At 37.2% G+C, this 140,098-nt stretch overlaps 1 protein-coding gene and 1 pseudogene across 1 annotated transcript; both read right to left on the bottom strand.

The window, feature by feature from the left end:
• Positions 1 to 37,645: 37,645 nt before the first annotated feature.
• LOC149251360 (UDP-glucuronate 4-epimerase 1-like) lies at positions 37,646 to 40,783 on the bottom strand. The gene is made up of 2 exons (XM_089459372.1): positions 40,485 to 40,783; positions 37,646 to 39,406 (listed from the first exon to the last, which is right to left on the bottom strand). Exon 2 carries the CDS (start codon positions 39,233 to 39,235, stop codon positions 37,937 to 37,939), a length of 1,299 nt encoding a protein of 432 aa, XP_089315498.1. The 5' UTR covers positions 39,236 to 39,406; positions 40,485 to 40,783; the 3' UTR covers positions 37,646 to 37,936.
• Positions 40,784 to 63,048: 22,265 nt separating this feature from the next.
• LOC149251359 (3-hydroxy-3-methylglutaryl coenzyme A reductase 1-like) lies at positions 63,049 to 103,979 on the bottom strand (annotated as a pseudogene).
• Positions 103,980 to 140,098: the final 36,119 nt, after the last annotated feature.

Here is a 140,098-nt window from a genome sequence, read left to right as displayed (position 1 = left end):
AGTTGTTAAAGAGACTATGGAAATGTTGAACGATGTCAGTAGTCTCTACTAGGGAATTTCAATTGTATGGTGATGCTATCTCTGAAGATAAATGTTTTTGTCAAAGGGAAAAGTATTACAACATTAATGAAGAGTTATCAAGAAAGATGAAAAAGGAGTATATGTGGTGCACATAATAGAATCTAATGATTACCCTAGGGTTTGTAAATCCTAGGTAAGTATTGAAGGATATGATTAATAAATCTCTAAGGTTTGTCAGCAAACATAGATCTAGACCTTAAGTATTGAAGGTTCATGTTTCCGATGAAAGAAGAAACCATTTTTCATTGAAGGAATGACATCATGCTAATGATGAGGACAAGGTTGATAAATTTGCAAGATGGGTGCAAGAAGGATAAGATCAAGAGGAAGTTGACATTTCCCTATAGTCTTGAAAAGATAAGTAACCTATATCTATCTTCCTTAACTATTGTCGTTATTATTTTACTATTAGCCTCTTGTCTTTATATCCATGCTTGGTTACAATTGTTCTTCCATGGCTTCCTAGTGAGGAGTGCAGGTACATAGCGAAGGTCGCCAAGGCTTTATTAGAATATGGAAGTAGTGGAAGAATAATGCAAAGCTTGTTATAAGAGGACTCCCAAAATTGATGATTTGTATTGAGAGATATTGTACTAAATGAGATCTGAGCTTAAAGGGAGCAGGTAGATCAACAAGTTTGGAGTATACCTTGATTGTGTCGAAGAGAAGTCAGTGGTGATTTCCAAATGGATTTACAAAATTAATCATGTAGCAGATAGCAGCATAGAGATACTAGGGGGTTCTCCCAGAAAGAGGGAGAGGATCATGAAAAAACATTTTCTCATTTTTCAGAAGGACTCATGTGTCAGAAGGAGCAACATTAGTAGTCTAAATATTTTCTTCCATAATGGAGGGAGTAGTCAGGATTCCTCAGGAAACCTTATTCTATCTTTAAATGGAGTTGATCTGTGAGTTTGAGATGAAGGTCCTAGAGTTGATACATTACCTCCTTGAAGCATAATATTGAAAACCCTCATAGATTTTTGGGATGAGGGACTATCGGGTTAGACAACTGATATATAACAATAACTATAAAGTTGTACTTACATAGCGAGCAGCTGGGATTGCCACAATGTAATCACCCCTCCCCTCTTTTACAAGCCCTCTGGGTAAATGTAAAGCAGAGTGCTACTATGACATGACCCAACCTCCAAGTTCCAGTTATGGAAGTGGGGCTGAAAAACTGACAACTTTATTGATACCCCTCAGAGACCACAAAGGACTCAAAAAGTTGTAAACCACCCTAGGTGGTCAATCCCTAAGTTGGACCCCTTTTTTACTAACCAAGACCCATAACCACACCCTTGACACTACCTCCATGCAGTTATGAGGCTATAACCACACTCACAAGCTTGCCTCCATGCGATTATGGACCAAAAGCTCCATTTCTGTGCTTGTGGTTCTGAGATATGAGCCACCTTTTTAGGATAGTCTCCAGACCATTGTCCAAAACTACCCGTAACTTTCTAGAAGCATAAATACAATGCTAATCATTCAAAACTTGACCTAACCATGCCTAACCATGATAGGAATTTCGTCAAACATATAAACTATAGGTCATGAATGCATTACTAATCTTAAGAGTTAGAAATTCATCTTAGAACCACCAAGAAGGTCTAATGCCCTCTCATAATAGTTTCAATAACACTTGTTAGCCCATGCATTCATCAACCATCCATTAACATATCAATTCATGAACAAGAGCCATGGCCATAACATATTATAGTACCATGCTTATAACCAGAATATTAACCATGAGAGAACAACTATCAAATCAACATAATAACAAGTACAAGTGCTCATAAATTACAATAGGAAAATATCTCTTATTAACATATACAAGAGCCAACAAATTCAAGGACTTCCACGTACCACTCGACTATAGATTGGGCTGAACCAAATATTTCTTTTATCCAATCACTCCAGTTCCATATTCCAAGCATGAATGTGGGATCTCATGGGAAAAACCAAGACATAAACAACCAAGGGGATCCAGAGGTTAAACCACCTCCACCCTCAACCTATCGTGATCTCACCTAAACCGGTCTCGATAACACAAAACCAAACCAAGCTTGGATGTCTTAGAATTTCTTCACCATAACTTGAGGAAATTTCCTGTCTCCACCCACCTATCAAGGGCTTCCCAGAGAAAACCATGCCCACCCTCAACCCTTAGGAATTTCCTTGAGACCACCTCACCTGGTTCCAAAACCTTTCAGAAATCCAAATCTCAACCAAAAATGAATCCCATCACACCATAGTTATCGAAGATATGGAAAGGCAAGTATGGAACCACTATTAAACCCAGCGAAACCCATGCCAATGACAACAAACAAATAAATGCATGTACCATGCATTCACACCTCAGCTAGAAAATCACACATGCAACCTGTTACCTTCAAAATCCTCCTGTGAAGTTGTTGATCCAACCTTCTCCTTGCTTTCCTTCGCTTTCCTTGCATGTCCTCTTCCATCCTTTGCTTTCCTTCGCTTTCCTTGCATGTCCTCTTCCATCATTGGCTTTCCTTTACTTGCTTGATTGCTTTATTTCTCCTCTTGGAGCTCTCTCTCCCTCTCACTATTCTTGTTATATATCTAGGGGGGATAATATGGGGTACCAAGGGAGGTATCCAAGGTAATAATGTAATAATGGGATGGGTCATAGTAATAAATAAGGTGGTTAACCCATATCATGTAAGGGACCACAAGTAGTTAGTAATAATGTAATGGGCCCATGGTATTAGTTGATGGTATGAGGGAACCATGGTAATGACCCATGGTATTGTATGTATGAGGCCTATATAGAGGCTAGAGACTCCATGTTAAGGGATGGTGAAGGATTATTGTATGAACAGGCATATGGCTTGTGGAGTGTTCTCCTTCCTTAAGGAATGAATGTATGGTGTTGCCCTACCATAAGGGTTTGATATCAATAAAGAATCATTTCATATTATTTCTGGGTTTATTTGCATTATCTTATATTTTTATATCAGGTTTATAGTATTTTCGAGTTAGAGCTATAACAATTGGTATCAAAGCTCTGATACCACTTGTTATAGATTTGATACCACTTGTTATAACTCTGATACCACTTGCTATAGATCTAACCCAGAAATTATAGGAGAATAGAAATAACCCAATAAATAACAAGATCTGAATATAGATAGAAATGCTTCTTTATTGATCAAACCCTTAAGGTAGGGCAACACCATACATTCACTCGTTAGGGAAGGAGAGCACTCCATAGGCCATATGCATGTTCATACAACAATTCCTTGACAATATTCCTTGACATGGAGTCTTTAGCTTCTATATAGGCCTCATACATACAATACCATGGGTCATTACCATGGTTCCCTTATACCATCGACTAATACCATGGGCCCATTACATTATTACTAACTACTTGTGGTCCCTTACATGATATGGGTTAACCACCTTATTTATTACTATGGCCCATCCCATTATTACATTATTACCTTGGGTACCTTCCTTTGTACCCCATATTATCCCCCCTAGGTATATAACATTCCACCCCCCTTAGCATGTTTCATCCCCGAAACATGGGAAGAACACAAATAATAAGATCTACTCAAAAGAGTATTCCACTGGTACCATGCACGTGCATCTAGCCATCCAAGAGAAAGGTGAACCCTCGATCTTGCTGGTGCCTCGCTCGCTTGAGATGGAAGTTGACCGTAGCAACTCTTCCGTGTTGATGTGTAGTAGGTGGATCTTCTCTCCTCTCTATCTATCATGCGGGGGTTGTTGTCCTTGTGGCTAGTCGGTTGCCATCTTCTTGGTTGTTTTCTTGTGGGGTGATGTGGGTGATAATATGTTGAAGTTTTAACCCACGGTGTCTTTTTCTTTAATTCACCCCTTACTGGAGCCTGACTGGTATTTGGTACATGTTGTGGTGCCTGTTGTTGTTTCTTATCTTCCAATATTACCTCAACCACTGAATCCTCATCCGATGTAACATTTTCTGCTTCAACCTCTTTAGACTCTACCTATTTTTCCGGTACCTGATTTGATGTTTGTGTTTGGTTGTCGACCATCAATGGCTCATCATCTAATATGTCAGTCCCTGGAACATCTTCTGCTTCAACGTTCATGGACTCTACCTGTTTATTGATGGAAATATCCTATAATGTAATTTTCTTCTTTTTATACCAGAGCTTCAGGAATTTCTTCTGCACATTAATATTGATAGTACCCACCTCTTCCATCCAAGGGTATCCCAAAACAACATCCTCATTAGCCATAGCTGAAGCATAAAAATCAGAATGCAATACATACTTGTCCATAGAAAGCTTCAAATCCTTATAAACTAGAACATCCTCATCATCAACCTGTGTGTTTTCAATGTGTTTTGCTGGAACTTGCAATTTTTTTGTCAAATTAACATTAATAAAATTATGCTTGCAACTAGGATTTATAGAAACAATGATCTTCTCCTTCTGAATCAATCCATGAACCTGCAATAAGGATATACCAGTAGGAAATAACCCCACATGTTTCTCCTTATCTTGTTTTCTAGCATGAGACCATCTGTTTAAAAGTAATTTTTCAAATTCTTCATCGGGCAAGTTGGAACACTTTTTTTGGTTAAGTAATCCCCACCATGTGGCTGTCTCATCTTCAAAATTAAACACTACAAAAGTTCTCCAATGATGTGCCCATAATGACTTGTGTTCTTTTATGTATTATTCAATAGTAGGACCATTATCTTTTCCTGTAAAACATAGAATTGCCATGAAGAGGGTTCTGAAAAAATTCACTTACTTGGAGAAAATTTGAAATTGTCACAGTTTAGTCAATATTGCTCAGAATCCCTATTATGACCTGTTTTCATAAATGGAACAATAATTATGCATCTGCCCATGTGATAGAAATCCTGATCCAAGCACTATAATTTCAGATCTGCGCTGCAACTCTCCCGCCATCACCAAAATTTCTGTAAAAAGAGCTTATTTTAAATCAGTGATATCTCCCTCATCCGAACTCCGATTTGACCGATTTGTTTTTTGAAATCGGGTATTTTTTCACATAGAATCCAGATCTACAATTAGATTTTTCATATCTTGCACTAGGACATCCAGATCTGTGCCGCAAACTCGCTGCCCTGAAAAATTGTCTGCAACCCCACTGATTTTTAGATCAGCGATATCTCCTTCATCCGGACTCCGATTCAACCGATTTTTTTTTGAAATCGGCTATTTTTTCACCAAGAATCCAAATCTACAATTAGATTTTGTAGATATTGTACCAAAACATACGGATCTGATCTGCAAACTCGCTGCCCCCAAAATCCTGCAAAAAAAAAAAATTAAAAAATAAAAAATAAAAAAATTTATCCACTTTTGCCCAAGAAAGTACTCTGATACCACTTGTTATAAATCTAACCCAGAAATATGTGATAATAGAAATAAACCCAAGAATAATAACCCTTAAGGTAGGGCAACATCATATATTCACTCATTAAAGAATGAGAACACTCCACAAGCCATATGCATATTCATACAATATTCCTTCACTATTTTTGACATGGAGTCTCTAGCCTCTATATAGGCCTCATACATACAATACCATGGGTCATTACCATGGTTCCCTCATACCATCAACTAATACCATTGGCCCATTACATTATTACTAACTACTTGTGGTCCCTTACATGATATGGGTTAACCACCTTATTTATTACTATGGCCCATCCCATTATTACATTATTACCTTGGGTACCTCCCTTGGTACCCCATATTATCCCCCCTAGGTATATAACAATTCTCAAGCCAAAAAAAGTTGTGAATTGGTTCTCTAATGCCCTTTTGTTATTGATGCCTCTATTTTCTTCATTTCCCTTCATTTTTCCTCTAATTTCCTTAGCATGAAAATCTATGTCTCTTCACCTCCCTTTTCTCCTATTTTCTTTATTTTTCATAAATAAATGCCAATTATTGCCTCTTTTCCTTTGCCAATTTCCATAGCCATAAATAACCAAAAGTGATGCCCACTATAGTATTTTTCCCAACATTCATCTTGGAATACGTGTCCCATGACCTTTGTCTTATTTTTCTTTTATTAACCTTTATTACTGGAAGCTTTAACTCATGGTTGTTACAGACCCATACACCATCCTCGGTATTCTATGACACCTATGACCAGCAAACCGCTAAAAACAAAACATACTACCTATGGAGATTTATAACATAGCTCGATTTATTTACAATGACATCCTACTGAAAAACAAAACATACGTACTGCTTATTGCAGCTTTATAACACATCTCATCATGGTACTTACAACCATATACATATATACATATACCAAAAACTCATTTGCTTGAACCAACAAACAATGAAGGATATAAAGCCCATATCTGATCAGCCATCTCCCATGTAGCTTCATCAGGCCCAAAGTGCTTCCACTGCAATTTAACTTTCTCGATTGCTCAGTTATAGGGCATGCGTTTTTTCAGCTGCAATATGCATTGTGGTTCTGGATGGAATTCTCTCTCTGGTTCCACTTGCAATACAGACCAGTCAATCACATGATCAGCATCCTGAACATATTTCTTAAGCAATGAAACATGGAAAACATCATGGACTTTCAATGTTGGCAGAAATGCAATCATTAGATAAATTTTGAGGTATAAAATGGGCCTCCTAAGGAATATTATAAAATAATAGTTGAAATAATAAAATAAAATTAGGTTATATCATCAAATTTTAGAGGGAAAAAAGAAAAATTACTTTTTCAACTCATATTTTCAACTTATCTCCCTATGGTTTTACTCAAATTTTGAGTGGGAGCACTTTTTGGATGAAAAATTCAATTCCTCATCCAAGGGTTACTCATGTTGCATAATTTTTATGGTTGTGCTACACGAAAAATGGGAAAAAAAAAATAAATAATTAATAAATAATAAAAAAATAAAAATAAAAAATAAAAAAAAATGTAATGGCAATCACATTTTTCTTGTATTTTTCATTTTTCGTATGGCAGGGTCCATTGAAATTATGCAAAATGGGTACTCATTGGATGAAGAAATAAAATATTCATCCAAAGAGTGCTCCTGCTTGAAATTTGAGTAAATTTGTAGGAAGATAAGTTGAAAATACGAGTTGAAAAAGTAGTTTTTTTATTTTTATTTTTTTAATTTTATATTTTTAGTTTTTTCCTATAAAAATGGTGAATCACCCCCCACGGTGGACAACATCATCTTGAATTCTATTGGTTCTTATAAATTTATTTTGGTTGTACATTTTTGTTTTGATGCCAATTTTAGACCTCAAAATCTCTCTAATGTCGTTAGGCCACTGGTCCAATCCTCTCGAGGATCTCAAAAGGCCCACAATACCGAGGTGTCAGCTTGGCACATGATACAATCCTCAAATAAATTATCTTGGGCTTGATGAACAAGTTCACATGTTCCCCAACCTAAAACTCCTTGAATGCTCTATGTTGAAACTCTTTTGCCTATCTTGTGTTGTCTTTAAATTCCTCTTAATAACCTGCATTTCCTATTCCCTATGTGTCGGCATATACGATCCAATTAGCACTTTGTTCACTAGATCACTCCAATTGATAGAATTATTACAACTCCACCCATAAATAACCTAAAATGGATTCATCTTCAAGGACTCTTGATACCCATTATTATATACAAACGCTACCAGTGGAAAATACTCTTCCGACTTCTGTTGTTGATGCATGACATACATCCTCAACATGTTCTCAAGAATCTTGTTGATCCTCTTTGTTTGTCCATCTGTCTGCGGATGATAAGTTGTATTGAAATCTAACTCTATCTGCAAGCCTGCAAACAACTCCTTCCAATACCTGGAATTGAACTTGGTATCTTTGTATGATATGATCTTCTTGGTAACACCATGCAATCTCACTATCTCCCTGATAAAGATATGAACTACCTCGCTAGCTGAATTTGTAGACTTAACTGCAATAAAGTGAGCTACCTTATTCAACCCGTCAACCACAATGCTGATGGAATCATGTTGTATGGATGTCCTTGGAAAACTTATAATGAAGTCCAAGGAAATGACCTCCAATTCCCACTCTGGAATCAGAATCAGTTATCGTAAACCAGCTGGATGCTTACACTTTGCTTTTACCTACTGACAATCTAAACATTTCACAACAAACTCAACCACCTCTTTCTTCAAGTTTGACCAATGACAGAATTTCTTAACTATTGTCAATGTCTTATGATATCTTAGGTGACATGAATATGGCTTAACATGAAACTCCTTCAAGATAAGCTTCTTGAGATCGTTGTCATCTGGGACATAAATCTTGTTCCTAAATCGGACCAAGTTATCTGCCATAGGTGATACTCCTCATCCCTATCACCTTCACCCTGGTACTATAACTTGTGCTTCACCTGCACTCTCCCATAAGAACTCACCACTACAATATGATTCACCTGCACTCTCCTACTGAGAGCATCTATGACCCTATTCTCCTTACCCTTAATGAGCCTGATCTCAAATTAAAACTCACTGAGAGTAGCTAAACATCTAGCTTTCCTAGCATTCAAATTGGGTTGGTCAAACAAGTACCTCAGTCCACTATGATCACTCATCAGGATAAAGCACCTGCCAAGAAGATAATGTCTCCACATCTTCAATGCATGAATGATAGATGCCAACTCAAGATCATGAGTCACATAGTTATGCTCATGCTCATTCAACTTCATTGACTCATAGCATACCACCTGTCCTTCTTGCATCAAGACTCCACCAATTCCTCTCTTGCAAGAATTTGTACATGCCACAAACTCTTTTCCGGGATTTTCAATCTTCAATACTGGAGCATTTGTAAGAAAATGCTTCAATTTCTCGAAACTTGTTTCACACTCCTTGGTCCATTCAAACTTCATTCCTTTTCTCTGCAATGATGTAATAGGATAGGAAATCCATGAGAAGTTCCTAATGAACCTCCTGTAATAACATTATAGTCCCATAAATGATCTGACCTCATCCACATTCCTAGGATTTGGCCACTCCATGATAGTTTCAATATTTTTTGGGTCCACTGTTATACCTTCCTTGGAAACAACATGCCCCAAGTAATGAACTTTAGTCTGAAAGAAACTACACTTGATAAGCTTGGCATACAATTGATGCTCTCTCAACAATCTTAACACTGCTACCAAATGATCTACATGCTCCTCATCATTCTGAGAATATATCATCAATGAACATTATCACAAACTTGTCCAGATAATGACACAACACATTATTCATCAAACACATGAAAGTAGTTGGAGCATTAGTAAGACCAAAAGAAACCACCACAAACTCATAATTCCCATACCTGGTACAAAATGCGGTCTTGTAGATGTCTTCTTTTTGAAACGTACTTGATTATATTCTAATCTCAAGTCAATCTTTGAGAACACTGCTACTCCGTTGAACTAATCAAACGATTCATCAATCTATGAAAAAGGGTACATATTCTCGATCGTCACCTTGTTCAATTGCATGTAATCAATCCACAACCTGAGAGTACCATCCTTCTTCTTCGCATCCTTCTTCTTCACAAACAATATCATTTCACCCCAAGGCAATACACTTGGGCTAATGTATCCCTTATCAAGCATTTCATTAAGCTTCAACTTCAATTCCACTAACTGTAGGGTGCTCATCCTATAATGTGCCTTTGATGATGGTGCTACTCCTAGTTCCAACTCAATAGAAAATTCCACTTCCCTATGAGGAGGAAACTTTAAAATATTTGCAGGAAATACATCCTGAAACTATTGAAACCTCTTCAAGACCTCAATGTCCTCAACATCCTTCCCTTTTCTGGAAACATGCACTACAATAATACACATCCTTTCGTGCAATTGTTCTTATCTTTCATGGTTGTAACCATTCTCACTGATGTAGGATTCTTCTTTCCCTACAAAATACTCTTCTCTCCATCATCATCCAAGCACTTAATAACCTTCTCATAAAAATCGACCTTAGTCTTGTGAAGGTACAACCAATCCATGCCCAAAAGCATGTTGTCTGAACCCAATGGAAGCACATTTAGATGTGTTGATGTAGGCATACCATTCATCTCAAATGTACAAGTGCTCACCCAATGATGAACTCTTTTCTTGGTCCATGTAGCCAATTGCACCAACTGAGACTTTGCATGCACTTCTTTACTCAAGCCACACTTATCCACCATGTCAGGATTAACATAACTAGAATTAGATACAATATCAATCAAAATGGAAACAACTCAATCACAGAGCTTACATTCCACCTCAATAATGGATGTTTAGTGATAAACTTGCTTGTTATCAAATGTTGCATAAATCTGAGGAATGCTTTGACCAACATCCCTAATTGTCTGCGCCTACTAAGCACTGTAGATCTAAGGTCTACCCCCTTGATAAAACATAAAATCCTTATTATTATTATCTTTGCCACAAATCCAACACTGCAATGGTTCCCTGCCACTACCTTTATTATGCTTCTCTCCAAGTTGAGGTCCATGTCCCTTCTCAACTGCATTAAACTTCTTGTAAGGAGTCACATTTTCTTTTTCACCTGCACCTTGAGGTCTTTCGCACTTTGGAGGCCATTTTCCTTTATCCTTCTCATTCCCTTTCCAATCCTGCTTAGGCTCAGACTTACACTTCGACTTCTCATAACAATGATTCAATTTCCCGATGACTTCCTCCAATTACTGAGGTTCATCATACTCAATATGGTCCTTGAATACTAAATGCAGTCCACTGATGAACCTTTGAACCTTCAGCTTCCCATCCTTGAGGTAAGACACATACCTCAACAGCTCCAGAAATTTGGTCATTTACTCTTCATTTGTCATAGAACCCATCTCTAACACATAGAAATCCTTAGCCTTTCCATCATAGTATCTCTCAGACAAGTAATTCTTTTTGAAGAGTCTCTTAAACTTTTGCCAACTCAACTCCTCTATCATAATTCCTATGATACGCTTCACCTCTTCCCATCAGATATTTTTTTTCCCTTTGAGACTGAAAATAGATACCCTAGCCTTCATATTCTTTGTATGATCATGCATCTTGAAGAACTTTTTCATTCCAAGTAGCCATGTTTCAGCATTTGGTTTCTTCAGCTCTCCATCGAATGTAGGAGGCTTGGATTTTTTGAACTCATCTGGAAATTACCCCCTCTCACTCCTCCTATAAGAATTATAGTGATGATGACCATGATGTCTATCTGAACCAGAACTAGCACAGAACCCATAAACGCTACCTCTCCTGTCAGGTGTATCCAACCATCTGCCACCTTTGACCGTGTCATCCCTATCCAACCTGTATCTTGATCGAGACCTGCCACCATCTGCCTCATTATTCCTTTCCTCCTATCCATAACTTATCCTTGGCTATCTCTATCTTTGTAAATCTGATAAAATTTGAAGGATGACCGCATTGACCTCGGCTTTCTTTTCTTGAGCTCTAGAAAATCATTCCTATCACTGAATTATCCTGTCATTATCTGCCTTGCAACTTCTAATTTTTGCCTTTAAACTTCCCAATGTATATGTTATGTCAAGAGAGTCGCATGACTGTAATCCACCATTATACTCGTCATGTTTGATCCTCTTCTTCTTGCAAATATCCCATTTTAGATAAACCAAATATAAACATAATGAAAATCATACTTTAGTGAAGGTTAGGAGAGGTTATCTTGTCTGCACAATTCAGTCAAGATTAGCACAATATACATGTATATACACATCATGACACCAACATATCAACCTATCGACCACAAACTATAACATTGATTATAAACATGAAAACCATATCCATTTCAATGTTGCATACGACTGACATGCATGCATAACAATCACATCCTGCCCATCCACTCCAAGTGTTTGAGCCTGGAAGCTTTGAAACCAATCTGTAACTGCCCCTCCCCACATTTACCCTCTTCTACAAGCCCTTTGGGTAAATGTGAAGCAGATTACTACTATGACATGACCCGGCCTCCAAGTTCCATTTATGGAAGTGGGGCGACAAACCAACAAATTTACTAACACCCCTTAGAGACCACAAACCACTCAAAAAGCTGCAAATTACCCCAGGTGCTTAATCCTTGAATTGGACCCATTTTTTATCGACCTAGACCCATAACCACACCCTTGACATTGCATCCATGTGGTTATGAGGCTATAACCACACTCACAATCTTGCCTCCATGTAGTTATGGTGCAAAAGCTCTAGTTTTGTGCATGTGGTTCCGGGATTTGAGCCACCTTTTTAGGCTAGTCTTCAGACCACTGCCCAGAACTTCCTGTAACTTTCCATAAGCATAAAAAAGATGCTAACAATGCTAATAATTCAGTACTTAACCTAACCATGCTTAACCATGACAAGCATTTCCTCAAGCATATGACAAACCTAGAAACTACAGGTCATGAATGCATATTTGATCTTAAGAGTCGAAAATTCATTTGAGAATCACCAAGGTGATCTAATTCCCTCTCGTAATAGCTTCAATAACACTTGTTATCCCATGCGTTCATCAACTATTTATTAACATATCAATTCATGAACAAGTTCCATAGCTAGAATATATTATAGAACCATGCTTATAACGACCATATAACCAAAATATTAGCCATGACATAACAACCATCAAATCAACATAATAACAAGTACAAGTGCTCATAGATTACAAGGAAAATAGATCTTATTAACATATACAAAATCCAACGAATTCAATGAATTCCACATACCACTCAACCATAGATTGGGTTGAACAAAATCTTTCTTTCAGCCAATCTCCCTTGTAATATATTCCAAGCGTGAATGTGGGATATGATGGGATAAACCATGACATAAAAAACCAAGGGAATCTGGAGGTTAAACCACCTCCACTCTCAACCTACCATGATCTCACTTAAACCAGTCTCGAGATCACAAAACCAAACCGAGCTTGGATGCCTTAGAATTTCTTCACCATACCTTGAGGAATTTTCCTATCTCCACCCACTTGTTGAGGGCTTCTTGGAGAAAACCATGTCCACCCCCAACTCTTGGGAATTTTCTTGAGAACACCTCACTCGGTTCCAAAACCTTTCGTAAATCCAAAGCTCAACCAAGAATGAATCCCATCACACCATGGTTATCCAGGAAATGGTAAGGAAAGGTTGAAACCACTATTAAACCTTACAAAACCCATGCCAATGAAAGCAAATGAACCAAATAAACAAATGCATGTACCACGCATTCACACCTCAGCTAGAAAATCACACATGCAACCTGTTACCTACAAAATACTCTTGTTGAGGTTGTTGATCTAACCTTCTCCTTGCTTTCCTTCACTTTCCTCACTTGTCATCTTCCTTCCTTTTCTTTCCTTTAGTTGATTTCTTTCTCCTCATGGATCTCTCTCTCCCGCTCACTATTCTCCTTCATTTTTCCTCTAATTTCCTTAGCATGCAAATTTGTGTCTCTTCACCTCCCTTTTCTCCTATTTTCCTTATTTTTCATAAATAAATGTCAATTATTGCCTCTTTGCCTTTGCCAATGCTTTTGCCAATTTCCATAACCATAAATAACCAAAAGTGATGCCCACTATAATGCTTTTCCCAACATTCATCTTGGAATATGTGTCCCATGACCTTGGTCTTAGTTTTCCTTTAATAACCTTTATTACGTGAAGCTTTAACCCGGGGTTGTTACACATAATAGGATATGTTTAAGAAGGAGCACCAAGTTAGGGTAACCAGAAAGTAGCCATGGTGATGGCCCTAGTAAAAGAAGTTGATCATTTTATTGTTGAACCAAGGCATGTGGCTCAGCAAGTGTTGAAGCAGAAACATGGTACAGTTGGCCATGGAACATTTAGTTATGATTTGAGATATGTCTCAAATAGTGAAGTACAGTTGCAGGGATTCACAGATTCATATTGGGCAGAGAGTGTGGAAGATAGGAAGGGTTCATCAGGATATCACTTCATTTTGGGCTTCATTACGATTTCTTGGATAAGCAGGAAGCAGCCATCTATTCACTAAGTACTGCAAAAGTTGAGTGTTTTGAAACTTGGTTGGTGAGTTTTGAAACAATATGGCTTCATAAACTACTTGCAAGCTTCTTTGATCAAGTGTAGGTGGTGACCGTGATTATTTGTCAAAGAACAATGAGATCTAGTACCAAGCCATGGTACAGAAGGGAGAATTATGGTTCTAGTACTATTATATAGTCAATAAGATTGTTGACAAATCCTCTATCCCAGAATGAAATATGTATACTCAGAGGAAAAGATTGGAATGATTAAGACTGTACCTCTCAATAAGGGAGTTATGAAATTGCAGCATCAAGGACAGTCAGTCTCTCTGGGTGAGATTGACTAGGAGAATGATCTGGAGCGTTGATGTGATAGCATCAAGGATAGAAATTCTCCCTGTGTCAAGTGCGTTGACCAATTTAGGGAGAATGGTCCAACAGAGGACATTCATTCTTCATGCGTCAAGTATGTTTACTAGAATTAGGAAGAATGGTCCTAGAGACCCAAAATCACTCAGATGAGTGGGTGCCTTTCAAAATCAAGCTTAGACTCTCTAGATAGGTTGAGTGAGCACCTTTAGCATCAGTACCAGAATTACTCATGGAGAATGAGGCCTTTGAAGATTTACTATGAGTCAAAGATATTGACCAAGATGATGGTGAACCAATACTAGTCTATATACCATGTGTCAAAGGGACTAGAATTATGTTGACTAGTTGATGTTAATGATGTACCATGTGTCAAGAGTACCAACCAGGATTATGGTGCACCATAAGTTAGAGGTACCGACCAAAATTATGGTAACTAGTTGAAGTTTTTGATTTATCTTTCATCAAAGTTTCTAACCAGGTAATTAAATGATGTTGATGTTAATGATGAATTATTATAACTTTCTTAGAGAAATTTGTCAACAAGAGGACATCTAAATAGTCATTATGAATACCTCCCTATCTAATACGGAGTGTTGAATTTTGTAGTTATGGTCGGTCTTCATAATCAATATTTTAGCCCTTCAAAGTATAAGTAATGAACAATGTAAGACATGGTCTTCATTTTAGCTTCAAAAGAAAGAAAAAATTGAATTTCTAGTATTGAAATTTGGGTCCAAAACATAAATTCATCTCTCCAAGAAGTCAGGTCAGCTTGCCCCCATGGTCACACCAATTCAGTTCACTAGAAGACTATATATAAAGGTTTCATCCTCCTCCTCAAGCAAGCAATTCAGATCACCTAACGAAAAAAGGAAATGGCAGATTTGAGGCAAAGCATAGGGCGGATCTAAGGCAGAACATAGGATGAGGCTAAGGTAGAGTAAAAGATGAACCTAACACAACAATCCAAGGCAAATTTTTTGGACATACATAGCAAAAAGATTGATTTTTATTAGGTTCAATAGGAAGCCAAAACTCAGCCCTGGTAGATCTAACCAAGCCAAGTTCATTAGGCATTAGTTTGACCTAACAAGAGGGAAGTTTGACCAGGTGTGACCAGGGCTATGTTACTAGTCAGTTTGACTTTATATTTTAGATGTATCTCTTGTTGAATTGAATAATCTTTCTAAGGAAAATTTTGTTTGGTTTTTCCCCATGTGAGTTTTCCCAAGGTAAAATTCTTGTGTCTCTTGATTGGTTGTATTTTTATGATCCTACTATTAATTTTTTGTTTGTTTGTTTAAGATCTTATATACAATTTCTTAAAAATGAATGTGAAATACAAGTGGATTTAAAGTAAAAATCATCAGAAGTAATTTTCAGCTAGAAGACCTTAAAAAATCAACATCCCTCTCATTTCAAACATTAAGAAAATTAGGAAAAAATGGGGGAGCACATGAAAGGGTGCATTGGCTGTTATGAAACCAGTTCAAGAAAAGATAGATCAACGCCTTAGAATTTAGCCTCTTCGAGGGGGCAACCTCCTTTACATTACATAAATGAACAATTCTTGGATGATACAAATGACAAAACCTCCTTTCTATATATAGGAGTCTAAGGAGTCACAATATAATCCAGTCGACCTAACAATAATAATATAAAGCCACAAAAATAGCAATAGAGGGATTCTATGGGGCACAGAAATAACAACATGGGGGTAATAGGGGCACAACAATATAAATAAGGGGTATAACTACAATAGTAATGGGGTAATCACTAGTATTATAGGGACCCAACATGCCCCTCTCCTTCAAAAAAGTGTTGTCCTCAACGCTTGAGTAGTTCTGGATACTTCTGCATAAAATTCTCATCCTCCCATGTGGAATCTTCAGCGGATAAGTTCTTCCACTTGATAAGATACTCTGAAATTGATCGATTTCGTAGCTGTCGAGTTCTTGTTTCTGTGAATGCTTCCGGTTCCAATATAATTTTTCCTTCCTCATCAAGTTCTAGCAATATTGTTTGCACTGGGAGCTTGTCGCCTATAACCTTCTTTAAACATGAAACATGAAAAACTGGATGCAATCGAGAAGCTGCAGGAAGCTCCAATTTGTATGCCATAGTACCAATCTTTTGCAACACCTTGTACGGACCATAATACTTTGGTGATAATTTATTATCCTTCTTAGCTTGCTTTAGGGACATTTGCTTATATGGTTGTAGCCGTAGGAATACCCAATCACCTACATCAAAACTTCTTTCACTGCGATGTTGATCTGCCTTTTGTTTCATTCTATTTTGTGCCAACACGAGGTTATCCTTTAAGAGTTGGAGGACTTGTTGTTGATGTTCGATGTGATGTTCCACTGCCTGAACCTTAGAATTTTCTCTTAAATATGATGTGATGGATGGTGGTTGATACCCATAAAGTGCCATAAATGGGGTCATTTTTGTTGTTGTATGGAAGGAAGTGTTATACCACCATTCAGCCAGAGGCAACCATTTGACCCATTGTGTCTGTTTATCAGATACAAAGCAACGAAGATATCCTTCCAAACATTTGTTTACTATCTCAGTTTGCCCATCAAATTGAGGATGATAAGATGAGCTATGAGCTAACTGAGTACCAAGACAAGAAAATAATTCTGTCCAAAAATTTCCAGTGAAAATGGGATCTCTGTCACTTACAATAATCTTTGGGTTTCCATGTAGCTTTTGAATTGTTTCCATAAATGCAGTAGAAACTGTACTGGCTTTAAATGGATGTGATAATGCACAAAAGTGTGCATACTTGGTAAGTTTGTCAACTACCACCATGATGACACTCTTTCCCTCAGACTTGGGTAAACCTGTGATAAAATCCATTGAAACCTCCTCCCAACGTTGGCTTGGAATGGATAAAGGTTGTAATAGACCCGGTGTCTTAATTGTTTCAACTTTATTTTGTTGGCAAACCAAACATTCCGCCACAAACTTTTGAATATCTGATTTAAGGCCATCCCAAAAAAATTCCTTCTTAACCCTGTGGTAAGTTTTTAAAAATCCTGAGTGCCCTCCTAAGGGAGAAGTGTGCAATTCCATAAGAATCTTTTGTTTTAGCTGGGAATTCTTACAGAGGTATAAGCGATCTTTGTACCATAATGAATCATTTTTCCAGCTAAATGTATCAGACGTACTGGAATCTTGTTGTAGCTTTCGAATAAGTGCCCACACTTCTTCGTCATTCTTCCATTCCTCCCTTGCTTCGTTTATCCAATCTGGTTGGATAATAGAAATGGCGCACAACAATGCTTCCACATCCTCATCCTTTCTTGAGAGTGCATCTGCCACCACATTTTGCTTCCCTTTTTTGTAGATGATTTCAAAGTCATAACCCAACATCTTTGTGACCCACTTTTGTTGCTCTTCAGAGGATAATCTTTGTTCTAAAAAGTATTTAAGGCTATCATGATCTGTTTTTACCTTGAAGTGTCTTCCCATTAGGTAGGGTCGCCATTTCTTAAGTGCATGGAGTATTGCCAACATTTCCTTCTCATAAATAGCTTTGCTTAAAAACTTTCCCTTGATTGGACGACTTTCAAAAGCAATGGGTCTTTCATCTTGCATTAGAACAGCACCAATTCCATTTCCTGAAGCATCACATTCCACAATAAAGGTTTTTGTGAAGTCCGGTGTAGCTAAGACCGGTGCTTGGCACATTGCCTCTTTAAGATGTTCAAAGGCCTTTGTTGCTTCCGGAGTCCATGAAAATGCATCTTTCTTCAATAATGTTGTTAGAGGTGCTGCTATTCTCCCATAATTCTTAACAAACTTGCGATAATACCCTGTCAACCCAAGAAATCCTCGCAGATGCTTTATGGATGTGGGGATTTTCCATTCCTTAATGGCTTTAATTTTGCTAGGGTCTACCTTAACTCCTTCATGAGATACAATATGACCCAAATATTCCACCTCCTGGACTCCAAAGAAACATTTGGATCTTTTTGCATATAATTGTTTCTCCTCCAATAGTTGTAGCACCCTGTCAACATGTTCAACATGATCCTTCCAAGACTTGTTGTAGATTAGTATATCATCAAAAAATACTAACACAAATTTTCTAAGGAATGGTTTGAAAATTGAATTCATCAAACCTTGAAATGTTGAAGGTGCATTGGTAAGGCCAAAAGGCATGACCAAAAATTCATAATGACCCTCATGAGTTCTAAATGTTGTTTTTGGAATGTCTTCAATCTTCATTCTGATTTGATGATATCCCGAACGAAGATCCAACTTGGTGAAGTAAATTGATCCATGCAATTCATCCAGTAATTCATCAATGACAGGAATGGGGAACTTATCTTTAATAGTGAGCTTGTTGAGCTCCCTATAATCCGGACACATGCGCCATGATCCATCCTTCTTGTGCACCAATACTACTGGAGTAGAGAAAGAACTTTGACTTGGTTGAATTATACCAGCCTCTAGCATTTCTGCAACCATACGTTCAATTTCACTTTTTTGGACATAGGGATATCTGTACGGCCTGATGTTTGGAGGAACACTTCCTGGAATCAGATGAATAGCATGATCATGATCACGCATAGGTGGGAGACCTTTGGGAGTCTCAAATACCTTGGAATGATTGTCCAGGACTTTTTGGAGATCTGGAGAAATAGATGATTCCGATGTGGAAACATCTAGCGAACATAATTGTGCAATTACACCTCTTTGCTCCTTTTTTAGAAGCTTTGTCATACCATTAGAGCTGATTATCTTTCCTGGTTTCCCTGCAATACCCCTTAATTCAACTTCCTTTCCTTCCGTAGAAAATTTGATGAAAAGTTCTTGAAAATTAAAAGCTATTGTACCCAAGGATTGTAGCCATTGGACTCCTAGTACAACATCAGCACCTCCCATTGGAATGGAAAGCATTGGGCTAGTCAATACATATTCTCCCATGGATAGCTTGATATTATGGCACTTTCCAGAGAAATTTATTGTTCCTCCATTTGCAATCATCACTTGACACTCTGGTGCTGGATATAGGAAGCAATTCAATTCTTTTGCTACCCTACAATGAATAAAATTGTGGGTGCTTCCTGAATCAATCAACACTATTACCTTTTTCTTCTTGATTTGTCCTTCTATCTTGATGGTTTGAGGAGTGGTAATTCCCGCCAATGCATTACAAGATATGGTCGGATTTATTTGTTCTTCATCTAGGCTTTGTTCCTGGAGAATATCTTCTTCTTTTGACCTTTCTTGCTCCTTTTCTTCTTCCTCTTCACAATCTATGTAGAATAATTTCTTCTCAGCACACTTATGACCTTTAGTGTATTTGCTATCACAACTGTAACAAAGCCCTTTTGCTCTTTTTTCTTCCAATTGTTGTGGTGTCAACCTTATAGGTTGTGGAAGACTAGGGGCAACAACACTTCCGTCTTTATAGTTGTGAGTGGTATGCTTCCTGGTTGCCATAATTTTGCTTTCCATTTTTCTTGCTAACCTGAATGCCTTCTCTAATGAATCAGGTTCCCAAAGGCGAACATCATGTTGGATATTATCCTTTAAAGACCCTATGAACACATCAATCCTATGCTCCTCTGGAATATCTTTTACCCTTATGTTCAATTTTTGGAACTCCTCAATGTGCTCCATTACTGAACCCTTTTGTTTGAGACTTATCAATTGGCTAAAAAAAGTGTTGCTTTTTGTATCTTCATAATGTGCTATCAATTCTTCCGTAAAAATTGCCCAAGTGATAAATTTTTTACGAGAGCAAAGCCATTGATACCATACAAACTGATTTGGTTCCAAATATACAGTTGCCATACGTACCTTTTGTGTGTTTTGCACATTATTGAGATCGAAGAATTGCTCCATCTGTAATATCCATGTGGCGGGATCCTTGCCATCAAACTTCCTCATATCGATTTTTGGAATATGGTGGGTCTTCGATCCAACATTAGCGTCTATGGAATCATGATTAACATTACTTTTGTTCACATCATGAGTTTCCTTTACAACCTTTTCACCATTAGTAAGTATTTCTTGTAGAAAATTTGTCAAATCTGTCTTCAAATCTACCATGTCTGTCTTCAAATCTGTCCTCAAATCTGTCTTCAAATCATCCATCTTAGCTTCCATGCCCTTTATCTTAGATTCCACGCCATTTATCTTAGATTCCACGCCACTTATCTTAGCTTTTATTAGCTTTTGTGAGCGTGACATTTGTTGCACTTGTTCTTGTAATTTTGATATATCATGTAGCATTTCTTCCTCTTCTTCATGAGTCATGCTAGAGCTTTCAGGTTCCTTACTAGGTGTTTGCATTTTTTTTCCTCGGGGCATCAGTTACCGATAATAATGCTTTACTATGCCCTTTGAATTCCGTTAAACCAAGCTTACACAAAAATTTAAAAAAAAAAAACTACACACCTTTTTTCACTTTATAGAAGCCTGATATTGAATCTGATGTATCTCTGTAATTTCGGATCATCTAGTTCTGAAATTGTGACCTGTAGTAGTCTTCTGTGTCCTCTTTCCAATGCCACAAGTCTGACCCAAATTGGATTCTCCAAGGAAGAGTTATGTGAAATCTCCCACAGTGACTTGCTTTTAGACTAGTTTAGTAGAGCGAACTTGTACGACGTGCCACGAGTCACTGTTTCAACCTTTGAATCTAAAACACACATACAAGAAACTACAGTTCGTCCTTTTTCTGTACCTTCTTACGAAATTTCAATCCGATCCCTAGAGAGAAAGTTATGACGATTTTCCCCAGGTCACCTGTTTTGAATGTAATTCAGGAGTCTGCAAAAAGACCAACTTCCTCAGATCATATCTCCGCAAATATCACGCGAAAAGCTCTGAAATTCGGACCCAAGGTTCAGCGCGATTTCTTCTAAAATGGGTTTTTTTGCGACTTCTGAAACGTCACAGAAAAAAAAGTTATAGCGAAAATTCCACGATGACCTGTTTGGAGCAACGAAACCCTAGAATCCAAAGCTCTGATACCAAATGTTATGAAACCAGCTCAAGAAAAGATAGATCAACACCTTAGAATTCAGCCTCTTCGAGGGGGCAACCTCCTTTACATTACATAAATGAACAATTCTTTGATGATACAAATGACAAAACCTCCTTTCTATATATAGGAGTCTAAGGAGTCACAATATAATCCAGCCGACCTAACAATAATAATATAAAGCCACAAAAATAACAATAGAGGGATTCTATGGGGCACAGAAATAACAACATGGGGGTAATACGGGCACAACAATATAAATAAGGGGTATAACTACAATAGTAATGGGGTAATCACTAGTATTATAGGGACCCAACATTGACCCCCCTCTAACGTTGTGTCCCATGCAATTAATTTACTCCCTATCTCTTCACATGCCATGAGTACATGGAAGCGATGCCATTCTCTTCTCTGACCTCATGCTTTGGCTATTGATTACTCCAATGGATTTTGGAATTATGAAGGTTCATGGAGTCTAGTGTAGGATCACATGTGAGACTAATTCTAGGCTCGCTAAATTTCCGGCCTGGGACTGACATCCTACTCTCATCCTGACAACTCCTTGCCACTTTGGGCTTTGTTTTCTTTGGAGGTGCTCTATACAGCTTTACCTGTGCATTGTTTCCAAGTTTCTCCATGAAAATGGGCATACCTTCTAGGGAAGAGGCTTTATCAATATCAGTGAGAATTCCAGCAGAAGTGGTTCCCTCTGGTCTTGCTTGGGTACCGAGTTTGTTCTAGAGTACCTTTGTCAATTAGTCTTTGTTGGTTTCATTATCATCTCTAAGTTTTGCCTCTTCTGCTGGAACTAACTAGTACTCTCCTATTCTAGGTTGTTCCTTGTGTTCTTGAATTTAGGGGAGACTCTTCCATTTCTAGGGTTAGCTCTGTGCTTTTGTGCCGCTGTTTTTTACTCCCTTTCGTCAGTGAAGTTATTTTGTTCCACTGTCTCTTGATCTCGGGTGTCACTATCATAGGTTTTATTATGGTGGGCTTTGTCTCCCTTTGTGAATTGTGGTTTTTCATCTCTACATGGACTGTGTTATCTATTACAAGGTTGTCTTTGTCCTCCTTTTGGAAACCTTTTCCTTGGCATCACTCCTTAGTTTCCCTCTTTCTATACTACAATGCCTCTTATGCATCATGAAAGAAGAAACGAAGGTATTTCCCACCATTAATCTAAGCATATGGACAAAAAAGGACAATTCTCCTTGAACTGTCGGTAACCCAGATTGCAACAATTGCTCCCAACAAATTGAATCTCTTCACCTTGAAACAATGGAAATTAAATGGAAGTGGCACTATCAAATGACAACAACCATCACCCTTCTTAAAGAAATTCAAAACTTGAAAGGGAAATTAGCTCAACAGGAGGATGAAATTGGCACTCTTAGGCAACAAATAGAAGGTTTAAAGGTGCATCACCTAGGAAGCGATCTTCAAACTTCTAGCAATAGTTTCCAGTCGAGGTGATGGCAAATTACTGCCAAATCTCAACCCACAACCCGAAGATGATCCCCCCTCAATTCTTTGATGTATTCACTCTATAAATGCATTTTTCTTTTTGGTCATTTTTCTAAAGTTTATGTATGCAGCATGTTAGTTATAGTTGGCTTACAATATAGTTTTTTTGTAATTCATGAAAGCTCATCTCTAGATGACCCACCACTAGCTGAATTATTGTAACTATTCCTGAGTAATTGTTGAGTTCGGACGCAGATTTTATAGAAATTTTCTCATTTTTTATTATATATATATATATATATATATATATATATATATATATATATATATATCGCTTGAAATTAGACATATATTTAAGGGGAAATTGTTGTGTGTTAAAGAAATATAGAATAAGATAAAATTAATATACGATAAAGTGGTTGTTAACATCATTCAAAAAGATTAAAAAAATCCCTCTATTATAAGTAGCTTAAAGAAGAAAAACGAACATTGCTAGAACAAACTCTCATAAACTCTATAGTAAAATAGAACATCTAACTATTCTTAAAATGTTATTGGATGAAAGACTTTGTCAATTCTTAAAAATGTTATGGGATGAAAAAATATCATTTTTATAATACTAAAAAGATAGAGAATTAAAAGCATTTTTTTAAAATGTTCTACATATCGCCACATTAATCGTCAATCTCAAAATATCTATAACAATATTAATTTATCATAATTACAAAAATTTAGACAAAACCGTTATAACAATATTAAGCATAAAAATTTAAAACAACTTAAACCGTTATTTTGCATTTTCTTCAAATTTAATAATTTTAATAAATAATTATTTAATTTTTTTAATTAATTAAAATTACTACCATTATAATATATATGATTTATCAAAATGTTTTAATTAAATACCAATAATGTAACTTCTATTCAAATTCATTCTTTTTATATTTGATTCTTAATATAATTCAAGTATTATTACTTGCAAAATTAATTAATTATATAATTTTTTTATCAAATATCAGAATTTCTAAATTTAACAATTTAATGTGAATTTTTATATAGTTGAAGTATTATTATTTAGATAATGAAATTTTAATATAAAACTAATTCATATTAATTATATAACTACACAACGTGTCCGGCGTACATGTTTGTCATCATGTAATGTAGGTGGGCCACCCAAAGGCACGGAGCCCTAGCCCTGCTCCAAGAAATAAGGAGATGTAGTTCCCCTTGGCCTTGTGTAGCAAATATTGTTACGTTATAACAAACCTCGCGTGTAGCAAATATTGTTACGTTATAACAAACCCAAGAGCATGGGACCACCCCATACTGTTGTCACATCTCCAAGCATCCTTAATTTTAGCTTTTAACAGTGTTCAATAGTATTGAATAAAAGCAATTATTACTGATAACTAAAAATTTGGTATAATAACATAGATAAGAGAGAAAAAATGAAATGTATTATATATTTGGAAAGAAGAGAAGTAAATAACAAAAAAAAATTAGAATTTCAAAACAAAATCACTTATAAAATTTGACAGTTTTTATATTTTTCTAATTGTTTTCGCAATTTCAATAAATGATATTGATAATTTTACAAAATTTTACAAATTTTTTACTATCTGTGACTCACCATAAACTTACCCACCTCCAAAATCACTTTTACCTCACTTATTTTCGCAATTTCAATAACTAAGGTTAATAATTTTACAAAAATTATAACAGTATTTAACAAGTAAATCACCCCATCAAATTTGCAAGCACACCGATGCCAAAAAACAAATCCCGCAAGTAAATCACCCCATCAAATTTGCAAGCACACCGATGCCAAAAAACAAATCCCGCATGGACAGCTACACTAACAAAATTTCAGATCATTTGACTTCCAAATATCATAAAAAGCCATAATCAACTATGGCCATAATCGTTGGTAGAGGCTTGCGTAACATGTGGCACGCGCCATTTTGCCTCATCAATATCTTGTGTCATCATAACATCCAATGTCACTCCACTCTAATGGGGATCTTTTTAAAACCAGATTCTGTCACTTCTTAGTGATGGTTTTTTGCATTTTCTTGAGGCAATTGGTAATCATAGATGGAATAATTATAACCACTGAGATGAGAAGAGGATTAATGTTGGGAGACAAATTAGGGTCAGTAAATTTGTTTGTTTCGGTTAATTTGTGTTATATTTAAGTTTTATTGTTATCTTGGAATAAGCAATAATTTATTTTGGTAATTATAGATAGAGTAACTATAAAAAGATGAAAAGAGAATTAAGTTCAAGGAAAATTTGGTCTAGGCAAGTTGTTTTTTTTTTTTTTTTAATGGTTTATTTTAAAATAAGTAATAATTTATTTTAAGAAGGGGATATTCACTTTTAAGAGGTATTTTTTACAATTTAATATGAAATATGTGAATTTTAATTGTAAATAAAATATTTGTGTTTTTTTTCCAAAGAAAAATTCATAATTTTTATTATGATATTAAGGAATTAAAAATTACATTATATAGACACAGCATGTGTGTATGCAAATTCAGAGCGAGAATGAGTTTGTTACAATTAACAACGGAGTTGTCTATAATGCGACTTTTTGAGATTCCGGTGACGGAATCCGGCGGAAGAAATTGAGATGAAATCATGATTTGTTGCAGTTAAAATGGTTTTTTAACTGCATATTCGGATTCAGCACCCTGAAAAACCCCTGGGACGGTTTCATTGTGCAGAAATTAGCTATCAAACTTGGATTCCAATAAATTACTGCCGGATTTTCACCGGAAAAAATCGCCGAAAAGGCTTTCAAAAAGTCGCGTTAAAGACTACTCCATTAACAACTATCTGTCAAATAGGGTTTAGAGAGAGAAACCCTAGGATCAAGAAACCCCAAACCACAAAGTAAAGAGAAAATGAAAAAAATGGGCACGCAGGCCCGACCAAGAAAAATTTCTAGGCATGTAGGCTCGTAGAGAACCCAATAGAAAGCAAATGAAATGGCACAGAAATGCCAAAAAAAGAGCAAGAAAATACTCCAACAAAAACCATGGAGTCAAAAAACCCTTGAAGGTAGTAATAGCCAGTTGATGACCCCACAGCAAGGCTAATTGCCAATCAAATCCAAAATCTTGGGCACAGGCCGCCCAGGTAGCCTGAAAATGAGCCCAAAGAGGGCAGCAAAAAGAATAGGACCAAAAGTTCCAAAAGAGTTTGTGGCGACCGCAAGCAGACCCAACAAAAACGCTACAACAAAATGAACAACAATGTTGAAGGAAGAAGTCAACTTTAGCAAGACGCCTCCCCAATGAGCACCAAGGGCAACAACGGTCGTCATACGGAGGGCCACGACCACCAAAAACCCTAAGCACTGACTGATCCAAACTTAAACAGGAACACAATAAATTACAAATATAACCATAAATATAGAGATGCAGCGGAAATAAAACTTCATTTCATTAATAGAAAAATATTGAACTATGCTTACCAATAAAATGGAAATAAACTAGCTCGGGCGATGGTAACTTATCTCTGAGAAGAGATGTGGTGGCTACATACCTCTGAACTGTGTTACAATGAGGCTCAAGGGCCCATTTATTATTGAACAAGAGAAAACCCTAAACAGCCAAAACCCTAACCCCAGGAGATGTAACGCCAAGAGTTTGTGGACCCTGTTGGGGTTAATTGGGCAGCCAACTTCCCAAGGTCGTAACTTGGTCATATAATCTATGTTTGGCACGTATGATACCTTGTTGGAAAGGTTTCTCCGAGTACTACAGGATTTATGACATGTCCCTCCTTACAAGTGTAGGCCTGCAGCAGACCTCAAAAAAACATCGTTTAGGGGGTCAAAACTGCTCCAAAAGTTTAGGACCCAAAAAACTGCTAAAAATAGTAAATGTTGAAATAAACAAGAAAACATATGAAACCGATTGGAGGTCTACGTGGAATAGGCAGGTGGCCACCAATATCCACCTGGATCATTCCCCCCCACCCCCTTAGAAAGCAATGGTCCCCATTGCGTACAGAGCCTCCATGAGGTGAGGAAATTTTTGTTGAACATGGTCCCTGGTGAACCACTTGCACTGCTGAAGAAGTTGGCCTGCTTTGATAACTCAATATAGCTAGATCCTCTGTTGGTGATTGTTCTCGATCTATGTATCCATGATCTGATCAGTTCTGGCTTGTTCCATGCAATCTAGGTTCAACTTTGTTGGTGTGAGTTGTTCTTCCATGTTGGATGTGTCCAGCAAGGGTGGAAAGTATGGTCGAACGCGGTCTACATTGAACACTAGGTGCAAACCAAGGAACGGTGGAATGTTGAGCTCGAAGGCATTGTCCCCCACAACCGTGGTGATGGTGTATGGCCCATATCAAAGCAGGTGAAGCTTGTAGTGGGGTCCTGCGAGGCGCCCCTTTTGCAAATGTAGGCAAAGTTTATTGCCCACCTAGAACTTGTGCAGAACCCGATGTTGATCATGGTGCTGCTTGTACTTAGCATTGGCTCTATCAAATATATCATGGACCTGTTGGCAGATGTGTTGAATGTGCTCAATGAAGTTGTTAGCCCTATTAGCTTCGAACTTGAAATGAGTTGAATCTGACTGAGTAGATGCAAATGGTATGGCCACATTGATGGGACATAATGGTTGAAAGCTTATCCCTACCTAAAAGGGGTTGTGGCTCATTGAGCTATGGAGAGCTCTGTTGTAGTTGTGTTGGACATAGGGGAGGCTTTCATCCCATGTGCGTGGATGCTTCGAGTTGTACATGCGTAGAATGTGTATGATCATCCTGTTGATGACCTCTATTTAGCCATCAGTTTGGGGATGGAGAGTCGTGGACTTAGTATGTTTGGTATCCAACATCAACCAGAGGCTAACCAAAATGCACTCATGAATCTGTTGTCTCGATCTGAGATAATGGACTGTGGGATCCCGAAGTGTACCCACACTCGCTCAAAGAAGGGTTTAGCAGTGGCCTATGTTGTGATACTCTTCTTGCAGGCCACCATAATGGCTATCTTAGAGCATCTATCAACGACCACGAAAATGCAGTCGTTTTTCGTGCTTAGAAAAAGAAGGCCCGACATGTAATCCATGGAGATGGATTCCCAAGGTTGATTAGGAGTAGGAAGAGGAGTATATAGGCCTTGCTTCTTGATGGTTGGTTTGGAAATGGGTGGCAGGCAGTGCAGGATTTAATGTACCTCCCAACATCCCGACGAAGGTTCAGCCAATAAAAATACTTCTGCAACACTATCAATGTTTTCTCTATCCCGAAATGTCCAATGACTCGACTGTAGTGCACTTCCAAAACCATCTTGGCACGCTCGCTTGAAGGAACACATATGTGTCCCAGGTGGCATAACAACGCATCTTGAAGGTGAAAATTTGGAACTCTCTTACCTTCTAGGAGTGTTTGGTATGTGATGCCGCATTCTGGATTGCTCTTGTAAAGATGTGGCCACCCCAAAGTATCGTGCCCATAGGAGTCAAGCACAGTGATCAACGCCATGACTGGTGATCGGTTGAGGCAATCTGCAACATTATTGGTGCTGACATTTTTGTACTTAATGTTCACATGGATTTGTTGCAGGTATGTGGACCATTTCTGATGGCGAATTGTTCTGCAACTTCCCTTGTGTTTGTATGAACTGCAGGGGTTGGTGGTATGTGTGGATGATTGTTTCCTTCCCCATAATGTAATGCTTCCATTGACGGCAGACCTGCACAATGAAATACACTTCTTTGTCATAACTGGGATACTTTCAAACTGTGTCTGAAAGTGTCTCACTGTGGTAATCCAATGTATGACCCTGCTAAGTAAGAACTACACCAATAGCATAGTCGAAGGCGTTTGTCTCAATCTCAAATGGTTTTTGCAGGTCTAGTAATGTGAGCACTGGTGCAGAGCATAAGCGATGCTTCAACTCGGCAAACACTTTCTGTTGGGTTTCGGGCCAAAAAAACTTTGCTTTCGCTCCGCCCTTGGTGACTTGACATAAAGGCCAAGTGATATGAGAGAACCCCAACACGAACCTGCGGTAGAAATTGGCAAGACCCAAAAAGTTGTGGAGATCTATTAGTGTGGTTAGCGCTGGCCAATCCCAAATGACTTGTATCTTGGCTAGGTCCACATGCACACCCCGCTCATCAATAATGTACCCCAGATATTGAACCTGGGTCATGCCAAAAGTGTTTTTCTCCAAATTGGGACACAACTTGTGTTGTCGCAGGATTTGAAGGACCTGTCGAATATGGTGGAGGTGCTCTTCCCAACTCTGATTGAAGATCAAGATGTCATCTAAATACACCACCACGAATGCATTAGTGAAGGGTTGTCATCCATCAATCTCATGAAGGTTGCAGGGGAATTCGTCAACCCAAAAGGCATGACCAACCATTCGAAAAGGCCCTCATTAGATTTGAAGGCAATCTTCCATATGTCGAAGTGTTCGATAGGCATCTAGTGATAACCAGACTTCAAGTCAATCTTGTTGAAATATTTGGCCCCCTTGCGCTGGTCCAGAAGGTTTTCAATCTATGGGATTGGGTACCTATTCTATACAGTGATCTTCTTCAGTGCCCGATAATCAATACAGAGTCTGCAGGTCCCGTCCTTCTTTTGTACCAATACAATCAGGGTCCCACAAGGTGATGAGCTTGGCCTGATGTGCCATTTCTGCAACAGCGCCTGAATCAGCCTCTTGATCTCATCATTCTCCATAACAAAAGCATCGATATATCGTTCCATTGGGTAGCGGCGCGCCCGGGGTCAGATCAATGGAGTATTTGACCTGACAATGCAGAGATACCCATGTTGGTGAGGCGAAAATGTCCCTATACTCCTCCATGACCTTGTCCATCTATCATTGTTGTGCAGAGGAGCCTTGTCTGTAAGTCATTGCCACAACCTTCTTCTTGCCCTGAGGATGAATCATAAGGTAAACAAATTTCCTGGTCTGGTAAATGATCTTACTACATTGCTTTACAGTGATAAAAGAAATAGCGGTAGGCGAGGCTACCTCCGGTATTTTGTACAACTTATTGCCCAAAGTAATAATCACAGAGTGAGGTCTAGACTCATATACAGCATGTCGCTTCCACAAGTATGGTTGTCCTAATAATACATCACAAACTTCAAGAGGATCAACATCACACAGTATCTCATCTGTGAAGGGCTTGATGTTGTAGGGAAGGAGGCACTGTTGGTTGACACGGAGATCTTCCCCTTGATGAAGCCACCCGATAGTGTACGGTTGTGGATATGTTGTCATCAGTAGGCCCAGCGGCTTCACGACCTCTGCTGAAATGAGGTTCTTTTGGCTCCCATTGTCGACAATCATTAGGGGAATTTTGAGGTCTAAAATGGGCCTCCTAAGGAAATTGTAAAATAATAGTGGAAATAATAAAATAAGATTACATTACATCATCAAATTTTAGAGGGAATAAAGAAAAACCTATTTTTTCAACTCGTATTTTCAACTTATCTCCCTATGGACTTACTCAAATTTCGAGTGGCAACACTTATTGGATGCAAAATTTGATTCATCATCCAAGGAGTACCCATGTTGCATACTTTCAATGGACCCCTATACATGAAAAATGAGAAATACATTAAAAACGTGAATGCAATCACGTTTTTTCATGTATTTCTCATTTTTCGTGTAGCTGAGTCCATTGAAAGTATGCAACGTGGATACTCATTGGTTGAGGAATTAAAGTTTGCATCCAATGAGTAAACCCACTCAAAATTTGAGTAAAACCTTAGGGATATAAGTTGAAAATACAAGTTCAAAAAGTAGTTTTATTATTTTTTTATTTTTTTAAATTTTTACTTTTTTACTCCAAAAATGGTGAATCATCCCCCATAGTTGACATCATCATCTTGAATCCTATTGGTTCTTATAAAGTTTATTTTGGTTGTACATTTTTTATAGGAAACCCATTTTAGACCTCAAAATTCCCCTAATGGAACTGCAGCAGAGAACCCTTCACCCACATTTTTGAGCGGAAAAGGCGTTCCCCCTCCTCTGGATCTTCAGGCTCATTCTTCTAGATCTTGGTGGTGGTCACAGTGGCACTAGACTCTACGTCAATGATCTACTTCCCTTTGTCATTCCCCTTGTCAGGTTCTGACTAAGTCAGAACATGCATTTGATTCGGAAGCCTTCAGCTTGGCCACTAGTGACTACTTGGTCTAGCACTCACTTGTGTTGTGAGAGGAACTCTTATGGAACTCACACCATTTCCCTGTGTCCTTCTTTGTCTTTGGGGTATTGTTCTTTACTTGTAGCTTTGGTGGGTTGTCCTGGGTCGCCCCGCCTTGGCTTTGGCCTTTGTTATGTGGTTTGGGGGCGCCTTTTCCTTGCTTCAGATTTGCAGATCCAAAATCTCGCTTCTTTTGTTTAAACTTTTTCTCAATCTTGACAGTGTATTGGTATGTCGTGTCGAGCGAGAAAATGTCCAGGAACTCCATCCTATCCTGAATGAACTTGTGTAGACAGTCGCGCGATACTTGAATACCAAATGTCACTCAGAATCTTTGATACCCAGCTTCCTGTGAAGGTATGGAAAACATTTGTGAACTCTGGCACATCTTGGTCCCTTCTATGTCATAGCGTGGTCCACTTTACGTATTTATCCTCATAGCTCCCGACAAGGTAATATTGTTCTTTGATGGCATCTCGAAAAGAATCCCAAGTGGGTGCCGCTGAAAACAACGAGGGTTCACTCTCGTCATTTTGTTCATAGTAATTTTCCCACCAGTCCTTGACGTGTGGAGCGGCTTTGAGAAGTGTGAAAGTAATCTTTTCTCAATTAGAAAAGTCATGAACTGAAAAATATCTTTCCAACAGATTTAACCATTTATCTATGACGCCTACATCTATCTGGCCCTCAAATATGGAAATATCGAAGCTAACTTCTACCTTAAAAGGAGTGGCGCTTCCAGAGTAGTTGTTGGATGAAAATGCATCACCTGTGGGTAGCCATCGAAGGATCTGGGAAAAGTTATCCAGCATCGCGTTCCTCTATCGCTCGAGGGCTTCCTCGAGCAACGTTTTGAAAGTATCTCCTACCCCCTTGTCTTTCTTTTTTTCCGCCATGGGAGGTCGTCGGGGTTTGCGAGGCTGGTCTTGCAACGGTTCAACTAGATCAAGCCCTAACTCCTTATACCCTGACCTCATTGGGGACATGCAAAGAAAAAACAGAGAAAGAACAAACTGCTCCGATACCACTAATCCGAACTTAGACAAGAATACAACAAATTACAAATGTAACCATAAATACAGAAATGCAGCAGAAATAACACTACATTTCATTAATAGAAAAATATTGAATTATGCTTACAAACATAATGGAAATAAACTAGCTCGGACGATGGTAGTTTATCTCTGAGAAGAGATGTGATGGCTACATGCCTTTGAATTGTGTTACAATGAGACTCAAGGGTCTATTTATTATTGAACAACAAGATAAAACCATAAATAGTGAAAACCCTAACCCCGTGAGATGTAATGCCAAGAGTTTGTGGGCCTCGTTGGGGTTAGTTGGGCAGCCAACTTCCCGGGGTTGTAACTTGGTCATATTATCTCTGTTTGGCGCATACAATACCTTGTCGGAAAGGTCTCTCCTACTACTACAGGATTTGCGGCAGGCCCCTTTCTACAACTATGGGCCTACATCGGACCTCAAAAAAACATCGTTTAGGGGGTCAAAATTGCTCCGAAAGTTTAGGACTCAAAAAAACTGCTAAAAATAGTAAATGCTGAAATAAACAAGGAAACCGATGAAAGCGACTAGAGGTCTAGGTGGAATAGGCAAGTGACCACCAATATCCACCTAGATCACCAATAACCCAAGAAGCCCAAAAAAATACCCGCATCAAACTCCAGACAGACCACGTCGACAATGACAACCTCTGTAGAAAGACACAAAACAGTGTAAAAGCCGCAGGGGTGCCACTTCGACCCCGCTCCCTCAATTCCCCACTACTTCAACTACATAAAAAGTAGGCACAAACCACATATCGAAGTGGCAAAGGAGCCACCTCGTCCCCGCTCCCTCAACTCCTTACTATTTCAACTACATAAAAAGAAGGCACAAACCACATATCGAAGTGGCAAAGGAGCCACCTCATCCCCGCTGCCTCAACTCCCTCCAAAAAAACCGATAGCGCATTGCTACAAGAGAAAACACAAGTCGACGGAGGAGAAACGAGTGTGGGTTGTAGGATGACCCGCAGTAGGGCAAAAGAGCACTAGCAACAATTCAGAAACTTGTGCCACAAGCCACAACGAGAAGCATCACCATTCGTGATGGGCAAGGAAGCAGCGAGTAGGGCGACAGTGAATCAGAGGGAGAGGAAAATAGTCAAAATGTGGGCTTCGACAGCGAGGGTTCTTGTCGTCGAGCCCTCCACCTTTGAAATTTTTTGTATGTTAACTTTCACTTTTAATAAAGTATTTTAATATCAATTTTAAATACATAAATATATTAAGTAATTGAAGTAAAATAGTTTTTAACAGTTAAAACGTTTGTGTCATATTACTTAGGATGAGGGAGATATGTAAATTCTTTCCATATTCAAAATAAAATTGATAAATAATAATTTAAAGATAAATAAATATATATATGAGGAAATTATGAAATATTAAAAAAAAAATGAAAATTTAAATTAATTAATTTATTAATTTTATTTTTGTTGTTTTATTCCATTTATAAGATTGATTGTGTGTTCACTGGGTCTTGGGTCTTAGATAAATGGTGATTGGGTGCTCTGTTAAGGCACTCCTTGATGTGAAGTCACTCGTTAAATTCCCTACTTCGATTGGGGTGATATATTGGACATGATGAAGATATAGTCCCACCAAGCTTACAAAAATAAAAGGATTAAAGCACGTATTATATCTTTAATGAAAATTATTGTAAAATATTAATTAAAGATAAACTATATATTTTTGTTCTTAATGTTTTTATTCTCCGCTTCAATTGGGTTGGTATATTGGACGTGATGAAGATATAGTCCCACCAAACTTTCAAAAAGAGTTATAGGATTGAAGAATGAATATATTAGTTTATACCCACCATACAAATAAGGATTAAAAAACATATTATATCTTTAATGAAAATTATTGTAAGAGTATTAATTAAGGATAAACTATATATTTTTGTTTTTAATGTTTTTAATCTATAATTGTAATCCAAATATAAAGAGATAAAAATTGGAAAATTAAATTTGGTAAAATTTTCCCTATTTAAAATTAGTATATAAAGTTTATATTTATAAAAAACTTAAAATCCAAAAATGCAAATATCAACTTAGATCTATATTAACTTTAAATCTATCACTATTTAAAATTAGTATATAAAGTTTATATTTATAAAAAACTTAAAATCCAAAAATGCAAATATCAACTTAGATCTATATTAATTTTAAAACTATCACGCATGGAAAGTCTATTGAGGTGCAAACTTCTTTTAAAGTGAAAAGAAATTTGATCTGTCCTAGCACTTGATAGATCTAGAGTTCAAATAGATTGATGCTAGTATTTCAATATTAACATAAATATAGTATTTCAACATTAAAATAAATATATATTAACTTAATATAGAATGCAAAATTCACGAGGTCAATTCTCATCAACGCCCTGTGAATCTCCTCAAATATTTCCTCAAAATATATATATATTGATTGTAAAATAAAATAATAAAATTTAAATGCATTTCAAATTTTGAAAATATTTTAATGTTATATATATATCTATATATATATATATATATATATAATTGTATTTAAATTTTGAGAATCTTTTAATGTTTAATGAATTTAATTTCCAACAAAATTATCAATTAATTGAAATAAATGTAAATGGATTAAGTTATCAAGTAATTAAAGTAAATTAGGATTAAGTTATCTACCTATATGTGAACAAAGTGAAAACACTTTATAAATCCCGTGATTATCATAAGCTTTTATTTTATGCATCAAACTATAGAACACTTACAAAATCAAATCTAGATTACATCTTAAGTGTTTTTGTATTATTTTAATCAAATCTAAATTTCATCTAAGTGTTTTTTATTATTTTAATTAAATATTGTATTATTTTAATTAAATATAAATTTCATCTCATTTTTTTAATGGTTTAACAAATTTTATTTGTTTGATAAATTTCACTTTGAAGTCGATTATGTCAAAGTAATCAAAATAAATCAACTGATATTAATTCATCTTAAATGATTATAAATTTCACTGCATTTCAAACTTTAAAAATGACCATGTTTTAATGTTTAATAAATTTTAATATGAATTAACTAAAATGAGCACATCAATAAATTTTAATATGAATTAACTAAAATGAGCACATCATCTACCAATAATAATAGGTATGAGATTTAAAACATCTTACCAACGAAAACTCCTCGAGTCACCTAGGTTCATAAGTATATTTTATTAAGCGACTTAATCCCTATGCAACCAAAAGAAAGAAATATGGAGATTGTGGACAACCTTGTCTTGGGCATCTTCCTATTGCCAATCCATTTATTAGCACATCAAAATTGACACTGGTGACAGAAGCCAGGATCCACTTCATTACTTTCCTATTGCCAATCCATTTATTAGCACATCAAAATTGACACTGGTGACAGAAGCCAGGATCCACTTCATTACTTGATATGAGAAACCCACAGGATCCACTTCATTACTTGATATGAGAAACCCACATGTAATAGTACCACTCGTAGGAATGTCCACAAGGCTCTAACATATGCCTTGTAAAGACCCATCAAACAGGTTGGTTCTATGTCTTGATGCTATGGATAGCCTCATCTGCCAAGCCGATTGCTTTTTCATTGGTATCAGTCAAGATCCTCAACAAAGTTCAGGATTAAGGCATATGTTATTGCCCTCGGCTAAGCGATTAGATCCAGGAAAAATAAGAAATGGTCTATACCTGTTTTGTCACAGATCTGAGATCTGGGGGAGATTTGTGGAGCAATCCACTTGTCCATGGAATGGGGAATTTTTTTACAAGGTACTCTTACTGTGAATGCCTATCGACATTCATCGGCCACCTAATTTATTGTTGTACTAGTGCATGTGATTTACACAAGGCCTGGGGAGATAAAGTCACGTGTTTGGTTATCCATTTGACAATTGTCTCATCAATCCTTTCGATAACCACATCCCAAAGCTCTTTGGGAGGGGCTTGGAATGCAAATGGGTTCCCCAAAAAATTGAACACTAACTAGGGTTAGAACCAAGTCTATACTTGAGCAGCCACCCAAGCTATACCACTTCATGCTGATTCTGCATCTAACATTAGATTTTTGCTCAGGAGATTTCGTAACTTAAATCACCGCAAAGATTTTGAAGGTAGCTCATTGTGTGTTCCCTTCAGGCATATTCCTAAAAATCGGTGACAAAAGAGTCATTAATGAAATGGCCATGAGATGAAATCGTTTGATTAAGGCTCTCTATTTTGAAGTGAAATCACCAATGCCTAAGAAACCATGACATACAAGGCAAGGGATTGGGAACAACCTAAATAAATTGGCCTAAATAAGCCAAATCCCTCAGACTCGGATTGGTTAATCACAAGGTAGGCTGTCACTACTTTAAACAAGGTTTCCACGGTTGTTAAAAAGCACTGACCAAAGCGAAGGGCTTTCAGCATGAGCAGGATGAAAGGCCACTTTACTCTGCCATGGGTGTTTTTGCACAGGGTTTGCCCCATGCCCTAATCAGAGGCCTGTGTGCAACTGCAAACCATGACATACAAGGCAGGGGATTGAGGACAAATTAGATGAATTGGCCTAAATAAGCCGAATCCCTGAGTCTAGATTGGTTAATCAGAAGGCAGGCTAAAGCACTGACCAAAGCGAAGGGCTTTCAGCATGAGCAGGATGAAAGGCCACTTTACTCTGCCCTGGGTGTTTTTGCACAGGGTTTGCCCCATGGCCTAATCAGAGGCCTGTGTGCAACTGCAAACCATGACATACAAGGCAGGGGATTGAGGACAAATTAGATGAATTGGCCTAAATAAGCCGAATCCCTCAGACTCTAGATTGGTTGATCAGAAGGCAGGCTGCCACTACTTTAAACAAGGTTTCTTCCATAGTTGTTAAAAGCACTGACCAAAGCGAAGGACTTTCAGCATAAGCGGGATGAAAGGCCACTTTGCTCTGTCATAGGTGTTTTTGCACAGGGTTTGCCCCATTCCCTAATCAGAGGCCTATGTGCATGGTACGAGACTTTAATCAATTAAGGGCAAGCGAATAGACAATTTTTCATCTATAAATGACTGCTTCAAATGAATCTACTACAATTCATTTAAATTGCAATATTATACTGAGCAAGTATCATATAAGGAGATGTAACCTTATTTAAACTAAATATATGAATTATGATTATGTAAGTGATTACAATTCATTTAAATTGCAATATTATACTGAGCAAGTTTCAGATAAGGAGATATAACCTTATTTAAACTACATATATGAATTATGATTATGTAAGTGACTAACACAATAAAAGGTAAATTATAGAATGTTGACAAATCAGACCGAAAAATTTGAATCACTTTTAATCAAGGATAAAGGATGCAGACCACCAGCCTCGGCATCTCTTCAGGTCATCCATAAGCAAAGAGTGTTGAAAAAATAAACTGTGGTAATAAAAGGTCTAGAAACTCTTGAGTCTTAACATATAATAAACAGAGAGCAATCCATTCAAATTATAGATCACTACTAAAGTACAGATATTGACATTTACAACTAAATCAATCTAATTTCCACGTGCCAAATAATATAGCAAACTATAAGCAGGGTGAACTTAGGTCCATGAAAATAACAGAAAAATTCAAAGAATAATACATGAGTTGATAAGAAATATAGCTAAAAAAGCTACTGGGATAACAATTTTTGGAGCCTGAGTCGTTTTCAGATCCATATAATTTGATGAAAGAATAATTTTCCCAGTAAAAAAAGGCTTCATCTTTTACTATAAGAATACCCATAATAATTCTGATACCATTTTACAAACTTCTTTAAACCCGTTTGTAGATCTGTAGATGGTTTGTAGCCCAGTTCCAATCTTGCACGAGTGACATTGGCATGAGTGAATGGCACATCGCCATTCCCTGGCATATCAACAATGTTTTTTCTAGCCTTGACCTTCAAGTGTGTCTCAAGTATATTCACTAATGTTGGGACAGTGACAGGGGAAGTATTTCCCAAATTGTAGATCCTGTATTGTGCTGGGCCTTTCTTTTTGCCTCCACTTCCTGTACTCTTGCCTGCAGTGTCAAGAGAAGCAACACACCCCTTGACAATGTCATCTATATATGTGAAGTCCCTGGCAAGATCCACCTGGTTATGTCCTTTGTATATAGTTATTGGTTTGCCTTGCAAAATATTCCTTGTGAAGGAGAAATAAGCCATGTCAGGCCGTCCCCATGGTCCATATACAGTGAAAAATCTCAAACCTGTGATAGAGAGTCCATATATATGATTGTATGTGTGAGTGATTTCCTCCCCTGCTTTCTTTGTAGCGGCATAGAGACTGGCAGGTTGATCAGTTCTATCTATCTCAGAAAAGGGCACCTTATCATTTAGGCCGTAGACTGAACTAGAAGAAGCCCAAACAATAGCTGGTTGAGGATTGGCTGCTTTACAGGCTTCTAGCAAGGTGACAAGACCTGCAATATTGCTATGAACATAGGAAGATGGATTTTCCATAGCATATCTAACACCAGCCTGGGCTGCTAAATGCATAACATGGGTGAACGGAATAACATCAAATAGTTTATTTAACAACGTACTATCATTTATGTCTCCTTCTATAACAAACACCCCATGCTTCTTCAGCAAGGTTTCCCGAGCTCTTTTAAGAGATGTATCATAATAATCATTAAAGTTATCCAGTCCAAGGACTCCATCTCCTCTTTTCTTCAAAGCCAGAGAGACATGTGTTCCCACAAACCCAGCAGCACCAGTGACCAACACCACCAAACCATCCCGACTCTTTGCTTGGCAAGAATGTCTTACTTTTTTTTCCCATTGAGCGCCACCCCAGGTCGACGACATATGCTTGGGGCCTCTGTCCAAAGAGGCCTTAAAACACACGTAGGATGCAGTCAATGCAATCAGAAAGAGAGCCCAAAAGAACAATGTTGCCGATGAAGTAAGCCATCGGTTCAACTGGCGATTAAAATGGTACCCCCTCTCTATCTTCACTTTGCCGGGAGTTGAGGGAAAATTGTCTTGTAATGATGATAATGGCGGAGGCATTGCAACAGATGTGCTCACTGAAAGGCCTTACTGGATTGGGTTGATCCTGTCTTGACTGAAATGAAGAGTCGGTCCAAAATGGTTTTGCCAGGATGTAATAATGGTGATTGAAAAATATATATTTGCAATTACTTATTTGGGCTGTACTGGAGATACTTGGGGTACTATTCACTGAAAACAAAATCAAGCAGAGCCAGCCTATCAGATGAGAGATGATTCTTCTGCTTCTAATAAATCCTTGAAAAAATTCTCAAGTGAAGCAATTCCAACAGCAAAAGAGATAAATTTTGTTGTCCCTTAGTTATGACCAGTGCACACAAAAAGATAGTCAGAAACCGGGTCACAACCTGGTTTTATCATTTTATCATACATTCCAAAACCATTGCCTCGTTTCATGTTCTTTTACCAGAATATTGGAACAAGCAACTATGGAATAAGAAATATAGATTCCCGTTTCGTTTGGAAAAGAACAACTTAAAGCAAGATAGAAGAGATACAAAAGGGTTTTAAAGGGAACATTTTCAATCTTTTGGAATTGGGAACATACAGCAGCAGAGAACCCCAATTTTCCATTAGAGATGGCCAGTAACTCGGTGTTTACTAGGCACGTATCTTCTCCTTCGGAAATGAGGTACACACCAAATGCTGAAGAAAAAAACTACAACGCTAAATGGTAAAATGGCAAGGACGAGGAATGGAAAAGCTCTCAGAGCCATCAGAGCGGATCGGACCAGACTAGAACATCTAAACACCAAACCGTTTGCATTGCATTCACTCTTTAACACAGCCCAAACATAATATCCGGAGAGGGCCAAAGTTGATCTTGGCCCTTTGGCAGAAAACAAATTAAGAGAACCAAGAGGGAAACAAAATAGCAAATAATGGAAGAGATCTAATGACTAATTGAATCTACGAGTGATAGCTAAATCCTATAAATATATTAAGGGCTTGCGTTTAGATCTGAATCTGGAGGATCTCTGTGAACAAATAAATGCCCCGTACATATCAGATAAGAAAAGACAGGACCCTCCACCTTAAGAAGCCCATGCATCAACATCACCCATGCCCAAAAGGGAAAAGCCCTAACCCCACCTGGATTGGATGGGCGCTTTGGATCTCACACATTGCAACAAAACAAACAGCTGAGATGAGGTGGAACGCAATCGCTCGTTGGACCTTATGAAGACACAGATAAAGATAGACATTTCCATATATTCTACAGATAAACAGGCAGGAAAAGCCGACTTACCAGATGGGGAAATGAGAAGGGAAAGCCTCAGCAGATACAAAAAAGTTTGGAATGGAGATTGCTTGCTGTTGCCGCGTTTGCCTTCGCCTTCGCCTTCCAACAACACCTGGTCAGCGCTACACCTCCATAATGCCTATCATTCTCCTCCTCTTCCTCGGCCCTCGCCGCGACTAGGTAGGTATCAATCACTGTTTCTAGGTACCTTGTGTTTGGGCCCGTCCTTCCTGAAAGGCAATACCTGCCAGTTTCTCTTTATTTATTGGTGGATGAGAAGTGTCAAACATAAACCCGCTGCAATTTTTTATTATTGTTTTACAAATTTAGTAGTACACGATTTTCAAGGCTTATTCGTGCCTGACACAACGAACATATCTTATGTTATCTGCGTGTTTGGATTAGTTCCCTCCAATTAGACGCATAATATGGATCACATTCATTTAGACCGCATCATATGTACTGAAATATAATAGAGTTTGGCCCATGCCATGACTCTTTCTCAATTATGGTGAATTTATAGCACGTTCAATCTCCAATCATGATGAATCTACGTGGGATTTTTCTATTAAAAATAGTTACAGTTATAATACTAAAAATATATTAAGCAGTTATATTTATAATTTAATGAGAGTAACATGATGACTATGTTCAATAGTTATCAAGTTAATATACTAATTTGTGATTTAGCATTTAGTAATCATAACAACTAAAGTATATTAAATAATTTACTAATCATATATAATAGTAATTTAATAAGAATAACGTTAAAATAATTGGCTAATCATATATACTAGTAATTTAATAATTTAATAAGAATAACATTAAAAGTATATCTAAAGTTAAATATATTAATAATAATTTATGTTTTAAGAGTATATTTAACAAGTGACATTTATTAATAACTTGTGATTTAGTAAGAATAACATTAAAAATATCACGTAGTTTAATGAGGTCGAGAAGTTGCCTGGAAAGTTATGGAAATTCAGGGCATTTTTAGAGAAAATCCGGCAAGGATTTTTTAAATCTAATTTATAGTTGTTAAACTTCAAAATTTTAGGTGTCTTGGACGTTTTTTATGGTGCTGAATCCATTTCCACTATCAAAAACACGATTCAAACACTACCTCTACAAGATTTTTTGAAATTTTTTTGCCCGGATTTTGGCCATTTTTGACCGTTCGAGCAATTCCTCTACCTCGTTAGATGACTCCTTAAAAATATATCAAACAATTCACAAGTCATATTGGCTAATAATTAGTAATTTAACAAAAGTAATACCAACAATAAATCTAACAAGTCACAAGTCAAATATATTAATAATTTGTCATTTAATAGACATTATCTAAATAGACATGTCCCTTCGATCCCAAGTATATCAAAAGTATGGTAGCATCAAAAGTATATCTAAAGTTAAGTATACTAATAATAACTTGTGTTTTAACAAGAGTATATCCAACAAGTCACATCTATTAATAACTTGTGATTTAGCAAGAATAACATTAAAAGTATATCAAACAATTCACAAGTCACATGTACTAACAACCAGTGATTTAACAAGAGCAATAGCAATAGTAAATCCAACAAATCACAAGTCAAATATGCTAATAATTTGTCATTATTAGACATTATCTAAATAGATATGTCCCTTAGATTCCAACCACTAACACTATCAAGAGCAATACCAATAGTAAATCCAACAAATCACAAGTCTAAATATGCTAATAATTTGTCATTTAATAGACATTATCTAAGTAGACATGTCCCTTAGATTCCAACCACTAACATTATCAACTTAATAGATATAATTATCACCAAGCCTATTGCACTTAATGAAAATATGAATAAATAGCAAAGCTAAGATAATATCGTATAAAAATGATTTCATTGACTTATCCATGCTTAGCCAATAATATGATTTAAACAACTTAATTATACACATTTTAATAAAAATAAAAAAATAAAAATTGAAATTATGTGTCAAAAACTATGTGAATTTATTTTAATTTTAAATTTATTATATAGAATCTCATATATATATATAAATTTGATTTCACTTTATATATAATAAATTGGAAATACTAATTTAAAATGATGATTTTACATTAATATATTATTTAAATTAAAACACCAATGATGGTTTTGACTCTTTCTTTAAACAATTTATTTTATTTATTATTTTAAAGAATTTATTTTTTTCTCTTCATTTTTTATTTATATGAATGTTATATATAAATAAAAAATAATTTACAATCTCTGCGGTAATAATTTATGATCTTTGCGGTCATAATTTACGATCTCCCTGCGATCTAGAATCCTAGCAGGGGTATTACGATTGAGCTCTGGAGTAGCCATGGAACCCTAGCTGCGTTTCGGCGCCTTCACGCCCTTGCTGCTCTGCGGCCCATGGCTTTGGGCCCTCTGCCCTCCTCCTCTGCGTTCCCTTTTGACTTTCTGTGGATTCAGAGCGCACAACTTCTGCTGGGATGGACGTTTAAGCTGGCCTCGCCCTCATGGAGGCCCCAAGCTCGCCCTAGGCAGGCCCGCCTTCATCTGCCGAAGCTTTCTCTCGGTTCTTGGCTGGCTTGCCGCAGAAGAAGAAGAGCGAAGCAGCCAAGTTTGTCAAGAGGTTGGAAGACATTCCTGAAATCTCCATGCCGCTAGAGACCCTGATTCAAGTTGCCCTTTCCTTAGCTAAGCGGGCTCTCGTGGGCCAGTTCACAGGTCTTTGGCCTTCTCCTAAGACCATGGAGTCATGGGTAAACAGGAACTGGGCTCCTCTGATCAAGTGCAGCGTCACTTCTTACTTCTTAGGACGAGGGTTTTTCCTCTTCGAATTCACCTCAAAGGAAGACAAGGATCTGATATTTCAGAATGGCCCCTATTTCATGGGCCCCCAGGGTTTGTACCTCAATAGATGGACACCAGATTTCGACCCTGTAGTCAATGTCCCCTCGGCTGTTCCTGTTTGGGTGAGACTCCCTAATCTCCCACTCCATTGTTGGAAATGGGACTCGCTGAAACACATCGGAAACGCCCTTGGGAAATTCATAGATAGGGCAAACAGCAAAGATCAATATGACTGTGCTCGTATCTGCGTGAAGTAGACCCAAAGGTGGGTCTCCCAGAAGCCATCAAAATCATGTAGGAAACTGGACCCATTTGCAGAAGCTAGATTACGAGCAGCTGCCTTTCAAATGTTGAAAAGGTCATGTCTGCGGCCACTTCGCTAGAGGATGCCCAACCAATGTGGAACTGGATAAGGGAAAAGAAGAAGGTTGGAATCAGGTCAAGCGCACCAGGAAAATTCAAAAGCAAGTTGGTCCAAACGGAAGAGGTACTCAGCCCCCCCCTCAGCAACCCCCTCCCAGAAAGGATCAAGAAAACAAATTTGCCCCTCTAAGCTCGCAAGTAGAGGAAACTCAGGAACCAGAAAATCCAAAATCAACCCCACCCTCTAAAAGCACCCCCAAAGGTTCTAGAAATGGTGTTCCAGCAATAGAGGCAATGGCTGAAAGTGGTGTTCCAGCAATAGATATGGCAATGGCTGGGAGCTCCAAAGGAAACATTGTCGAAGAAGAGGAAGACGAGCATGAATCGGAGTGCTTGGAGGAAGAGGGGGAAATAGGAGAATCCCAAGCAACGATAAGGAGATCCACAAGAGGCCGCAAATCAGATCGGGAAAAAAGAGAGCAGGAAACTTTCAAAGATAAGCTTCAAGGCAGCCAACCAGCCCTTGATAAGTTACTAGCATCAAAAGCAAAGATGGCGAGAAACCAACCCTTGGGCTCCAAAGGAGCCAATTACAAATACAAATGATGAAGATAGTCTCCTGGAACTGTAGAGGTATGGGGAGCAGAATCAAAGAAGAAGCCATCAGAAGTTTAATAAGAACAGAAACTCCTGACATACTTCTCATCCAAGAGACCAAACTGGAAGACTTTGTCTTCCTTCAGGAAAGTAAGAAACTCTGGAACAAATGTGAGGCAAAAGCAATCTCAGCCCGAGGGGCTTCCGGAGGGTTGGGCTCTCTTTGGAATGCTAGCAAATTCACTTTCGTTTCTGAAACCCTCAATACTCACTGGCTGCTCTTAAATTGCAGCACATAGATTCAAAAGAGATAATCAGCCTCTTCAACGTGTACACCCCCGTGAACGTTGTGGAAAAAAAGGACTGCTGGGACTCCATAAGAACCCAAGCAGATCTAGTTAATCTCGAGAATATCATCATAGCAGGAGATCTCAATCTCACTCTCTTATCAGCAAACAAGAGAGGAGGCAGCATTGTTCGAGATCTGGCTAGGGAATGGGTAGAGGATCTTATGCAGGACTGGGATCTACTGGACATCAAGACAATTTCTGGTAAGTACACTTGGACTAATAAAAGAATTGGTCCTGGCCACATTGCTGCTAGATTGGATAGATTCTTAATTCAAAGCTCTTTTCTTCTGCTTGGATTAGAGGCTAGAGTGCATATTCTCCCATGCAGCACTTCGGATCATAAACCCATCAAGTTGGAACTCGTGTCTCAGCTTGACCTTGGACCTATACCTTTCAAATTTAGTCCACTCTGGGCTAAGGAATCGGACTTCATGCAATTAGTTAAGGACACTTGGGTGCAGCCGATCAAAGGCTCCCCCTTTTTCGTCTGGGAAGAAAAGCTCAGAAGAGTGAAAAGGGCTTTGAAAATATGGGCCAAATCCAGCCAACGAAAAGAAAAAATCCAACATATGCTAGAATTCCATCAGCTCCAAGCCGAAACAGCTGACATAACAAAAGAAATTCTAGATAAAGAAGCTTTATTTCAGCAAAACTATCATAAGGCATGTCTAGCTGAGGAAGAATACTGGAAACTTAAGTCTTGCAGTCTTTGGCTCAAAGCAGGGGACATGAACTCTTCCTTCTTTCACAAACAAGCTCAGGCAAGGAAATGTACCAATTCCATTTCCAAAATCAAAGATGGTACCATCATTCACAAGGATAATGAAAACATAAAAAAAGTAGTTTCTCTTCATTTTAAAAGTCTGTATAGCGAAGATATAATTCTGAATCAAAACTCAGAGATGATGGGCGGGATCCCTTCCCTGATTTCTGCTGAAATGGACCACTCCTTGAAGCTAAAGTCACCAAGAATGAAGTCAAGGCTGCCTTATTTGCCATGAACTCAGACAAAGCCCTTAGGCCGGATGGATTCTTAGCCAGATTCCTCCAAATTTGTTGGTCCATTGTGGAAAAGGATCCTTACAAAATGGTTCTAAAATCCCAAGTTTGCAAGAAAATTGGAGGAAACACGAACTCTGCTTTTCTTGCTCTCATCCCCAAACAGAAGGGAGCCAACTCCTTCAACAGGTTTCATCCGATTTCGCTTTGTAATATATGTTAAAAATTGATAACTAAAGTCATCGCTAACAGACTGAAGCCCATCCTCCCCAAAATCATTCCGGAAAGCCAAGGAGGATTCATTCAAGGTAGACAGATTGCGGACAATTTCATTTTGGTCGAGGAGGCAATCCATTCAAGATCGAGTTGCAATGAAAAAGGTATGGTTGTCAAATTTGATTTAGCATATGCTTTTGACAAAGTTAGGCATAGTTTTCTGTTGAAAGTCTTACATAAACTTGGATTTGGTGAGAATTTTATAAATTGGATTCGAGCTTGCATCTCAGAACCTTGGATTGCCCCATTAATTAATGGCAGAGCTGCTGATTTTTTCAAAGCCACGAGAGGGCTCAGGCAAGGGTGCCCTCTCTCACCTCTTTTATTTGTTCTTCAAGCCTCTATTCTTAGTTTTTACCTAGACAAAAAAAGAGTAGATCAGGATATTTCTGGACTCTGTATTGTGAGAGGTGTGAAAACCATTAATCATGCCCTATTTGCGGATGACACACTGCTATTGGGAGCAACTTCTAGGATTATTGCCTCCAGATTTAAAAAAGCTTTGGATGAGTTTTGTTTGGTATCAGGAAGCAGTCTAAACAAAGGAAAATGCCATATCTATTGCTGGAACACCACTTCCAGCTTGCTCAACTCCATTTCCAGAACCTTTGGTTTTGCAGCATCCTCAAATTGGACTTCCTTCAAGTATATGGGCCTCTCGGTTTTTCTCAAAAAAGCTTACAGTAGAGACTGGCTCCCCCAACTGGAGAAATTCAAGAACAAGTTGCTTGCCTGGGGTTATTCCTAGCTTAACATTGCTGGTAAGTTTGTCCTTATTAAATCCGTTCTTTCTAGTCTTCCCTTGTTTTTTCTGTCCTTTTCGCTCCAACTGGCATTCTCAGAAAAATGGAGGAGACCATCTGAAAATTCTTTTGGAAGGGGGGCAAGCAGAATGAGAAAAAGATTCTGCTAGTTAACTGGGAATGTATCTCCAAACTGCTTTTGGAAGGAGGCTTGAATTTCAAGAATCTTGGCTACCATAATGTAGCAATGGGAGCTAAATTAATCTGGAGAATTATTGCCCCTAAACCTGGTTGGGCGCAATTAGCTCTCTAGAAAAAATACTTCAAAGGCCAGTGTTCTCGTTGCCTAGATCACCCCAAGAAGCATTCAAATACGCCCTTCCTGAAGTTTTGCAGCAAAGCTTGCTCTCTCATCAAAGATCATGCCTTCTGGGTTCCTGGCAATGGAAAAAAGATTAACCTCTAGACAGATAAAATTTTGAATAACGAGCCTCTGGGAGACTGTCATTCGCTCCAAATGCTGCGCAGATGGATGAATGAGGCTGGATGCGAAATTTGTGGGACATTTCATCTTGGCAGAACTCACGATGGGTTGGCTGGAACCTTCAAACACCCTCAGAACTTTCTATGAAGTGCAAGATTCTAATTTCCAAGCTCCACAGCCTGTCTCCTTCGCTGGCTCGAAAAAGGGACACAAGAGGATGGGGTACGCAGACTAGTGGATACTCTGTTGCTCAAGGTTACGCCAAGCTATGTGAGCGTCCCCATGTGGCCACAAACCCTGAGCCTTGGAAAGGGATATGGCATTATCCCACCTTGCCTAAAATCGACTTCTTCAGCTGGCTGCTATGTCATTCCAAAATTTTGACAGATGATAATCTCTAGAAACGTGGTTTTCACGGTCCTTCAAGGTGTGCCCGTTGTAAGGTAAACCAAGAAAGCGTAGTTCATCTGATGCTGGAATACACCTTTACTTTGCAGATTTGGACAGAATTGTTGGGAACTCTGAGTTTCAGCATCGTGTTGCCTTCCTCCATCCCCGATATTTTCACTAAATGGCTGCAAAGGTACCTCGGGACTCCCCCAAAAAACAAAATTATTAGAGCTGCTTGGACTGCTCTCCCTAAAATAATCTGTTGGCAGGTTTGGCTTGAGAGAAATAAAAGGATTTTTAGAAGCCATGAACAGGAGGCCAAGCTTGTGGCAGTGAAGATTAAAAGCCAGTTTAAAGAGAGCCTGAGAGATATTAAAGATGACTTAAATCTCAGCCAACAAGATATAAATTGGGGCTCCTTTCTTGAACTCCAGTTCCAAAATAGTGCAAACAGTATCTCCCTCCTCAAAGATTGGCAAATAAGACTTTCAGCAAATGATTTCAAGGACTGGGCCTCAAATCAGTAGAGATTCTCCCTCTTTTTTGATGGGGTTGCAAAGGCCAATCCTGGAAGAGCTGGAGCTGGAGGCGTCATTTTGAATCCCGATGGCATAAGGATACACAGTTTCGCCTGGGGCCTGGGCATAGCTTCTAGCATTCAAGCTGAGGCTTTGGCTCTTTTCCAAGGACTCAAGATTATGAAAATGCTGAACATCAGGGAGGCAAATGTAATTGGGGACTCCCAGGTAATAATTAACATTATGGTGACTCATTCTAAGCCAACGGATCTAAGGCTTGCAAGGCTGATTTTCAGAGTAACAGATCTTAGAGACTCTTTCCAGAAGTTGAATTTTTATCATGTGTTGAGAGCTAATAATAAGGAGGCGGACATTGAAGCCAACAAAGCAGCCCTCCTTACAGTTGGAGCCTTACTCAGAGGAGGACAAGAATCATGGGAATCAATTCCTTGATTTAGATAGATGTCATGTTTTACTGCCTTTTGTTAAATCAGTTTGTATGTACCCGTAAAGTTGGGAAAAACTCAGAAATAGATTACATAGTAGCAGGCAAAAAGAGATGTGAGCTAAGCATAAACGCCATGGCCTTGCATGGTTGTGCGACACTTGTGGAATCAGACTCACCTTTTGTAATTCGTTTTTTGGCATTAAGGCCAAGTATCTAATATATCCTCTATCTGTTTCTGTTTAAAAAAAAATTACGATCTCTCTGCGGTAATAATTCACGATCTCTCTGCAGTAATAGAAAAACAATCTGGGGCACGTGCGTCTGCGGTCTGGCTTGCTGATATCAGGTACACACATTCCTTATATTTTTCTAATACATATCTGCTCATATATTTTCAAGTATGAATAATTCACCACAATTACCAAAGATTACCAAAGGTAGACCTAGCACAGTTACTCTACAGAGCCTCTATGAGTATATAGTCTTTAGAGAAACATAGAGAAGAAAGAGAAGTCAAGCTACAAACATAGTTAACAGCAATGTTGGAAAATAAATTCACATCTCTTGAAGACAAGATCCAAAAACAAATAGAAAATAAAATAGAACTATTGGAGAATAAGATGGAGGCAATGGAGACTAGGTTGCAGGTTATAGAAAAGCAAAACCAATATATGAACCAAACATCCCAGCAAGTAGATGTTGATACTTTAGAGAGCCTTAAAATGAAGGACATGATTAAAGAACTAGAAGAAAAAGTTAATAGCCGCCTCACCCTAAATAGTGTGGTAGGTAAATTAGATATCAAACCAATTAAAGATGAAATGAAAAAATTGATAGAATTATACCATGAGCATAACAAAAGGGCCTTGAACCTTATAATCTTCAGTTTGAAAGAGGAGGTAGATGAGGATACTTTATCCATAGCCCAAATAGAATTACATAACAGATTACAAATTGAAACAACGTGTCTCACAGAGGCAACAAGGTTGGGGAAACTAAGTGAGAATAAAGGAAGGCTGATCCGAATAAAGGTGAGCTCTACTGACCATAATTATGACATACTTAGTAAAACCTCAAGTCTAAAAGGCGGGAATATTTATAAATGAAGATCTCATTCCAGAAGATCAAGCAGAATTGTGAAAGGAGGTTCAAAAAGTAAAGGAAGCTAGGAAGGAAGGAAAATGGGCAATAATCAGAAATAGAAAAGTCGTTACTCGAGATTAAAACCAAAAAGATAATAATAAATAGCAATTCAACATGCTCCGGATTCTTTCTTGGAACTGTCGAGGCTTTCCATGGAACAAAGGCCCCAAGCTAAGTTGGATCTCGAATGATGTTGATATTATTTTGCTTGTTGAAACTTGGGAGCACGAAGAATCTAAGGTCCCTAACATAGATGGCTTTACATTATGGTCTACCTGGAATAAGCGATCCTCCCATAGAGGCATTGGGGGTATAGCTTGTTACATTAAGAAGAACATCTCTCCCCATGCTATCATTTATAAAAACGACCCTTACAACCAATATAGTTGGATAGAAATTACTGACATTTATGATAGAAAGACCTACATATCAATTTGTTATTCCCCCCCCCGGGCAATTCTAACTTCTATAAGAAAAAGAATCTAGATAAAAATAGTCCTTACATTGGTTTAGAGAATGATATTTCTAGCCTAAGGAATGAAGGAAATATCCTTTTAATGGGTGACTTTAATTCTCGAACTTCAAGCAACCCCGAAGACCTTCCTTTGGCTAACCGATACAAAAGGAGCTATGAAGACCTCAGGGAGAATTTGTTTGGGTCGGAGCTAGTCAAGCTCTGTAGTGCTCAGGATCTCATAATTTGCAATGGTCTAAAGAAGTGGCCTAATTCTAGCCAGATGACTTGCATCCATGGGCTTGGTAGAACGTGGTAGACTATGTTTTCTCTAATCTCCCTCTATACAATGAAATAACAAATTTTGACATCTTAAATGACCACGAGCTTGACTCTGATCATAGGCCTTTACTTATAACTCTCAATTTTTTCATGCATAGGGATCCCATAGAAGATAATCCTTATAGCCAAAAAAAGTTAATCTTTGATAGAAATAAAAAAAGATCTCTTTCTAAATGAATTAAAAACTAATTTACTTCCTTTATCTAGTATAGACAACATAGAAGATCTCTATCATAAATTTACTACAACCCTCTCATATTCTATTAACAAGTTCTCAATTGAAGTTTCAAGTAATAAAAGAAATAGCAAAGCCAACCCATGGTATGAAAAAGATTGTAAAAGTGTGAGGAGAGAAATTAAGGAAGTTGTTGATGAATCTCTTAAAATTGGCAAGATAAAAATATACAAAGCCCTAACTAAAAGGAAAAAAAGGCAGTATATTCGTAAAAGACAAGAAAATCTCTTACACCTCTCTAAGGTAGCTCCTAATAAATTCTGGAGGCAGAGTCTAACTAGGAAAACTAAAGATAATAATAAAATTGCTTTACATGACTGGAATTCCTATCTTAAAAAGCTTTATGAATTTCCAAATGTCATGGATAACTTTGAAACCCTACTCACAATGAAAGAAGCTTTCTCATTAGAAGACATTGATTTTAGGGTTAATCGCTTGGCTAATGGGAAAGCTCAGGACATTGAAGGTTACCAGGCGGAAATCTTAAACATTGGAGGTCATGTCCTCATCCCCCACATTCATATGCTTTTCAATCAAGCGGTCAAGCAAGGGTTCCCTAAACCATGGACTCAAAACCTCATTATCCTTATTTTTAAAAGTGGGGATACAAATAACCCCTCTAATTATCGGACAATTATGATCAGCCCTCTCCTAGCCAAGTTATATGGTATTATTTTGGAAAGGAAGTTGAGCATATGGGTTGAAAGTGAAGGTAAGTGGGCTAAAGGCCAAGCGAGTTTTAGAAAGCAGCACTCAACAATAGAACACCTCATTACGCGTAGGATCACTGTGGAGGAATGCCGCAATGATAAATCCAATCCCTTTTGTTGCTTTGTGGACTTTAGAAAGGCTTTCGATATGGTTCCTAGAAACAACCTTTGGAACAGATTAGAAGAGCTAAAGGTTCCTTTTGAGTTGAGAGCTGCCACTATAAGGTTATACGAGAATGTAATTGCCAAGTTAAAGAGTAATGAGGGGTGGTCTAAAGATATTAAGTGTAATATCGAAGTTAAACAAGGTTTCCCCCTCTCCCCTACCCTATTTGGCAGTTACATTGACAAGCTAGAAGGTTGTTTAGAGGAAGCAGGATGTGTCAGCACGATCTTAGCTAGGGTAGTCATCATCCTTCTTCTCTACGCTGACGATATTTTTCTTCTCGCAAGGTGCCCATTTGATCTTAATAAGCAACTTATACGTCTTAAGTATTTTTGCTCTACCAGGGGTATGATTGTTAACATTAACAAAACAAAAGTTATGATGATCAAATCCAAGAAGGACACTTACGCTAATTTTATGTATGACAATAATAACTTGGAGGAAGTGTCTTCCTACAAGTACCTAGGAATTGATATTCATCACAAGCTCAACTGGAACTATAGCATTGAGAAAGGGGGATGGAAAGCTTATTTTGGTCTTGAAAATAATTGTAAAACAACAAACCTCGTAATGTGGGATAGAAAGAAGTTCCTCTTTGAAAATTTAGTCACTTCGGTTATCTTATATGGATGTGAGGTTTGGGGTTGTAGCATCTCTAGAGAATCTCGGAGAAAGATTGAGCAAATCCAGAAGTGTTTTATAACATATAACCTTAAAATTAAAAGAAACACACCCTATCCTATTCTCCTTATAGAAGTGGGTCTTTCCCCTATTGAGAGCCTAGCGATGACTAGGTTTCTGTTGTACAAGCACCAACTCAATAACATAGGAGACCGTAGAATTCCTAAGCTAGCTTTAAATTCCAGCCAAAACCACCTAAGACTCAAACGAGGTTGGTATAAAGACACCAGGGCCTGGTTAAACCATTGGGAGATCGACGAGAATGTTGCATTGCAAAACATTAATAACATTAAAAATATTGTTACTTCTAAGTTCAAAGAAAAAATGTGGTGTGAGAAAGATTTAGCAGCTAAAAGAAAATTAAGATATTATAAGGAGGTCATCAACCCCGCCCTAGAAGATCAAAAGTATCTCTTTGTTTTAACTAGCTCAAAGAAGAAAATTAGTATAGCCAAGATTAGAACGAACTCTCATGAGCTCCATAGTGAAACGGGTCGTTGGGCAGTTCCTAAAACTCCATGGATGGAAAGGTTCTGCCATCTCTGTGAGAATACGAACATCGAAGATGAAAATCACTTCCTCTTAGAGTGCCCCGCATACAACCACGTTAGATCTCAGTTTCAAAATCTTTGTTGCAATACTGACCTTCCTAGCCTTTTACGTTGTCAAAATTACAGTGAGCTCGGGAGGCTTCTCTCCAAGCTTTTTGAGCATAGGAATAAAATCTTAAATCAAACTAAATAATTCGTTTCTTTAGGTCCGATAAGCCAAAGTTTGGTCTCAGTGGACATTAACCATCATCATCATCATCATCATAAATATTTATTGAGGGAATTGAATTTAAATTAATTTCTAATATTATTTTCTTTAATTTCAACAGTGATTAAAACTCTAAATTATTTATAATTTAATAACAAATATTTAATATTTATATTTTAATCACTAAAATATTTATATATTTTTAAAATTTTCATGAATATAAAATTAATATACCAATATTAAACACAAAGAATTCAACTGAACTTAATTTTCCACTTTTTATTTCTTTACATTTAGATCACAAATGTGGATTAAAAAATATTAATGACAAATTGCTAAGGCTACAAAGGTATACATACTCTACCTCGTTTGGTTTTGAACTTGTAACCTCTTAGGAGTCAACACATACTCTTAACTATTACGCCCACTCAAGCTATATAAAATCTTAACTATTAACAATATTGTAAATTGAATAAAATAAAATAAAATAAACAAATTATAATTAAATGTAAGTAATTTTTTTGGGCCCTGCCAAATTTTGATTAAAATTAACCAAAAAAATGTGGTGAAAAAAAATATTTCCTCTAACTAAACCATTATCATCGACCTTTCATAATTTCTTCATTAAAAAATATAAAGTTTGAATTTTTTATTTTTATTTTTTATTTTATTTTATTTTATTTATTTATTTTATTTTTAATTTAAATAATAATTTATTTTTTAAAATATTATTTGCCAATTCTATTATGAATATCAAAGGAATTATGTATCTTCATCCAATCCAATTAAGTAATATAACACATAAATGTTTACTATTAAAAAATATACTTAATATTAAAATATGTTGTTAAAGGTGAAAATAAATATATAAATATTTTATTTATGATTGACATTCAAATATTCTATATTAATTTGTAAAAAAATCTTAATATAATAAAAACAAAAGTCATCGAATTAAAACAAAAACAAATTATGGAGTATGGAAAAGATGTATTGTAATGTCTTTCTTGTCTTATATTAAAATAAAGATTACTCCTAACTAATTATTTTGACTTGGTAAGTTACCAATGGTCTTTGAACTCAATGTTTGTGAGAAGCTATGGTGTTGACCTACAGTATTCATGTTGAATATAGTCTATTTAAAAACATAAATTAAACCAACAAATTAATAATTATAACCCATGGTATTCATGTGGAATATAGTCTATTTAAATGGGTAAATTAAACTAGCAAAATAATAATTATAATTATAATAATATATTTCTTAACTATAATTAATAATTAAACTAGCCTAGATCCATCTTAACTCTGGATCTATCAAGCATCAAGAGGGATCAAATATTTTGAGGTGCAAACCTCTTTTAGAGTGAAAATATATTTGATGGATCTATCAAGTATCAAGAGGGATCAAATCTCTTGAGGTGCAAACCTCTTTTAGAGTGAAAATATATTTGATCCCTCTCGGCACGTAGTAGATCCAAAGTTAAAATGGATCTAAGTTGGTTACTTATAGCATTGAGGCTCTTCAACCTAGTATGGAAGAGATGTTGTAATGTCATGTCATGTTATTTAAATAAAAATAATAAAATAATAAAAATAAAATAAACCTTATGTTATAATAAAAATAACTTCAAACTAAAATAATAAAAATAAAAAATTCTACATAATTATTATTATTTATATTAATTTGTATTAGGTAGTTAATGTCAACTTTACTAGTACCAACGGTTTTTGAGTTCCGAGTTTATAAAATCTAGTGGTATTAACTCATAGTATTCAAGTGAAATATAGTGTCTTTAAAGGGGGGGAATTAAACCAACTTAGATCAATGTTAATTCTAGATGTATCAAGCCTCAAGAAGAATAAAATCTCTTTTGCACTCAAAATAGATGTTTGCACCTTAAGAGATTTGATCCCTCTTGGAACTTGATAGATCAAAGTTAAGATGGATCCAAGCTAGTTTTAAATAAACAATAAAACTTATGAATAATGCAAACAAATAAACTTGTTAACCCAAATCTGTCTCCAAACATTAATTCTTTTATCGTCTTTGTATTCATAATTGCTCCATCTATAATTACCAATTGCCTCATAAATGCCAAAAAATATGACTTAGAAGCAACATAATCTTGTTTAAAATATCCCCATTAGAGTGGAGTGACATTGCATGTTATGATGACAAAAGATATCAATGAAGCAAAATGGTGTGTGCCACATGTGAGGGGTTTTTATTTCAACTATAACATTGTTTGCTTTTTGTGCAAGCCTCTATCGACAAGTATGGTCATAGGGCCCAATAGTTTTTCATTATTTATGATATTTGGAAGTCAAATTATTTGAAATTTGATTAATGTAGTTGTCCATGTGGCAATTTATTTGAGCATATCTAACTAATAGCAAAATGGCCCTTTTCAAGGCATATTTTCTGATTAATTTTGCCCGAAATCCAGTCGAGATTTTTCATAATATTAAGTTTAAATTGTTTAATTTGCAAAGTTCAAGTGCCTTAGGGGTTTTTTAGGGTTTTAGAGTTTAGATGTCTATTATGTAGGGTAGCACAAGATTTGAACCCAAGATCTCGTGAGACTTCATTGGAGGACTATTCATGTATGTATTCTAAAGTGCATTTTAAACAACAAGAAATCACAATCTTGCTACAAATTGTATTGCATAATTCCAACTAAAAAGTCATTTCGTGTATTAGTTAAACAATGTCATTTTTTGACATTGGTGTGCTTTCCATGATATGCTCCTCTTCCTTCCAAATACATAATACACTTCCTTCTCCATCTCTATTGTTGTTTTTGGTATACCATATTTCTAGTTGCCAGTCACTATTGCTCCCACACATCATTTACCATTTGTATGGAATTGGTAAATACTAATTATGTTTTAGATGTTAAAAGCTAAAACTAAGGATCGTTGGAGATATGACAACAACATCGGCATTTTTCCCATACTCTTGGTTTGTTATATCACCAATCTATATCCATCTTAACTCCATATCTATTAAGCGTCTAGAGGGATCAAATCTCTCAAGGTGCAGACCTCTTTTTTGAGTGTAAAACTTGAGGAAAGGTTTGCACCTTAAGAGATTTGATCCCTCTCGATGATTGATAAATCCAGAGTTAAGATGGATCTAGGTTCTTTTAATTGTTAATAAGTATTAATACTTAATAATTATAATTAATAATTTTATTTCTATTTCTATTTTTATTCTTATGGAATTTGGCTAATTCAAAATGTTTACATCATATAGCATAACCTTACAACATCTCTTGCATATTGGACTGGAGAGTGCATCTCGACACAATAACAATATTTACTACATAAGACCAAAAGGAAATTACATTTCCATTTTTGTTGCACAGGGCTAGAGCATCATGCCTTTAAATGGCCCACCTACAAAAGTAAAATATATTATGACAAACATATAAGCCACACACATTTAGTAGTTTTTTTTTTTTGGAAGAAAAAATCATAATTTTCATTATCATAATGGAAATTGCATTCAATATATGCACCCTTGTGCATTCGAAAAGCCGATTGAAATCCCACCCCAAAAAATTAAAAGATAGGCCTGATTAATAGTCCCTGTCATGTCCATAAACATGTCTCAAAAAATAAATAAGCATCATTATATACGATAGTCTCCTACTTATTTGGGTAAAAACAGAATAAAGGTAGTCAATATAATTAGTCCATTTGTTGCTCCTACTGCAGACCCTCTATAAAGGGCCTATGATAGAATTCTGAGACGATATTGTCTATCTTCCTAGTGATTTTCCAAGTGCCCATAGCCTGTAAAGTGCATGATTTAGATAAGGAATTTGTTGCAGTGTTTCCTTCCCTGTAGATATGGTGGCATGAAATCCAATCAATTTTTTTTTTAAGTTGTAAAATATCTTCAAGAATAGGATTTAATGTGTGCATGTGACATCTCTATATATAATTGAACCAATCTATGACAATCATAGAATCACCGAAGATTTGTATATGTAGACATTATTTCTGTATATGTTTGCAGGCTCTCTTTCTACATCCATGGTTGGTTAGAACTAAGTTGCTCAAGTACCAATTCTAATTTATCTACTTTCAACATATTTATAGAGAGTGGAACTAGATGGTGGACTCTCTTTCAAAAAGAGCTTTACATGAGGTGGAAGGCTATCTATCTTTTGAAGAAAGACAAGGCACTCACCTCACTAGAGTAGGAAGGTTCCAAATCCACGCTGGTCACATGGGGGCTTCACTCAATGAATCTCTGACATAACACGTGCGTTTGTGGCATACTAAACAATACCCTTAATTACACTACATAATAGAAAATACCTCTAAAATCACATTATTTAACCCCCTACAAATAGAAACTCAATACATCTTCGCAATTTTAAAAACCCCTACTTTCATTAGATATTGTAGTATCCATTTTTCATTAACATTTTTTATACCCCTTTATATTTTTTCATTAACTTTGAGCTCCATTTTTTATGCCTGCCAATATAAAAACTATTTACCCCCTATTATATGCTCAATATATTATGTCATTTTTTCCTCAATATATATCCCCCAATATGAATGCATGTGGTATGGTATTGCCCCCCCAGTGAAGCCCCTATCATTGGTCACCAATATCTGCAGTTCCAACCTCCATAATTGGAGTTTTTTGGGACCTTCACTGACATTTTTTGATATTTTGTTTTAAATTTTGGCAACCCCTCAGAAACTCTATGTGATGTAGGGAGTTTTGACATTGATCTGTCATCTTTGTTTCACATCTGCACTTGAAAGGCTCTTCTTTATTTTATGTAATCCACACAATGTTTAAGCAAATAAGGCCTACTAGAGTTTATATGCTCGTGTTATCAGTCTTTCTGTCAAACTATGCACTGTTGGAAGTCTTGCTACTCTTGTCTTGTAAAACTTCATTGACTTCTTTGTAATCTTTTTTATTTAATAAAAAAGATTATTTGTTTCCTCTTTTGGAAAAAAAGAAGAAGAAACTTTAGACTAAGTATTTATGCATAATTGTTAGAACCTAGTCCACTTTGAAGGTTGTAAAAATGATTTTCTTGTAGATAAAGAACAATCCCTCCCCCTAAATTCAATGCTTGATAAAGAGGCCCCGTCAAAATAGGCCTAGGGGAAAGATCAATCAATCTCTTCGACAATTATATTTCATGGAATATGCACAGACACATAATCAAGGAGGAGAGAGAAAATAGCCATAACCTAGGCTGCCACTCTATCAAGAGAAGAAGACTTGTCCTAAAATATTTCATTGTTTGGGAGAGATATATGCCCCAATTTATGAGGGGTGGAAGCCTTCTACACTTTTTTGGGGAGGTTGAATCCCACCACAGTTTCTAGGCATCATTTATAGGCTCCCCCTGCCAGTTTGTAATAAAACCCAAGTTGTTTTTTTAATTGATTTTCGTACTCCAACCAAAAAGGGGCAAAAAATAAATAGATGATCCACCATTTCCTCGACATTTTTACATAGAACACACCACTTGGGGCCTATCAAGCACATTTTTCTTAAATTTTCCCCAGTGGGAACCTTATTTTGCAATAAGCACCATTGAAATAAGTGTGCTTTTGCAGGGAAGCAAAGCTTCCAAAGTTTGTTCCACCACCAAGCCATCACCTTAGGTCTCTTATTATCAACTATGAACATGTAACCTTATTTGGGAGAATACTCTCTAGTGAAAGAGTGAACCCATTCTAGAGAGCCTTTTGTATCTCTGAGATGAACATGGGATGTGTTCAAAGGAATGGTGTAATTTTTCCATAGGTCCACAAAATTATTTTGTAAATTGAGTTGATGGGCATTCATCCAACCTTGGGCCCAAATTGATGTACGGGTCGTATCTGCTACCTAATTCAGAGTAATTTTACCATTGGAATTTTGTAAGTTTACCAACTCATGACGCAATAAAAAAATTTCCCCACATCCCACCCAAGGATCAATGTCAATCCTCACCTTTCCCCATTCCTGACTATCCACACCGAACCATCTTCAATCACAGAGAAGGAGGATAAAACAACTTTCTAAATTATCGAGATTTTTTGCCTCTTCTTGTCTGGCATACGAATCCATTCTTCTAAGGAACATGGGTGGATATATTTTCTGGGTATCACAATCATCCTCAGACTATCAATTGAAATTAGCCTCCATCCTAATTTCATTACCAAAGCCTTAGCAAAGGAGGGGAGGTTTTTTAAACCCCATCCACCACAAATTTTCGGTAGAGAGATTTTAGCTCATCTTTCTCATGGGAAAACTTGCCTTTCTCTAGAACCTCACCATAAGAAATGACAACATATTTTGCAAACAAAATCAAAATACATTTGGGGATCCAAGATAAAGGCATCCAAAATGCAAGTATTGCCTCCAAAACTAATTTTATGACAACTAGCCTGGCAACTCTAGACAACCACTTAAAACTCCATACCTTCAATCTCCTTTCAATCTTTGCAATAAGGCAACAATCTCCTTTCAATCTTTGCAATAAGGCAACAACTGACCTTTTTTTATTAATGGAGGAGAATTATGTTCTGGTTCAAGGATCTTTCCTATTTAAAGGAGGTCGAGGGCAGCCGGAACAATTTTGTAGTTTGGCTCAAATTCATCAAGGATGGGAAATCCCTTGGAGAATGTAGCCACTGGTGGGGTGATCAATGTCGACGCCTGACTAGGCTAGGTTTGACTCCAAACTCTCTCTGCCACTCAAGCTCTGCCCCCAAGGTCCTGGTAAACAAAGGAAGAAACACGCGACTGTGCAAAAGACTTGCCAAATTGAGGAGGCATTTGTTCGAGGACGTAACTGTCCAGAGTTGTGTGCAGAACAGTAGCTCTTGGCTCAGCTTGGGATTAAGACTGCGTCACCCTCCTTGGTCTGTCAGCGTCAGACTCCTATGGAAATGCAAGTACAGATTTGGCGGAAGCTATGTCAGTTGACTCCACATTTGGTTAATGACAACTTTGCAAAATTATTTTGCGATGTGGTCAATTTTGCAGATTCGGTAGTTTCCATTCAGTGAGCAAGGTGTATGCAGTGAATAGTCAGTGTGTTAGTGATGCAGAAAATCTCAGTTTGATTTTTTCTGTTGAAGAATATGATCTTAGAATTTGATGTAGATCTCCTGATTTTTGCAGATTTTTTTATAAAATATCTATTTATCAATGTTAAAAAATACCATTAATATATTAATGGATATGATGGGTGTATATACCAAGTTTCATGCTCACATATTTTACATAAATAATAAAATATATATTTTTCTTTAATATAAAAAATATTTAAATTTCACTATATATATTTTAATTTAATAATATATTTTAATTTAATATAGTTTCTAGGTGCAACTCGACCAGGGATTGGAGTAATATAAATTATGTGTAAATTGAGAGATCCAAGGTTCAAATATCCATGTTTGTGACTTGAGAAGACGACAAGTCATATATCTCCAAAAGTTCAAGTTCATTAATAGTTATGTGTCAAACAAGTTGTTGAGTTACTCTAGGATACACATTTTTTTAATTTAATATAATATTTATTATTACTCTAAACTTAATATATATTATTACTCTTAATTTAATATAATATTTATTATTTTGTTTTGGGATGTATAGTATACAATTTAATATAATATGCAGCATTATTATTATTATTTTGCTTTGGGATATATAATATTTATTTTTGGCTTCTCTGGAATAAAAAAAAAAAAATTTAATATAATATTTAAAAATAATAATAATTTAATATAATATTTATTATTCCTCTGTAAGATATATAATACTCTCAACTTAATTTATATCTTCTTAATTTGATATAAGATTTATTATTTTGTTTTGAGATGTATAGTATATCAATTTAATATAATAGGTATTATTATTATTTTGTTTTGGGATGTATACTATATCAAGTTAATATAATATGTATTATTTCATTGTGAGATGTATAGTATACTCTATATTTCATATATATTTTGAATTTCATATAAGATTTATTATTTTGTTTTTGGATGTATAGTATTTGTTTTTGGCCTTGTTTATCAAGGTGACAATGTTGTTTGGATGGTGATTTCTCGTTGTAATTTATTCCTTTTTTTACAAAAAATCTGACCTTAAGAGTGTTTGATGGTGAAAATGGAACACTATCAAAAACCCCTAGTGTACCCAAAATCTTGATGCTTGACAATTGTAATCAGATTTCCGAAAAATTATCAGATTTCATCAAAATAATATCAGAATTTCCATTATTTTCTAGACAAAAAAGTCGCCTCCTTACACTATGCGTTTTTTTCAACTATAAAGTTTTCGATGATTATTATTATTATTATCCAATTTTAAGGTCACAGCATGGAACACTATCTTGATGCTTGACAATTGTAATCGGATTTCCGAAAAATTGTCATATTTCATCAAAATAATATAATAATTTTCATTATTTTCCAGACAAAAAAATTGCCTACTCCTTACACTAGGCCAGACACCAACTGCTAAATCTACGAAGGCATACATACTCTACCCCCTCTAGTTTTGAACCCGTGACCTCTTAAAAGGAAACACATGCTCTTAACCATTAGGCCCACTCAACTCTTCTTTTACACACTATTATTTTTATTATATATAATTAATTAATAAAATGAATTGGTTTTATATTAACTGAGTTACTTTTTCAAAGATAATGTTGTCATTAAAAAAAATGTCATTCACCAAATAATAATACTTAAATTATATCAAAGATTCAAATATTGAAAGAATTTTTTTTAACAGAAGTCACATCGTTGGTGTTAAGTTATTAGCATTATATATATATATATATATATATATATATATATATATATATATATATATATATATATATATAGATATAAGTTAGTTTATGTATAATTTTAATTAACTAAAAAAATATATTTGATAGTGGTGCATAAGATCTAAGAGGGGGTTTGAAGATGAGACTATCATCTTACCTATTTGATGAACATTAAATGGTAAAGGCGCAACTTGTCCTAGGCATGCAAACATATGTAGCCATCTAGTTGGCATTAAATAGAGGTGTGGCGACAATGAACTATGTATTAATTTTATTAGTGAGGGTTGAAGGTAGTTGCAAGCATTAGGTCGAGAAGCTGACCTCCCTACCGTCTTCCCCTTCAACCAACTCTTGTGCTGTTTTATTTTGGCTCATTCATTCGCCTGGCTTTTGTTATGAGAGAAGTGTTTTTGGCTTGGAGCTAGAGAAGTGGAGGGGGTGGGTAGTTCAAGCTGGGAGAATAGGAATTTGTTGTCAAAAATAAGATCTAGGAGACTGTGTCCTGGTGCAGTGGGAGAATTGTGAGTTTAGTTTCCTAGTAATAAGATTGAGGGATATAATCCATAGTGGATGCCAAAAAAGTGGAGGTGAGTAAAGAAGCTTAGTTGGAGAAAGAGTAATTGGTTGTTGGCTTTGGCGAATGGTCGTGGAGGTCAGCGAAAGCATCAAATTGTGGTTGTAGAATCCATAACACTGGTATTGAATCCTCTGGCTTACCTTGTTTCAAAAACTACTCCTAATGCTAAAAACCCCATTCCACTTTTGGAGAAGGATAACAACCCCATAAAAGTCTTTTTTGTAGTGGTGTAGCAACAATATTTGTAATGGTGTTGATAGAACATGAGAATCTTTGAGGAGAATATGGAAACACAATATGTTTAGCATGATGACGATGGGACCTTATTGGAATATTGTTTAATTTGATTCCTATTCACTTCCACGCACCATGGATCATTATAATGACACTATATTGCAGCTTTGTAAGCCTCCTGAAATATATATAAATATTCTTCATATCCAGGTAAGAAATGTGTTTTCAAAATTGGTGCCAATTCCTGCATCTTTCTAAGTCTAATGTTGAAAGAAAACATTTATGTAAACACCAAGAAGACCAATTTCTAAACTTTGGGCCTATAGACCCTGTACTGCATTTTTTGTGACTTTCTCAAAAATGGGATCTCCTAACAAGCAACTCAACAATCCAAACTCCAAGGTAAGAATACCACAATTTTGGCCAAGCGCTAAGAATTGGCACCAAGGGATTGTGCATTTGCTCCTTTCACTCTCAACAAATTTAATCAAGGAACTTGTGAAGATGAGAATGTTTTTCTTCCCACAGTTCCCACCTCGATACAAGGCATTGTTTGATACATGCAAATCCTTGCCACCATTGGAAACCTCCATCATTATAATGCAATGAGAACTCTCAATGTTTTAGGCAGGATCTTTGCTAGTTGCAATAAATATAACAAATACAATATTGGATGTGTGAGCATTGAAGTCTCCCATGGCATTAGCTAGTGCATATCCAATTAAGTTCTCGATAATGTTCAACTTCAAAAAAACTAGAACAATTGTCTTCAAAACATTGTTAACAATTTCCTTGGTGATGAGAGCATCACGCACCATTGATTTTCCATGCCTGTCAATCCAATTCAGAACTGTGGGTTTCTTGTCTGAACGGATATTGCCAAAAAAATCGATAACATCCTTGTCATGAAACTCATTTTGAAGGAAATCCAAAACATTTTGCATGCCATTGGACACAATATTCATCACCATAGCATCCCCAAGAAAGCAAGAAAACATCATGTACAAGTTTCTCCCTGCAATTGCACGCAATATGCCTTACAACTTGGAAAATATGCTTATGCTATTGAATATTGCAAACAAATTCTCATACTTATTGATATCTTCAATATAAAACCTGAGATATGTATCTCTCTTTAGGATTCAGTGTCATATAAATACCCTTATCAATGACATCTTTATTTTTATTTAGTTTGATAATTCAACAAGCAAGAGCTTTGCTTCACAGTTCCTCTATAGCATCAATAGAACAAACTAAAAGAACATGACTGGTACATTTGTTACAACCTTGGCAATTCCATTGAAATGATATAAATCATATAGATTTCTACCCTTGAGACTGTTGGAATCCTTCAACCTTCCCAAATTCGTATCACGCTGCAACAAAACTTACCAAAACTCATTTTATACAACCAAGTCAGTGCTACAAGATTTTCTAGTCTATCATGAGGCCTGCCAATATTCATGTCCCTAAGAAATTTAATCTCCCAAGGAATAAAAAACCCCATTTATTGCCATATTTTCCTAAATTGGATCGGTTTTCAAGGCTTTTCATAAGCAAACCAATTTTGCATGGGTGCATATCTGATCATCTCATATAGGATCCATGTATGCCAATAATCCTGGTCTATGGTGAGGCTCTCGTTGACAACAAAATATCCAACAACATATATGATAGTGGCATAGCCCTGTCAATATGTTTCATCGCCTTGCCAAACCTCACAAACTCATAACCTTTTGAACACCATGTGTTTGCATCTATGACAATCTTAGCAACTTTCATTGGTGGATATCGAGTTTGGAAATTCTCATGCAAGGCCAAATCTGAGACATCTGAATTTAAATCTTTCAATGTGAATGAAAGTATCAACTAGGCTCAAAGCCTATTCACCATAACCAGACAATGTAAGTAGTGAATTCTTCATCTTTACAGTGATAGTTCCTGCAAGTGATGGATCTAGGGTATGTTTTGTATCAATGAAGATACGATAACCTGCATTCCTTTGGGTTTTGAGTTATGGTATGAAGACCAAGGATTGTTTTCCCTTATGCTTCAGAACTTGCTCTCTCTTTATTAGAACTAGGTTTTAAGAGATTCCCATACCCAATCTATAGTGCACACTTTTCCATATCATTATCACTGTAATCACCTTTAAAAACTACAAATGCTAGAAGTTCCACTCCTACACAATTAATCCCAAAGCCACAATCCTCGATGCAGAGTTATTTTCTCTTCTGGAGCATGATATCTTAATAGACAATGGAGAGAAAATTCTAAAATTCTCCTTCATGTGACAAAGCTTGAAATCCACTCTAATTGAGGGAATTGAAGGCCCACAAGATACATGTTTAGCTTTATGTTACAAGTGTACAAACCCGTATGCATGCAACTGTAGTATATTCACACTCGTACTAACACTGTACCAATGGTATTGTTGAAACTGTGAACGAAATTGTTAACATGTTCTCACAACGTAACCTAAAGGTATTTTTGAAAAAAACAACAAATCACGGAACCCCCCATGTTAAATTTTGGACAACTGTGGGGGCTCTACGCTTTAATCTAAGCCAACGATTAAATCCAGTGTGGCCACCATTCAATATAACTGGCATGTGTTATTCTTTGTTTCTATTGTTGCTTGTCACAAAACCTCAATACTTCATTGTGCAATATATTTTGACATTCGCTAATTGCAATATTTTTATTGGATATTTCATAGAGATACCATGGCTAGAAAGTGCATAAGGAGCATGGGTAGGATTGTCAGGAGCACCATGTGAAAGACTGGCCTCAGACTGTGGAATGGGCATAAGAACGATAATGATCATTGTGAACAATGCAAAAAGAAAAGTTTTGTTGCATGCCATTTGAATTGTTGAAATATATATATTCCTTCAATTCCAACTCAAGTCTTAAAGTATTTCAATGTAACCATAACCAACTATAGGAAAATAAGTGTTAAGACTTTGATGTATGCAAACTGAAGTTGTTGTGGAACGACAAGAAAGTCCAAGAACTGAAAGGGCTAGTTTGCCAATACTAATGCAAACCAATCCTATTGGAATTTAGGGGGTATTTCAGTTGAAGAATTCACTGAACCTTAGTTTTATCAATGCAAAAATCATTTGAATAATCAAGATGTATACTCAAATATTCCATTGGAAACTTATTATCGGCAAAATAATCAAGAAACATAGCCACATCTTCCATTCACACCTTAGTTTTATCAATGTGAGTGTCTTTTAAAGCATAAATGTTAGACCCAATGAGTTATTGGGTATATCTCTATTAGTTATGTCTTTTGTTTAACCCCAAAAGAACATATCAATAAACCCAACATTTTGGAAATTAAAGAAACCTGAACTGGGTGATTAACTTCTAGAGATTCCATGGTATGCTGGGCATTCTGGAAGGAACGTAATGCTAGAATCTTCTGAGGCATTTCATCTCAGGAGGAAATCACCTTATCTAAGCTCAAGAGCTCCATTCGGGAGTCAGTGGCCTCCTCCACTCTTCATAACACCAACGACCCTCCCAGCAGCTCAAATGTGAGAATTCTCTCCATGCTGGACCTCCACCAGGTTAGGGCCTCTGAGGTCACCTCTTTTACTAGAAAAGGAGTTCAAAACGACAAATGGATGCCTTCGGAGTTGGGTATTATTAAGCTTAATTATGATGGGGTGGCTAAAGGTAACCCTAGCCTGGCTGGTTTCGGAGGTGTCTTCAAGAATGCACATGGCGAAATTCTATAGATTTATAAGGGTAATATGGTTCATCAGCTAATAACACAACATAACTTCATGCTTTGGAACACTGCATAACCATCGCGAAAATCCACAAGCTAAGCCCTTTGATCGTGGAAGGGGATTCAACTCTCGCCACCCATGTCTGTAAAAGGATCCAGCTGGGTATTGAAGTGACCAAGGTCTCAGATAATTGGTGTTTAAATAAAATTATGCAGAGAATTAAAAATAACATAGAAAAAATGGAAGGATTACATTTCTAGGCCATTAGAAGGAATGATAACAAGCTTGCAGATAGATTAGCCAATGAGGGGACAACAAGGACCCTACGGCTGAGATCCAGGTCACGACATGATCTGGAAGAAAGCGAGTTGTGTAAGCATTGTGAAGCTATCAAGGTCAAGGACAACCAGATTAACGAACAATAACTGTTCAAGAATCCCAAGTCACATCAAGGTTGGCTCAAAGTATTGGGATGAGGATGGTACTGACGCATACACACCTAGCGTCATCCTCGACATGACAGTTGTGCTGGATAATCCACCCATGACCCCTCTCTCCTGCAGGGACGCCGCCCTTCTGTCCCTTCAGCCTGGTGAGGTGCACTCTCTACCTCCTAACCCTTGTACCTCCCTCACCTCTCCCTCTCTCCCCTTCCCTCAGCTTTGCACCCCTCGAAGCCCTCCTACCCTTATTTATTTCCCCCTTACCCCTCTCCTTCTTGTCATTCCCTCTGTTCTCTAGCCCTTCCATCTACCCCTCATTCTTTGTCTGTTCCATATCTCTGGTCCCTCTTCCTACCTCATGGCCCCAAAGCACTGCTCCAAACCGGCTCCCAGTCAGGGGCACGGGTGCGGTAGAGCAGTCCCTCGTTGGGATTCCCTGGGTTCTCCCCCCATTACCCGTGCCAATTCCTCTGCGAGGTGCGCAACTGTTAACCAAGAGACCCAAGAGTGCATAGCTAGTCTCGAAGATCAAGTGAGAATTCTTCACAGAGTTGTTCCCTCGGAGGAAATCGATGTGGACTTCACATGGATACCCAACCCATCTCTCACTAGAGCGTGAGACAACCTCTATGCACGCACAATTGAGTTATGGTGGTAGATGAATACCATTATGGGTCTGGCTCTACAAGAACAGGAGGAATGCTTAAAGACGGTCGAAAGCAAAATTGATAGCCTTACATAAAAAATTGTGATCTTTGTAGAGGCAGTTCACCACTGTCGTTTCATAACTCGTGATTCTTCGTAGTATACTATTATCAAGAAGAAATCTATGGCTAAGGTCCACTGACTCGCTAACGGTTCGCCAAGCATAAAGAAAGAGATGGTTGGTGCCTCCTCAAGCCGCATGTTCACCACTGTGCCGCAGGCGGGGAGTACACAGGATCAGCCCATCAGTCTGGACGAAGACCCGATCACTACCAATCTCGAATGAACACAGAAAGATCTCTCTTGTCCTATATCCCCCGCGGATGCTAGAACATAGCTGAGTATGCAGTCATGGAAATAAAGCTCCCCAACAATGACTGTCTAGTCATGACTCGGTCCTTTGATCTCCTTCTTGAGTCTTTGGCACATCGTGTTTCTGATTATTTCCTGGATACCGATCTCTATAACTCCCATAGTACTCAAAACCCAAAATTTTCTAACTCACATTGTATCTTGATCAATTCAAAAGCTAGTACAGACAATGTTGTTGGCTCTTGTGTCAGTGAATCTATCCCACACAACCCAACCTTTGTAATTATCCTCTTTTTACTGTAATTTATTTTATCTTATTTACAAAAAAAAAACTTCTAGAGATTCCTTATCTTCAAACTATAAGTTTCCTTATTTTAAGGCAGAGCATTTGGCCCTTTCCATTTGTCATAACAAACATTTCCTCTTATTCCTTCCTTGCTTGTATTAATTAAATGTAGAATGAGTTTTTCCCTCATTCACCATCAACTTCTATGCATCTCTAAATCTCTTACATTATTGGAAACAAGAGCTTAGTTAATCGAATTCATATACATTGCTAAAAATATCTCCTTCCATTGTTGATCACCTTATTGAAGAAGTCCAATAGTCTCTTGGCTCCTATAATTTCTTAGAGTAGCATAGGATCCCTTAAACCCAAAAATCAAGATGAGATAAGGGCACAAACTATTGTCCATGTTACATAATTGAAGATTCCCCCCTTTTGTGGAGACTCCACAAGTAGTCTCAAAAAATATTTTGTAGCTCTCCTTTGATGGATTAAGGAGATGAAGGTTTGAAAACTATCACCTTCTCATCAGTGGAGGTTTAAAAAGTGGTTCTATCCTCAAATTTTTGATGGTTTCAAGCTTCACCAGACCTTGAAACATCCAACTTTCAGATACTTTGTTTTACCTTTTTTCCTAACACTCACAAATAACTCATATCCACTATAAAAAAAGTCGTTCCTACTATACAATGCCTTAAAAAATGGGCCAAACAAGAGTCTACTCTTTTTTCTACCTCATCAATAAAATTAACAACGCTTTAACAAGGCCACAAAGAAAACAGTTAGTTCATATAGAATCAATAATCATATAAGGAAGATAGAATGGAGAGATATTAGAGAGAGTATATAGGCTCCTAAGGCTAGGCCCTATCCTCCCTATGTTCCATTGGCACCAAGATTTCTTCAACAAATTCTAAACTTTATTTTGAGAGACTGTCTCCCTTTCTGTTGTGTTCCCTATAAATAAGACTTAAAGAAATGTTATTGAATCTTCCAAGGATGTTTTTCTAGTCAAGAACTAATTGAAGATAAATATTTCCCATCTCTAACTACCCTTTGACCAAGTAAATGTGGAATCTCCATATAGCTTAAGGTTATCCTTTTACACAACAATTCTGAACAGAGGAGTCAATGCCTTCAATTCTTCTTAGGTATTAGAATCCCTACAAAGTCAAAATTTTGAAAGATAAATTAGTGGAATCTAAAAGAAATAATACACTTATAACTTCACACCTCCCGGGTCCTTCCTTGACTTGCACCATCAAAGAAACCCCATGGACTAGATTTGTCGCTCTGTAGTGTCCCTATTTCCTTGGAGGATTATTTTTAGCAGTATTCATAATATTATCATAGATATATTTCATTTTAAAAAATATTCTAATGGTAAGAATATTTATCCCCGAAAAGAGTGGAAATCAAGAAACCACACAGTGAAGAGCCTTATGTTATGCTACAACCATGTCTTCCATTTGGTGCTTCAAAACTTCAATTAGATTTGCATGGCAGGGGGTCTGATAAAGAGGCTCTCACCCCAACAACTACTCCCCTTTCTCTAATAAACATATTTTGACTTCTAATATCAACCAAATTTGAATCTAGTGTTGCTTCAAATTTGATGGGATGATGTTTTGGACACTTTTAGCCAACAAATCTTCTTTATGAAATTATGCATTTCTTCTACTTAAGCAACAATATCAACAAATGTGTCTGCTATCTGGAACAATGAGTAGATTGAGGTATCAAATCCTTTTATTGTAAGTACCTAAAGGGGCATCATGTTCTTCATGTATGTGATTAGGTTTTGGTTGGTTATTTGTTGTCAAACATGTAAAGTCCCTTAGTGTTAACATAGCCAACAATGAATCTATCTTATGCAACACCATCTTTTTTTAACTGAGGTATAAGTAATAACAAGCCTAATTATGCATTAATATATATATATATATATATATATATATATATATATATATATATATATATAACACATAAAACATGAAAGAAATGCCCTGAAAATGAATTTTTTTGGTGTTGGAACGACACCTTTTGCCTAGAGTAAATTAACGTTTTTTAGCAATGACGTTAAAGATAAAATATCACGACTCCTAAAAACCTTAAGATTCCAACAATTCTCAAGCATGGCATTAAAGATAAAATATCATGTCTCTGAAAAGCGTTAAAATCCCAACAATTTTCACCCATGGCATTACTGATAAAGCACTTATAATTGTTTTCAAGCATAGCATTAAATACAAAATATCATGACTCGGAAATAACGTAAAATATTGACCATTTTTCAACCATGGAATTAAAACCAAATATCATGACTACAAAAAACATTTTCAACATATTTCAACCATAGCATGATGAAAACATTATATGACTAAAAAAAACTTTAAAAATGAACACTTGATGAAAGAGTCAGTTTACCAAGAGTAATTTTTTTTAGATGCTAAAATTATAGCTAATTTAAAATCTTAGTCTAAGACAACTTGACACATTGCAACAAAAATTTAAAAATCAACCATGACACGCAGTGGAAGCAAACTCGACTCATTGCAATGAAAACTTAAAAATCAACCATGAAATTTGTTAGGATATTCTGACACATAGGAAATAATTAAGTACAACTTGGTCTAGTGTATAGTTAGGTAAAATGTGTTTCTTTAGTATGTACTTTTTGTAAATTACAATCTGACGATCACGATATGTTCTAGACATGAAGTGATCTGAAAGTTCATTCTCTCCTCGGTATTACCAACACTTGATCCATGGCTTAACACTTGATTGGTCCATGATCTTTATTTAAAGAGCATGGAGGGTCATTTGTTAGGTGACTGTTCATGAGATAATACATTAATAAATTGCCTCAAGTGGCCATGTTGGCTCAGGCCGTGGATTGTTTCCCTCTTTGAGGGTTTTAACCATGTCAAGAATACTTATGTACTGATTTGTGATCTATTTGTGAGCGGTGTCCTTTGGTGTTCTATCTAAGGAACTTACCATGTAAATTCCTACATGATATCAGAGCTATTCAAGGGCCGCATCTGTTGGTGATCCATATCTGAAGCCGATACAACTGCATTCGACTGCCATTTCTTAGATCTACTATTTTTGATCGCTTTCGGAATGAGATGACTGCTCTATTGTGTTAGGAGCATATGTTCCAATGAGGAATCCCTTTCGTTTCTTGCGAAAAGGTTTTCGGTAGCCTTAGCTACGTCATTTTTATGATCTGGGGGTATATAATCTTTGTTTGTAGTTTTATTTATTTATCTCTCTGTTTATTTCGGTTTAAAATTTATTATCGGATCTAAACCTTTTATTTTTGTGTATTCTCTTTGCCCTGCGACTTTGGCGATATGGGCAAATCAAAAACAAAAAGAAATGATTTTTCTCATGCGTATGCTATTTTCCGTCGTGCCTTAGTGTGATCTGGGAAATGTTGAGGAAAATATATAGTTTCAGGCCAATTCTAACTTTAAGCCATCAAGCTTGGATTACTTTTGCATGTTCGTTTTGGTTTGTGTGGTTTTTTTTTTGTAGGCAAAAATGGGTTTTTCAAGTAAACACGCACTCCAAAGCTTCAGTGAGTACACAAAAAAAAAACCTCATCTTTTCCAAAAATTACTAACCTTTTAAACTAGTTCACTTGGTCCAAAGTTACTTTATGAGAATAGAGGTCTTGGGTTCAAGTTTTTTTTTTGTTGAGTTACTTTTTCAAAAAGCATGTGTAACTTATGTTTTAAAGTTACTTTATGTAAAAATCTTCTCACAAATTAGAAAAATTGAATCACTTATAATTCTAAAGTCACTTTATTTTTTATTTAAGTTACAATTTAGTGGATAGTTCATAAAGTACCATTGTAAAAGTGACATTGGCTTATTTATAAAAGCGGGCCACATAAAATAATATTTTTTAAAAGTGAGATAATTAGATTAAGTTTGGAAAGGGGGAGATTTTTTTAAACATAACATTATCATTCACTTTCCAAAATTCATGTGGTTCGTCGGCATCTTCAACAACTTTTCTTCAAAAAACCATAACTTCTTCATCTAGACGCTGTTTTCATAGCCTTTTTTTAATCAACCTAATTTTTCAAGATATTTTCATTGGAACACTTAGTTTGAACATCTACAACTTCAGTTTCTTTTTAAATGGAAATTCTTTGCCTAGTTATTCTTGACAGCACCAACTACTTATAATGACTATCCTACATTGTGGATTTACTTAGAAGTAAAGGTCTTTATAGAATAGCCTCAGGTCAAGAGTCTCAACCTAAATATGAATATAGGAAATTCAAATGGGAAAATAAGCAAGATCAAGCACGTGGGTTGATAAGGATGTCTATTTCTCCAGACCCTAGATTCCATATCGCAGAAATTGATACCCCCAATGAAGTAATGAAACAACTCAATAAAGTTTTTGGAATTAAAAATGAAATTAGAGTTCATCAACTTGAAAATGAGTTGCTTATGTTGGATCCCAATAATTTTTCTTCCACTGAAGATTTTTTGTCCAAGTTGAAGACCCTTAGACTTCTCTTGGAAGGTGTTAAGGTTAAGAAAGAAGATGGTAGCCTTATCTATTCCATTCTTACCAAGTTAAGACCAACCTACTCTGTGTTTGTTTGCACCTTCCATTCTTCTAGAGAAGCCTTTATTTCTCAAGGACAAGCATACAAGTCCCCCTCTTTTAATGCCTTTTGTGATTCTTTAATAAGAGAACAAGAAAAACTCTTACATCTTGGTCTTCTTAATACGAGAAACTCTTCTAAGAAAGCCTTAGCAGCCCAACAACAACCAAATTCAAAGAATCCTTAGAAGCAACATCCTAAAAATAATTGTCTTAAACCAAACAAGGGTCCTAAGAAATTTAAGTCTCAAAATGAAAAATCAATTCAACAAAATGATAAGGCAACTAAAAACAAAGGGAAGAATACCGATACATTACAACTTTTGTAATCGTAATGGCCACTTAGAATCCAAATGCTTTAAGAAGATGGAAGCCTTGGAAGCAGCAATGAAGAAGCATAACATCCATTTGGAGCACTCTTCAACTTCAAATTCGTCTTCAGGAATAACACTTTCTGCATGTGGTTGTCAAGCATCTCAGTCTAGTTATGCACTAAATGTATCTTCTTCTTCTCATTCTCATGGTGGCTCATTGATTCTGGAGCTTCTTATCACATGGCCAAACACAGAGCTATGTTTTCTTCTTTAAATGATTGTAACACCAAAAATATATATGTTGGTGATGATAGATCTCTTAGTGTTGTAGGGACTGGAACTATTCATATAGAAAATGGTCAATTTAATGTTGTATTATGTGTTCCTACCTTATCCTGCAACCTTCGATATGCATATCAGATAACTCATTTAAGTGAAGGTACAACCATTGAATGTTCACTTCATGAAGTTGCAATTAAGGACCTAAGAGATCCTAGACAGATTTTAGCTACTGGCATTGCTGATGATTCTACAAGGTTGTATAAGTTTAACAAGTTTGGGTCATAAACTCTTCCCTCGGTGTTTGTTGCTCATAATGATGAAGTGAGCAAACTTTGGCATGAGCGATTTGTTCACTTAAAATATCTCTACCTTCAAAATCTATGTAAAGAAATATGGTGACAGGTCTTCCTATGGTATCTTGCAAAGATGGTGTTTGTTCCAGATGTGTACTCGGAAAACATCATCAGGATAGTTTTGAAAAACGTGCCTCTTGGGATGCCTCAACCCCTTTACAACTTGTGCATAGTGATTTAGGTGGTGCACTTCCAGTTGTTTCATTCTCTGGCTACAAGTATTTATTAACTTTCATTGATGATTTCTTCGGACGCACTTGGGTATACTTCTTAAAACACAAGAGTGAATTCTTTAACATGTTCTTGGCCTTTAAGGTCTTTGTTGAGAAACAACCTAGACATCAAATTCTTAAGCTAAGATATGATCAAAGTGAGCTAATTAGATTAAGTTTGGAGGGGGGGGGTGGCGAATTTTTTAAATATGACATTATCATTCACTTCCCAACATTCACGTGGTTTGTCGGCATCTTCAACAATGTTTATTCAAAAGCCATAACTTCTTCATCCAGAAGCCATTTTCAGGGCCTTTTTTTTAAGCGACCTAATTTTTCGAGATCTTTCCATTCAAACACTTAGTTTCAACATCTACAACTTCAGTTTCTTTTAAAATGGAAAGTTCATGCCTAGTTATTCTTAACAACACCAACTACTTCCAATGACTATCCTACATTGTGGATTTACTTATAAGTAAAGGTCTTTATAGAATAGCCTCAGGCTAAGAGTCTAAACCTAAACATGAAGATAGACAAGCCAAATGGGAAAATAAACAAGATCAAGCACGTGGGTTGATAGGGATGTCTATTTTTCCAGATCTTAGATTCGATATCGCAAAAATTGATACCCTTGATGAAGCAATGAAACAACTCAATAAAGCTTTTGGAATTGAAAATTAAATTAGATCTCATCAACTCGAAAATGAGTTGCTTACGTTGGACCCCAATAATTTTTCTTCCATTGAAGATTTTTTTCCAAGTTCAAGACCCTTAGATTTCTCTTGGAAGGTGTTAAGGTTAAAAAGAAGATGATGACCTTATCTATTCCATTCTTACTAAGTTAGGACCAAATTACTCTGTGTTTGTTTCCACCTTCCATTCTACTAGAGAAGCCTTTATTTCCCAAAGAAAAGCCTACAAGTCCCCCTCTTTTGATGCGTTTTGTGATTCTTTAATAAGAGAACAAGAAAAACTCCTACATCTTGGTCTTCTTAATATTGGAAACTCTTCTAAGAAAGCCTTAGTAGCCCAACAACAACCAAATTCAAAGAATCCTAAGAAACAACATCCTAAAAAGAATGGTCCTAAACCAAACAACGGTCCTATGCAATTTCAATCTTAAAATGAAAAATCAACTCAACATAATGATAAGGCAACTAAAAAAAAAGGGATAAACATTGCAACTTTTGTGATCATGATGACCACTTAGAATCCAAATGATTTAAGAAGATGGAAGCCTTGGAAGCAACAATGAAAACGCATAACATCCATTTGGAGCACTCTTCAACTTCAACTTCATCTTCAAGAATAACACTTTTTGCATGTGGTTGTCAAACATCTTGGTCTGATTATTCACTAAATGTATCTTCTTCTTCTCATTCTCATGAGTGGCTGATTCATTCTGGAGCTTCTTTAAATGATTGTAACACCAAAAATATATATGTTGGTGATGATAGATCTCTTAGTTTTGTAGGGACCAGAACTATTCATCTAGACAATGGTCAATTTAATGTTGTATTATGTGTTCCTACCTTATCCTGCAACCTTCTACATGTATATTAGATAACTCATTCAGGTGAAGGTAAAACTGTTGAATTTTCACCTCATGATGTTGTAATTAAGGACCTAAGAGATCCTAGACAGATTTTAGCTACTGGCATTGCTGATGATTCTACAAGGTTGTATAAGTTTAACAAGTTTGGGTCATCAACTCTTCCCTCGGTGTTTTTTGCTCATAATGATGAAGTGAGAAAACTTTGGCATGAGCGATTTGGTCACTTAAACTATCGCTCCCTTCAAAATCTATGTAAAAAAATATGGTGACAGGTCTTCTTATGATATCTTGGAGAGATGGTGCTTGTTTTGGATGTGTACTTGAAAAACATCATCAGGGTAGTTTTGAAAAACGTGCCTCTTGGGACACTTCAACCCCGAAACAGCTTGTGCATAGTGATTTATGTGGTCCACTTCTAGTTGTTTCATTCTCTGGCTACAATTATTTATTAAATTTCATTGATGATTTCTCTAGACGCACTTGGGTATACTTATTAAAACTCAAGAGTGAAGTCTTTAACATGTTCTTGGCCTTTAAGGCCTTTGTTGAGAAACAATGTGGACATCAAATTCTTAAGCTAAGATATGATAATGATGGAGAATATGTTAACAACAAATTCAACAACTTTTGCACCGAGCATGGAATTTAATTGCACATATTGTTCCATATACTCCACAACAAAATGCTGTAGCTGAAAGGAAGAATCACACCTTAAAGGAAATGGTTAATTGTATGCTTCAATCTAAAGGATTTAGTCTTAATTTTTTGGTAAAATCTATTAACTGTGCAAATTACATAGTAAATCACATTCCTACTAAGTTTTTAAAGAATATCACTCCAGAAGAAGCATGGAGCTCAATTAAACCAGATGTAATTCACTTTCGTGTTTTTGGAAGTGAACCAGGGGCCCATATTCTAGATGAGAAACATAAAGCCTTAGAACCTAAGAGTGAAAAATGTATTTTTGTTGGATATTCTGAAGATGTCAAAGGATATAGACTTCTTCAACCTAAATCCAAAAATGTTATCATTAGAAGAGATGTAAAGTTTGCTGAAAATATATCGGCCTACGAGCCTAGTTCGGCAGATGTGCCACCTCTCTCTATCCCTTCTACTTCTGAAAATATTCCTTCTTTAGATGATGACAACGACGATGACAATCCTCTCCCACCTTCTCGCGGTCCTCCTTCAGCTCCTCAACTTCCAAAATGGGTCTGCGCTACTCGGGATGTAGCATGTGCTCTTGTAGGTGATCCTACAGATCAACATCGTACACGTTCTCAGTTCGATAAAGCCTCTTCTTTACTGGCTCAAGCTTCAGCGAATTATGATCCTGACACCTTTGAAAAATCTTCAAGCCATCGAGATTGGGACGCATCTATGAATGAAAAATATTGTTCACTATTGACAAATGATACATGGGACCTTGTTCCTCTTCCAAAGGGATGAAAATGTGTTAGATGCAAATGGGTTTATAGAACCAAGTTTGGACCAGATGGAAAAATTGACAAACATAAAGCTCATCTTGTTGCTAAGGGTTTTTCACAAGTTGAAGACATTGAATATACTAAAACCTTCTTCCCTATTGCCAAAATGAACTCTATCCACCTTGTTCTTTCCCTTGCTGCCTCTTTCAAATGGGAAGTCCATTAGATGGATGTTAAATCCGCTTTCTTGCATGGGTACTTGCATGAAGAAATCTATATGGAACAACCTCCTGAATTTATACAAACAGAATCCAGCTTTGTATGTAGGCTTAAGAAATCCCTTTATGGTCTCAAGCAAGCCCCTCGGGCTTGGTATGCCAAATTGATAGATTTCTCTTAGATACTGGCTTTTCTAGGTGTAATTCTGACAATATTGTCTACACCAAGAAAGTGGGTAGGTCTCTTATCATTTTTGTTCTTCACATTGATGATATTATACTTACTGGTAGTGATCCCAACCTTATAAACCATGTGAAGTCCAGCCTTAAAAAGAAGTTTGAAATGATAGACTTAGGACACTTGCATTATTTTCTTGGTCCTCAAGTCTTGCAATCCAAAGAAGGTATTTCCCTTTCCTAGTCCAAGTATGCCTATGATCTTCTATGAAACTTTCATATGGAAGGCTGTAAGTCAACCCCTTCTCCCTTTCAGTCTGGAGCCAAACTTTTAGTCACTTGTACTTTCCCTGAAGTTGATGCTACTTTATACCGCTAGCTTGTTGGAAAAATTTTGTATCTGACCCATAATCGTCCTGGCATTTCCTTGATGTTGGCCTTGTTGCTTGGTTTATGCAAAACCCACATGAAATTAACTTGAAAGCAACTAAAAGAATACTTTGTTATGTTCGAGGTACAATTCAGTTTGGGATTCAATACAGTGCAGAAGCATCTCCTCTATTGGTTGGTTTCAGTGATTTTGATTGGGTTGGTGACCCGAATGATCGGAAGTCTACTGCGAGTTATGTCTTCACTCTTGCTTTTGGACCTATTACATGGGCTTGCAAGAAACAAAGTGCCATTTCTCTTTCTTCAGTAGAAGTAGAGTATCATGGCATCGTTGAAGCTAGTAAGGAAGCCCCGTGGCTTCGTTAGATCCGGTCAGAGTTTCGTTTTCAACAGCAGCATCCGAATACACTTTGGTGTGATAATTAAAGTGTCATTAAACTATGCAAACATCCAGTCCAACATCAGCACAACAAACACATTGAACTACACATGCACTTCATCAGAAAGCTCATTCACGACCATGTTCTTGAAGTGCAATATTGTTCAATTGATGATCAGGTTGCAAACATCTTTATAAAGGCTCTCACAGAGGCGAAGTCTACTAAACTTCGATTTATGGTTGGAGTTCAGGAAGTTGTCACTAAGGGGGGATAGGTTCTAATGCCACCTTCCTTCTCCTATTGTGTCATCTTTGTACATCCTTCAATCCTATCCCAAGTTGTTCTTAAGGGGGGATGTTAGGATATTCCCACACATAGGAAATAATAAAGTACAACTTCGTCTAGTGTATAATTAGGTAAAATGTGTTTATTTAATATGTACTTTTTGTAACTTACAATCTGACGGTCACGATATATTTTAGACATGAAGTGATCTGACAGTTTATTCTCTCCTCAATATTACCGACGCTTGATCTGTAGCTTAACACCTGATTAGTCTATGATCTCTATTTAAAGAGCATGGAGGGTCATTTGTTAGGTCACTGTTCATGAGAGAAGCTTATGTAAATTTTCTTTCTTTTACATTAATAAATTGTCTGAAGTGGCTGTGTTGGCTCAGGTTGTGGACTATTTCCATCTTTGAGGGTTTTAACCACGTCAAGAATACTGGTGTATTGATTTGTGATCTGTTTGTGAGTGGTGTCCTTTGATGTTATATATAAGGAACTTACCCTGTAAATTCCTACAAAATTGACACATGGTGAGGGTGGACTTGATCCATTATAACAGAAGGTTTAAAATCAATTATCAAATTGACACATAATGAGGTTGGATTGTTAGTTGAGGATTGACACAGACACTACAGAAAAAAAAAAAGAAAAAAAAGAAAAAAAAAAAAGATAGATAAATCAATAAAAATGAAAAATATAAAACCAAACAAAAATTAAAAGATTGGAAAAATTAAAACTAAAACAAAAAAAATAAAAAGTAAAAAAAAAACAATAATAAATAAATAAATAAATATATATATATATATATATATATATATATATATATATATATATATAACGAAAAAACAAAAAAATATTGACCCAAAAAAATCAAACATTAAAAATATATAAAACAAACACACACAAAAAAATCATGCATAAAAATGTAAAAAAAACCAAAATTAATTCATACAGAAAAAATATCCAAATATATATATATATATATATATATATATATATAAAACATAAAAATAAAAATAAAAATAAAACATAATATAAAAATAGTTAAAAAATGGAAAACAAAAAACAAATAAAGCAAGCAAATTGGATAAAAAAAAAACAAATTAAAAATAGTTAAAAAAATATTTAAATCATAATAAATATGAAGTTAAAAACAAGTTATATATATATATATATATATATAATTATAATATTTAAAAATATTAAAAAATTAAAAAAATATACTAATTATTTTTATTTTTTTTAAAACTTAGTGGGACTACATCTTCATCATGTCTAATATATCACTGTGATTAGGGCAAGAAATTCAACCGGTGACTTCATATCAAGGAATGTGTTAATAGAGCACTTGATCACCATCTATCCAAGGCCCCATGGACAAAATTTAAAAAATTTAAAAACAAATTATATATATATATATATATATCCCACTAGTTGTATTTTTCATAAAAGAATGAGATTCATTTTTTTAATTCAAACTTTTATTTATTTTTTCAAATGCGATTCAATTTTTTTTTTTTTTTTTTTCTTTTTTTTTTTATATGAAAAACAATTGATTTTTTTTTTTTTTTTTTCTTAATTTTTCATAAAAAACTTTTATTTAACATGTCAGATTTAGCCCCCCGATGGGGGTGATCAGTTGGGCGGCCAACTGGCCTCGAAATTTTTCCCATAGGACGTGAGACAAGCTTAACATTCATATGGTGGTTTGAGATGGGTTTCTCACCCATCGATCCTTCTAGACGCGACAATCTTGGTTATCTTGGCTTTGCGCTCTTGGGGAATATTGAGTTTGTTTGGGAGATGAAAAGAGAGAGTGGGGTGGTAAGTATGCTCGTGGGTGGTCATGTGAACCCACCCCAGGAGCGAAACATGAAACAACGAGTAGAGGAGGTCCTGCATGAAACTGGAATCACCCTGGTTAGCTCAAAACTATACATTTGGAACCCTAGTGAGTATTTTTCCTGTTTTATAGTCTCGTGTGTCAGATGTGAACATATTGGTGGAATCTATGGCTATGGTTTGCGAAGGAGTCTCCCGACTAACATGTTGTGTGGAAGGCTTTAGGTCCTTTTAGTCTTTTGGTTATGGTCTTATTACAGGTCTTTCCTTCTGAATGTGACATCCTCCTGGTGGTATTTGGTTGCTCTCTCGAGTTCGTGGTAATGGTTTATCATCAGGTATTCTTTTGGGTGGGTTGCACTTATTTTTGCAAGTTTCCATGGTATTTTTAATTTGGGGGAACAAGGGTGCATGAAGTGTTTCCAGTGCAATTCTCAATTGATACGTGTCCTCGGTGAGCTGTGTTTGACTTAGTTAACCTTTGCACTATCTCTTCAGTTTGAAAATTCCTTTAAGCTTGGCTGAGTCTGTGAGGTTTTGTCTGGGATACTTCGTTCCATGTGTCATTGTTGTGCCTGGGAGAGTAGCGTTGGAGGAATTAATTTTGTCATTGTTAAGGGATTATGTCGGGTCTGCTTTTGGGCTTTGTTTCCACCCTGTCTGTGTTGGTCGGTTCGGGTGTTTTCTATTTATGGTGGAGGGGGTGGAAAAAATGTGAAGTTGGGGAAATTCATTGTGTTGCAGATTCAATATTGTTGATTGCCTGCTGTAATGTTGCGCCAAAAGGGTCATCCTCGTAGAGGTGGAGGGAAACAATGACAAGTGAGACTTCATGCAAATAAGTATAGTTTGTCATCTACAGATTCAGGGAGTGTGGAACGAGCGAGGGAGGTTGCCTAGGATCTGGGTCGCTTCCCTAGTGGTGTGGTCCTACCAACTGCTATGGAATCAATGGTAGAGCAGTTGCGAGGTATCCAGGCCAACCTGGACATTCTCCGGGAGCACCAATACGAGGACCAGAATGAGTTCGTCGCCTACATGGAAGATATCCAATTCAGTCAGAATGAAATCCTACACTAGATGACCAATATCCATCAGAGCCAATGATAAATGAACAAACGCCTGCATGCGCTGGAAGCGAGAGTTGAACATATTGACTTTCATGTGCACGAGAGAGAGGACCTGTTAGCAGTGCCTCCTCCACCTCCTCCACAACCACCTCCATGAAAATTTACTCTGAACCAACTTGGTCCTTTTTGTCTATATTTTGGTATGTAAGGCTCAACCTAGCAGAAATAAAGGATCAATGGATGTATCTTTTGCATACACTAACTCTCATATCCATTGAGAATCATTTTGTAAAATATATTTTCCTGTTAAAATAAATGAAGTTTTTAGACTGTAAAAAAAAAAAAAAACATGTCATTTTTAGCGAAAATGTCTTGAAATATGTATTTTTTTAATTATATTTATTTTCTGGTGACAATTATTTTTATGTGTATTGAAGTATTAATTAAAAATATAAATATATAAAAAATCCTAACTTCAAAATACTAATTTTATTATTTTTTTAAAACTTTACAATTTTTTTTTTTTCAAACAAACATTGCAAAGAAAAACAAAAAACACAAGTTTGGAAAAGCCTTAAAAACCAAACATCTTATGATGGAAAACAAGAAGAGGAATAAAAAAACTTGAAAAATGGTTAAATAATCAACATTTAAAAAAATTGCGCATACTAAAGACATAATAAAATTTGAAGTGTCAAAAATATGCCTTAAAAAAGGTTTATGCTTAAAAATCCGCATGAAAATCACCAACATTTAAAAAAAATTATCCATACTTAATATAACAAAAAATTTTAAGTGTAAAAAATAAGCCCAAAAAAAAAGGGTTGATGTTGCATCAATGATTTTCAAAATTTGCATAAAAATTGCTAAAATTAAAAAAAATAAATTTGCATACTTAATACATAAGAAAATTAGAAGTCTCAAAAATATGCTCCAAAAAAAATAGTCTTTAAGTTTGATATTTTGGAAAGTTTTCCGGTTTATTTTCTGATCTAATTTATCTAGAATCCGATGAAGATTCATTGAAATCACAAATTTGATAAGTGAACTCTTCACAATCGAAGTGCCCCAGGGGTTTGTAAGGGTGCTAGATCCATATATGCAGTCAAAAAACTAGTTTAATAATAAAAATCAAGATTTGACCACATATTTATTAGCCAGATTTAGGCCATAAATCTATCGGAAACTCCAAAAAATCACATTAAGACTACTTAGAAAATGCTTATTCTGAATCAACACTTTTCAAAATCAGATGATTTTTTGCAATCTCTAAAAAAAATGAGAACTTGGTATAGTTCTTGTTTGATTAGTAATTATGTTATACGAATTCGTTTAACCTTTTGATCTTATGAGTGGTTGTTTTAAGTCATGGAATCCAAATGTGTTTGGTAGTGACTAGTAGAATTGTGCATGTCTACACCACATGTTTTAATATTGTTTGAAAAATCTATTTAAAAAATGCAACACGTATTAGGGTGGATGAATGCATAGTGTTATAAAACTAGTGTGCCTAATCTATGTTTTCATGTGTTTTGCAAACTTTAATATAAATTTGGGGCTTTTTGCTTATTACTCTAATTATGGAAAAGATAGTTGGTATAATGTTTCTTTTAAGCCTTACCACTATAGGAAACAAATATTAGAGATGTTAGTTGTTAACATGGACAAATTGCATATATATGCACTTTGTAGGGTTGAGATGACTAGTTGTCACTGGGAATGAAAGGAGAACATGCATTTAGGGCATGTGTTGTTTATGATAGGCTAGAAAATGCTAGAAAAGCTAATCTTTTTCTTTTGATAGAGTGAAGATGTCTCTTTTGTTGATATATTGTAAGTCAACCCATTGGCCAACATATGCACATTTTTCTTTATCAAAATTAAAATCTTAATACATGTAACATGCGCACATTTAAATTTCGTATTCAATAGTTTTTGTTGTCCTGACCTCCTCACTGTTTCTCATCCTATGATTATGTACAATTCTATATAGCTAACCAATTTCTAAATAATAATAATAATAATTATAATAATATAATTTGAGTTCATGGCTAAGCAAAACACCAAATTGGTGTATGAGACCCCTTATTTGTGGGACAAAGAACCCCTCTATAATAAAACACATGTTCTTAACCATTAGACCCACTTGTAATTAAAGAAAAAGAAATATAAGAGGGAAATCAAGAATATTGGATATGTAGAATACAATCTCAATATGCACATAATTTTGAGCAATGCCATATTCTTTCAGGCATTCATGTTTTGGATTTTGGATTAACAGAATGGCATAATTTTTTGATTCAACATTTCTTTGCTTATTGTTCTACCTATGTACTTTAGTCTAAAGTAGACTCAGTACAATATCAAATTACAACATATTCAGATGTCTAATAATACAACTACAATATGATAGGGTTGAGTATATACTTGCACCATGTCCCTGATTTAACATAGGTTTTGAATGACCATGGCAAGACGTGCTTATTTTCTTACTATTCTGCCTGCAAATCTGAAGGATAGATTATCAATATAAAAAACTGATCCGGATTTAAACAGGAATGCAACAAATTATAGAGATAACCATATACACAAAAATGTAGCGGAAATAATACTTCATTTCATTAATGGAAAATACTGAAATATGCTTACAACCAGAAATGGAAATAAACCAGCTAGGGCGATGGTAGCTTATCTCTGAGAAGAGATGTGATGGCTACATGCCTCTGAACTGTGTTACAATGAGGCTCGAAGGCCTATTTATTGTTGAGAAATAATGGAAAACCCTTAACATTCCAAAACCTAACCCTAGGAGATGAAACGCCAAACTGTGGGCCCCGTTTGGGGGTAAATTGGTACATCAACTTCCCGGGGTCGTAACTTTGGCATATGATCTCCGTTTGACGCGTACAATAGCTCATTAGAAAGATCTATCCGAGCACTATCATTGTTGGAACGGGCAACATCGGTCCATTCCATGGACCCATGTTGCCCCTGGATTCCCCAAAAAACGTCGTTTAGGGCCTCAAAACGGCTCCGGAAGTTCAGGACCCAAAAAACTGCTAAAAATAGTAAGTTGTGCTGCAATTACGGAAACTGAAAATGCTGAGAAAGAAAATGGTGGGGGTCCAGGTGGACTTGGCAGGTGGCCACCAATATCCACCTGGATCATTCCTCCCCCCTTAGGAAGTAATGGTCCCCATTGCGTTGAGCTCCTCCATGAGATGAGGAAACTTCTGCTGAACTTGTTCCCTGGTGAGCCACTTGCCCTGCTGAAGGAGTTGGCCTGCTTTGACAACTCGATACAGTTGGATATTCTGTTGGCGAGTGTTCTTGATCTGTGTGTCCATGATCCGATCAGTTGCAGCTTGTTCCATGCAATCTGGATTTAATTATGTGGGTTTGAGTTGTTCTGCAATGTCGGATGTGTCTAGCAATGGTGGAAAGTATGGCCGAAGGCGGTCCACATTGAACACTGGGTGTAGGCCAAGGAACGGGGGAATGTTGAGCTCAAATGCATTGTCTCCCATAGCCTTAGTAATGGTGTAAGGACCATATCGGAGTGGTCTCAATTTCCGATAGGCACCAGTAAGGCGTTCCGTTTGCAAATGCAACCAGACTTTGTCGCCCACCTGAAACTTGTGTGGCACCCGGTGTTGATCATGTCGCTGCTTGTACTTGGCATTTGATTTCTCAAGAATGTCATGGACCTGCTGGCGAATATGTTGGATGCGCTCAATGAAGCTGGTGGCCTTATCTGTTTCGGACTGGACATGAGCTGAATTCATGTGAGTAGCTGCAAGGGGCATGGCCACATCAATGGGGCATAGTGGCTGGAATCCCAAACCCATTCGAAAAGGGCTATGGCCAGTGGAGCTGTGAAGAGCTCGGTTGTAGCTGTGCTGAACATAGGGGAGGCTCTCGTCCCATGTGCGTGGATGCTTTGAGTTATACATGCGCAGAATGTGCACAATCATCCTGTTGACAACCTCTGTCTGACCATCAGTTTGAGGATGGAAGGCTGTGGACTTCGTGAGTTTGGTGTCCAGCATTGACCAGAGACTGGACCAAAATGTGCTGAGAAACCGACTGTACCGATCTGAGATGATAGACTGTGGGATCCCAAAGTGCACCCACACTCGTTCAAAGAAGAGTTTAGCAGTGGCTTCTGCTGTGATATTCTTCTTGCAGGCCATCATAATGGCCATCTTCGAGAACCTGTCGACGACCACAAAAACACAGTCATTTCCATGCTTAGTGGAAGGAAGGCCTGACATGTAATCCATGGAGATGGATTCCCAAGGTCGACTAGGGGTAGGCAACGGGGTATAGAGGCCGTGCTTCTTAATGGTCAGTTTGGCAATGGCACAGGCAGTACATGATCGGATGTACTTTCCAACATCCTGTCGAAGATTCGGCCAATAGAAATAATTTTGCAGTACTGCCACTGTTTTCTCGACCCCGAAATGCCAACAGCCCGACTGTAGTGTGCTTCCCAAATCATCTTGGCACGCTCGCTTTAAGGAACACAAAGGTGACCGAGGTGGCATAATAGGGCGTCCTGGAGGTGAAAATCTGCAACATGCCGACCCTCCAAGAGTGTCTGGTATGTGTGGCCGAATTATGGGTCACTTTTGTAGAGAGGTGGCCAATCAGCAGTCTCGTGCCCACAAGAGTTGAGCACGATGGTTAGCGCCATGATCGGTGGTCGACTGAGGCAATCTGCAACATTATTGGTGCTGCCCTTTTTATACTTGATATTCAAGTGAAACTGTTGCAGGTATGTAGACCACTTCTAATGGCGATCATTCTGCAATTTCCCTTGGGTCTGTATGAACTGCAGAGGTCGGTGGTCTGTGTGGATGACCGTTTCCTTCCCCAAAATGTAATGCTTCCATTGTCGGCAGGCCTGTACAATGGAATACATCTCTTTATCATAAGTGGGGTACTTCCGGACTGTGTCTGAAAGTGTTTCACTGTGATATGCCACTGGATGTCCATGTTGAGTAAGGACTGCCCCAATAGCATAGTCAGAGGCATCTGTCTCGACCTCAAATGGTTGTTGTAAATCTGGTAACGCGAGCACTGGTGCCGTGCAGAGGCGATCCTTCAATTCCCTGAATGCCTTCTGTTGAGATTCAGACAAAAAGAATTTTTCTTTCGCCCCGCCCTTGGTGACTTGACTCAAGGGCCAAGAAATATGAGAAAACCCCAACACAAACCTGCGGTAGAAGTTGGCAAGACCTAGAAAGCTGCGGAGCTCTGTTAGAGTGGTTGGAGAGGGCCAATCCCGAATGACTTGGATCTTGGCTGGATCGACATGCACCCCCTGTTCATCAATGATGTATCCCAGATACTGAACCTGGGTCATGCCAAAAGTGCATTTCTCCAAATTGGCACATAGCTTGTGTTGCCGCAGTGTTTGGAGAACCTGTCGGATGTGGTGGAGGTGCTCTTCCCAACTCTGGCTGAAGATCAGAATGTCATCCAAGTATACTACTACAAAGGAGTTGGTGAATGGCCGCAAGATGTCATCCATTAGCCTCATAAAGGTTGTAGGAGCATTCGTCAATCCGAAAGGCATGACCAACCATTCGAAGAGGCCCTCCTTGGATTTGAAGGCAGTCTTCCACACATCGGAGGGTTCGATTGGTACCTGGTGATATCCTGACTTCAGATCGATCTTACTGAAATATTTTGCCCCCTTTAGTTGGTCTAGGAGGTCATCAATCCGCAGGATCGGGTACCTATTACGGACAGTGATCTTGTTCAACGCCCGATAGTCAATACAGAGTCTCCACGTCCCATCCTTCTTCTGTACCAACACGATCGGGCTCCCATAGGGCGATGAACTCGGATGGATGTGACCTTTCTGCAGGAGCTCCTGAATCTGCCTCTTGATTTCATTGTTCTCCAGAATGGAGCGCCAATAGATTGGTCCATTGGGTAGCGGCACACCTGGGGTCAGATCGATGGAGTGCTTGACTTGACAGTGCAGAGGAACCCCTGTCGGGGAGGTGAAGATGTCCTCGTACTCCTCCACAACCTTGTCCATCTGTAGTTGTCGTGCAGAGGGACCCCGTTTGGAGGCCGCGGCCACTGTCTTCTTCTTTGCTTGAGGGCGTATCATCAGGAAAACAAATTTCCTGGTTTTGGAAATGATCTTACTGCATTGTTTTACAGTAATCAAAGAGATGGCGGCAGGTGGTGCTACCTCTGGTATTCTGAACAACTTATTTCCCAATGTAATAATAACAACACGGGGCCTTGATTCATACACAGCATGTCGCTTCCACAAGTATGGTTGTCCTAGTAATACATCACAAACTTCAAGGGGAGCAATGTCACACAATACCTCATCCATGAAAGGCTTGATGTTGTATGGAAGGCGACACTGCTGGCTCACGCGAAGATCTAGTCCTTGGTGAAGCCACCCAATGGTGTATGGTTGTGGATGTGCTGTGGTCGGTAAGCCCAACCGCTTCACGACCTCTGCCGAAATGAGGTTCTTTTGACTCCCGCTATCAACAATGAACTGTATCGGGGAGCCCTTTACCCACATCTGGGAGTGGAAGAGACGCTCCTCTTCCTCTGGATCTTCGGGTTCATTTTTCTGGATCTTTGCGGTAGCAACAGTGGCGCTGGGATCCGCATCAATGATCTACTTCCCTTTTTCATACCCCTTATCAGGTTCTAACTCAGAGTCAAAACATGCATCTGATTCTGAAACCTTTAGCTCAGCCATCAGTGACTGCTTGGCCCGACACTCACTTGTGTTGTGAGTGGAGCTCTTATGGAACTCGCACCATTTTCTAGTGTCCTTTCTCGGCTTCGCGGCGCTGTTCTTTGCTTGCGGCTTCGGCTGGTTGTCTTGGGCTGTCCCACCTTGGCTTTGTCCTTTGTTCTGTGGTTTAGGGGCACCTTTCCCCTGCTTTGGATTCGCAGATCCAAAGTCTCGCTTCTTTTGTTTAAACTTCTGCTCGACCTTGACGGCATATCGGTATGTTGCGCCGAGCGAGGGGATGTTTAGGAATTGTATTTCTTCCTGGATGTACTTGTGCAGGCAGCCACGGTATTTGAGTATCAAATGTTGCTCCGAATCCTTGATACCAAACTTTGTGCGAAGGGTATGGAAAAGATTGGTGAACTCCGGCACGTCTTGGTCCCTTCCCTGCCGCAGCGTGGTCCACTTTATGTATTCATCCTCATTGCTTCCGATAGGGTAGTACTGCTCCTTGATGGCATCCCGGAACGAATCCCAGGTGGGTGCGGCTGAAAATAGTGAGCCAGTACTTTCATCCTTCTGCTCGCAGTAGGTTTCCCACCAGTCCTTGATGTGGGGGGCTGCTTTGAGAAGAGCAAAAACAATCTTTTCCCGACTCGAAAATTCATGAACAGAAAAATAACCCTCTAGCAGATTTAACCATTTATCTACGGCATCTGCGTCTATCTGACCCTCGAATATGGGGATTTCAAAATTAACTTGTACCTTAAAGGGTGTGGCGTTTCCAGAGTAGCTGCTGGAAGTCGATGCGTTGCTTCTGGGTAGCCGCTGAAGGATCTGGGCAAAGCTGTCCATCATCGCGTTCCGTTGTCGCTCGAGGGCTTCTTCGAGCAAGATTTTGATGGGATCTCCTGCCCCCTCGTCTTTCTTCTCGTCCGCCATGGGAGGCCGTCGGGATTTGCGAGGCTGGTCTTGCAAAGGTTCAACCAGTTCAAGCCCTAACTCCTTATATCCCGACCTTGTTGGGGACATGCAAAGAAAAACAGAGAAAAAGCAGACCGCTCTGATACCACTGATCCGGATTTAAACAGGAACGCAACAAATTACAGAGATAACCATATACACAAAGATGCAGCAGAAATAATACTTCATTTCATTAATGGAAAATATTGAAGTATGCTTACAACCAGAAATGGAAATAAACCAGCTAGGGTGACGGTAGCTTATCTCTGAGAAGAGATGTGATGGCTACATGCCTCTGAACTGTGTTACAATGAGGCTCGAAGGCCTATTTATTGTTGAGAAACAATGGAAAACCCTTAACATTCCAAAACCTAACCCTAGGAGATGAAACGCCAAACTGTGGGCCCCGTTTGGGGGTAAATTGGTACATCAACTTCCCGGGGTCGTAACTTTGGCATATGATCTCCGTTTGACACGTACAATAGCTCATTAGAAAGATCTATCTGAGCACTATCATTGTTGGAACAGGCAACATCGGTCCATGCCATGGACCCATGTTGCCCTTGGATTCCCCAAAAAATGTCGTTTAGGGCCTCAAAACGGCTCCGGAAGTTCAGGACCCGAAAAACTGCTAAAAATAGTAAGTTGTGCTACAATTAAGGAAATTGAAAATGCTGAGAAAGACAATGGTGGGGGTCCAGGTGGACTTGGCAGGTGGCCACCAATATCCACCTGGACCAAAAATAGGTTGTAGTTGGTTTAGACATGAATTTTAATTTCCCATCCTTTTTTTTCATTTCTTTGAGATGAAATATAATTAACAAGAAGTGCATGCATGTTCCTTTAAATGAGACATGTTGACTACTTGGAGGAATTCTCAGGCTTTAATCTAAGTTACTGGAGGTTCTTGGGATTTAAAGTGAGGAGTTATTTTTACAATATGATACTAATGGGTGAAATTGGTTAACTTGTAACTTCCTCAGTCACACTAAAATGTATAATCATATGGATACAATGTGATATGGTTGAGTAAATACTTACATCGTGCACTTGAGTCAGTATTGGTTCTGTATGATTATGGCAAGGCATGTTTCGATGCTTCTTGTTTTGTCTGTGAGATTTAGTTTGGAATTTGAAGGACAATTTGTGAGATCGAGTCTGCCCTCACAATGTGTCAATTTCATGGTTGGTATTTAAGTTTTCATTACAATGGGTCGAGTTTTCTTGCAATGTGTGTAAATTTGATGGTTGACTTCTAAATTTTTGTTGCAATGTGTCAATTTTTCTTAGGCTAAGATTTTAAAGTCGTATACGTTCTTTGTGCAACGTCACCTTTTCAAGTGTTTCAATCATTACGATGATATCGTTGGCAAAAATTATGTTAGTATTGCAAATATTTGTCAATTTTGAATGAAACAAATTTTATATATGATATAAATATGGTAATTCTTCAAGGATAGTTCAGAGGTTTCAAAAAATTACATTAGTGAAATAATACAACTTTAGAGAAATGGCAAAATTATATGTATGTTTGTTTGCGGAATATATTGATATGTTTATTAGAGTTAGGTTATGTTTTTCTTACATCTAAGTTTTTGTAAATGTGTTAGATGTTATTCTAAGTCCATTTTAAATGTTTTCTTAGCTATTTATACTATTTTTTTTTTAACTTCTAATGCTCTCCAGTGTTTGTATAACTGAACAATGCTTCATTTGATCCCATTAATACCATAACCTATAGACCTTTAAATTGAAAACAAACACATCTTGTTGTTAACTATTTTATGTGAGCAATTCAAAATTTTCTTCATTTCTTTGCATTTTATTAGTTACATGTATATCATCAAAAGCATAAACACGATAGAACATTTGTAAAAGAAGTCAAAAGGTGGTGTCATTCCTACTGTAAAAGAAGAGGTGTTAAAATTTTGACAGAGTTTTGCAAAGTGTCCTTTTAGGTGATGGTAAGGTTTTTCCCTTTTTAGAAGATCCTGGAAGGCCTTTCCTGAGCTCAGATGAGGTAGTTTCTTTACCCTAGTTAAGAGTAATCATCATTAATAGATTATTGCAATTGAGATTTAGAAAACCCATTTATATTCTTTATATATTTCCTAAAATTTTCTTGCTCCTATGCATGAACAAATATGTATATTTTTATATGTAGATTGATGCCAGGATGATAAATTTCAAAGGATTTCATTGCAAAATTACACTAACATTTCCATAGGTAATATAAAAGACTTAGTTGATTGAGAAATGTTTAATGGGAAGGAACACTACCACGAAAAGCGTTTTGTAAATGAAGTTTCACTAACTTCTAAAATGAATGCATAAGATCCTAAAATGAATTGCTGATCTTAGATGAATTCCTTTCCTTACTCGAGTTAAGAATTATCATCATTAACAAATTATAGTGGCTCCATTCTTTAGTATCATCATTGTCTTGTTTGGCTACATTTCTTAACAAAAGTGGGCACTTCATTGGTTTTTTTTTTCTTTTAGAACATTGTGCAAAGTTTTTTTGAGTTGATCATAGAGAATAACAAATTTTTTCATGAATAGGATGGTTTTCCTAGAATGTGAGTTTTTACATGGAAAACTTGTTAACTACTTGATTATCTTTTCTCTAAGACATTAATGGTTCTCTCAAAAACATCCAAACTTCTTTTTCTTTGAGATGGTTATTATCCTTTTCTTACATGAGAAGTTTCCCTTGTAATGGAAGGACCCTTCCATGTTTTCTATTATAATCACAATTTTGATAGAAAGAAAATGACATGATCAACTATCTATATGAAACAAAATGTTTCTTTCTATTTGACTTATGAAATACAAGTCAAAGTCTCCTTCTTATAGTAGTTGTGTTGACAGTGCTGGATATTCCACCAAAAATAGGGGATCTCCTGAGTGTAGAGTCTAATTAGTGTAAAGTCCCAATTAGACTCTACACTGTTTGGAGTGAGATTCCCATCCAGAATTTCGGTCTAACTGCCGTTTTGCTTGACTTATGATATTCCTTGGAAAATATTAGTAACGTATGAGATAACCGCTATCACTTTTGAGATGTACAAGTAAAATTAGATTTGTGAAATGCATAAGGATAATGTGCATAAAACAATTCCATGAATCAAATGAATGGCACGAGCCTCTACAAGAATAATGTTAGACTACTCTAATAAAGACACATGTAAAGAAATAATTGATTATTGATTGGAAAATAATTTACAACCAATCACGATCATGAAAGCATAAAGACATACAAATTCAATTAAGATTTGTATCAAATACAACAAAATAGTTCATTCTTTTCAACACATGAGAATGCAAACACATACCATAACCATTCCAAGAGAAGTCTTACAATGCTTTATGATATATGCGTGAAAACATTCGCCTAGCTCGAAGAGCTCTTGATGATTATGTAGAAGTATCAAGATTCACAATTACAAAGGCAATCACTCGATCCAATAGTGGAACATAGAAGGTACTACTAGCTTCTCAAAAGAACAACATTCTCTCTCTCATATGCTTACAAGAGAAGCGAAGGCTAAAAGTCCTTTTGCTTGGGCTACGAGGATCTATATATAAGAAGTGAGGTGGCACTTCACCCGCTTTATGACTCTTGGACTCCTCTCATGACTCTTCAACTTCTACATGACCTTTGGGTTTCCTTTTTGACTTTTCGAATTCTACATGTCTTTTTATTTTCTTTCTATTTTCTAATTACAAAATTTATTTTTTTACAAGTTGTAGCCAAGATCATGAAAATCAAATAAAACACATTTATGTGCAAATTTGAGTAATTTGTAGTTTTGGCACAATGACATGGAGTCATTTTGTAATATACTCGTACCAAGCCCTTTATTTTTCTACTATGTCTTTCACTTTTTGTGATATCCCTAGGTCATACCTCATTCTGCCCTCTAAAGCGTATGGAAATATTGTCTTCTAGTCCACTTGTATCTTGTTTCAGAGCATGGTTAGCTTAGTATACAACTTGACTGTTTTAATGACATATTGAAGAGTAGTCTCCTTGGTTACTTCCAAGTCTTCTTGAGTAGTTGCATACTTTATGACATCCAAGGCCTCCTTTAGCTCTCACTTGATGACTTCTCTTGGCTTCACCTCTCCAGGTATACCAACTGAAGGTATCTTGTGTACTCAAACTAAATCCTCCAATACAATATGCAATTTCATATAGCCTTATATAGTGCTAGCTATGTTGTTGTATAGATGATCATTAGTTTGTGCAAGTATTTTTATTTCCACTCTATCTATCTCAGCCTTGACCCTTCCTTTCTTGGGCAATTTTTTCGGTGCATTCAAGTATTTGGCACCCCATTCTTGAATAAAGTCTATAGCCATGTGAGTTAGCTTTACAATCCTCATCTTTTCTTGTAACTCCTTTTGTATTTCAAACAAATATGCCACTACCTTGTGCAATGTCATCATTTCATCATATACCTGCTTCATTATGTCTTCGAACTCCTTTATTTCTTCAAGTATTGTGGATTGCAAACCTTCTCTATTGAAACTTGTAAAACTCACACTCTAATTTTCTATAAGGAGTAGTTCATTTTGTTGTCTTGCATTAGCCAACTATTTCTTCAATCTATCAACTTCGAGAACAAGATAATCAATATTCCTTTCTGTAGCCACCGCGAAAGGATTTTATGCTAAATTTATTGCTAGTCATAGTATTATGATCAATGAATGTGACTTGATTATGACATGACTGTTAGTCTTGGTAAAGGTTGATTTCAATTAATAGACATAATGTCCTAATTTGTGGAACATGTGAATGACATGTGTGAGCAGTTGCAGGGCAACATGCTTGGTATTAGCATGAGAAGGTAACAGTTCATTTGTTTATGTAACTAATAGCCGGGTGATGTGATGGCACTTAATAAGACTCAATTGTAGCAAGGTAAAATGTAAAAAGAAAGGGATCGGGTGAGGATTCATTTGGCTATGTTTGGAAGCCGCAATTCCAAATAAATAAGTGCTTTGCATGAATACAAGAAATCTTATTAAGCTTGATTTTTCTTGACATTATGTGGATATGCACTATATTCATGAACATGTGTCTGACAGGTATACCAATTATTTTCTAATTATAACTGGATTCGTCAAGGGAATTGGAATCCGTTGAGAGATGATATATGTACGTGTTGAAATACAAGGCAATGTGCTTAGTACAACAAGGTAATGTAACCACTATATTGTTATGTTTATTTATCCATTGAAAATTATGTGTTTATGGAAGTATGATGCAGGGGATTGCATGGTAACAGAGACTGCCATGAAATCTTGAAGAATGCTCGAGTTGACCTTTCACTTGGAGGTATTGGGAACCCATGGGGATTGATTCAGGATGTTTGTTGGGAGTTTTGTGCTTTTGGTGCTTTGTGATTTGTTGCACTTGACTTGTAGTTTTGTTTATGTCTGGTGCATGATCATGCCAATTTGTGTTGAAGATAATGGAGAACTATATTTTAGGAGGGAGTTTTTTCATTAGTTGAGCATATGCCTTTGATTAGGATTTAGTTCCTATTCCTTTGGAGGTTGTTCTAACTTCCCTATTTGATTGTAAGATATATATATATTCATGTGTATAATGAAGAACATGTAGAGAGTTCTGCAAGAGGCAGTCTCCAGGTGAAGCCCTCACCTGAGAGTTTCTCAATTTATGAATATATGATTGGTTTGATTGTTTCTTAATGTGGTATCAGAGCCCATATGGGCCTGGGCCTTGGCTCCTCCTGGGTTGAGGGAAATAAAAAGTTTGATGAGTGTTTTGTTTTTTTTTGCTTGCTTGTTTGCCCATCCTTTTGTTGCTGCTATGTAAATGGAGCTGGAAAGAGTGTGGTAAATTTGTAGGATTGAGTCATCAGGCGTAGGGAGAAGTGAAGAGTCGCAATGTGACTGTAAATTGTAGAATTGTCTTTTCTTTCTAGGCTAATATTTTCTCTCTTTTTTTTTTTGCAGACCGTTCTATGGCTCTTTGGTGGATTTGAGATGTGTTTATATGGAGATTTAGGTTGTTTTCCTACGGTGATATGATCTATTTAGAGCGGCCTGTGGTGCGCAACGAAACCTATGGTGAGCTGCCTCTTTGGAGTGCTGCAAAGGCTGGTGCCTATTCATGCTATGAAATTGGGCCAATGAAGGTGTGATACTACTGGAGGAGGAGCATTATTTTATGAAACATCATTCTCCTAGCGATGATCTACATTTTTTTGGCATCCAACTGTCTGGGGTGTGATTGTAGTATTGGTTTCATAGCTGCAACCAGAAGCATTCAAGGAATAGTGAAGGAGGAGTGGTTTTGCTATGTAGCAAGTAGCTTTGCCGTCATTAAAGGAATTGGAGGTGTGGTACACTTTCACTGGCTGTAAGTCAAGGAGATCAGTTGTGTCATTAATCAATAGTCGCAGGTGAGGATCTGGAGGAGATCAACTGTCTCATTAATCAACAGTCACATGTGAGGATCTAGATCGAATCGCATCGCATCGACCTGCCTTGGATTATTACAACAGAAGCCTTAGATCAGCATATACAAATTGTTCTCGTATTTTTTAATGGATTGACCTAAGAAGGTGCGCTCGGGCTTCATTGAGGAGATCCATAGGTGTTGTGTTCTTACATACAAACGTCAGTGAGCATGAGATGAGCATTGATCTAGTAATCCTGGAGGAGATCGAGCCTAGCGTTAACAACAGGGTACTGCAATTCGTCAGTTCTTTCTCTCAAGAAGTAATGCCTTTCTAGAGTGTGCGCAGGAGAAGGTAGCCTTCGGTGCAAAGTCATGCCATGGATTTGGAGTGTTCAGTTCAACACTTCACGCCTCGGCAGGTTTCGATTGGATCATTCACAAATTCAAGGAATCCACATTGAACGCGAGATCGGGAGAAAGACGAGCTCTGGAGAAAGCGTTGTTGGAGGAAGATCCTACATTTAGGGAAGAGCTATTGAACTTCTCATTTAGGGGGCATATTCTTCGTTTATCCAATTTTAAGGATGAGTCAAGTAGAGCATGGTTGTTTGTGTATGCTTGGGTAAGTGGAATTTATTTCATGATGAAATTATTGTGGAATTAAAATCAATATATATATATATATATATATATATATATATATATATATATATATATATATATATATATATATATTGAGATTAGCCACCTCAATATAAAGTTATTTTGTTAGAATTGGCTATTCTAACAAATGACAGGTTAAGCATGGAATTCCAAGACTTAATTGACAAAGACAAAGATGCCCGAGATGTGAACAATTTTAAAGGAGGAGGTAAAGGAGTAGCAATAACGATTAAAGGATGATGGACAACTAGGTGAAAGTTTGTGTGAGTTTGTGGAATAGACTCACTAGCATGATGTATTATGAGTCACACATATTAATTGTAAGCAAGTCTAGGATGTTTTATAGTGGTCTTTATAATGTATGTACCTGGTAACTCCAAGAGTTGTAGTGTGAAATGTAAGCCTAATGAGGCATGTGTATCCCCATAAAGTTTGTGGTAATCTTAAAACCACTTTGTAATTGCAAGTTTGTGGTCAGCCAGAAACCAGTTTGTAGTGTCGGTTTATGGTAAGATAGAAACCACATGTGAGTCTGAGTGAAGTGGACAGGGATTCCTGTAGGCATGGTTTAGGGTTAGTTGAAAAAACCCTTGGCATGGTTGAGGATGATCCGAGAAAACCCTGGGCTTGGTTAAGTTGGGTCTGTGATTAGCATTCGTGGCTGAATTGAGTGCCTTGGTGGTAGAGTTGAGCCTTCGTGGTTGAGTTGAGCCTTGGTGGCTATGTTGAGCCTTGGTGGCTGAGTTGAGCCTTGATGGTCAAGAGCCCTTGTTAGTATGGCTGAGGGTAATCCGATAAAACCGAGATCATGGTTATGGTTAATCCGATAAAACCCGTGATGATAATGGAGGGGGATTTACAGGTACAGGTACATGTATGCAGTTATAATAGTTGACAAAACCATGTATGCGAAGGGCATCCTAATAGATTGGCGGTTGCAGCGGTTTTCACCCATGCATTCCGGTGGATGGTTTCTCCTTTATATGGACATCAACATATTCTTTCATTATGTTTGACCACAACTAGACTTTGCAAATTGAGATCGAGACAAGTAGTCATTGATGTCAGGAGTTTACTGAAAAAAGTTCAGAATGGATCAGTGCAAAGCTGCAGCAATGCCTTTATAGCAAAATACCAAACTTCAGAATGGTGATGGTTCTAAGGAGGCAGATGCAACATTGTATAGACAACTTGTTGGGAGTCTAATCTACTTGACTACAACTAGGCCGGATTTGGTTTATGTAGTTAGTGTATTGAGCCAATTCATGTCAAATCCTCTTAAGAGTCATTGGGTTGCAACGAAAGGCATCTTAAGGTATCTGCAAGGAACCTTAGAATTTGGTATTATTTATACTGATTCATTTGATGTTATATTGACAGGTTTCTCAGACTTTGACTGGGCTAGAAATCTAGATGACTGATGATCCATAACAAGTTATGCATTCAGCATTGATTCCGGGGTGATTGCATGGAGCAGCAAAAAGTAGAACATATTATGTCTCAAGCAATGTGTGCAACAATATGTGAAAAAGTTTGGTTGAAGAGACTTCACTACAAGGAAAAAGGTCATTGGTGAGGGTCATACTTGTGACAGACCTTTAAGGTCCGTCACCAATGTCACATATGGTGAGGGTCTTTAAAAAGCATTGTTGTAAGTGTATATAGTGATGGTCCTTTAAGGTTTGTCACCAAACCCATTTTCAATGACACTTTTGGTGAGGGCCGTTAAAGGCCCGTCACTAATTCTCTCTTTGGTGACACTTTTGGTGAGGGTCGTTAAAGGCCTATCACTAATTCTCTCTTTGGTGACACTTCTAGTGATGATATTTTATTGATCGTCACTAATGATATTTTTGGTTACTTTTGGTGATGGTCAATAATGTGATGGTCAATAAATGTTCGTCATCATTGATCATTCCAATGATTTTTTGATGATGCTTCATGCCTGTGACGGACCTGTAAGGTCCATTACCAATTTCGCATATGGTGACGGTCTTTAAAAAATCGTTCTTGTAAGTGTATATAGTGATTGTCGTTTAAGATTTTTCACCAAAGCCCTTTTAATGACACTTTTGGTGTGGGTCGTTAAAGGTCCGTCACTAATTCTCTCTTTGGTGACACTTTTGGTGAGGGTCGTTAAAGGCCCATGACTAATTCTCTCTTTTGTGACCCTTCTAGTGACGATATTTTGTTGACCCTCACCAATTCTCTTTTTGGTTACTTTTGGTGAGAGTAAAAAAATGTTCGTCATCATTGGTCATTCAAATGAGTTTTTGATGACGCTATGTACCTGTTACTATATTTTTTGTCAAAATATAACAATTTAAGACCATTGTTGTGGAGTCTTTTTCATTATGTGCCCAAGGTCATAGTGGTTATAATAGTTAGTCAATTTGTTAACAAGTAATTAGTGTGTATCATTTCCCTCAAGTCATAAGAATATAGTTTTCCTATGAGTCAACACATGATTCAACTCTATTAGGTTTATTATCAAGCAAATTTCCTTTAAATAAAGTTCCACTAGTGTGTGTAGGAACTATATTATTTAATACATAATCAAGCTCTATGAATTCTATCAATGAGAGAGACCTAGCACTCCTCAACAGTCATGGCACACCTTAACATGCTTTGGAATAGTACACTAACATTCCTTGGCACCTTGCATGTCTTGGAACACCTTTGTACCTAGAACATCTTGCCATGAGTAGGATGCCCAAGCACATGTTGGCATGCCCTAGAATAACATAACACTCCCTTATCATGTGTTGGCATGCCCTGTAGTCCCTAGCATTCCCTGGAACACCTTAGAATAATATTACATTGACAAACATTAGCGCTTGGCACACATTGGCACTTGGCATGTATTGGAACATATTATTAGTGTTCCTAGAATGCCCCTTTTGAAAAAGATAAAGACCCGACTTATTAACCCTCTTATGTGTTCATTTCCTTGCATTTTAGCTTGGTCATTCCTTTTGTTTCCTTGAAATTCCTTGAGGCATATTGGCATACTCTGGCACCCTGTACATCCTAGCATGTCTTAGCACCTAGCATGCCTCGATACTATTTGGCACATGTTAGCACACCCCGGAACTACCTAGCACACTCTAGCACTTCTTGACATTCCATGTTATTCCCTATCATGCCTTACCCTTGCTTAGCATACCTTGTCACTCCCTCCTTGGCATGACAACTAGCACTCATTGATGCTCCCCGACACACCCTCATATTCATTCACTTCCATGCATTTTGGCCTAGTGCTCCCTTGTGTTTTCCTAGTACTCCCTAACACTCCTCATCATGCATTGGCACTCTCTAGCACGCCTTAGCACTCTTCGGTATGATCTACCACTTCATAGCGTCCATCACACTCCCTAATGCACATTGGCACTTGGCACATGTTGGCACTTGGCAAGTGTTATAAGCATGTTTGGCATGCGTTGAGATGACTTGGTATGCTTTGGCATGGTTTAATATTAAAGTTATTTGAGATAAATTATTGGAAACTAGATGAGAAGAAATGGAGGAAGATTTGGCACTTAGAATGCATTGACACTTGGCACTTAGCACCTATTGGCACCTAGTGTTGGCGTGCCTACCATGCCCCTCATGGAAAGTGTAAATCGATGACTTATTAATCATATTATGTGCTTATTTCCTTGTAGTTTAACTTGTTCCTCCCTTCTGTTGCCTTGATAGTCTCTGGAATGCATTGTCACACCCTTGTACATGTTGGCATGCCTTAGCACTTGGAACATCATGGATTGTTTGACATGTCTTCGTACTATCTGGCACACGTTAGCATGCCATAGCATTCCCTAACACACCTTGGAAGTCATGACCTCACAACTAAAATTACATTTTTCCATGACTTGGGAACCTTACATTCACTAGAACACCTCGATACTCCCTAGTTGTCATGCCCTCTGTTATCCTCCACAATGTCCTAGGCCGATGAGGAGATCGACAGAGGTAACCACAGACCAAGATTTTAGTTTGGTAGCTAGTCCTTCCAAACCAGAGAGGGCTCTCTCTATGAAATCACAGCCAAGAGATGACTGGAATGTAAAGGATTTTAGGCTAGATAGATAGGCTCAGGTGGGTTTTGGAAAATTTAGGCTCATCATGTTTGCTTGATGACCCCACCTCCATGGGTTGTACTGACATGGTTTGGTTCTGGCTTGGTGAAGTGGTTATATGTGTTTTAAAGGTCGCCTCAATGGAGGTGTCCCATGTCATGTTCTTCTCTTTCAACTGATGGAGTACTATAACCTTTATCAAGATATGGTGAAAGAGGCTGGGATAATGCACTTTTCCTTTCAATTGCACCCTTTCAGACATTTTGGTTAGGCTTGTATACAAGTAGCTAGACAAATTTAGAGATTTGGGAGCTGTAAAGTGCATGAGCAGTCTTATGTGGTATTGATATAGCCTAGAAAATCTTCCCTCACATGTGAAGAACTTCATGACAACCTTCATCAATGGTGCATATCTCTCCAACAAGTATCTGAATGGGAAAACATGTGAGTGAGCTCCTTTGTATTGTGATTTCAAGTAGGGTTTGTACTCTTCTAGGTCTAGGTTCATGCCTTTGAACCAGTTTTCACCATGGTTTGGTATGTCTATAGCTTGAGAGATGGAATCCACTGAAAACATGAAATCAGTCCCTGCAATGGTGATCTTGTCTTCCTTCAAGGTGAGGGAAATATACCTGTGAGATGCTCATGGTAACCTACTTCCTACACTCTTTGACAAAACCCTAAACAATTGACATCTTCAAAGAATTTCATGACAAATGGGGAGGAGGTGATTTCATTGCAATTAGAGGGCTCAAACCTTAGTATCTCCCCCCCCCCCAGTATCTTTAGACCAAAAGAATTGATGCTATTATAGCTAGGTGCCTTTGGGCTAGGCCTAAATCCACAAATAAGATACTTTTGGTCTATTTAGAGGTGCTTGCGAGACATGAGAATGATTGAGGGTGGGGTATAAAGGACACATAATGTTTTAGTAAGGCTTTAATTGTCAAGAAATTATGGAAAACTTTCCAGGGAAAAGGTATTTGGTAATAGGTTATTAAAGAGAAATATCTAAAAAATAGATAGCTTAAGGAATGGATTAAAGAGGTGGCTCCAAAGAAGAAGGTGGCATCTTATATATGGAGAAGCATGATGAGAAACAAATATTGGCTACTACGAAATTTGAGATGGGAGGTTGGAAGGGGGAATAGGATAGCAATAGGACTAGATGATATCAAAGGAGTGGAGGGAATACATACTCTTTCTATTTGCATCCTTGAGCATTTACATACGAAAACGCTTTACTTTATGAACTAAGTCTCTTGTGATTGAGGATCTTATTCTGTTACAAGTTATTGGCTTAATGCATTTGAAATTGGATTTCTAGAGGATCTATTTGTGGAATGGGCATGTTTCACAACACAATTAAGTCTAACAGGTTTAAAACTAATTGAGAAGAAAGAAAAGCTAAAATGGGAAGGTGTTATGTATAATGAGCAGACCTCGGTTAAAGAGATTTATAAACATATTTCTCATGGGTGTGGCTTGAATGATAATGCTTTATGGTTTCATAACACGTGGAGATGGGATATACCTCTCAAATTAAAATGTTTTATGTTGCTGGTAGTCCAGAATAATATTTTAACTTGGGATAATATCCATGAAAGGGGATTTTAGGATCTTGGAAGATGCTCTTTATGCAAAGAAGATTTAGAAGACATAGAACATCTATTTCTAACATGTCCTTTTGCAATCTTGGTATGGAGTGGGGTTCTTCAAACACTTAAAATACATGTAATATAGAACATGGTTTCCACTTAGAGATGTCTCACTCAATGGTTTGAAGGTTTCAAGACATATCGTTCCTTGCCTTTCTATATTTTGTGGGGCATATGGAAAAGAAGGAATGAGAAGATTTTTGAAAAAACAGAACTAGATACTAGAGACACCTATTTCAATATATTTGCATATTTTATGGAGATATGGATAATGAAGGAGGAACAACCTAGAAGACATTTCAGACTCGTGGAGCTATGGTCATACTTTTTTATTTTTTATTTTTTATGGAGCATCCACCAACGGGGTTTGTGGAAGCGGGACACATTTTGTTTTGAAGCCAGACAACACCTTCCATTTCAGTTGGTATAGTGGCACAAGGTCAAATAATAGAGTTGAGTTAATCATACTCTTGGGGGCTCTTCTATGTGCTAACTAGCTTGCAATTGAAGATTTACCTGTGTTTGGAGATTCCAAGATGATCCTAGATTGGGTACAATTGAGAACAAAATTTGGACCACCTTCCCTTACTTTTTGGATGCAATGCATAAGATCTTTGATGAATACATTTCAAATACTGGCCTCTAATAATGTCTATAGAGAGTAGAATCAAGTGGAAAATCTCCTATCAAAGAAGGGATGCAACTGTGTGCCAAGGAGGATTTTCTACTCAGTTTTCGACAAAGGAATCTGTTGACAGTGTTGGACCCGCCAACATGTCAAGGGGATCTCCCCAGTAAGAAGTCCCAATTAGACCTCAGATCATTTGGTGTAGGAGTCCTAGCAGTGGGTCGTAAAGAAATTCCTTGACCGTGATGTTGCATAGAGGCAAGTAAGATAACTCTGTCAGTAGAAAGGGTGTGACTGCTGAAGTGAATCAAGGAAGGTGCATGAGAGGTTCTAACACAAGTGGGTTGGGATGAGTGCGCCCCTTGGCAACCTGTAATAGTACTCAGCTGGGAAGGGAACACACGAGTGAAGATGCATCACAAGCTAGAAAGCAGGTCAGCCGATAATCCAAAGTGATGGTTAAACCAACATCACATCTGCAACAAGATTCATATAATTGCATACAAAGTAGTTCATACACAACTACATAAGTTAAACAACATACATCACTACAGCAACCAGAATAGTCCAACTACAATAACAACATATGCATGAAAACGTGCTGGCTCTTATTATATAAAGAAGTGTAAGTTCCAATCATACAATACATCCATGTAAACCTGCTAGCCCCAACACTGGAACGTTATAGCCACATCCGCTTGCTCTTCCAAAGAGATGAACTGTCTCCATGCAGTGGAGAAGCCAAGGCACGTTAAAATACTGTCCAATCTCTTTCCAAGATAGTCTTATCAGAATCTTGGCTCGCCAAAAACATATACAATGAGTTATGAGGGACTATTTATAACAAAGGGTGGGGTGAACCTTGACATTCCTGTTTATGGCCATTCAACTACCCTCATGACTCTTCACCTACTCTATGACTGTTACATCCACTATTGACACTTGACTTACACTTGACATGACTTAACATTACAATGCACATGTACCCATGTGAACAAAAATGGCTTGAGCAAGCCAAATTAGACATCACTATGACTTAGAAAACTATAGAAGTCCAACTGCTCGACATCCTCAAGATGATCAATAGTAACATATTGATGCCAAGATCTGTAGTCCTTGATAGTGTCCATGTGTTCCGCTGTGACATCTTTCTGAAACCTGAACCTTGCCTCCATGGCATTCGGGTACACTTCTCGGGCTCCTCTTTACAACTTGTTGGAAAGCATGCGCATCATTGTCTTCAATGTGGCCGGACCAACAACATACTTGCGCATGATGTTTGCACTGATAGGCAAGTCTGGGCTGGTGGTGATGTGCATCAACTCATTGAAGTACGAGTCAAGCTCTAGTCGGACCTGCTTCTTGGTCTTCACCTAGGTGAGAGTCCCAAGTGATGGGATCACATGTGTGTGCACCACAACATCCATGCTCTTGAATACTCGTGCATGGGAAGCCTATATGCTAGTGATGAGTTGTGGGAGGTCCTCATAGTTACGGATCTAACTCTGGATATGTACCGCATTGGCCCTCATCATCTTTGGCAAGTGAAGCAGTGCTCCCTTGTACATCATCATCCATGTTTTCATGTTATCAATAACAACAAGCACGTTCATCAAGATGTGTGCTCTTCTAGCACATCGTTGTTTCCATCTGTTGAGATGGAAGAATTCCTTGTGCATGGTATGAAACTTGGAGTACAATGCTCACATAACTGTGTCAAGGGATAATAATTCATCTAATATTGCCTTCTTCAGTTCAGCTCAAGCGGACATTGTCACCAAGTCTCCTCCTTGCTTTTCCACCTGTAGTTCCTTCTCCATTCGCTCATTTGCAGCTATAAGAAAGTGAAAACTTGAGCTAGTGGCTTCGACATACACTCTAGTTGCATTGGCCAAGGCAACTGGATGCTTGTGCACATCAATCATGTTCACTCACTCCTCAAATTTCATAGGAGATGTTTGATCCTCCGGAGTTGGTACTCTGTGAGACTGCACAACTCTGTGATGAGATTCGTCAAAAGTGATGTTGTGCATCTCTCCTTCCAGTTGACCACCAAGGATCTCAGTGCCTCCTTGGTCATTCAAGACTTGCTCATCATTTGGATGCATTGAAGTGGGTGATTCAACCTCTTTGTGGTGAGGCATGAGGTTGGTGTCCTGTTCCAACTCCTACTGCTCCATGTCTACATCCAATTGTTGAAGTGCTTGTTCTATCTCATAAGCGAAGTCTTGCTTTTGCGATGGTCCACCCTGTTCGCTTGATGCCAGTTGTTCAGATGAATCAACTACTTGTACGGGAGCTAATTCATCTGTCTAGACAAGTTGTGTCCCCTGCTGTATCTACTGCTGTTGTGCTTTTCTCTCCTTTTTGTGCAGCTCTTGTTCTTTTTGGAGTTGCTCCCTCATCTCATGCAACTCCTCCTCTGCTTCTTCCATTCTCTTCTTATCTCTCTACCTTCGCGTGATTCGCTTGTCACACTGCTACCTCTTTTCCTGAATAGCCATAACTGCTTGTTCTATAAGTGGATCTACTCAAAACTTGCAGCTTTTCTCCTCCTCCATGCGATCGACAATCTTCCTCTTCCCTTTGTCGTGCACAGGTATGCTTGGCTCTGTTGCCTCTACTGCTACTGCTACTACTACTACTACTATTGGTGCTCTCTGTGATGCTGCTTCATGTTGCTTCACTAACCACTCCACAATGAAGCTGACCTGTTCATTGGATCTGGAGGAATTGTAGCAATACCTCCATGAGTCCTCCTCAGCCCAATGAAATTCCCCATGGATCCAATTGAATTGAACTCTCATGCAGTGGTCCTTCACAATGAAATGTGAGTCATATGGATTGAAGCTTCGAAGGTCGAGTAGGTACCTCTTCACCTATTCTACTTCGACATCCACTTGCTTGATACTATGGATCTCATATAACCCAATCCACAATGGAAGAGTGGGCCAAGGTACCTTCTTCTTCCGTTGCAATCTAGCTGTCAATCCTACTGAGATGTGATATGCTACTTCCTGCATGACAAGTACATCCAAGGAAAACTTGGGCAGAACATGTAGAGGATTCTCTGCACTGAACATTCAGATGAAAGTGTCGGATGGTGAGGCATACCAATCTGCAATGCCTAACAATGCCTCAATTACTTCCTTTGACATGTAGGGTGGATCCTGTTCGAATATCATCTTGTACACTAGGATGACCAAGTGGTCAGATAGCCGTGTGATTATTACTCTGAAGCTGCATTCGAACAACAACTTGAAATATGTGTTCACAACAGTCTCTGTCGGTGACATGCCCACTCCAAGCCCGAGAACTCATGTCAGGCACAGACTACATCTAGGATGTAGGCGGACATGTAAATATCTACATGCATACCTTCAGGTGACTGTCGAGCCTTCGTGACTTGCTCCTTCAGCTGATGAGGCAGTATGTCAGACCAGTTACATGGTTTTCCTTCTCTAGCTAGTTGGTCCAGTGCGATCACCCAACTCTGTGGAAAGGTTTCAGTTCTTGCTTGGCCACACAGTTAACATGAAAATATGACCAAGTAATGGTACACCTTCCTTACTATCTTATTCTTGTAGATCTAGTTGGGTGTCACCCTGGATTGAGCTGGCTCCTTTACCCAATCCTTCATAATGTCTCTGGAGTTAGCTCTATTGTTGGGCAAGCTAAATGGAGGATTCATGACAGTCACGAGCTCTGCCATCTAATACATCTCATCGTAATCTCGTGCCTAGAAGGTTGCAAGCTTCGTCCCACTGACACTGCTCAAGGTCATTGTCTTAGGATCAATGTGAGAGATGATCCAGTGTATCATGTCCACAAATGTGAATGCGGGGTATATGCATGCAATCTAGTACAAGCCAGACCTATGAATGTTCACGTACACCTGACAGTCTTCGAGGTCTTCCCCAAAAGTGCCTGCAAATGTTTCATTAACCTCTTTCCACTTCAGTTTGATGTCCTTGTTTAGATATAGATTCATATCTTCATAGATTGGTAGACTAGAGGACACCTGCTCAACTGCTGCTCCAGCTGCAATTCCATTAGTGTCCTGTGATCCTGTTCTCTTGGAAGCCATTGAGACAGATGAACACCTGAAATATCTAGAAACAAGCAACATGCATGGCAAGAAATATTTCAATGAAAACAAACCAAATTCCAGGAAATGGCACATCACATACCGGGGAAACTGATAAGCAAGATTGCATAATTTCTTTTGGGAGGCTGGGTGACTGGTTGCCAGAATTGTGCAAAAGGTAGTCTGGGTTGTCTGGGAGGAAGGAATGGCTGCTGGATTTGCGAAATGCGCAATCCAGACTAGATGCTTGCTTCTGAGATTGCGTAATGCACAATTCCAACTGGGAAGGACTACAGGCCCATGGACTTCATTGTGCAATTTCTTGGGCCAACATTCACTGTCCTCCAGAAATGCATAAAATAGTCCTAGAGGCCAGTTTTGGGAAAAAATGCGCATTTTTGGAGAGGAAGGCAGAGCCTTCCTTCCCCAGATTGCGTAATGCAGCCTCAATGAAGGCAGAGTCTGTGCCAAGGTTGGCTTGAATCGCCGATGGGCAACTGAAAGAAAATAAGACAGTGAATGCATGGCGAAACTAAGTGATAGAAGAAGTGATTGATAATGCATGCAAAACATGAACGGAATATTCAACAAACAGATCAATATCCATGTGGATGAGGCGATTCACCAGTTTGGCAAATGCTCATGCAAAACAGTTTCATGCATGCGACAACAGTGAGATAGAAACGAAAACTGAAACAGAGCTAGGAAAAGCTAGTATACATGTAAACGACAACAAGCGTTCAAAGAAATCAAGAAAACAACACTCACACAAGTGAATACACAAAAAGCGACAAAAATGTTGAAAAAGACAAGCTGAGGCCACTTACCCGTGAATAGATGAGTCAGATGTGTCAAAGAGTCCTGGATGTGCTATGGGATGTCATAGCTCCAAGATCGATGTGAATGAATGAGCTCTGATGCGTCGAATAAATAAGTTTGGTCTCATGACGCGCATGCCACAAATCTAGGAAAAAGCGACACTTGGAGGGAAGTTTCTAAAACAACTTTGCATGTAACCCCTGGCTGCTAAAAATAGCTCCTTGAATCATGGGATGCCTTTTGCATGTTGCCTCTTACTATTCTGGGAAGAGAAATGTCATGCATGCATGCAAGTCAAGTTTCCTTGGTCCCAGGTGGAACTGGTCAACTGGACTGCTCATGCATGCAGTTGCTCAACTGCTTGGGAAAAATGCACATTTCTAGCTGGGAGCTAGGCTGACTGCCCAAGAGGTTTGCGCAATGTCTGGATAGAGCAGCTGACTATTGCCCAAATTTGCGCAAATTCTAGGCTGAGCAGCCCTGTTGGGGAAATTGCGCAATTTCTGCTGGGAGTGTTGACTGGCAGGATTTCCAATCCTGGAGCCCAACAAGCTGCCAGACATGATTGGTTTCCCTCCAGAAATGCATAATTTTCTGGAAGAAGCTGCTCAACCTGCAGCTAGTCCAAGTCCGGGTGAACAACCTGTGAGAGGAATGCATCAAACTGTGATCGATAGGCTGCCTTTGTGCAAAGAAAACACTGAAGCTTGATTACTTGACGAATCAAGACAAGGTGCTACGAAAGGTTGGTAGGGAGGCTCCAAAACAAGCTAAGGAAAAATTTTGGAGGGTGGTGGCAGTTGCTACAACAAAATCCTTCTGCAACTTAGGGGGTTTTAACTTATAAAGGGATGCCCTTGAAATTTTTTCCTTCATCTCGTTTATTTGTCATCCGTCCATGAAAATTTTCATAGATCATGATATGTTTTTGTCATGTTTGAATCATATATGTTATATTTGTCATCATAAAAAACTTTAAGCTTTTTTTTGTGAAATTTCATATAGTAGACATTTTTTAGAAATAAAAGAACTATAATCTAGAGTAATAAGATACTTAGAAATTTAACCATTTTATTTTAAAATCTAATATATGGCATGCAAAAGCATTAACAATGAAATACCAAAGTATATATCTACTTTTTATTAATGAAAATCAATAATTTTTTCCTTATTAAAAATAAAAAGAAATTTAATCTATCTAAATTCTTGAATACTTGATTAATCCAAATCTAAAATAAATCTAATAACAATGTTGAATTCCAATTCCAAGTCCACTCGACTAGTGCACAATACCTCATTCAATAGCATTGTGAACCATTACATGTAGTTACATAAAACAGTCCTGCCCAATTTTAAAATTAGCTTCATCAAAAAACTCTAACTTCAATCCAGACCAGCACAAGGATCCAATTGAACTTTTCGTAGCTTGGTTAATTGAGACACCAAACATCCAATGCTACCATGTACCACACTGTCAAAATCGTCAACAATGGCTGCAATCTGAACTTCGTCGTAACTGATAGCCAGGTAAGTCAAGAGTCAGTGTCATCACTTGCATCAAACTCCCATATATTGGATTAGTTAAACACACTGATTTTTCTCTATTCTAATCCCTCAGGGAGATTCTTTGTTTTGATTTGGAATCTCAGTTGCGAGCAACCCAACTTCTTATTATTGGAATTCTAGCATCAATCATCAATTTTCTGTATTCGCACTTTGGGTTTTGAATACTCGATTTTGTATCCCAACAGTAGACATATATATGTAAAGCAGATTAGAGATCTTATTCAGTCGAATTTATATGCAATGAGGTTATTTTGAATCTTTGACAAACACAACTTTAGGATGCATCGCAGGGCTCATCAGCACTACCATATTGTATCCCTTAGATACATGTAAGACCAAGTACTACGGGAAGGTTTATGCCGGGGGTCGTTAGAAATACAAATCTGTAGCTCTAGTGCATATTTTCCTTAGAATTAAACCGAGTTGTTTCTTTTTTTTAGAATGGGTTTTGCTGAATTCAGTCTATAACACATGTATTTCCTTAGAAGTCATCTAGGTTGAGTATTTGAAATCAGTTTTGTATCTGGTTGCAATTTGGGTCACTGGATCCTTGGTTTATCCTTGGGTTAGTGTGCTTAAATTTGGTGGGGTTGATCCTCCTCAGCACACTTGGAACTCAGTAACACTCACTATCACCCAATCTTATTCATTCATTTCCATGCAATTGAAACTAGTTTTCCCTTGTGTTTCCCTAGCACTTCCTAACATGCATTGGTGCCACACCCTAGAACCTGACACATCTTGGCATGCCTAACATGTATTGGAACTGTCTCACATGTGTTAGCACTTCATGTCATTCCCTAGCACACCTTGGCACTCCCTAGTTATCATGCCCTTATAGATAGCCTTACTTTTTTTGCGATTTGGGAACCCAACCAAGTCATTGAAAAAATAGTGTTATGCATAGCCCAAAGTCTCCCTTTATCTGAAACTACTTTTTCCCAACCCCTTATTGCAATCGTAGGCTTGCCTCCTACAAGTCCTATTTTATCCCAACCTCTTTGAAGTCTCTTTCATTTTCCTTTTCCTTTTCCCATTTTAATATGTGATTTTTGTTGTGCGTTAAGAAGGTGAGATTTTCAACCTGTTGCATTTGAGATTTGTGGTTCTGAAGCTAATCCTCCTTTCGATAAACATTCTTCCATTAGTCTAACCTTAGGCTTGAGAGTGCTGGGAAAATTTGAATGTTTAGGCTTATTCATTACCTGATATCCTTACCAATGACCATTGAAAACTTATCTTGTTTCACTCTAACATAGAGCTTTGGCTTAGACAAAGCTCTGGAACCATGGGGGACCAAAAGAGGCTTAAAAAGCTTAAATGAAAGGGAGTTTGGTTGAGACTTAGGGATAGATACTACCTCAAAGCTAGAATGAGAGCTTAGCTCTTTTGAACTACTATTTTTTCTCAAAATGAAAACAACCTTGGACAACTCATGCTCAAATTAAATATCTACCTTGGAACACCATCCATCTTGGAAACACCTCATGATTTGGTTGGAGATGATCTATTAAGACAATGAAGTGTCACCTGTAAATTCATACTAGGATTTGAATGCCTCCTGTGGACATGATTGGGCTCATAATTAACAATATCAACTTCCATTCAAAACTATGGAGGGATGTAATTAATTGTTGACAAGACCCACTGTCCGACAACCAAGGCAGTGAAAACCCTTGGGAAAAAGAAAGAGAGTACACAAACTTTACTTGTTGTCGAAGAAAAGTGCCTTCAACTCTAACCACTAGGTCTGAACATGTCCAACTTTGTAACAATTGAAATAATGAAATGATATTTTCCAATAATCAATGTTATGGGTCTAGACTTTTTCCTCGTAAACCAATTCAATGGCCTTGAATAAAATATCTTTGATATCTACTTTGACTAGAATCGAGGCCCAATGCATATTAATTGAAACATACCAATTAGGGTCTAGAGAAATAAATCTACCAAACTTCTTGCCAATAATGTGAAGGGCCTCCTCTGTCTAGAAGACAAGGGGAGGGCTCGACAATATAGCCCAAAGTTGTTGCACCGAGAGATGTTTGCGAGCGAGATCACAATCCACCAACCATGTTTCCAGGACTAGGCCTGATGGCCCCCAATCCCATTCTACCTCCTTGATCTTATTATAGTCCCCCCTCAACCAAAATTGAAAGAATATCCAATTGTGAACAAATCCATGGAAAATCGACATATAACCCATGGCTGACATCCAATTGTCCAAAACCCATGCCATGAGAGATGCCTTTTGCATTGTCTTACCATAAAATCTTCCTACCAAAGTAGTTTCTAACAAGTTTGGGATGTCCTCGAACTTGATATCCTTACCAATGACCATTGAAAACTTATCTTGTTTCACTCTAACATAGAACTTTGGCTTAGGCAAAGCTCTCGAACCATGGGGGACCAAAATACGCTTAAAAGGATTAAATGAAAGGGAGTTTGGTTGAGACTTAGGGATAACTACTACCTCAAAGCTAGAATGAGAGCTTATCTCTTTTGTACTACTATCTTTGCTTGAAATAAAAAAAACCTTGGACAACTCATGCTCAGATTAAATATATACCTTGGAACACCATCCATTTTGGAAACACATCGTGATTTGGTTGGAGATGTTCTGTCAAGACAATGAAGTGTAACCTGTAAATTCATCCTGGGATTTGAATGAATCCTTTGGACATGATTGAGCTCATAATCAACAATATCAACTTCAATTTGAAACTGTGGTGGGATATAATTAATTCAAATTCCATTCGAAACTGTGGTGAGATAGAATTAATTGTTGATAGGACCCACTGTCTGATAGCTGAGGCAGTGAAAACCCCTGGGAAAAAGAAAGAGACTACACAAATTTTACTTGTCGGAGAAAAGTGTGAAAGCAGCAAAGCTCCATCTTTCCTCAATAAGCATTGGAACCATTATTTTATAATATCCTTTAATAGTACAATAAAGAAAATATAAATTTCATATCAATAGAGTGTTCTCTTTATAATAATATCTTTTTTTCTATATAAATGTATAGAAAATTTACCATATAATTTTCCTCATTCCTAAAATAATATCTAAAATATGAGGATTATATCCAAGGGAATTAATACCACAACCTCCTACTTGTAATCGACAACACTTAGCCACTCAAATTAACTCATTACATGTATTTGAACTAGAAAAACTTCTTTAAAAAAATGATTAAAAAGACACCATGAATCACAAAATATTATTGTTTAAATAATATGATAAATATATCAACTCTAAATAAAATTTATAATTGATAATATAAATTAATAATTCTATTGGATATATAAAGAAAATAAACTATGACCTATCTTTAATGGAGTCCACATTTCTCAAATTATCATTAATCTTACTTTTATTTAAGTTCTCAAGGATGCGAATGAGATTTAAGTCAATTAATTAATGTCACTATTACTAAATATAAAAAATGCCATATAATTGAATAAATGTGTAGCATCTCAAAAGTCGAAGTTAAACACTCAGCTAGCGGATGACATTGCGACCAGGCAAGAATACTGATTCTCTATTCTATTTCAACGTAGTTGGGCACCATACCACCCACCAGATATAAATAAAAGTTCAAAATAATATTGTTATTTTACTTGGGTTTCTATATGTTTGGAGGTAGGATGGGAGAGTTTGAGAACAAATAAGTGTAAAAAAAAGTAAAAGAAGAGTTTAAGATAACAATGGATCATCTGCTTTCCCACCATTTTTCACAAAAGAAGGCCAACAAAGCAGAGAACATGGGAGAGTTTGAGAACAAAAAAAGAAGAGTTTAAGATTACAATTGATCATCTTCTTTCCCACCATTTTTCGTAAAAGAATGCCAACAAAGCAGAGCACGTCATGATATTACGTTCCAAGGATATTTCTCAGGTATGCTTAGGGAGATTGGTGGATTTGTTCGATTGATCTTCCCAATTGATCCATAATTTGTTTTGGATTTTCTGTTTGAATAGGCAGGGAGAATGAGTGAATTATTTGAAGGATACGAGCGACAATATTGCAATCTCTCTGCAAATATTTCATGGAAATGCACCTCAACAGCTCTTCTCAATGGAGGTAAGAGGATAAATCATATGGTCCTTGCACACTTTTACATAAATTATTAAAATTTTCTTTCAGTTGATACAAAAACCAAATGTAATAAAGATTGAACCTTTCAACTCTCCCGATTTCCATATTGCCCTTGCCCTTGTATCTTCGACCTCTTTTCTTTGTTATTTGGCTAGTTGGAAAAAAATTCAAAATTGATACTTGTGATGCAATAACCATGTATATGAAGACTGTTGAAAATAGCAACAATAAATGATAAAAATAGAATCTAGAATATTCAAATCTTAATTTGTCCTTGAATTAAAATTGTGAATTAAATTCGAATTTAGTCTCACCAACTGCTTGGAAATAATTAATTAATTCATTATGGATTAATTAGTTGGAGAAATTCAAGTTAGAAGTGTTTCTGCAGTCATGCAACAATTATCCCTTAAATTAAGGAGATTATCCCTTAATTAAGGAGATAAGATTAAGTTATATTTGATTTGTAATTAGTTAACTTAGTTTACTGAGTTAAGTCCAGTTAAATTAGTTCCAAACTGTTTGAGGAACTAATTATGAGTTATCAGTCAGTTGATGCATGCATTCACTCAACTAGTGTACTCCAGATAACTGAAGATTCCCTCATCAGTAACTCATGCATGTCTGTTCTGAGAAAGACCCAGTTGAGCTAAATGTCAATGACAATGTACTATCAGTTGCATGTGTTTTCCTATAAAGGAAACTCATGCATGCAGCCAAGGAAAGGTTCCTTGAGGATTGCGCAGTTCTGATAGTGTGTTAGAGCAGTGTTCCACTGGGTGAAGGAGAATCATCCCAGAGGAACTGCGCAAGGAAATAGGAGCTTGGGGGGCAGAGGAGAAGGCTTGTGAGAAGCTTTGATTGCCTGTGAGCATCCAGGAAGATTGTACTGAGAGCTGGATAGCTGCGAGAGATAAGGCTTTGTATAATTCTGATGTATTTCCACCTTGTATGATAATACAGATAGTGGGGTTTTTAGCTGAGGCTTTCCCCTGAGTATTTTCTGTGTTTCATGTGCATTGATTCTTCTTCTTCTGGTTATATGTGTTCAGCTCGATCTTGCTCAATATTTAAGCTTCCGCAAATTGATAGTAGATGTAGATTATAGGATTTTGCTTTGGTATATTACATTATCAGGTTAATCTACACTCAAATTTTATACATGGTCTTAGAGGTAGATTTGTAGAGAATTTGCAGAATTTCTACATGGTATCAGAGATAGCTGATCTATAGATAAATTTCTACAAAGACACCCTAAATCTCCGACACTGAGACCTAGGGTTTGATAGCATTGAAATCTATGCTCTATTTTGGTGGGGTTGATAAATTTGCTGGGTACTTGAAATCATAAACACCCGGTTTGTGAATAATCATTTGTTAGTTTATTGAATTTCGATTGTGGCTATGGGATCACCCCTTTCACCTATTGTAGCAATCTCTTCATGGAAAATTTTGAAAACAAGGCCCTAGACACCTACCCATTAAAACCCATGTTTTGGATCAGGTTCGTGGACGACACTAGTGTGGATTGGCCCCATGGGGAGGACGAACTGAAAAACTTTTAAAACCATCCCAATAGCGTTTCTAAAGACATCAAATTACAATGGAAATTGAAGATAATAATTGCATCTCTTTCCTGGACATCCTCCTCATTAGAAACAAGGATGGTTCTATAGGTCACAAAGTGTTTAGGAAAAAGGCACATACTGATAACTATCTCCATGCAGATTCCCACCACCACCCAGCCCAAAAAATGGGAGTTCTTCAAACCCTCTTCACTAGAGCTTGCAGAATTTCAGATGAGAGCCAAACTGACGAAGAAATCACCTACTTAAAAAGAGCATTTTCCAAACTAGGATACAATAATAAAGATATCTTCAAAGCCATTAAAAAAGCCAAAACTGGAAACACTAAAAACAAAACTAACAATCCCCTAGCTGCCAGTGCCTACCTACCATATATTCAGGGTGTAACTGACAAGCTAGCTAGAATTCTCTTAAAAAAGAATATCAAAAGCTCATTCAAACCCTTGACAATTATTAGACAAAGAATGAAATTTGTCAAAGACAACCCAGAACATCTCCAACAAAAAGGTGTCTACATCATCAACTACTCTTGTGGAGAACAATATATCGGGGAAACAGGTAGATCAGTCAGTATCAGGCTAAAGAAGCATAGTGTAGATATCCGAAGGGAAAGAACCCGTTCCTCGGCCTTGGCAGAACATGCGGGTAAGACAAACCACCATATATGCCTTGAAAACACAAAAGTCATTGCAAATGAAAAACACCATTTCAAGCGTAAAGTCCGGGAGGCTCTCGAGATCATAAAACACCCACATAACCTCAACAGAGATGGAGGCTTGGAAATTAGTAGGAATTGGACCTCTCTCCTCACCCCCATAGAATAAATTGGCCCTCCTTTTTGCCTTCTTTGCTTCTTATCCTCCCTTCTTTAGATCGAATAAGCCCCTACCCTTAAAAGTTTGCATAATACACTATCTAGCTTATAGGCATAATAAACTCATCATTAATAACACATTATCCTCTTAAAATCTTATATGAATTAATAAATTAAATGAAAAATAGACAAAAATTATAAAATATTACAATGTGTTAAAAACAAATCATTATGATAAATTATTGAGTAAATAAGAAATTAATAAAAAACTCAAGCAATTAATAAACATGTATAATAAGTATATTCATGTATAATAAATAAAATTATAAATAAACTTTAATATATCAAAATTATAAGAATATTAAAAGATTAAATGTAATATAAACACCTTCTTTAGATCGAATGAGCCCCTAACCCTAAAACTTTGTATAATACATTATCTAGCTTATAGGCTTAATCATTAATAACACATTATCCTCTTAAAATCTTACCTGAATTAAATAAATTAAATGAAAAATAGACAAAAGTTATAAAATATTACAATGAGTTAAAAAACAAATCATTATGATAAATTATTGAGTAAATAAGAAATTTATAAAAAACTCAAGCAATTAATAAAAATGTATAATAAGTACATTCATGTATAATAAATAAAATTATAAATAAACTTTAATATATCAAAATTATAAGAATATTAAAAGATTAAATGAAATATAAACAAAAATCATAAAATATTTCAAGTAGTAAAACAAATTTTTATGATAAATTATTTAGAAAATAAAAATTAATAAATAAAAAACTCAAGCTATTATCATATTTACTTGGTTAAAAAGAATATTCATGTATAATAAACATGTATGTTTATTATACATGTTTATTAATTGCAATACTTATTAAACAAGGAAAATAAGTATATTCATGTATAATAAATAAAAATTAAAAATAACCTTAATTTATCAAAAATTATAAGAATATTAAAATATTGAAATCATCCTAATCTTTTAATACATTTTCCATAGAAACCTTGTAACAAATTAAAAATATAATCATAATTACCATAAAGTTACAAATAATTAAAACAAAATCATCATTTATTAATAAAAAACTTATTACAAAAACAATTAACTTAAAAGAAAATTAATATATAACTATAATAATTATCCATAAATAATAAATAAAATTAAAAAGAACCTTAATAGAATATATATTAGAAAGATTAAAAATAATCCAGTTTATTCAAGCATGAAACTGGTCGGCTCACATTCTTGACAGTTCAACCTCAACCCTATTTATCAACACATTTCTCTCTCTCCTTTGTAAATCAAGTCCTGATGATGAGTCTTGGTCTAGACTCGAAACGTCGACAAAGAAAAATGAAAACTGTGGATTATCCGAGTTTAGATTCTAAAAAACCGAACCACAGAAATTTGCAATCCATTATCTTGAACCTGTACGGAGGGGAAACATGGAAGGAGATACGTAATCTCGAAAAGATGAGGGTTAAATTACAAAGGAAAGAGTCAGATCTTCACTTTCTCAAGCAATGCAGAGATTCTAATCTTACTCCACCCTTTGCTTGCATCAAACACAGATTACACAACCAGCACAACCATAAAACATTTGAAAGACTCAGTAAAACCTTAATCTGCCTTGAAATACGCAGGTGAAGAATTCTGTTATGGAAATTATCTACAACAGCCTTTGAGGCCCACTTAAAACTTGCAGCGAAGATCAGAGAAGACCTTTGGAAGGTCATAGATGCATGTGCAATGCTCAAAGCAGAGAATGAAAGACAAACAACCCAGACTAAGCACAAAAACAAGCTGGAGAAACTAGAGTGGCTTCAAACACACAAAATCGGAAGAACTGAACCACACAGCAAAGAATCTAGGAAAATAAAACATGCTGGTATTAATGAATCTCAGATAATAATGAATAGCGCAGAGTCTGAAACAGAATGCAGGAACATAGACAACGCTGAAGCAGAAGACAGCTCCAGGCCACAAACACGCAGAATAATGGCATGGACACTCAACATGAGCGAATCGGAACTGGTTGGAGAAAATGGAGGACCGTGCAGCAGAGAAACTTGGGACAACAATGCTAAAATAGGGGAAAATGAAATACCGCGCAGTAAGGAAACATTGGACAAATCAGGGACTAATGCATCAGACTGCGACAACGCTGCGACAGGATGCGACTCCGGGCTGCAAAAACGCAGTACGTTGGCAGAAACACCAAGGTCAAGCGCACCAAACAAAACACACATCGTAGTGGACCTGAACAAATCAGAACTCTGGGCAAAAGATACAGAACTTGGGTCAAACGTACATAAAGAGCTGCGCAACATGAAAACATTGATCAGCAATGACATGATGGGAAATAATAATAAAACTCGCAGCAAGGGTGCAGGGAACAACGTTAGAACTTCCAACCCATGCGTAAATCCGCTTAACAACATCATTAACCTGCCAAAAAACAACACGGAAAAGTATAATGATGTAAGTTTGAATGGAAAAACCATAGTCAACATAGAGCAAAACTTTAATAAAGATAATAAAACTAGTAATGAAGATGAGGATAACAAGGGTAACGTGGAAAACATAGACAAACACAACGAAAAAGATAATAATCCATATAAAAACATAACAAATCATATTAATAAGTTAGGTAATAATACAAAGAATTCAAACAATAACTCAATAAACAACAATAAAGTTATAAATATTTCTTCTTATGAGCTGAAAAAAGAAGAAATTGAAGTCTTAAACAAAGGGCTCAATTTCACCTTAGCCCCTAAACAAATCCCTAACGAAGAAATTATATGTAGCCTTGAGGATGGAATCAAAACGCTCAAAGAAGAAGACAAAGAGCTTGTTAGACAAGAATGTGCGGTTATCCTTAGGAAAGCGAGGCCCCCTAAAAAGAATTTGAACCAAGAGCAACTCAGAGCCCTAAAAAATCTTAGGAATAACAATGACATTGTCATTTTAAAAGCTGACAAAGGAGGAGCCACGGTTGTAATGAATCATGATGATTACATAAGAAAAATTAAGGACCACTTATACAACAGTGGCAACTACAAGAAACTAGAAAAGAACCCCATCTCTAAAATTACAAGACTTGTCAAAAAAGCCATAAAAGAAACTAATCTAGATGAAAAACTGAAAAAATTCCTTACTCCTGACAGTGAAATTACCCCTCGCATTTATGGAGCCCCAAAAATTCATAAAACGGATGCCCCCTTGAGACCTATAGTCAATACTATAGGATCAACCACATTCGAATTAGCAAAATATGTCGCTAGAAAATTAGCTCCGCTGGTTGGCAAGACCAGTTCTTACATAAAAGATTCCAGCCAATATGTGGAATTCATTAAAAATGCCAAGATAGGTCTAGGTGATAAAATCGTTAGTTTTGATGTTGTCCAGATGTTCACTAAAATTCCCTTAGATGAAGCAGTCCAAGTAGTGAAAGAGGTGGCGGACCCACAAACTGCAAAATTAGCTAAAGTCTGTCTGAGATCCACCTTATTCACATTCCAATGGGAGATTTTTGAAAAAACATCAGGAGTGGCTATGGGATCACCCCTTTCACCTATTGTAGCCAATCTCTTCATGGAAAAGTTTGAAAAGAAGGCCCTAGACACTTACCCATTAAAACCCATGTTTTGGATCAGGTTCGTGGACGACACCAGTGTGGATTGGCCCCATGGGGAGGACGAACTGAAAAACTTTTAAAACCATCTCAATAGCATTTCTAAAGACATCAAATTTACAATGGAAATTGAAGATAATAATTGCATCTCTTTCCTGGACATCCTCCTCATTAGAAACAAGGATGGTTCTATAGGTCACAAAGTGTTTAGGAAAAAGGCACATATTGATAACTATCTCCATGCAGATTCCCACCACCACCCAGCCCAAAAAATGGGAGTTCTTCAAACCCTCTTCACTAGAGCTTGCAAAATTTCAGATTAGAGCCACACTGACGAAGAAATCACCTACTTAAAAAGAGCATTTTCCAAACTAGGATACAATAATAAAGATATCTTCAAAGCCATTAAAAAAACCAAAACTGGAAACATTAAAAACAAAACTAACAATCCCCCAGTTGCCAATGCCTACCTACCATATATTCAGGGTGTAACTGACAAGCTAGCCAAAATTCTCTTAAAAAAGAATATCAAAAGCTCATTCAAACCCTTGATAACTATTAGACAAAGAATGAAATCAGTCAAAGACAACCCAGAACATCTCCAACAAAAAGGTGTCTACATTATCAATTGCTCTTGTGGAGAACAATATATCGGGGAAACAGGTAGATCAGTCAGTATCAGGCTAAAAGAGCATAGTGCAGATATCCGAAGGGAAAGAACCCGTTCCTCGGCCTTGGCAGAACATGCGGGTAAGACAAACCACCATATATGCCTTGAAAACACAAAAGTCATTGCAAATGAAAAACACCATTTCAAGCGTAAAGTCCGGGAGGCTCTTGAGATCATAAAACACCCACATAACCTCAACAGAGATGGAGGCTTGGAAATTAGTAGGAATTGGACCTCTCTCCTCACCCCCATAGAATAAATTGGCCCTCCTTTTTGCCTTCTTTGCTTCTTATCCTCCCTTCTTTAGATCGAATCAGCCCCTACCTTTAAAAGTCTGTATAATACACTATCTAGCTTATAGGCCTAATAAACTCATCATTAATAACACATTATCCTCTTAAAATCTTACATGAATTAATAAATTAAATGAAAAATAGACAAAAATTATAAAATATTACAATGTGTTAAAAACAAATCATTATGATAAATTATTGAGTAAATAAGAAATTAATAAAAAACTCAAGCAATTACTAAACATGTATAATAAGTATATTCATGTATAATAAATAAAATTATAAATAAACTTTAATATATCAAAATTATAAGAATTTTAAAAGATTAAATGTAATATAAACACCTTCTTTAGATCGAATCAGCCCCTAACCCTAAAACTTTGTATAATACACTATCTAGCTTATAGGCCTAATCATTAATAACACATTATCCTCTTAAAATCTTACATGAATTAAATAAATTAAATGAAAAATAGACAAAAGTTATAAAATATTACAATGAGTTAAAAAATAAATCATTATGATAAATTATTGAGTAAATAAGAAATTAATAAAAAACTCAAGCAATTAATAAACATGTATAATAAGTATGTTCATGTATAATAAATAAAATTATAAATAAACTTTAATATATCAAAATTATAAGAATATTAAAAGATTAAATGAAATATAAACAAAAATCATAAAATATTTCAAGTAGTAAAACAAATCTTTATGATAAATTATTTAGAAAATAAAAATTAATAAATAAAAAAACTCAAGCTATTATCATATTTACTTGGTTAAAAAGAATATTAATGTATAATAAACATGTATGTTTATTATACATGTTTATTAATTGCAATACTTATTAAACAAGGAAAATAAGTATATTCATGTATAATAAATAAAAATTAAAAATAACCTTAATTTATCAAAAATTATAAGAATATTAAAATATTGAAATCATCCTAATCTTTTAATACATTTTCCTTAGAAACCTTGTAACAAATTAAAAATATAATCATAATTACCATAAAGTTACAAATAATTAAAACAAAATCATCATTTATTAATAAAAAATTTATTACAAAAACAATTAACTTAAAAGAAAATTAATATATAACTATAATAATTATCCATAAATAATAAATAATAAATAAAATTAAAAAGAACCTTAATAGAATATATATTAGAAAGATAAAAATAATCCAGTTTATTCAAGCATGAAACTGGTCGGCTCACATTCTTGACAGTTCAACCTCAACCCTATTTATCAACACATTTCTCTCTCTCCTTTGTAAATCAAGTCCTGATGATGAGTCTTGGTCTAGACTCGAAACATTGACAAAGAAAAATGAAAACTGTGGATTATCCACGTTTAGATTCTAAAAAACCGAACCACAGAAATCTGCAATCCATTATTGTGAAGGCTTTATCTGTTACAATGGATGCTATGTCAAAGGATGGTTGGATTAGTTTCCTATAGATTACTTAAATGTTGTATTTATGGGAATTTAGATATCAAAAAATGTTCAATTGTCTATCTGTTTGTCTGTATAGGAGATTTCTTGTGGTTTGATTTATGTGGACAACCCGCTGGACAAATCTATTCATAATAGTTTATGGTATTGATACCCCTTTTGGTTTCTATTTTTGATGGAGCAACCTCTGATAGTACACCTTTTACCACAAAGATGTTGTTGTTGGATAGAAATCTCCAGAGGAGTCTTACACCAGACATATAAATGGCTATTGTATATCACAATAATAAGCATTAACATATGAAGATGTGGCACACCCTAAACTCTGTGCATTCAATCCATTGCTTTTTCTTTCATGGTAGATTTCATTCTGCATAGTAGATGTGTTGTGGCACTTGAGTGTGTTCACATCAAAGATTCTAAGGCCAAACCCAGATTCTCATGTGTCATGGAAATTCAACATATGCCTTGTTCACCTAAGAACTACCTGTAACTCATCTTAGGGTACTCATGTACAATCTCAACTCATCCCACTTAACAAGTTACCAAGACAAGGCTCATCACATCCAACCGTGGTCTAAAACAATTAAGAAACACAATTTACATCTTGACATGCCATAGCACCTGGCATGTCTTAGAATGCCTTGGCACTATGTGGCATGCGTTAACATCCCCTACATTCCTTGGCATGCTTTGACACTCCCTAGCACACCATGGCACTTCCTGACATGCCTTGGTAGTTTAGCATAGCTTGGAATTACCTAGCATATAACCTTGTCACTCCCTCCTTAACACACCTAGAACTCATTGAAACTCCCTCTCGAACACTCTTGTTTGTTCATTTCCATGCATTTTGACCTAGTGCTTCATTATGTTTCCCTGACACCCCCTAACACTCCCTAACTCACCCTAGCATCTCACACATCTTGGCCTATTGCCCTAACATTCTAGCATTCCTTGGCACTACATAGTATACGTTGTCACTCTCTTAGCACACCAAGAGATCGTTGACACTCTTGGTCACAAAATCTTATTCATTCATTTCCATGCATTTTTACCTAGTGCTCCATTGTGTTTCCCTAGCACTCCTTATCACTCCTTGACACATTTTGTTACACCCTAGCACCTATGACATCTTCGCATTTGCCCTGGCCTCTAGCATGCCTTAACCCTTCCTAGCATACCTTGTCACTTTGTCCTTAGCACACCTGGAACTCACTGAAAGTTCTAATCACAAACTCTTATTTATTCATTTCCATTCATTTTGACATAGTGCTCCCTTGTGTTTCCCTGGCACTCCCAGCTAACACTTCCTTGCACGCGTTGGCACATCTTAGCCGCATGTCATCCTAGAACTCTAGCATTCCTTAGCATTGACAAGCATGCCTTGTAACTCCTCCTTAACACACTTGGAACTCACTGACACTCCATGACACACACTCTTATTCCTTCATTTCCATGCATTATGACCTAGTGCTCCCTTGTGTTTCCCTAGCACTCCCTAACACTCCTTGGCACACATTGGCACACCATGGCACTTGTCACATCTTAGTAGGATTTCCTAGCACTCTATTGTCTATTGAAACTTCTTATCATACGTTGTCACTCCCTCCTTAGAACACCTATAACTTGTTAACACTCCCTATCACACACGCACATTCATTCATTTACATATAATTGAAACGAGTCCTCCCTTGTGTTTCCTTGGCAATCCATAGCATGTGTTGGCGCCACATCCTAGAACCTAGCACACCTTGGCATGCCTTAGCACTTGGAATGTCTTCACATGCCTAACATTCCTTGGAACTTTCTAACATGTGTTAGCACTTCATGAAATTCTCTGCACACCTTGGCACTACCTAGTTTTCATGTCCTCATAGATAACCTTACTTTTTTTGTGACTTGGGAACCCAACAAAGTCATTGAAGAAATAGTGTTGTGCCTAGAACAAAGTCTCCCTTTGTTTGAAACTGATTTTTCCATCCTCTTATCACAATCGTAGGCTTCCTCCTACAATTACTAATATGAAATTCTCCTAACACACTTCGTCCATGGGACACCTAGAATTCACTGACACTCCCTGGCATAATCTCTTATTCATTCATTTCCATGCACTTTGACTTATTTCTCCCTTGTGATTCCCTGACACTCCCAAACACTCCTCGACATGCATTGACACTATCTAGGATATGTCAGCATGCCTTTTCATTCCTTGGCAAGCAATGGCACTCCTTAATTATCATGCCCTCATAACTACTCTTATTTTCTTTTAGACTTAGGAACCCAACCAAGTCCTGCCTCGACTACAACAACTTTACCAAGTTACATTTACTACAACTAGACTATGCCTTGTTCCCATAATGGCCTATAACTCATCTTAGGCTTCTCATGTCCAATCTTAACTCATCCCACTTAACAAGTTACCAAGTCAAGGCTCACATCCAACCGTGCCCATAAAACAACTAAGCAACATAGTTTACATCTTCACATGCCATAACATTTGGCACATATAACAATCCATTGGAACTACATGGCACACATTATCATCCCTTGCATTCCTTGGAATGATTTGTCACTCCCTAATAAACCCTACCACTCCCTAACATGCCTTGACACTCTAGCATGCCTTGGAACTTCCTAGCATATAACCTTGTCACTCCCTCCTTAACACAATTGGAACTTGCTGACACTCCCTATCACACACTCTTATCCATTCATTTCCATGCATTTTGAACTAGTTCTCCCTTGTGTTCTCGTGGCACTCCCTGACACACATTGGCACACCCTAGGACTTGGCACATCTTGGCATGGCGCCCTAACACTCTAGAATGCCTTGGAACTACCTAACATACCTTGTCATTCCCTCCTTAGCACACCTAGAATTCACTGAAAATCCCTGTCACACACTCTTATTCATTCATTTCCATGCATTTGAAACTAGTGCTCCCTTGTTTTTCACTGACACTCCATAACTTTCCCTGGCATGAATTGGCACACCTTAGCACCTAGCACATCTTGGCATGTTTCCCTGGCCTCTAGAATGCCTTAGCACTGCCTAGCATACCTTGTCACTCCCTGAGCACACATTGAAATCACTAACATTTCCTGTCACAAACTCTTAATCGTTCATTTGCATGCATTATTTTCACCTTGTGTTCCCTTGTGTTTCCATAATGCTCCCTAACACTTCCTAGCACTATTTGGCACACCTTGGCACCTAGCACATATTGGTTGCATGTCGCTCTGGCACGTTAGAATTATTTAGCGCTGCTTAGCATACCATGTCACTCCCCTCTTACCACACCTGGAACTCATTGACACTCCCTGTCACACACTCCTATTCATTCATTTCCATGCATTTTGACCTAGTGCTCCCTTGTGTTTCCCTAGCACTTGCTAACACTCAGCACACATTGGCACACCTAACTACAATAAGTTTCACTAACTGTCAATCCGAAAAACCTTCTAGAGTCTAGCTAGTTACTTGTTCTTCACTAAGATATTAGGGTTAAGTTTATTGTATAGTGTTCAGTGTGAAAATATTACTAGGTGTTTTTATCGCATTAGTTGGAAGGTGGCTAAGCCACAAGCATGACGGTAAGGTTCTTGAATCTTGGACTGTAAAACTAACCAACAAATATATGACTATAAGATCTTTGGGAAATTGTAGTTCTCTAAAGAGATTCATGGTAGTGATTTTCCCATTGCACTAGACCCGAGAACTTGATTGTTAATTAGATGCAAAGAAGTGGTAGTTTGATGCAGTAAATGTCAAATGTATAGTTCAACAACATGATGGAGTTTTACCTCTGACATTAGAATTCAGTTCGTTACCTTCGTGGTGCAAACTCCATGATGTCCAAGTGTGACACCCTCCTTGCAAAAACACCCTTCGATTAGTTACCCAGTGACTTCTTTGCCTCTGATTGCCCTCTCTTCATCTTGTTCACTCTTAGTTCCTTCTCCCTTACACTCCTCTCACTATGCTCTTTTGCTTTCTATTCTCCTTATCTCAATTTCTCTTCTCTTTCTACTTCTCACTCCATCCTTCTGGTTCATTAGGGTTTGGCTAATTGGATTTTCCCTTTCCTACAATTTTTCCTCCTATTTTCTCCCCATCTGTCATTTGCCCTCTTCCTAGGTCTGTTCTAGAATCGACAAGGTGTGAGGGAGGAGAAAAATTCATTCATGTGTGCTAATAGGTTGCAAAATATCTCCCCGTCCTCATTGACTGCATCAAGGACTGTAAATATTATTCTTGTGAGTGTCTGTGAGTCTCCTCTTAGGTCTTGGGTCGAATTATTTTTTCTCTTTCAACTATATGAGTCGAGCTATATGCTCTTTAACCCCCCCATTGATAGAGTTCCTTATACTTGTATCATGCCCCTGGTATAAAGACATATGTATAGGTTATTATGGTATATGTTGAACTTTGGTTATTACACTCACCTTGAAGTCATTGAGGTTCCATCTAACTCCCCCTAGTTAATACAAGGTTCATTGAGTTAGAAAAATGTGGCATCAATAATTATAAGTGGTTACCTTAAGGAAGGACCATTGGTTGAAGCCTCATCAATGGAGATTGGGTTTATGGTTAGGGTTTTGATTCAGTTAGACACTATTTACTATTATATTTATGGGCATAGAGTAATTATGATCTTCCCCATGTACACAAGGATAACTGAGAAGTGTTTCCCATAATCATGCAAGTGGAACATCAACATGTACATTAGGGTAACCACAAAATATTTGTCATATTTATACAATGCAAGGTGATAGGAAAACATTTACAATATATATGTAAATGTACTAAGATCAGGACCATTAGCATCATATCTACATACTTACCGCAAGACGAAGGTCATTACAACCCCTTAAAAATAGCCATAAGGCCTTCCTCTTTTGCATCTCCTTGACCACAAGGGTTTAATTGAAAAACACATAGTTCCTTTAAAGATTTAAAGGTCGAGGCAACCACTTCAAGTCCTTGAACTTAAATATAATCAAATATTTGTAATTTGTTACAATAATAAGTCCATTATGCACACTCCTCATCTTAGGGTTGGGTAGAGAGGGAGAATACTTGATTGATGCCAACCTTCTAAATGAACAACTTTGCCTACTCATTGGTTGGACTCTCCACCTCTAGTTGACAACACTAACACAACCAAAAGTCCAAGATACCCATAAGATGTGATCTACACCCAATGGCTTAGACTACACCTCCATAAAATGTACCTTCAACTTTAGATGTCCCAAAACAGTAATATCCTAACCCAATATAGCCTATTTGTTAGATTTTTGTAACTTTCTCCTTAACTAACACTTGTTTTTAACTATTTAATCCACTTACCATATACTCTCTCTTGTTTGCACCCACCTAGTATACAAGAACACTTATGTTTTTAATACAACCAAGCTAAGAGGGGATGAATCTTTCTTACACTTAAATGTTCTCAATACAACCAAGTTAAAAGCACGTGTTTCATTTTCAAATTCCAAAAGTATAACATGTCTGTCTCTATAAACTAACAACAAAATCATTGCATAAAAAAGGTAAGCTTAAAATTAAGTTAAAATTAGATTATTATTATTATGATAAATACACCAAATATGGAAAAAAAAAATTCAGACACAACCATAAAAAAAAGTGTTAGTTTGTCAAATACAACTACAAACTTATTAAACCATCCTAGATCCATCTTAACCTGGATCTATCAAGTGCTGAGAGGGATCCAATCTCTCGATTTGCAAACCCATTTTTTGGCGCTTGATAGATCCAGGTTAAGATGGATCTAGGCTAGTTATATAATACTATATAATATCTATATTTGTATCTATTTGTCTCTTTCTTATTCCCTCTCTCTTTCGCACCCCCCAAACATACACACTCACTCTCCATATCTATCTATCTCTCCCTCCCTCTTCCTCTCCGCCTCTCTCTCTTCCCTCTATCTCTCCTCTCTCCATCACTCCCTTGTCACTCCCCCTCTCTCTACCTTTCTCCCTCTATGTATTTCTTCTTCCTTCCCTCTCTCTCCCCCTCCAACTTCATCTCTCTCTCCTATCTATTAGTCCCATTTCTACATTTCTCTCTCACCTCCCTCTGTCCCCCCCATCACTCTATCTCTCCCCCCCTCCATCTCTATGCCTCCCTCTCTCTCTCTCTTTCCCTTCTCTCCCTATCTTTATCCCCACCTATTATCTCCCTTCCCTCCTCTCTTCTCTCCCTCTCTCCCTGTCCATCTATCCCTTGTCACTCCCTCTCTCTTTCCACCTCTATATCCCTATGCCTTAGTTCTTTCCTCCCTCTCTCTGTCTTTCCCCCTCCAACTCCATCTCTCTCTCTCCCCCCCCTCTGCCCCCCCTCTTCTTCTCTCTCTTCCTACCTCCTTGTCTCCATCTCCCTCCATCACTCTCTCACTTTCTCTTTCTCTCTCTCTCTCTCTCCACCCTCCATCTTTGTCACTATCTCCCTCCTCCTCTCTTCCCTTCAATTTTCTTGCTATCATCACTTGGATCCTTAGTTAAGATAGATCTATGTTGGTTCTTTCTAATATTTGTACTAGATCAATTTCACATCTTTAAATATAAAAGTATTCTCATTTTTAATTATATTAAAACCTTAATTTAATTTATATGGGAATAATTTTAGTCGTCGCGAGGATAGAGGGTTTATATATATCTCAAAACTAATTACAACCCTTTTCCTAATAGCTTCAAATAAAAAATGTTATAAAATTAAATTAAATTAAAATATTTTTATTGTGAAATAAGCCATGGTATTGGCCGATGGTATTGTAACAAAGCCTGTTTACAAGTTAATAATATCCATGGTAAAGTGGGGGTGAATATTGATGGTTAAGAATCTTTTCATATTGTTATAAAATATTTAGATTGTGAAATAAGATATGTTTTTTTTGGCATGTGGTATTGATAAGCCATGCTATTAGCCCATGCTATTGTAACAAAGCCTATTCACAAGTTCATAATATCAATGACAAAGAGGGGCTGAATATCCATGATTAAAAATCATGTCATATTCTTATAAAATATTTTGATTTTGAAATAAGTTATGGTTTTTGGGCATGTGGTATTGATAAGCCGTGTTATTGGCCCTTGGTATTGTAACAAAGTCTATTTACAAGTTAATAATATCCATGGTAAAGTGAATGAATATACATGGTTAAGAATATTTTCAGTGTGCTATAGAATATTTTGATTGTGAAATAAGTTGTGTTCTTAGAGCATGTGGTATTAATAAGCCATAGTATTGGCCCATGGTATTATAACCAAGCCAAATTTTTACAAGTTAATAATATCCACTATAAAGTGAGGGGTGAATATCCATAGTTAAGAAATATTGTCATATTTTTATAAAATATTTTGGTCGTTGTTAGAGCCTAGATTTGCCTTAGGCTGAAAAGACAAGGTTCTAGGTTCAACATCAAACCACGCTCAGCCTCGTAGCTAGCCCTACGAGGACAGGAGAGGGCTCTCTCCGGGTCGATCTTGGCAAAAGACAAGTGATGGGGCTCGAGATGACTGAAATAAAAGCTAATTTTATGCTAGGTATGAAGTACAAGGGTTTGATTTGAGTTTTTGGGGGTTTTTGTGCTGGAAACAGGGAAATGCAAATTGGGCTTGGGGATGAGGCACAGTTTCTGCAGAGTTCTGATTGGGGCAAGGAAGACAATCGTTTTGATGCTTTAAAGTGAGTGAATGGATAGATCAGACTGGTGAGGAGCTAAGGAGAGTAAGAGAGTCTCAAAAATTCTCCTTAAACAGATGAAAACATGGAAATTTAAACAAATTCAAAGGCAGAGCATAGAAGTTAATGGATTCTACCTTAATCACTCATTTGTTCAAATTCAGAAGAAGAGACAGGAAAATGATACACATAACACTAATGAAATTACAATTACTTTAGAGAAGAACACCATCAAAACATAAAGCCACAGGGATCCCAAACAGTGCTGCAAAACCCTGGTCTTTCCTTAGCCAAAAATGCAGAGATAGAATGTATAATGATATGCCAAAGCAATCCCTAGTGTCCAACGCTGAAAATGACTAAGAAATTACATAATATAGACTAGCCCAACCCATTCCCTTGCCTCTAGGGGTCGAGCTGATCAGTATAACAGCTGTTTGAACTAATTCTAAACAAGGAACTGAAATCTAGGTAGTCAAACAACTTACCCCTATATGTTAGCAAACTGATCCATTCATTTGTTTTTCCTTTTTTGGTGAATGAATCTTCTAGAACAAGTAAAAATGTGCCAATATTACATCATGGTTGTTAAATTACATCATGAAAAGTCAATAATAACATCAAGAAGCAAAACTGGTCAAAACTGGGCGAATTTCTGAGCTGAACAGTGAAAAATAGGCAAAAATCCTCTATGTGCCACGCCTGATTCTCTATGCGTCGCGCCACTTTGGAGCTGATTTTGAGGCACATCCTGAAGTCCAAATTGATCCCAAGATAGCTTTCTGGAATGGTTTGCCTGTCTACGTTCCAACCCAATTGGAATTTCTGAATTTGAATGTCATTTTCCTCTCCAAAACTTCAATATCCCAAGACTGCTTCCTGTGTGTAAAAATAGGGGTAGTCAGGTCATTTTTTGAGTGTTTTTGACCTCCCGAGGACTCAAAACTTGCCCAAATTTCTTGGCCATGCACCAGAAACCATGATTTTTCATGAAAATTCCAGAAATGCAAATTTTTTTGGATTTGGAGCTCCCTAGCAAAAGCGAGCGCCACGTGGCGGCCGCATAGGGAGGAAAACCTTGTGTTAAAATTTCTGTGCGTAGCACCTTTTTTCAGGAGACTTTTAAAGGTCTTTCCGATGTCAAAATTTGGCGTGGGATAGCTTGCTAGAAATTTATTTGAGTCTAATTTCCAACCCAACTGGAATTTTTCAATTTGGAGTTCATTTACCCTGTCAAAAGTCAAATCTCCCAAGACTGGTCAAAATGTGCCAAATGAGGCTGCCTTAGGGAAGAGTACTATTGCAGTCGACATTTGAAGGTGTTCCTCAACTCCAAATTGAGCTCATGATAGCTCATTAGAAATCTATTTGTGTCTAGTTATCCTTTGACTCATCAAGCAAGTCATTTGGCCAACCAAGCTAGGAGAAAACTTGATTTTCCCAAGGTAACTTTAGAGGTGCATCAATTCTCCCGAGGCGACTGTATTTTTGACATTTCTCTAAAACCATGACAGCTGTATAAAAATGGAAAGACCATTTTCTTCTTGGGTCATTGAAGAAAAAAAACCTCTCTCACCTTCTCCAAATTCATCCTTTCTAGCTCAGAAATACAATTTGAAGAAAAACCATCCCTTTTGTGTGATAGATGGCTTGCTCCTTGGAATGACTTCTCAACAAATGATGGAGATCTGATGTTCGATGATATGACATGACCTCATACCTTCTAATATCCCTTACACCTCCTCTACTCAGATATCTCTGATCCCATAGCGAACCCTAGCTCGGTGGGAGAGGTAATTAGGGTTTGGGGATTTATGGTTAGGATTCTGGGGTTTTACATTGGGAAATTTTGTGAAAGGGAATTTGGGATATGGGATGGGGTTTTAGTGATTTTAGGGGGGGTAGGGAACAATGAAATCAGGGACAAAAGGAATAATGGAGACAAGAGAATGATGGAAAGAGCAAACTTGGTGGCTAATAGTTGATAAAACCCTAGGCAGCCATTTTTATATGAGAACTTTGACATGGTAGGGTTTAGACCATCACCATTGATCAATCACCATATCATAGGAAAAATTTGAATGAAATGCAATGATTGAGGCTCTACCTGGCAAATCCGTGTGAATTATTGGCAATGTGGAGGAATTTTGAGCAGTTTCGGGCCTTTAAGTGTATGCGCCACGTAGGACGCCCAATGTGCCGCGCCTCCCCATTGCGCCACGCCAGTGTTGTTTTACACTTTGAAATGTGGCCCAATGCGCCGTGCCTCCTGTCCAGTGCACCGCACCGACAACTTAATGCATTTTTTCACCCAATTTCTCACTTGATTACCAAAATTGCTCTATGTTGCTTCTCCACGTTTCCACTTTAGATATTTGATGTATTTAGTATGAAAATGAACTCTTGGAACACAAAAATGATATATATGCCAAGGATTTAACTCTTGATTTCAAAAACCAATTTGTCATGTTGCAAACTTTGACACTTCACTCTGAAACTCTGTTTTTTGCTTCCTTTATGATTTTTTGAGCTGAATGATGAATCTCTTTGTCTGTTCTGCATGGATGGATGTCATTGGATTTGGAAAAGGAGACCAGGGTTGCGCTTGAATAATTTCACAATTGAAGGAGCTTTGAGAATTACATATTCATTACAAAAAAACAAATTTGACGATTTCTTCTTCAAAATAGAGTTTTGAAGAAGAATTATGATCAAGCATATTGACGATGAAATTTATATCATGAAAACTTATTTCGAACCTCCCTCATGTGCCTGCTGGTAATTATTGAACAGTTTGAAGCATTTATTGACAAAACCCTAATGAAATCCTAGACCTACTGACTAAAATGACTCTTTGCTGACCACGAGACCAAACAAGACTATACATGACTTTAAAATTGACTTTGGTGAGTAGACACGGACCAACAGGTACATGACATGAGGGAGATGAGTGACAAGACCCTTCCGTTAGAAAATTGATTCTCCTAATGGAATGCAAATGATCGAACTGAATGAGACCCCTAAAATGAAATGCAACAAAAGGGATTTTGATCTCTGTTGGAGGGTTGAAGAGACCGACTCTAACATTGGCTCCAATGGGGATGGTAGCTCCTTGGAGGTGCCAAGAATGACAGATCTTTGGGTGAGCAGACAGTGCCTTTGTCCATTGGGCTATGGAGTCGATGACTTGACAAAACCACACAAGATTGTTGACTCATTTATTGACTGAAAATTGACTCAAAACTAAACTTGAAAACCATAATAAAACCCAACATGACTAAAACACAACTAACAAATCTACTCTAAGTGTTCTTTTCACCACTCGATCAAGTGAAATGGAACAGCCAATGCAACCAAGTAAGCATTCCGACTGCTATTTGATTTCTTCCCAAATGCTTTCTAATGCACAGGAAAAGGGAAGAATCGAAAGGTAACTCCCATGGAAACTCGGAATCAAGTTGACTGGTGATAAAATTGCAAAACATGAATTGACTGGATGACTTCAAGAATACTCCGAAAGGATCTTCATAAACATTTCTATTGATTTCCATTAACACATTACTGCTCTAGTTCAAGTAGTCTTCATAGCTGAATATCAAGATTTTCCTCACATCTGTGCTGTCTTTCTTTGGTGATAGCAGCAGGCTGTCAAAAGGATCCTGAATTTCGTGAATAACCAGACTTTGTTGCTGATTCCAAGCAGAACAAAAGTCTCCTTTATCAATCTCCTCATATGACTGCAAACCTTGTTATGGGGTATGCAATGAACAATTTGTTAAACAAGACAATGAAGGCGACTTTTGAATAACATTATTATCAACATTCTTATCTGGCACATGGTTAGCCGATGGGGAATAAATTTTACAACTAACATCATCCAACACACAAGCAATAGGATCATCAAAAATTTGAGAAGGCTGCTGCAATGTATCCATTAAAACTGTATGACATCCTACTAGCTGTTCATCTTTTTCTTTAGAGATATTACGAAGATTCTGCCTTATAAACTGAAATGCTTTGAAACAAAAGGGTACAGAACCCTATTGCATCATTAGATCATGTATTCTGGATGCCACACCTTCATCTGTAACCTGACCTTCATCCTCAACATTAAAGCTGAGAGATTGTTGATTTCCTACAGGTTGCTCTTTCGAAGATTTACTGTGCAATTTACCCTTCAAAAACTGAAAAGATTCAAAACAGAAAGGTAGGGAATCTTCTTGTATCATTTGATCATATGTGCCAGCTTCCATGTCTTCATGTGCAACTTGAAAATCAATGGCATTTGGGGGTTGGAAATCTAAATATGAGAAGTCTTGAACAAGGTTTTTATTGCCCTCAAGACGGTCCAAATCAGGACTTGTTGACAACTGATTTCTGATTGCATGGATGTTGTCTCTGATGAACTGAAACGAAGCAAAACAAAAAGGCAAAGATCCTTCACTTACTTCAAAATTTGCTGCACTTTCCTCGTCATTGTCATAGCTGATATGCATCATTTGATCATTGTACTCAAGTTGCTGTAAGTGAACTTCCTCCTCCCACAAACTAGCTGCTGATTTGTATGCGAGATTAGCTTCTGTTTGGAGAACATAATCATCATCATCATACTGATCAAACTGAGGCAAATCGTCAGTATAAAACACATCATCAAGGATACATGTCATATCAATAGATATCTCTTCTCCAAGATGATCTATAAAACAATCATTATCAGATCTATAACAATTGGGATAAGAAAGAAGATGTTTTGGATCAACAACTTGTTCTTCTTCAATTAGCGAGCCATGGGCTTGAACATCATAATCATTCCTTGCGGTGATCTTTTGCATCATCTCTTCTACTGCACTTACCAAAATGTCAAGCTTTACTTCTAGAGATGTCGATTTCTCTGGATCTATGTTTTTCGTCTCTTCTTCTTTCAACCTTGCCCTTCGGATCAACAGATGAGTCTCTACATTTACTGCATTGTTCTGCATCTCCTCAAGTGTTGCGACATTCCTTTATCTCAGCTGAAACTCCATTTCTGGATCAAAGGCACCTGGATAGTGCAAGAGAGAATATCTAGGAGGAGGTCTGATATCAACTGGCATTGAATAATAAACTTGGTTAAATCTGGCAGAAAACTGTTGTACTGTCTCCCCTGGAAATCTTTTTAGCTGATTATACTCTTCTATAATAAAGAAAAGGTTTTGTCCGATCATCCACTCGTCGAGAAAAACTTTGACGAATTGCTGGAAATCTGAGGTGCTCACATCAGGTAGGGCTTTGAACCAACTCTTGACTTTGCCTTGCAAAGAAAGAGCAAAAAGCCGTATACTAACATCTTCGTCATCAACTTCAAAAAGATCTATAAAAGTCTCAAAATTCTGCACATGTTGCTCAGCATTGACATTGTTACATTCACCATCAAACCTCGGCAAGTATAGATCATAGTTTTTGGGGAAAGCATTAAGAATAGAAGGTAAAATAAGAGGTTTATACCTATCTAGGATTATAAAAGGTGTAGGAGCATATACAAGAGCTACAGGATCAGGTTTGTTTTCTTTAGGCTCATCACGTTGAAGAAAGTCATCATGAGATTTAGGATCAAAGGGAAACTCAATACTTACACTTTTCGAATAGGTCGAGTGAAGATTTTGATCACCTTCATCATACAACAAATTCTGAAAAACGTTCAGGACAGCTTCAAGAATAGCAAAGACGTAATTTACAAGAAATCAAACTAAATCCTGAATACCATTCCACTTTGGATACCCGAAATTTGCGTAAGATCCTTCCATTTTCTCAGAGAAAGAGTTAGTCTTCCAGTGGAGTCTTTACAGGAGTCACCAGGTGAATGATTTCAGCCTTCTTATGTCTGATCGTTGTCCACCATCAACCATCAGATCTGAACTTGATACATGTACTGGGGTGATCGTTTAGATCAGATGTTCAGCTTATAAACTAGACCGAAGATTGACTGAAGCAGCTTTTATCTACTTGCGCTAATGCAAAGCAAAAGCGTTTCGAAGGCTACCTAGCTGACTCAGGCTCCGTCTGTAGTCTACAAAGCAAAACAATGAAAATAAACTTTCTTCCCCAGTATGGTTGCCACTATGTTAGAGCCTAGATTTGCCTCATGCTGAAAAGGCAAGGTTCTAGGTTCAACATCGAACCACGCTCAACCTCGTAGCTAGCCCTACGAGGACAGGAGAGGGCTCTCTCAGGGTCAATCTTGGCAAAAGACAAGCGATGGGGCTCGAGATGACTGAAATAAAAGCTAATTTTAGGCTAGGTATGAAGTACAAGGGTTTGATTTGAGTTTTTGGGGGTTTTTGTACTGGAAACAGGGAAAGGCAAATTGGGCTCGGGGATGAGGCACAGTTTCTGCAGAGTTCTTATTGGGGCAAAGAAGGCAATCGTTTTGATGATTTAAAGTGAGTGAATGGATATATCAGACTGGTGAGGAGCTAAGGATAGCAAGAGAGTCTCAAGAATTCTCCTTAAACGGATGAAAACATGGAAATTTAAACAAATTCAAAGGCAGAGCATAGCAGTTAATGGATTCTACCTTAATCACTCATTTGTTCAAATTCAGAAGAAGAGACAAGAAAATGATACACATAAAACTAATGAGCTTACAATTAATTTAGAGAAGAACACCATCAAAACATAAAGCCACATGGATCCCAAACATGCTGCAAAACCCTGGTCTTTCCTTAGCCAAAAATGCAGAGATAGAATGTACAATGATATGCCAAAGCAATCCCTAGTGTCCAACCCTGAAAATGACTGAGAAATTACATAATATAGACTAGCCCAACCCATTCCCTTGCCTCTAGGGGTCGAGCTCATCATTCCAAGAGTTTTTTAAACTAATTCTAAACAAGGAACTGAAATCTAGGTAGTCAAACAACTAACCCTTATATGTTAGGAAACTGATTCATTCATTTGTTTTTCACTTTTTGGTGAATGAATCTTCTAGAACAAGTAAAAACGTGTCAATATTACATCATGGTTGTTAAATTACATCATGAAAAGTCAATAATAACATCAAGAAGCAAAACTGGTCAAAACTGGGCGAATTTTTGAGTTGATTAGTGAAAAATGGGCAAAAATCCTCTATGCGCTGCGCTTGATTCTCTATGCGTCGCGCCACTTTGGAGCTGATTTAGAGGCACTTGCTGAAGTCCAAATTGAGCCCAAGATAGCTTGTTGGAAATGTCTACCTGTCTACTTTCCAACCCAAGTGGAATTTATGAATTTTAATGTCATTTTCCCCTCCAAAAACTTCAATATCCCAAGACTGCTTCCTGTTTGTCAAAATAGGGGCAGTGAGGTCATTTTTTGAGTGTTTCTGACCTCCTAGGACTCAAAACTTGCCCAAATTTCTTGGCCATGCACCAGAAACCATGATTTTTCATGAAAAATCCAGAAATGCAAAGTTTTTTCGATTTGGAGCTCCCTAGCAAAAGCGAGCACCACGTGGTGCGACGCATAGGGAGGAAAACCTTGTGTTAAAATTTCTGTGCATAGCGCCTTTTTTCAGGAGACTTTTGGAGGCCTTACCGATGTCAAAATTGGGTGCGGGATAGCTAGTTGGAAAGGTATTTGAGTATAATTTGCAACCCAACTAGAATTTTTCAATTTTGATTTTATTTACCCTATCAAAAGTCAAATCTCCCAAGACTGGTCAAAATGTGGCAAATGAGGCTGCCTCAGGGCAGAGTGCTGTTGCAGTCGACATTTGAAGGTGTTCCTAAACTCCAAATTGAGCTCATGATAGCTCATTGGAAAATATTTGTGTCTAGTTATCCTTTGACTCATCAAGCAAGTCATTTTGCCAACCAAGCTAGGAGAAAACATGATTTTCCCAAGGTCACTTCAGAGGTGCATCAATTCTCCCGAGGCGACTGTATTTTTGACATTTATCTAAAACCATGAAAGTTGTATAAAAATGAAAAGAGGGTTTTATTCTTGGGTCATTGAAGGAAAGAAACCTCTCTCAAAGTTTCCAAATTCATCATTTCTAGCTCAGAAACACAATTTGAAGAAAAACCATCCCTTTTGTGTGATGGATGGCTTGCTCCTTGGAATGACTTCTCGACAAATGATGGAGATCTGATGTTCGATGATATGACATGACCTCATACCTTTTGATATCCCTTACACCTCCTCTACTCAGATATCTTTGATGCCATAGCCAACCCTAGCTTATTGGGAGAGGAAATTAGGGTTTGGGGATTTATGGTTAGGATTCTGGGGTTTTACATTGGGAAATTTTGTGAAAGGGAATTTGGGATATGGGATGGGGTTTTAGTGATTTTAGGGGGGTAGGGAACAATGAAATCAGGGAAAAAAGGAATAAGGGAGACAAGAGAATGATGGAAAGAGCAAACTTGGTGGTAAATAGTTGATAAAACCCTAGGCAGCCATTTTTATATGAGAACTTTGACATGGTAGGGTTTAGACCATCACCATTGATCAATCACCATATCATAGGACAAATTTGAATGAAATGCAATGATTGAGGCTCTACCTGGCAAATCCGTGTGAATTATTGGCAATTTGGAGGAATTTTGAGCAGTTTCGGGCCTTTAAGTGTATGCGCCGTGTAGGACGCCCAATGCACCGCGCCTCCCCAGTGCGCCATGCCAGTGTTGTTTTACACTGCGAAATGCGGCCCAATGCACCACGCCTGGTGGGTGCGCCGCGCCGACAACTTAATGCATTTTTTCGCCCAATTTCTCACTTGATTACCAAAATTTCTCTATGTTGCTTCTCCACATTTCCACTTTAGCTCTTTGATGTATTTAGTATGCAAATGAACTCTTGGAACACAAAAATGATATATATGCCAAGGATTTAACTCTTGATTTCAAAAACCAATTTGTCATGTTGCAAACTTTGACACTTCACTCTGAAACTCTGTTTTTTGCTTCCTTTATGATTTTTTGAGCTGAGTGATGAATCTCTTTGTCTGTTCTATAGGGATGGATGTAATTGGATTTGGCAAAGGAGACCAGGGTTGCGCTTGAATAATTTCACAACTGAAGGAGCTTTGAGAATTACATATTCATTACAAAAAAACAAATTTGACGATTTCTTCTTAAAAACAGAGTTTTGAAGAAGAATCATGATCAAGCATATTGACGATGAAATTTATATCATGAAAACTTATTTCGAACCTCCCTCATGTGCCTGCTGGTAATTATTGAACAGTTTGAAGCATTTATTGGCAAAACCCTAATGAAACCCTAGACCTACTGACTAAAATGAATCTTTGCTGACCACGAGACCAAACAAGACTGTACATGACTTTAAAATTGACTTTGGTGAGCAGACACAGACCAGCAGGTACATGAAATGAGGGAGATGAGTGACAAGACCCTTCCGTTAGAAGATTGATGCTCCTAATGGAATGCAAATGATCGAACTGAATGAGACCCCTAAAATGAAATGCAACAAAAGGGATTTTGATCTATGATGGAGGGCTGAAGAGACCGACTCTAACATTGGCTCCAATGGGGATGGTAGCTCCTTGGAGGTGCCAAGAACAACAGATCTTTGGGTGAGGAGACATTGCCTTCGTCCATTGGGCTATGGAGTCGATGACTTGACAAAACCACACAAGATTTGTTGACTCATTTATTGACTGAAAATTTGACTCAAAACTAAACATGAAAACCATAATAAAACCAAACATGACTAAAACACAACTAACAAATCTACTCTAAGTGTTCTTTTCAGCACTCGATCAAGTGAAATGGAACAACCAATGCAACCAAGTAAGCATTCTGGCTGCTATTTGATTTCTTCCCAAATGCTTTCTGATGCACAGGAAAAGGGAAGAATCGAAAGGCAACTCCCATGGAAACTCGGAATCAAGTTGACTGGTGATAAACTTGCAAAACATGAATTGACTGGATGACTTCAAGAATACTGCGAAAGGATCTTCATAAACATTGCTATTGATTTCCATTAACACGTTACTACTCTGGTTCAAGTAGTCTTCATAGCTGAATATCAAGATTTTCCTCACATTTGTGCTATCTTTCTTTGGTAATAGCAGCAGGCTGTCAAAAGGATCCTGAATTTCGTGAATAACCAGACTTTGTTGCTGATTCCAAGCAGAACAAAAGTCTCCTTTATCAATCTCCTCATATGACTGCAAACCTTGGTATGGGGTGTGCAATGAACAATATGTTAAACAAGACAATGAAGGTGACTTTTGAATAACATTATTATCAACATTCTTATCTGGCCCATGGTTATCCGATGGGGAAGAAATTTTACAGCTAACTTCATCCAACACACGAGCAATAGGATCATCAAAAATTTGAGAAGACTTTTGCAATGTATCCATTGAAACTGTATGACATCCTACTGGTTGTTGATCTTTTTCTTTAGAGATATTAGGAAGATTCTGCCTTATAAACTGAAATGCTTCGAAACAAAAGGGTACAGAATCCTCTTGCATCATTAGATCATGTATTCTGGCTGCCACATCTTCATCTATAATCTAACCTTCATCCTCAACATTAAAGCTGAGAGATTGTTGATTTCCTACAGGTTGCTCTTTCGAAGATTTACTGTGCAATTTACCCTTCAAAAACTGAAAAGATTCAAAACAGAAAGGTAGGGAATCTTCTTGTATCATTTGGTAATATGTGCCAACTTCCATGTCTTCATGTGCAACTTGACAATCAATGGCATTTGGGGGCTGGAAATCTAAATATGAGAAGTCTTGAACAAGGTTTTTATTGCCCTCAAGATGGTCCAAATCAGGACTTGTTGACAGTTGATTTCTGATTACATGGATGTTGTCTCTGATGAACTGAAATGAAGCAAAACAAAAAGGCAAAGATCCTTCAATTACTTCAAAATTTGCTGCACTTTCCTCGTCATTTTCATAGCTGATATGCATCATTTGATCATTGTACTCGAGTTG

This window comes from Pinus tabuliformis, chromosome 7, assembly GCF_031772625.1.
Source record: "Pinus tabuliformis cultivar Carrire ecotype Pingquan chromosome 7, CPIR1, whole genome shotgun sequence".
Classification (NCBI taxonomy): domain Eukaryota; kingdom Viridiplantae; phylum Streptophyta; class Pinopsida; order Pinales; family Pinaceae; genus Pinus; species Pinus tabuliformis.
This window is presented reverse-complemented; position numbering and strand designations above follow the sequence as displayed.

Bases quoted from the DNA above. Each gene is read 5' to 3' on its own strand.
- LOC149251360 (XM_089459372.1), bottom strand. From the start codon at position 39,235: ATGCCTCCGCCATTATCATCATTACAAGACAATTTTCCCTCAACTCCC.